This window comes from Leiobunum rupestre, chromosome 1, assembly GCF_980474605.1.
Source record: "Leiobunum rupestre chromosome 1, qqLeiRupe1.1.hap1, whole genome shotgun sequence".
In the NCBI taxonomy this organism is placed as follows: Eukaryota; Metazoa; Arthropoda; class Arachnida; order Opiliones; family Sclerosomatidae; genus Leiobunum; species Leiobunum rupestre.
In genome coordinates, this window is record NC_143384.1 from 73,352,328 (window position 1) to 73,496,506 (window position 144,179).

The window sequence follows — 144,179 nt, forward strand, 5'->3', positions numbered from 1 at the left end:
CTCGGTTGACCAGGATCCGTGGTAAACCACCCATCGCCTCCTCGTCCTTCGTCCTTGCAGTCATAGTTCACTTTTTTTGTTCACGAAATTTACTGACCAGTATAGTCCACTTGTACTTGTTAGTTCCTGTTTAGTAAAACAAACTTTTTTATTGTAGTTAGGGAATTTTTCTAAATCCGAAGATTTCGAAATTGATATTAACATGAGCAGTAAGAAATCCTAAATACATCTGATCTTAATTATAGATAGTACAAATTTGAGTTTACTCTAAGGGTTTGAATAACTTTTCCCAAATTAAATTAGTAGTAAAAATTCAACATTTCAGCCAGAGATTCCAACAGTGGACCGGTTTCGCCCTATTGGGCTCATCAGTTCTTAGTTGAAACTCTTGGCTTTTCTCGGAAATCTGCCGATATCAGTAAAACCAATATACATTCAGGGTGCTCTATATGTGCACAGTCCATTGCAATTTACAGTGAAATTCTTCACGTTAAGATAATTACATCCAAGTCAAAATTTCAGCCAGAGATTCCAACAGTAGACTTTTGATATAATTATCTTAACGTTGGATTTTAACGGAAGCCCGAGCGTAAAAGGTGTCTGCTGTATAGCGACTGCTCACGTACAGGCCACCCTGGATGTATATTATTAATTAAAAATTAAAATAACTAATAAAACTAAACGCAAACTAGTAGACTATTCTAATTAAATACAAACTAGTGGACTATTCTAATTAAATACAAACTAGTGGACTATTCTAATTAAATACAAACTAGTGGACTATTCTAATTAAATACAAACTAGTGGACTATTCTAATTAAATACCAAGTAGAATATTCTAATTAAATACCAAGTAGAATATTCTAATTAAATACAAAGTAGAATATTCTAATTAAATACAAAGTAGAATATTCTAATTAAATACAAAGTAGAATATTCTAATTAAATACAAAGTAGAATATTCTAATTAAATACAAAGTAGAATATTCTAATTAAATACAAAGTAGAATATTCTAATTAAATACAAAGTAGAATATTCTAATTAAATACAAAGTAGAATATTCTAATTAAATACAAAGTAGAATATTCTAATTAAATACAAAGTGGTAGAATATTCTAATTAAATACAAAGTGGTAGAATATTCTAATTAAATACAAAGTGGTAGAATATTATAATTAAATACAAAGTGGTAGAATATTATAATTAAATACAAAGTGGTAGAATATTATAATTAAATACAAAGTGGTAGAATATTATAATTAAATACAAAGTGGTAGAATATTATAATTAAATACAAAGTGGTAGAATATTATAATTAAATACAAAGTGGTAGAATATTATAATTAAATACAAAGTGGCAGAATATTATAATTAAATACAAAGTGGTAGAATATTATAATTAAATACAAAGTGGTAGAATATTATAATTAAATACAAAGTGGTAGAATATTATAAATAAATACAAAGTGGTAGAATATTATAATTAAATACAAAGTGGTAGAATATTATAATTAAATACAAACTTACGGAATAATGTAGTAAAGTTTTTTTAGTTTTTTTTTGTAAATTTTCCGTTTAAAATTTTAGTTCACGCGGAAAACAATATTTTTATCCCTTTATGTTCGAAAAATGGTAAGCAAATGTTGGCCCTTCAAAAGCTTTCTTATTCTGTACTGTCGTATCTTCCCCTTATATTACATTATTGTTAACATCTCTGTATACTTAAGATTTTTTATAGCCCTTATAAATTAAACGTTCTTAATCTGAGATAATTTTTTAGTTGCTGTGTAAATAACAGAACCGGTAAAAATCAGATTTTGCAGTCTTGCAGTTTTTGGGAACGGTTAAGAACAAATGGAAGAAACTATTACTATCTACTACGTTTACAAAATAAAGTACATAACAAATGTTTCACTAAAATACCGTATTAAAAGGTAGGACCAAAAACGTATTTATTTTAAAGGAAAAGTCCAGGTTGGGTAATAATAATAATAATAATTTTTAAACGAGCAAAATTTACCCGCCAAGCGAGCTGCCATTTTCTTTCGCCTTCCCTCCGCAGACCGCACGTGGAGCAAGCGCGCGCAGGGAACAGAGCGCTGTTATGGCGCGAACAGCGCGTGATTTAAAGTCCTAAAACGTCACCGCGAAACAAAATGGCAGATCGCTTGGTGGGTAAATTTGGCTCGTTTAAAAATTAATTTCTCGTCATTAAAAAAAGATACAATTTTACGACTGATATTTTTGAGTTTATTTAAACATGATCTTTCAAATAGACCCAAGTTTTACCCAACCTGGACTTTTCTTTAACCATTATTTAGTCTAGTCTCAGTCGCTAGGTTGGGAGGGGCTTAGTTATTTTGACGTTGGTCACGGGCCGCCGCTCAAATTTTATTGAAAAAGGAACGTTTTGAAACTTTACTTAGCTTTCAGTGCCAAGGCTTAACGTGAAATTTAGTTTCTAAAATTTTAATACATCTTTTTGGTTGAACGAAAATAGGTAAGAATATGAATAATAAATTCCGTTATTTACGATTATCAAGTTATATGCGACGTATAGTAATGTAACGGTGGCTGTTTTAAGGCGATGTTTATCTACTTAGTATGCTAACGATACTTTGAGAAAGCACCTAGTAGCAAAACTAAAATTTCGTATAAATGGCACCTAGGGTTCCACAAGAACTAACTGACCTCGGTGATCTCGTTTAATTCTGTCCTTAGACTACCAAATAAAGGATGGTACACTCAACAGCAACGCCAGCGCTGCGGTGGTGACTTTTGGCGGCTTATCTACTCTAACAAAACGTCGCGATAAATCTACAACATTCTTTTATCTAAGGTTACGTGATCAACTATTTGTGACTCATAAGTAGATATATTTCAAACACGGTTTAAAATTAAATTCGTTAGTGTCTGATCTGCCCAAAGAGAAAACTTATTTTGCCCTCCGTCGACGCGCTGGTTTTTTCAAGTTCTTTTAGAAACAAACTGTCCACGTTCCTAAACGTACAAAACCGCGTAGACTGCCTCTTATCACTGATAACTATCTCGCCTAGTTTGATGTTATTTCCCCTTTTAAATCTTAAGGGTGACTCCGCGTAAGGCATTTTCCATCAACACACCTTATCATTCCATTATCGCGGATTTTCGTCCGCTTAACTTCAAAGTATTGGCGAAGCTGAGGTTTACGTTAAGCGTACGCCTTCTACTGTCATACTTTTTCTTAATTCACCGCCTTTATTAGCGCAGCCACCACCTTGTTGCTCCAAGATACCACGTGCCCGTGTGAATTACTAAATAGCGTCACCATTGACGTACCATAATTTCTAACCTTTTTTTAACCTAGACAAATTATCTCTATTTTATGACCATTTTTTATTGTAGATTCACCTCATAAACCTTAATCCCTGCAATTTTTACGATTTTTTGTTATTTTTACTGGCTTTTCTATGATTTAGGTGAGTATTAAGATACCGGTTTAGTTTTAATATTACTTCTCATAAAGTCGTAAAAATGTCAAATAATTTAGGTAAAATAATTAAATCTTTTTAACTTTTCGGAAATTTGTGTATTCGTTACAAAAATTTGGTCATTAATTGGAAGTTTTGTTATCCCACTTTATAATTTTTTAACTCTAACGATTTAAAACCGTAGGTACCTTGATTTGTAAATAAATTTTCACTTTTCATTAAGTCCTAAAAATGGCTTTAAATATTTTTTGAATAAAATCAGTTTTTTAATTTTTTAACTTTCGATTTTTTTTTGGTATCTATCTTCAAAATTTCATCATTACTGTAATTGGAAGGTTTGTTATTCCACTTCATAATTAGGGTTAACTTTATCGCTTTAAAACAGCAGCGCCAATATGAGCAAACTAAGGTACTAACTGACTATAAAATAAGAATTGAAACAAAAAAACAGCGTTTGAATTAAGTTCATTTTGAATACGGCTTAGATTATTTTCTCAAGATAAATACACGGAAAAACTCCACAAACAATGATTGATAACTAATTTAGAGAAGTGAGAAAAATTACTCAGTATCAGACCAAATTTTAAATAAAAATTTTAACGCAAGATAAATGGATAGTGTTCGTTTTATTTAGATAAATTGGTATTCATTAATAAAATCTGTTCAAAGCACAATTCCAATTTAGATCCTTAATTATTTTTATAAGTATTTTAATATAGGTGTTTGAAGAAACAATTTAGCCTTATCGCTTTTAAAATTACACCATGGCTATTAAACGTTTTAATATTTAGGTTCAACACTTTTATACACGCTACAACGTTTTTTAATTTTAATATTTTGCGTTCGAAATTTGAATTGATTAAGTGTTCAGGTTTTTACTTTTCGCAGGTTTTGGACATATATTTGAGCGTTATTCTAACAATACAGCGCGATGCCGAGGGAGCCCTTGCACCATCTGGTAGCAGATAACATTACTAATCAAAGGGTTTCCCCTTAATCTAATTTGTTGTTACCAGGCTCGATGGTCCTGCACCCTCATAAAAGGGCTTTTTAATATTTAAATTAAAAAACTACACTAACATCTTAGAAAACCGTAAATTTATTTATTAAATTAAAGTTAGAAAAAAATGTTAGGGAAACTTGGAAGTAAAGAGAAGCACATTGTGAAAAAAGTAAATTAAAAGAGACTTAAAACGGTTTAAAAATAAATAATTAAATTGTTAATTTTAAAGTTTTAAGGCTCTTTAAATTTAGGGAAACTTACCACTTAGTCGAAAATATTGAACGCAATGAAGTACTCGTAAAATATACCTTTGAGAAACTTTACACTATCCCGAACACATACTGCTCGTTCTGTTATTAAGAACAGTTTCACAAATTTATATTTGTAAATCTATAAATAAAACAATGCGAGGGAAGGGTAGGGGGGGGGGGGGCTTTCGATCTTATATTTAAGAAAGATAGGTTCAAAGTTTAACAATGGGCTCTTCGTAGAATACGTATTTCTGGATTTGAAAAACTATGGAAACGTCCACAAAAGTGGCCGGGGGAATCGGTTATCTATTTCCCATCGCGAATTACTCTCTAGAGTTACTCGACAGCGAATTGGACGAGATTTTCTATATCCTTACCCTTCGCTTTAGTGTCTGGTGAACTAAGTTCATAGTCGTACTCCAGATAGACAAATATTCTAGTGAAATTACAAATGCCGCGTTTCTACAAGTTCTCGCGAAACTGAAGTTTTACGGGAAATTCCGGTAGTTCAAGAAACAATTTGGGGATATTTCCGACTACTATTATTCGACATTGAACTTCTTAATTAAAATTTTTTATTAAATATTTTTTGAGGTTGTTATAATCGTAATCAAATCAAAAGATATAGTCAGTAAAATAAAGAGGTTAAAAACGCTATGTGTAGACTTCGTTTAGGTATGGCAGACTTATCACAAAACGAGGGGTAGGTATTTTAGTAATGAGGCCTATAAAAATCTTAGGTAATCACGGTGAATCGCTTTAGATAATCGCTGAAAATCACCGATAAATTGTCGGAAATCAATGAATGATTTTAGAAAATTGATAATCAGGTGTAGACATATTTTATGAGCAGGTAAATTTAACTATACAAGCGATATTTAATTTCTAACCACTCATCGTGACCTAATTAATGTGATTTTAAATACATTTCATATCAATACCGTTTTTATATTGACTTAATAGACTAATTAAGCTAGCATTATAGACGTATAGGGTAAATAGTCTGTTCACAGTAAAGCTACGTCTACGCGACCACACGTTCCCCGTACGCGTTTTTCTATGGCGGGCTTAAACTACTCTCTCCAATATTGGAACTTAACACCGAATACATTAGCAACTATGTAGCAAAATTTAAATTTCAAATTGTAGCACCAAAAGCGTATAGTATACATCTGTCTAGGGAAGTGTCCTTCTACGCCATTTAAATAATAATAATAACAATAATTAGCTAGGCTAATACCCAAGGCACCATCTACAGTCATCAAGCGACCTTACATGTTTCCAGGAGCATGGTGATAAAAATACTTGTCTCGTAACAAATATATACTTCTGGTAGTACGTAAATTTACGTGCTATTTTCAGGGAAATTTAAACAAATAATTCCAGAGTATAGTATATAAATAAGTATTTTTATCACTATACTCTGGAATTATTTGTTTAAATTTTCCTGGAAATAGCACGTAAATTTACGTACTACCAGAATTATCTAATATATTTGTATCTAAACCATTTTTTCCACTTACGGATTAGTTTAAGGTAAATTGAAACAAATTAATCAACTTACAAATATCTTGGTCCGAAAGAGCCGGTTTCAGCTCTTAGTCCTCGACTAGGATTCGATTTAAAAACGTGGAGAAATTCGCTAGACGAAAATGGTCAACTCAAATAGCAGTCAATCCTCCAGATTCTAGTCGAACCCTTCTCATCCAAAATCACCTCCGGAATAATGGACCGTTGTGAGTTTGAACCTTTCAGGAAATCTCTCACCGCCGCCCCCCCCCCCCTAGTTATCTTGAATGGGGGTGTCATGTTTAAAAAATGACCTTTAAAAATCAGTATATCGTTTCGTGTTGATAATAGCTTTCTCTCTAGAGTATTCTGGTCTTGTTTATTTTTTTTTCTTATCAGTTGGTGTTCCTCGCTAGTGGGTCATCCGTTTCAGATTTACACCTGTACGCGATTTTTTGGGGCCCTGGGGGGGCTCCTTTTCAACGTGGGAGACCTTCGTTTTGTCCCTATGTTTAAGGGGGCTTTTCCCCCCTAAAATTCGGAATCGCGCGAATGGCAGCAGTAACAAATACCAACACAGGTCCAATATTCCTGGTAATATTTTATACGTGTAGTCTATAGGGAACTAATACTCCGTAGCTTTGACTGTGGCCGCCATGTTGGGTAGATTTTTTTTAATTAGTAAAAAGCATGGGTGACGTTGTGTGACGTAAGACGGTTTGCTTCCTACAGGGAAATAACACTCCATAGCTTTGACTGTGGCCGTCATGTTGGGTAGATTTTTTTAATTAGGAAAAAGCATGGGTGACGTTGTGTGATGTAGAACTGTTAACTCCCTATTTTCGGTATACTTGTGACGTCATCGTTCTTGTTAGTATTCATTACCGCTATTGTTGCTAAACTAAAGCCACGTTCACACTAGAGCCCAAAACCCAGTTTAGGTCGGTTTGTATGCCAGTTTTGACCGCCGAATATAATTCCTGGTTCATACTTGCGAAATCGCTTCACCCCGGTTCGCTTATAGCCAAGGCTAATTATTGACCAGAATTTTGAAAATACTAAAACGTATCCCAAAAAAATTAGTTAATCATGTTTACTATACATACAGTAATATTATTTGACATTATTTAGAATTTTGTTCCCATTATTTTGTAAAATACGAGCAATTTTACTTCCCCGCCTTGTGGTTTTGAAAGCGATTCTAAGCAAACCGACTTGGACGAGTTGCTTCCCGAACCAAGTTCACCAACACGAAGCGATTTTTCACGCTGGTTTTGAAAACTAGTTATCTAAAACGAAGAGATTTTAGGGGTAAGTGTGACGTTTATTCCCATTCGACCGAAATCCCATTCGACCGAATCCCATTCGACCGAATCCCATTCGACCGAAAGAATTTTAAAATGTAGCCCAATTGGCGGGGTGATTTGGTATTTTATTTATAAGGTATGTACTATCGACGATCCATGTTTAGGTTAGGTTAGGTTAGGTTAGGTTACTATTTTTTCTTTACACATCGCGTTTCGGCAAGAAAAATAGCAATTTGTATCTTTCTTTTTATTAAGACGGAATAAATAATTATTATTGATGTATAAATACCCTCCTTTACTAGCTATCCGCTCCATTGCAAACGACTTCAGTAACTAAATTGAAAACATAGCAAAAGCCAATTTATATAGCAGCGTTCGGTCGAATGGGACACATAGAAGAGTTCGGTCGAATGGGACACATAAAAACCGCCTTCGGTCGAATGGGATTTCGGTCGAATGGGACTAAAGCAAGTGTGAACCTGGCTTAAGTGAAGTAGTGACATCATCGAATTTGAGTTTAGTTACGCGATTAAACAGTGTTTAGTAGGGATTGACCCCTCAAATTACAATACAGCTTTTTGTCAAGGTTCGTGCAACCTAGGAGCAACAAACAAAAGGAGAACTCAGCTAGCGTTTAAACACGCTAAGGCAGTGTTGTGTACAAATTTCATTGGACGAGACTTTACGCTGACTGTTTTACGGAAAGGGGGAGGACAATTTCCGAATTTTCCCCTAAATCGTCTAGCCAATGAAAAACGTACACAAGAAAATCCACTACTTTTGACGGGTTGCGTTCTCCTTGTGTGGGATGCTGTGTTTGCAATTTCTGAATCGGTCTAATAGTCCTTTAAATAAAAGATAATTCATAGCCGATTATAGAGTTTGTGCTGCTGCGACTGGACATATAACTGGTTTGTCTATGGCTTCTCTTCATACTGTCAAAGCTGAGAATTTTCTATGCACAGATCTGGCAGCATTTTTCCAACAGGGGGCAAGACAGTCTGAGACGTTTTTATTTAAGCACCTATTGCCTTAAAATATACAAATTCCTGACATAGTAGACGAAATTTTCTAGATTCTATTATTTAGGCAACAATTTTTGGAGCTTCACTAATTAATAGTTTTTTTTAACAGATTTCGTCTACAAAAATTAAGGCAAAATATAGTTCACCGTTTAAAATTGGACTTACGCGACCAAAAAAAAACGATTTAAAAAAATAACCAATTTTCAAAAATACAAATACGTTTTGAAGTTACGCGTGGGTAATAATTTTAGTAATCAGTCCTATATAAATCGTAGGTAATCATGGAAAATCGCTTAAGAAAATCACTTAAAATCACTGATAAATGTGACAAATCACTGAAAATCAAAAACCAGTGGAAATCAACGAATGAATTTAGGAAATCAGAAATCAAGTGTATACAGATAGTAATAATAATAATCAGCTAGGCTAAGACCCAAGGCACCCCTCGGAGACACTTGATAATTGGGGGATAAAATACTTTTGATCATCTAAGCTTGATACTGGATTAGGAATCAAACGTTATGTTTAGAGGAGGTGTGAAATCCTAAAATATCGGCAGTTTTTAGCGCCCCTTACGGACTAATTTAGTGCCCTTTCCAATTTTAAGGGGGGTGCATTGTACCCTTGTAGCACCCCGTAACTAATGTTACTTGTAATTTGTAAACCCGACCACCTGAATTAATGGCGGCATGGAATTAAAAGTCGGGGTGCCTTGGGTATTAGCCTAGCTGACTATTATTATTTTTATTATTAATTTAGTGCCCTTTCCGATTTTAAGGGGGGTGCATTGTACCCTTGTAGCACCCCGTAACTAATGTTACTTGTAATTTGTAAACCCGACCACCTGAATTAATGGCGGCATGGAATTAAAAGTCGGGATGCCTTGGGTATTAGCCTAGCTGACTATTATTATTTTTATTATTAATTTAGTGCCCTTTCCGATTTTAAGGGGGGTGCATTGTACCCTTGTAGCACCCCGTAACTAATGTTACTTGTAATTTGTAAACCCGACCACCTGAATTAATGGCGGCATGGAATTAAAAGTCGGGGTGCCTTGGGTATTAGCCTAGCTGACTATTATTATTTTTATTATTAATTTAGTGCCCTTTCCGATTTTAAGGGGGGTGCATTGTACCCTTGTAGCACCCCGTAACTAATGTTACTTGTAATTTGTAAACCCGACCACCTGAATTAATGGTGGCATGGAATTAAAAGTCGGGGTGCCTTGGGTATTAGCCTAGCTGACTATTATTATTTTTATTATTAATTTAGTGCCCTTTCCGATTTTAAGGGGGGTGCATTGTACCCTTGTAGCACCCCGTAACTAATGTTACTTGTAATTTGTAAACCCGACCACCTGAATTAATGGCGGCATGGAATTAAAAGTCGGGGTGCCTTGGGTATTAGCCTAGCTGACTATTATTATTTTTATTATTAATTTAGTGCCCTTTCCGATTTTAAGGGGGGTGCATTGTACCCTTGTAGCACCCCGTAACTAATGTTACTTGTAATTTGTAAACCCGACCACCTGAATTAATGGCGGCATGGAATTAAAAGTCGGGGTGCCTTGGGTATTAGCCTAGCTGACTATTATTATTTTTATTATTAATTTAGTGCCCTTTCCGATTTTAAGGGGGGTGCATTGTACCCTTGTAGCACCCCGTAACTAATGTTACTTGTAATTTGTAAACCCGACCACCTGAATTAATGGCGGCATGGAATTAAAAGTCGGGGTGCCTTGGGTATTAGCCTAGCTGACTATTATTATTTTTATTATTAATTTAGTGCCCTTTCCGATTTTAAGGGGGGTGCATTGTACCCTTGTAGCACCCCGTAACTAATGTTACTTGTAATTTGTAAACCCGACCACCTGAATTAATGGCGGCATGGAATTAAAAGTCGTGGTGCCTTGGGTATTAGCCTAGCTGACTATTATTATTTTTATTATTAATTTAGTGCCCTTTCCGATTTTAAGGGGGTACATTGTACCCCTGTAGCACCCCGTTCCTACGCCACTGATCGGCAGAAGCAGTGGCGTCATCTGATATTCTAATTCATGATGCGATCCTCTAGACCATACTTACCATAAAGAAACCTTAATCAGTTGGAACTAATGTGATTTGTAATTCGTAAAATAAACAAATCAAATCATTCTTACTTTAGGCATTATCTCATTGAATAATTAAGCATTAGTATAATTAGCAGTTTTAAGTAAATACATTTTTTTACGATGAAATATCAATCTAGAATTTAAAAATGAAATATGTACCTTTTCAGGATCAAGGATTTTGGAAACGACTGAGAGGAAACTAATTTTTTACAAGTCTTATGTAAGTAAATTTGATAGCATTATCAAATATAATTCTGACTTACAAAAAATAATTAAATTATTTTAAATACAAACAGTATTTATATTTATGAAATATAATATCAGAATTATTATTATTAATTAATTAATCAATTTTAAGAAATAATCTTACAACAACCAAAATGTTTACAATCTAAAATAAAGAATTTCGTGATTATGAACTTATAATTTAACTTAAATTAAATTTACTAAATAAATCCAATTTGTTTATGCCGATTTGGAATTAGTTATAAGAATAACCGGTTAAGTATATGAGTAAATTAAATCGCTTATATTTAAATTTTTTAATTTAGAAATTAATTGAATTGAAGAAGTAACGGTTTAAAATTGGTAACGTAATTTATTTTAAATATAAATAATTGAAAATAAATTAATTGCTAATTAACTTGTGACGTTAGTTTTATTATACAGGGTCTTTTTTTTTGCTCGGAAAAGTGTTTTTTTTCAAAAACTATTTATAGTACCGATTTCAAATTTGGAAGGTCAATTCTCTATACCGGGGGACATCAGTTTGAGAAATTTGAGCGTTTTCGGTAATGTTTTTCACCAATTTTGAAAAATTATTTTTCGACCACTAGGTGCGAGATAAAAAATTTCTATTATAAAGTTGTAGGCCGTCATCGAAAACCCTTAAAAATTGTTCACTCGACGAAAAACAATTTATTTATCAGTGAAAATTCGAGCTTGAAAAATTTACAAGTTGGTGAAGCCAAATTACGATTGTTTGAAACGATAATTGAAACCGAATTACCTAATCCAGTTGAAACTTTGGTTAAAAAAACGACCGGATTTAAAAAACACGAGGCTATAGGTCAATCCTAAACATGCATTGGGTATTTAAAGGAAAACTTTGGGAGATTATTATCAGCGTTTGATAATATTTCGAACAATGCCTCGTTATTCAGTAGCTGAGCGTACCGAGATAGTTGCCATTTACTATGGAGAAGCAGCGCAAAACCTTAGAAGAGTGACTGAAATCTTCGCAGAAAGACATCCAAATGGAGCACCATCTGTAAATACAGTAAGACGAGCAATTCACGATTTCAATCAATTTGGTAACTTGCAACCTAGGTTTCGCGGATTGGGTCAACCGGATTTAGACTTCGAGAACAATGTACTCGCGTACTTTGTGGCATATCCTCGTCACAGTTGCGCTAACGCCGCTGCTGATTTGGGTTGTTCTGCAAATCGTGTGTGGAAAATTCTTCGTAAGAATCGCTATCACCCATACAGAGTTACGCTCCACCAAGGACTAATTGACGGAGACCATCAAAGACGTTATGAATTTAGCAACTGGTTACTAAATGCTGTCCAAGAAGATAGACAATTTTTGCGCCATGTTTTGTTCTCCGACGAAGCGTCATTTTCTAGAGATGGGCCCTTTAATCATCAAAACAGACATCTTTGGTCGGACATCAACCCACATTGGGGTTTTGAATATCATCACCAGGTTCAATTTGAACGGGTCAATGTTTGGGTTGGACTTGTTGGAAACCGTTTGATTGGTCCCTTTTTCCTGCCGACGAACCTCAACGGCCAAAGGTATTTACATTTTCTACAGAACGAACTGAGTGACGCAATCGACGACCTTCCATTGGCTGAAAGACGTCAGTTGTGGTTTCAGCAAGATGGCGCCCCTCCGCATTTTTCCCGGCAAGTAACTGAGCACCTCAACAACGAGTTTCCTGAAAGGTGGATAGGGAGAAATGGTCCAGTGCATTGGCCAGCAAGGTCACCTGACCTATCACCGCTGGATTATTTTCTCTGGGGATTCGTTAAAGCAAAGGTATACGCCACGCCCATTGAAACTAGGGAGGAACTCATTAGACGAATAATCAGTGCTTGCCGAGACGTCACACCAGAAATGGTAGAGAAAGCGTTTGAGAACTTAATTGTCCGCGCACAAACCTGTGTTGCAGCCAATGGTGATATTATTGAAAATGTTTTGTAAAAATTTATGTGAATAAAATATCTGCATTTAAAAACCAAACGTGTACATTTTTTCAAGTGTGAAAACTCTACTACGTTTGTATTAGACTTGTTCCCTTTTCAATTATCGTTTCAAACAATCGTAATTTGGCTTCACCAACTTGTAAATTTTTCAAGCTCGAATTTTCACTGATAAATAAGTTGTTTTTCGTCGAGTGAACAATTTTTAAGGGTTTTCGATGACGGCCTACAACTTTATAATAGAAATTTTTTATCTCGCACCTAGTGGTCGAAAAATAATTTTTCAAAATTGGTGAAAAACATTACCGAAAACGCTCAAATTTCTCAAACTGATGTCCCCCGGTATAGAGAATTGACCTTCCAAATTTGAAATCGGTACTATAAATAGTTTTTGAAAAAAAACACTTTTCCGAGCAAAAAAAAAGACCCTGTATATAACGCGTTAAGTAAATAAGTAAATGACAACATGTAATTTATAGTTAATTGTATATCGGTAAACCACCTAGTTTAATTAATTACTGATTGAATGAGCTTGATTGTAGCTTGGTATGCCTTTGAAACTAAGTACCCGTATAATTACGGTTAATTTTAATTTATGGATTAAATATTTCGTTGTTAAAGTAAACATTACTAATGATATAAAACGTAATCATCAACTTTTGGACTCTTTTTCTCGCGCGGAGGAATACGTGATTGATATTTTACGGCGAAGGTACACGTTTCAATCGAATAACATTGTCAATATTGATAGACGGATACTCCTCTATAAGCGAGACTTGTAAACTTCTGATATCATTTTAACTTTTAAATTTCATAACTACAGTCAGTCTTGAATCCTAAATTAATTTAATGTTTAACTTATTTTTATTAAAATTTTGATTGGTTTAGAATAACGAGCGTGATTCGGATATTACAGTAGCAATTGTCTACTTTCGCGCTATTTCAAGCTGAACTCTTTTAATTTTGTATTTTAACTTATAAAATTAATATTTAAGTGTAGAACAGCGTCTTGTTAAGTGACTAAAATAATTTTGACAATTTTAAATTTAAAAGTAATTAAGTTATTACGTTTCAATTCGGACCCCCGGAGCTAACCAAGTTGGGCAAGCGCCCAAACTACCCTTTAGTTAGGACCTTATATCTCGTTAACTATTAATATTAGAATTATCAAAATTATTTTAAGCACTAGAGGAAGGTTCAGGCTAATAAGAAAAATATAATTCAATATGTAATTGTTAAAACAGAAACGTTCAGCTTGAACGAAAAAGAGGCTTTTACCGTATTCTTCCCCCTTAAATTACGAACTTAAAAAAGGGTGTTTTGGGCATTTAACAAGGTCAAAAATGCAGACATCACCAAAATAAAACACCACGGATAACGTCATAACCCTTAAAAATCTAAATATTGTCATGGTTTTTCAAATATTACCGTCGACTTTAAGAAACAATTTTCCATATTTTCCAATTTACAGCGAGACAATCGATGTGAAAATATTGAAGATTTAATCGTTAAAAAATGGTTCTGGCGTGAGCTTGAAATCAAGGGTGAGAGATGAAACCGAACTTGTAGAATATGATTAAGGGATTCTTTGATTCCGTGGTTAGATTAGCTTCCAAAATGGCGCCCGGTGACTCATCAACTCCTCATCTATCACTCGTTAATTGACCCCTTTTCAACACTTTCAGCCAATATTATCAAGATTCTCATCTTATGGGGCTATATGGATATGGCGAAAATGTTATTTTGGACCAATGGCCAAAAACACTCTCCCCTCGAGCGTTATTATTATTATCATTTTTTTTCTTATATCCTGAATAAATGTATAATTTTTCGCTAATATATTCAATAATATTTAATTTCAAGGCTATGTCTGTTTTATACTTTACGGTAACGATACCGTCAAATAATTGAGAGGTTAAGCAACTTCTCTTACCAACGCGTACGTGACTGTGCTATCGAAGAATTTAAAAGTTTTAAACCTTTCTACTAAACCAGTTCAAATTATATTTAGACACGTTGAATTACGCTTAAATTTTAATTATAGAAATAATATATATCAAAAGTAAATAGTACATTACTTAAAAGATAAGTATTAATCGACCTATCCTGGTAATGTTAGTCGTTTGAAACATGTACCAAATAAGTTTCGGTGGCGAACACGAGGGGAATTGACTTAATAAGTAAGTCAATTTAATTTCTATATTTTACACAGTTAGTTGAAGGAACGTATTTCAGTATTATAGCCTAGATGAAAAATTCACTTTTAAAAGTTATATATTATACACTTTTGTACAAAGCTAATTTTGGGGTTGTTCACAAATTACATTAAATAATTTAATAAATACTCCACAAACCTTAAAATAACTAAATTTAAATTAAAAATTAACCGTATGTACTGATGTGTTTTAAGTCTAGAAAACTAATTAAATAAACAAGTGTTACATTTTATAGTTAAACTTAAAATAGTTTATAATTTAGGCTTAAAATTGCGTAGGCACGACATAAACAAGGACGTATTTATTTAAACGACTTTCCAACGCGGGTAACGTTTTTACACACAATCCTAAGGGATTTGTGTGTATTTAGTTTCACGTAATGTGTCCGCCGCCGCCGCCGGTGTTCGCACGATTTCTCGCGGTACGTTATAGAGGTACAAAAACACAATCGATTGGAAATATCAGGCCCTCGCCACCATTGTTACCATTTGTGAGATCGGGGGCCCGGAAGTGGGGCATTTGCCTATTTTTGTGGTTTTTGGTGATAAATAAATTATTTCGCAAACAAATTACAGATTTTTTTATATTAAATAATTTGGAAGCCCATATATTAAATTTGGGGGGCCCCTTAAGACGACTTTTGGAGGCCCCTACCAAAATTTCAAGTAGGCCCAGGCCTACCCGGCCTATTGCTGGCGCCGCTACTGTGTGAAGCATCGAAATGTAACGCCACTGCTATCTGAGAATCGGTTGGGTGAAGAAATTCGCGTGAATATAAAATACCAAAAAAAAACAACCTTTATTTTGATACAAACGTGTTCTTCACTGTGCCTGTTAGACCATTTGATAAGGTTACCGAAGTGACGGAACCTTGATATAAAATATTAGCACGGTGTGAATTTCCATCCGTCCCGTTCCCGACGAGCTTGTTTTGGTGTGGATGTCACTGTGACGCGCGCACATGGTTTTACCAACTACTGATTAGCTCCCCGAAAATCCGGTGGAGCTAAACTACTGTTTTCTGATAAAACGCTATATTCTACGAGTTCATATTGAAATCTTTAAGATGATTTGGATGGATTACGTCCGTCCACGTCGCTTAAACAGTTGACGTGACGCGCCATGGCGTCCGTCAAACTTGGGAAAATATGTGAAGACATTTTCGGGATGAAAAATTCGTCTTTGAGCAACGCGGACATCATTCTTTCTGCGATAAACATAAAATTATAAATCAACAAAAGCGGTCTTTGGAAATGGAGGAACTGTAAGGAGTCGTGTTATTAGACAATTTTAACGCGACAAAAATTTTGACAAAAATTAAAAAATGGTCCGTTACAAATAATATTTACATTTTTGTGATAAGGAATTAATGGAGAGTGACACAGCACCAAAATTGTTTAGCTGCGACCCCTAGCGGAGAAGTTAGTTTCCCTGAAAGTGCACAAGGCTTCCGTTAGTGTCATTCTTAGCTAATTTAGAACGTGGAAAAAAATTCACAGTCATAAGTTACGCCTATTTCAAACAATAGTTATATCTAGTTTAAGGGTTGGAAAAATCCATTTTGGAGCATGTTAACACGCGATTTATTCCGAGAGACGCGAGTAGATAACTATAATTTTTAGAACGTTTATTAGTAAACGTTACAATTAGTCCATTTAATATATTTGTTTAAGTTTTTACGCACGCGAAGCTGCGTCAAAGTCAGATATTCTATTTTTGGCACTCTCTTAGACGTCATAACCCAGCGTCACTACAGTAAAACGACGTCATAGGGCTACTCGGATGGGGTGACGGAGTGGTTAGCACTTTCGTCTCGCAGTAAGAGTTGCCGGGTTCGATCCCAGCTCGGGGCCCTGGATGAAAACTCGGAACTACTCCTTCCGCATTGAGTTCTTCTGTTTCCCTTTCCATAAAAACTTATAGAGGTTAACCGTAATTTGTAATATAATTACTCATAAGTATGCCACTGTACCTTTATTCCATTAAAAATCTTCACTAACGGTTTGTTTCACCACGAACCCGTAAAAAGGTGGACTACGTTAGTTTTAACCTTTTCATCCTAGTAATTTTAGGAGTCACACTATTGGCTACTAACATATGTATTTAAGCCAATGGAAAACCTCTAAATTGAGGAGGAATTGTTTGTGTCGGAATTTTAGTCAGCCTAATATATGTAGCTTTATTGAAATTTATAAACTCGCTCGGTTTGTGCGGATGAAGTTAAATAATGAGCAGTTTAGAAAAAGAAAAGGTTGGGGACCAATAAGTGATCACTTTCCGAAAATGGAACAAGTCGTCGAAGTGGGATATTCCAGCAGCGTTATTAAAACCCATATCAAGCCTAGAAGAGTTAGGCCTAGGCTCAAAAGAATCTGCAAAGACTCCAACCTTATAGATGCCCCAGAAAAGCTCAACCTGAATTTCCTATAAACCTACTTAATTTGAAAATTAATTGCATTAACAGCACTTGACACTATATTGTAGTTCATTTTAGCCTTATTTGTTCAAATAGGTTTGTTTACTGAAATAATGGCCGTCGGATTTAGAGCCAATTGAGCGACGGCATAATCGGCATTTGAGATTCGATGACGTCAAATATTACGTAGGGTACGGATGACGCAATATCTGTGAAACAAACCGTTAGTGAAGAAATAGAGCTAGTGGCATACTTATTAGAGAATTATGTTACATATGGTAATAGTTAGTGTAGGGAGCTGTTGGCTCACGTGGCATGAAGGGCTTGCCACCACCCTCATACGCATTGTCACCCGGCCACCTGAGTTAATGGCATTAAAAGTCGCTTGATGACTTAGGCCCAAGGGGGTGCCTTGGGTATTAGCATAGCTGATTAGTATTATATGGTTGTACAACACGACTCCTTAAGTTTTCTTTACGCTCCTACTTACCGGAACACGAAGCTAAATACACCTTGATTTTAAACTTATCCAACTCTTTGAAGACGGTCTTCAAGGCCTTTACTCCAGCCAGATCGACGTAGCTGATGGAAGAACAGTCCAATAGGACCAAATCCAACATTTGGTATTCTTGGCTCTCGCTAAAATGCTCGGCGGAATAGTCTTCCAAAATGATAGGTGAGACACTGTAGACGGAACTCTTCATGTGAGCCTTGGACAGCACTTGCGTTTTCAAGGAAGTCGAGGAACCGTCGGAGGCCGTCTTCATGGCGTCCTTTTGCAGTTTCCTGAGTCTGCTCAACTGCGCCAACTTCTCCACTTGTTCGACGAAGTAGTCGGCGTTGGCGAAATGCAGAGGTCCTCCGAAGAACCAGATCTTGGTCCCGGGGATATCCCCGGCCCCCTGGTACGACTCGACCGGAGCGAATAGCTCCGTGTCGGGTATGGGGCCTCTAATTTCGTGTTTGGGTCGCACCGTGCGGTAGATCAAGGTCAAAAGGGCAAACCCCAAACCAACCCCCAAGCCGACGTCGACGTCCAAGAAGATTACGGCCAAGAAAGTGACCATCCAGATGGCCCCGTCGACTTTGGACTCTTTCCAGTATTTTAAGAAGTCTTTACTCAAGAGAATCATACCTTTGAGAGATATCTGTAATAAATAATGTATTTGTAGTTACGTATAGTGCCACTAAGTGTTGCCACATTTCATTTTGTATAAGCGTTACATAAGTTTGTCACTTTGGGGAATACGTTACTGAGAACTAGTAACGAAGTGACGTCTTCGCAAGAAGAAAATCTCCCCCTAGCGAGGCGCTGTCAAGGGCTAGGTGTGACGCGTTAGCAAGCGGACGCAAAACGGCGACGAAGCCCGTCTTGTGAATAGCTCTCAGTAAAAGTTTTGCCTGTGAATGATAGGAAGTGTCACACTTATGTAACAATATTATACAATTATGGCGTTACTAATTGTTACACAGGGAAGGGGAAGAAACGGGGTGACATTAACATTGCGGTTATTATAATTACAATAAAAATAAATAAGCTTAGTTTTAATGGTGGTTAGAATATTTATGGGGGATATTTTTATACCGATTAAGCTGAAGGTAGAGCCTTACGACACCAGGGGGCATTCCCGCTTTTAAATAATAACGGCGCGCGACGCATGCTCCGTAAAACGTGTTAATTGTAACGTGTCGCGGAGCACGAGTCGCGAGCCGTTATTCGATGCGTCAGAGCTAAGACCATTTACACCTGGACGGGAGTCAAGATAGGCATTTCCGTTTTACTAGAGTCCCCGCTACCGAAGCGCCACCACTGGCGCTCTTATGAAACTTTCGCCCATTTTGGATATTCTCCGCTTGGTGGTGTTTTGGCGGGGACAATTCAGAAAAAGCGGAATAGCGTTACCTCTCCAGTCCAGGTGACGAGGAGACTACCTGAGGTGATAATCACCGATTTTGTTGAAACTAGGTGGGTATGTAGACTTTATGGTAACATGAAATTTCACCAAGGGAAAAGTTGCAATGGGCATTAGTTTTGCCATGGCAACCGAAAATGTTTTTGACAACACAGTATGTATATTTTCCCATTGAAAATAACATGGGAATCTGAGAGCTTCTAAGGGTCCCGGGTCCCCCCTGTGAAAATTTTCAAAACCAAAAAAAAATAGATCAAAATTGACAAATGAAATTAATTTTATGATATATTGATGAATTTTGGTCAATTTGATCAAAATATGTAAAAATTTATCAGAATCGGTAAAAATGGAGAAAAGCGAAATATAAAAATAAAAAGTAGTATTTGCCAACTAATCTCCAAATGGACGGTAATAAATGAATTTTATCAAAATTATTCAAATATAATTTAGTTGTTTGAATTTGATCAAAATTAATCATTTCAATTAGAATAATAATAATTATTTTTTTACAGTGGGGATAGGGACCCTTAGAAGTGCTCAGATTCCCATGTCATTTTCAATGGGAAAATATACATACTGTGTTGTTAAAAACATTTTCGGTTGCCATGGCAAAACTAATGCCCATTGCAACTTTTCCCTTGGTGAAATTTCATGTTACCATAAAGTCTACCTCGGGTAGTCTCCTCGTTAGGTCAGAGGTAGCAAATAGCATGATCATTCCTGGTACCAAAAGCGGAATAAGTATTATAAAGCATACCCACCACGATTATACACGACAAGATGGTTTGAGGTAAAGGCTCCAAGAGGGAGCCCAAGGCCAAGAGTACCACCAGTAAGCCCGCGCAGTTGATGAGACTGACTAGTTGGGTTTTGGCGCCGGCCCCGTCCTGGACGCTCGACCGAGAGATGGACGCCGAGCAGGGAATGCAAGAGAAGAGGGACCCGATGACGTTGGCCGTTCCCAGAGCCAAAGAATCCTGGTTGGGGTCGATCTCGTAATTGTACTTGTTGGCGAAGATTTTCCCCAGAGAGAGGGTTGAGCTGAAGCCCACGATGGACAGGGCCACTGATCCGGCCGCCACTTTGCTCAGGGTCTCCCACGGCGGCAGAGACGGCGCGGGGAATCTACGAAAGTACCAGATTCAAAGAACAAACAGTTAAAGCCAGTGTCAGCTCGACGTGAAGTAGCTCTTTTTTCAACAGATGTCGCTAGCGTCAAAATCAAAATAAGACGCTTAAGCTACATTTTGACCCAAAAGGCGGGACATAAAAGTACCACTCGCCTTGATTGACTCGTTTGTAAATTTTACAAAAACTTAAATTATAGTAATTTCGAACAATATATTTTATATGGGATACATAATTTTTGTTAAAATCCACTGACAAGTGAGTAGAGTATAAGTTGTTTAACTATAATACTCTACAATGACTCTGACGACCTTATTGTTTCGCTATTTTGAATTTTAGCTTCCTTGGCCATTAATAGATGGCACCAGCCGCACCACGCTCTCCACTTAAGTAGCAATTTTTAGTTCCACATCGAGATATATATATATATATATCGAAGTGGGACTATTGCTATGGATGGATTGTCGTTAAGTGTTGTGTGTTTGTTTGTTTGGTGTGGAAAGCAACGACACGGCAGATGGCACTGCGAAAATAATTTGCAGCTTTGGCGAAACCGGGATTCGAATTCACAAACGGCCAGTCAAAAACTCCAAATAATGACGCCATTACGCTCTCGGCCACTGGAAGCTTACCATAATCTGTTCGGAACTTCTACTGTATTCTCGTCAGTTTTTGCGACGTGGGGGGAGTTGTCTAGTTAAGTTGTCGAAATTCTTGTCCCTTTTTCCGCCTTATTTTATAGCTCTACCACAAATAGATCGAAATTTAAAATATAGCTTTTTGTCAAATTACCTTGCAAGTTAAGTCAAAACCAATATGCATTAATCAAGAATGAATTTATGTACTTAGAATATGGGAGACCAAAAAATCCAAAGCAGTCGGACTTAAGCTTTTTTTTGAATTTGTGCAATAATAGGAATTTTGGTGTTTGAACCATACCCAAATGTTTGATATAAATTTCCTAAAATAAACATATTTGAATCCCAGTTTAATAATTTCTTTAAATCATTTTTCCACTAATTTCAATAATTTAAAAAAAATTATGTTTTTCGTGTTTTGCTTACCTATTTGATACTTTACGTCTATCTAACGATAGGAAATCAAATGACCTCAACAGCTTATGAATTGGTTTGCCCACCCATGTATCCTGAGGGTGGGCGGTGGCCACTCTTTAACATAGGATGGTAAATAGTATATCTAACTATAGGAAATCACATGGGCTCAACAATTTTTATATTAGTTTGCCCACCCGGGTCTCCTGATGGTGGGCGGCATCCACCCTTTCACTTAGGGTGGCAATTTATATATCCAACGATAAGAAATCACAAAGCCTCAAAAGCTTTGTATTAGTTTGCCTACCTGTGTCTACTAAGGGTGTATGGCTTTGCCCACTCGAATACACTGATGTGGAACTAATATTACGGCCTGGGCCGACTTGTTCGAAGATAGATTCATAGCCATCTCTAATAACAGGCACCTTTTCGTAATACGCGTGGCAATGATAGAGCCGACAGTTGCTTTAAATGGGACATAGGCTCATCGGTATGATCACATCTAATATAATAACTGGAAAGCATGCCAAAAAAAGCATTTTCGTTTAATGTAACCTTGCTCACGCGATATGACGTAAATTACGTCACGTCTAAATCCGTTACAAAAAACGCGTCATCAACCTCATTATAGATGGGGAAAGGAAGTTAGTGAGGACGTGCAGAATAGGTGTTTTTACAAAAGATCGGTGGTCACGTGTTTTCAGTAAGTTTGCGTCACTACGGTCAAATGAAATCTCGAAGTTGGCCGATAATTTAGTGTCGTCCGCTATTTAAGACAAGGCTTACCTGTCGTTTAGTTTAACAGTAAAGTGAAAGTTCTAACTGCTATAGAAGATTATTAATTATTGCTGAGAATTTTATATCTTTCAAGGTTAGTAAATAAAAAATAACTAAAACCAGACTACCTTATAATATACATAACACATAAAAAGTTATTTTTAATACAACCCTAGCCTTATCTATTTATCTATTTGTAACGCTGTTAATATTTAAAACTAAAATTGTCTATACGCGGGCCTTAGTATCAGCAGCCGGATCTTAGCAGACGATGCCTTGCTCAAACATACTGAATTCCCATGAGCCTCTATAGCAAAAATCTTTTGTAGAACCACCTATTCGTCAGGGGTAGTTCTGGATTTTACATTAGGTGAAAACTATTCGAGAAGCTGCATTTTCACGCTCGCTAGTAGCGGGTAAAATTACTTAAAATGAGATTCCGCTACTTGAAATTTTAAAGCTAAACTAACAAGGAGACTACCCGAGGTGTTACACACCGATTTTGTTCAAACTCGGGGGATTGGTAGATCTTCATGTAACTTGAGAAATCCTAAAGGGATTTTATTCAATGGGCAACGGGTTTGCCATGGCTGGTTTTTCAAGCGGAAGCGGAAAATATCTATTTGAAACAGATCGAAGCGGAAATAAAAATTATCTCAGCGGAAGCGGATTGTTTTTTTTACCTGCTACGAGCGAGCGTGAAAATGCGGCTTAAGTTCGGCAACGTTCAAAGAACTGATTCGCACTGAGCTATGACGTCGGCCCTAAATGGGTTAGAGTGTGCAATAACTGGTGGCTTTACCGGGGAGTCGGGGTCCGGCTCTTGTAACCCATAAGGGCGGTGGCGCACTGGGAGATGTTAGCTCTGATCAAATGGTCCTATCTCCACCTCCGACTTCGGTCAGGTTTGGGCTGGATACTGAGCTTCGGCTCAGGCTAACGGAGAGGGTCCAGGCAAACTGGCCGCCTCGGCGGATTGGGTAGCCTGCTGTGGGGCGGCGGGCCTCCGTATGCGGGCACGGCGGTCCTGTTTCCCGGCCTTTTGGAACAACACCGGGATCTGTGCCGGGTTACTTGGACTGCTGTGTGCCCGTCGTTCCCCTTTAGGAGCTCTTTCCAAAGGGTTTGACTCCTTACCTACGTAGGTAGGGTGTTGGCTTGTGTTGCTACAGCATCCACTCTTACTCCCACTGCTGAGTGCGAAGTGGGAAATGGACCCCCATTGCTGCACCTTCTGCTGGGTTGAGTGGCTCGCGTCAAAGGTGCGACCATCATTAGTATGGTACTGCTACCCATGCTGGATTTGTCACCTGTCCGGGCTGAGGGGACGCTGGCGTAGGGTACTATGATGATAGACCTCCGGTGGTATGGTCTTTGTTCCTAGGTACACCGGGCTATAAATTCTGACACACTGAGCTATGACGTCAACGAAATGTCCCGGAGAGTTCAGAACTCGAATTCCATCTTAAAAGCACGTATTCGAAAAAACTATTGCAGACGAATCTAAGAGAGCTCAGCCTTGGGTTCTTGTCCTGCTGTCGAACAGTTCCGAAAGGTCCAAGAACCAGTTCCCGCGAGCGAATAATTTGCGATAGAACGGTTCGATAATTGTTTTCGGCCAATAGTTTGCGCGAGGACTGGCGAATAATTTTCACCTATCTATAGTTTAGCCGTGCCTCGCAACCACGAGATATAGTTTCCATGGTAACCCTTTCAATAGCGCCACAGAAGGTGCTTCCATCTAGGAGCAACAAACACAAGGATAACGCAGCTAGCCTTTAAACACGCTAACGCAGTGTTGTGTACAAATTTCATTGGACGAGCCTTTTCGCTGATCGTTTTACGAACGGGGGGGGGGGAATTCAATTTCCGAATTTTCCCCTTCCGACGGCAGCAGACGCTAAAGCGTCTAACCAATGAAAACTGTACAGAAGAAAATGCACGACTTTTGACGGGTTGCGTTCTCCTTGTGTGTTTGTTGCTCCTAGCTTCCATAAAATAAAACGTATAAAATGTTTTTTCTCCTCGTCACGAGCCTATAATCTTTCGAGCACTTTATTGGCACGAACGTTTTGGAGCAGCTTATGATTTCACTAGCTATAGTTATCTTCAATAACTATAGCTAGAGACGTGGAAAAAACGTTTACACGTGACCTGCCGTATTTTATAGAAACACCTATTACAAAACCAGATTTACTGAAGGTGGATCCTGGGCAGATTTTTGGTGTAAGGAAAGCATAAAAACGCCAAACTCTCATGTCCCGAAGAAAACTCCATTGATTTCATCAGTGGTGGGGACCCATAGGCCAGTGCCTCGTATTCGTAGTCCTTAATCCACCACTGATGTCCTATTATAAGAATTTTCCATTTTCGTTGGTTAGTGACGAAGTCGAAATAGAACTCCCGTTATTTATAAGCAGTCGAAGCGCTAGTTCCTAAAATGACGTGTTATGGTTCGGTTTCCTTTTTGCAGTATTTATCATTTTTTTTTGAGATACACACACATCGGTGTCGACCCGAGGCCTTAGACACCAGCACACACACAATAACTGATTAATCAGGGTGAGATAAGTGTAACGGCCACGCCAATGGGGGGATACGTGGGGACAGGGGTGGGGACACCCTTGGCGGAAGTATTCCGACCACCCGTTAGGGGGTTGGTGGTCATCCTCACACGGCCATCCACAAACTCTGCCTCCCGGACGCCTGGGATTACAGGAGTGAGCCACTACTCCCGGCGCAATATTTATCATGAATCTATTTAATTAAATAGTCTTATTGGCTTAAAAAATTAAATAACTCGTATGACGCGAAAATAGGCTCCGCCCCACGTATACCGTGGCTAATGATAGAGTGATTCATAGAAAATATGGAATAGGCTTCGTGCGTAGCTTAAACTTTGGTCAGAAGTATCGCCGCCTACCAACTGAGTTCTAAATCGAATGCGTGAAAGCGGTCTGCTTATTCGAATTGATCTCGATATAAAAGCTGAACGTTTCAGTTAAATGAACATTCATATTCAAAAGTCGTCTGCTATTTCTTCACACATATAGTTGACAAATATTAAAGTAGATGGCGCTATCTTTTCTAAGCTCGAAGCCTATATGAGCTAGCAACTCTAGTTTAGACAAGGCTGTAAAAAGGATCTCGAGGTTCTAAAGCTTGGGGTTTGCGCGTGGTACTTCTGGTTTAAAATGTTTAAGTCGTAAAATTACCGGAAGTTAATAGACAGATAATTGACGTTCCTCTATATTTCTACGAAATTTGAAAAATTTCAGGGTTATATTACATTATCTTCGAGCTACCAAATTTCTTTGCATAGAAACGAAATCAAACGCTATGTTTCAAAGGTTTGCTTCGAAAATGACTTGCACAAATGTCCTACCCTTGCTCGATATGTCCGACGATCCCCAAATCATGTGTTTCGTTAAGATTCATGTAACTGGAAACTAATGTTGAGATCACAACCTGTAAGTCAAATATTATTAATTATTATTAATTAATAAGGAATATTTTTACTCTGAATACTTCAATGATGGCGTTACGCAACACTAAAGCCGGCTGCACACATTGAGGACCGAAGCGAGGGTCGCGACGCGAAATAGCATCTAGGAGAAACAAACACAAGGAGAACGCAGCTAGCCTTTAAACACGCTAACGCAGTGTTGTGTTCAAATTTTATTACGCTGAACGTTATACGGAAGGAGGGGAAGACAATTTCCGAATTTTCCCCTTCCGACGGCAGCTAGCAGCCCTAGCACTAAAGCGTCTAACCAATGAAAAATGTACACAAGAAAATGAACGACTTTTGACGGGTTGCGTTCTCCTTGTGTGAGGTGCTGTGTTTGTTGCTCCTAGCTACCAATACCGGAAAATAATGACTAACACTTAATTAATATAATATATTCATTTCTACTTGGGACCATGACTAGGAGGAACAAACACAGCACCCCACACAAAGAGAACGCAACCCGTCAAAAGTTGGGCATTTTCTTGTGTACAGTTTTCATTGGCTAGACGCTTTAGCTCCTGCTGCCGTCGGAAGGGGAAAACTCGGAAATTGTCTTCCCCCTTTCCGTAAAACGTTCAGCGTGAAGGCTCGTGACGCTCGTCCAATGAAATTCGTACACAACACTCCGTTAGTGTTAAAAGGCTAGCTGTGCTCTCCTTGTGTTTGTTGCTCCTAGTTGCCAGTACTATCTAGGCGGTTATGTGTGCAGTGATTTCTCACGTGTTCAGTCGGCTTTAAGGACTATTTAATAACAGCGCGGGACGCTCGCTCGATGGAACGTGCTAATTATAACGTACCATCAAGCGTGCGTCGCGTACCGTTATTAAATAGATCCCTAGTGTTGGGTTTTCATTTGGCTTTTACGTTAATGATTTACGCGTTACTTACCAAAAGTAATTCAATGGGAAACGGTACGGGCGTGAACTTTTTAGTTTTTTCATTGACAAATTCTTTGAATAGGATCAAAATGAGCAGCGTGACGGCGGACAGGGCCAAAGTGACCGGTTTGGACTCGTGTATGACCGAGAAAAAGTCGATGTACAGCTGCTCGAAAGGTCATATTGATTCACCAATTATTAATTGATTTCCTCCGCAAATGTTTAACTTACGTAAATTAATCCCAAGAAACCGCTATCGTCCACTTTTAATTTAACCCCGAAGATAGTCTTGACTTGACTGGACAGTACGTGAACAGCCGAGCCGCACGTGAAGCCGCTGACCAAATGCTCGGAGAGGAAAACGGCCAAGGAACCCAATCGCAAAACGCCGTAGATTATTTGCAGCACTCCGCAGACCAAGGCTACCGCCGTGGCTACTTGTATCGGGGTCAACCCCCCTCCTCCTGGCTCCGTGTCCAGTAGCGTCTCGTCACCTACATCCGTGGCGTTCGCCATAGTTCCGTTCGAGTCCGGTCCGTCTCCTCCCGATGATTGGCTGTAGCGGTTGACCATTACCCCCGTCATCAGCGATGTAATCGCAAAGGTACCTTACAAATGGTTAAAATATTGTCCTATTACTTTGACATTTTCGACCCTGCTTAGCGCAGTGGCGAACTGACCATCTTGCCAAATTGAGCGATGGTAAATGAACCTCCTTAAACGTATTAGACAATTCGTAACTTGCTCGTGGGTATGGCCCCTGTTCGTTGCCGTGGTAACGCGTTAAAGTCGGCCATGACATTAAGACGTACATGATGGTCGCGTGATTATTACAAAGGATTGTGTTGTTAACTAAGATCAAGAGTCAAGCAAGTTGAGATAAGTGACCTTTGAAGGCATTCGAAATAAAAATCTTCCGAGTATTTTTCAGGGTTGTTCAAAATGCAAAATACTTTCTTTATAACCATGAATATATCTAGCTATGAATATCCAACCCTACGATATAGGCCTTCTATCATGTCGATTTGATTTGGGTGGCAACTTTCGAGACCAGTGACGCGTTTTCAGCCAATCAGGAGACTGAAGGAAATGACGGCATGCTCCTCACTCGGTCGGAGCAGATGTGATTGATCACGTGACTAGATAAGCCCAACCCAAACTTTAGCGGGAGGTTAGAGAGGCTATTCCTATTGTATATTCTTAGCTAGGTATATTCAACTCAAAATTCAAAATGGAAATTGCAAAACACTTTCTCCATAACTCAAAATGGAAAATACAAAATGCTTTTTGAAAATTGGTTTTTACCTCTCCGAGGGGGGTGGGGTGCATTTGGCCGACTACCCTTTTAGCCGAAATTCGGGTCGGCCAAATGAGCAACCCATTTGGACGACTGCTCATTGGGCCGACTGCTCATTGGGCCGACTGCTCATTGGGCCGACTGCTCATTGGGCCGACTGCTCATTGGGCCGACTGCTCATTGGACCGCCTGCTCATTGGGCCGACTGCTCATTGGGCCGACTGCTCATTGGAACGACTGCTCATTTGAACGACTGCTAATTTGAACGATTACTTAGTCGGTCAGATGAACGGCTCATTTGACCGACTGAGATAGCCTGCCCTATACTATGTCTTTAGTGTTAGGTTGACTTATAGAACGGGCAATGTATTCTAAGTATTGGCGACTCACTTCGCTCTAGCGCTGGGGGGCTGGACCGGCGCCCCCTCAGCCCCGTTCTTTATAACCAAGCTGGGCCTTCTAAAACGCGACCTAGAGGACAGTACCTAGCCAAACGCACTTAGTATCGTTCAACCACCAAATGAGCAGTCGGTCAAATGCACTGCCCATTTGTCCGACTTCTCAGTTATTGGTTATTTTTCTTGTTTGATGATAATGTGGGGGATAAATCATGTCTGGACGATTTTTTATTTGCATTATTCGTTGGGTTGTCGTCATGAGCCCACGCAGTTTTTATTAGTGCTTTTACTTATAGTTTTGGTTTTCGCTTTAACTTTTGTTTTTCCATATCAATTTGATTGTCTAAGACCTATAATACAATGGGTTGGTTTTTCTCTATTAAATAGTTTCTTACACGTATATTTTACGTTTTTTGAGCGTTCTAATAATTTTAAATTTTGTATTTTTTATTTCTCATTTTGTTGCTTTGGTAATTTAATAACGTTTTGGGTCTAAAGTTGGTTTTTTGTTCTATTGATATTGTAAATTTGTTTAATGCAATAACATTTGTAATATTTATAATGAAAATAAAATATAATCTACTGGTTGGGATAGCACCGGGATACCATTTTTGGGAGGATGCTTTTGATGGCGAAATATCAGTGAGTACCGTGTCCAGCAAATTCTTCCGAGGAGAGGTATATTTTGGCTAGCTTGCCAACTTGTTCTAAATGCAAAATGTAAAATGTAAAATGGTTTTGCAGCTCAAAATAAAAATACAAAATGTTTTTACAAATGCACAATTAGTTTGTAATAATTAATAATTAATTACTAATACGTTATTATTATAAATTAGTAATTAATACTAATTAAGTAGAGATTTGTAAACCCTCCTCGCAGCCAGCGTCGGAAAAAAAGCGGAGGCACTGTACGAATGTTCGTCTGCTTCTGAGTAAATGAGTCATTGAATCTATGATTACTTGGGTGTAAATAGCAGACGAACTTTCTCTACAAGAGCTGCGATGTTTTTCCAGAATATCAAACCCACAAAATTTAAAATCCCAAATTGTTTCCTAGAAACTCAAAATGCAAAATGTAAAATGCAAAAAAACTCTTTCTAACTGAAAATGCAAATTTGTATTTTGCCTTTTGCATTTTCAAAATGCATTTTGAGCAACCCTGGTATTTTTCCATTAGAATGACTAATTACTACTTTTAATGTTTCTTTAACCTTCGTTTTAGTATATTTGAATTATTATTAATCATTATTATTACAATTATTATAGATATGAGGCTGTTCACAAATTACGTAACGCGATAGGGGGGGAGGAGGGGTTTGTGCAAGCGTTACGAATTGTTACGTGGGGGGAGGGAGGCTCACTAAAATGTTACGTAACACATCTTATCTTTCATATCGTAGAATAAAATTTTCATCACTTTCAGAAAAAGTCGCAATTGACCCATAACAAAAGAGGGGCCGCAGACGAGGCTTAAGTGAGACCTCTGGACGGAACATCCTGTTTGTGACGTTTTGAACGGATGGTCCGTCCAAATGCTGAGTGGCCAGGTAAAAATGTTAATTTTCGGCCCCCCAACTTTCATCATGGGTCTATTATTAAAAACATAAGCATTTTCATTGGTTTACCCACGTTTAAAAGAATTTCAAATGACCTTGATCTACAGTTTCGCCTATTTTCCCACGCTCGGGATGGACAAAGGTGCGAGAACGATTAGTAACATTTAGTACCTGGTCTTATTGTACTTTCAAGCAGGGGCGTAGGAACCAGGGGGGGCAAGGGGGGCAATGCCCCTCCCTAGAATTTTACTGGGAGGGGCAACTAATGTTATTGCCCCCTCCAACTTTTTGGTCAGTTGCAATCTTCACAAGGCTCAAATTATCATTTTAGAAGCATATAAAGCTTATAGAACCTCAACTGTGTTTAAATTTCAGTCTTTTCCCGCCAATGTATATACTAGAAAAATGTACAAATGCATTCGGTGAAGCTACACTCCATTAAAAATTCAAAACCATTCTCCAGATTGGTTACACTTTGCCCCCTCCAACTTCTAGAACGTTCCTACGCCCCTGCTTTCAAGAATCCATTGAGGTACTATAAGAATATGGGAGGACTGCGATTCAATACCCGTCCTCGCAAACTTTGTAGCGAAAGTTCGTCTGCTTAATAATCAGCTAGGCTAATACCCAAGGCACCACCTTAGGCCTAAGTCATCATGCGACTTTTGATATTTTGAGTAACTCACTCCTGCCATCTATGATAAACCCGCGCTACTACACGACCTTGACATATTATTTTTTGAGTAATTGAAACTGGAGCTGACCAAAAAAAGAACTACGCGTAGAAATGTTAAAAAGAAAACGAAATCAAAAGCCATTATTGAAGCAAATACTATTTATTAGAGAAAAACTACCTTCGGAATTATTATTTAATAACAAACTAGTATTAAGATCTTTCAACCCACTGTCGTTAATAAAATTATTTACACTAATTTCCGCCAAGGAAGAGAATAAATCCAATTTAAACCCATTTGGGCAGATATTTGCTTTTTCCGCCATTTTAACGAAATGAAAAAAAAAATAAAACGCCAGATTCTAACGCCTGAGTGCGCTGTGTACGTGGTGTGAAAATTGCAGACGAACTTTCGTTACGAAGTTTGCGAGGACGATACCAGAGGCTAAAGCCATGGAGGAAGCACGTGACTGATACAGCGTTCAGTCAATAGGAGCGGACATCTCCATAGAAGAGGAGGGGTTCAAAAATCAAGTGGCTCTGCCGAACCAGAGATACTGACAATATAGAGATATGAAACTCCCTATACATCGCTGCGACCCCTTTTTTTTTCGTTAACGTCGGCGCCATCTATCAACCGGGAGAAAGCTTTTTCTTCCCGTGTTTATTTGTAGTAGGTTTACGTTTTGTTTTGAATGAAATTCAATGAATCATATGTGCAGCTTTAATAATGAAATACGATTGCTAAGAGGATTTTCAATATAATTTATTAAGATAAGATAAAAAGTAAGTTTTTAATTAATTATATTTAATTATTTTAAGAAAGTTCATATATTAACTATTTTTTATGTTATTTTAGACCTTTGTTACTTGAATCAGGGCCAGAGGTTAAATTAATGATCATTAATCCAAGGGTATTTCTGGGATAAATAATTGGAATATTATTAATCCAAGTATATGTCATCAAAATGGTTAAGGACTAAAATGTTTGGTAAGTATTTGTTAATGTTGAACCTTAAGTAATTTGCGATCTAGATGTTTCGGGGTTTTGTCATACTTGTGGTTAAAATTATGTTTTTCCAATGTACTACGAATGGAAAGTTGTACAAAAAAATTTATTATTTCTTTCGAGTAATCAACACATGGAACAAGCTGATGCATCTCGTCTTTTGAAATAAACCAAGATTGATCGATTGTTCTTGAAATAATTCTGGTAATCCTCCCTTTGACTTTATTCATTTGTATTACCATTGGGAAAAGTTTATCAAACTTGTCCTTGATCTCAGATACATAGCTCTGGAATCTTTCAGTTGGTATTGTCAAGCCACTGAATGTTGATGTATCACGAGACTTAAATGATGCTAATATATTTGACTGGTTGAGTGTTTGTTTTTCATCTACAAGTTTGGTTTTGCATGATTCACAATTGTGGTTTTTATTACAACGAGATAAGACATATCCTGAAATGTAAGATAGTGTGTTTTGTTTTCCAGGCCCTTGGCTTTCAAGGGAACTTTTACAAATTTGAAAGTCTTCCTCCGAACATGCCCTGGGATAATAATTATTTGCTGATGGAAGACTTTCATCATAATCATCTGGAATTATTATATGGGTCTTATATAAGTCAATGTTAAGAAGGAATTGGTCTTGATATTAGGTTTAGTAGCCTGCTGAATTTCAATTCTAGGAATTTCCACAGATAAAGAAAATCATGTTTAAATTTAATAGAGTTGTTTTGAATGAAACTGTTTACAATCCTGTTCTGTAGATATAGATTCGCTGGAACTTGCTGCAACTGAAACACGGGTCCTTTTTGTAGGTCTATTATTGCGCTCTTCAGGGGCGTAGGAACGTTCTAGAAGTTGGAGGGGGCAAAGTGAAACCAAAAGGGGTCTGGAGAATGGTTTTGAATTTTTAATGGAGTGTAGCTTTTCCAAATGCATTTGTACATTTTTCTACTATATACATTGGCGGGAAAAGATTGAAATTTAAACACAGTTGAGGTTCTATAAGCTTTATATGCTTTTAAAATGATAATTTGAGCCTTGCGAAGATTTCAACTGACAAAAATGTTGGAGGGGGCAATAACATTAGTTGCCTCTCCCAGTAAAATTCTAGGGAGGGGCATTGCCCCCCTGGCTCCTACGCTCTTCCACCATTTCTACAGACCGTTTACTAGATTCTATTTGAAAATTGAGTTTTAACTTATGACCCCTTACCAATGTATAAATTTCATTGTACCAGTTTTTTTATGATAGTCCTTGATATCATTTTCTACTAAGTTCTCCGGAACCTTTACGTTTGAGCAACTAGCTAAGTTATCATTCCCTTGGGAAATATGTTTCATTTAAATTAACTTATAAATAAACAATACTTAAAACTCAATTTTTACTTGTTGGCTTAAATTCATTTGAATATTGTTGGAATAGCGTTTGATGTCAGTCGGTTTTTGGTTTTACTATTCATAAAACAAGAATCCTCAAAATGTAGGGCGCATATTTTATTATGATGCAAATGTTTCGCATCTTTCAAATAAAGATAGCTTCTTCTGACATTATCAGCCATTTCTCAGAGCAAAGTTTATTGAAAAACCACACATTAAAGATTGGCCTAACAAAAGCTATTAATTAATTTTTCCCACCGTTCTTTCTCTTTTGGAAACTTAAACAAGGATATCCTTTGCTTTTCTTTGGAACTGTTACAAAATTTTACAGAACAATTACTTCCAGGCATATTTCTTTATTGATACAAACCCTCAAGATGATAATTTCTAAGACAAAACGCGTATATAAATTTTTGCGTCTGAGATCCGCTGTTTGGGATTTCGAAAAATACGCTTTCTCCCGGCCGTTAGGCGTCGCTCCGCTCAGGATTTTTTTAAAATTCCGGGGGTCGCTTTTCAGGCGGAGTTTCATATCTCTATATTGTCAGTATCTCTGGCCGAACGGCGGAGACACGAACTGAGTCTCAGCGGACGAATTTTCGTGAAAATTGTTTTTTCTCCCTAATGCTTTTCCTACGGGAATTTGTTTTCCTAAATGTGTTGCAATTCGGAGACTTTTTAATAATTTTAGTGTTTGTACTCAACTTTGAATTTTTCATATGATTTTTAGTAAGTTTCCAGGTTTTATTTAAGACTACTTTCATAATTTTCCCTTAATTATTTCGCTCGTAATATACTTTTAAAATCGACGAAAAATTTAGGGCGAGGAAATTAATTCCCTGCCTTTGGGACCTGTATTTGTGCTAGGCCTCGGTATTGCGCAATGATTTTTAAATTCCAAACATAAAAACCGAGGCCTAGCACAAATACAGGTCCCAAAGGCGGGGAATTCATTTCCTCGCCTTAAAATTTTCGTCGATTTTAAAAGTAGATTACGAGCGAAATAAATAAGGGAAAATTATGAAAGTAGTCTTAAATAAAACCTGGAAACTTACTAATGGGGTTTTTAGACTTGCTTGACTTTTGCTCTCGGGTAGCGGTGTGGGGTTTGCCTCGTGGTTTGAGACGTGATGTCATGTCAAGGCGGGACGTGATGTCATGTCAAGGCGGGGCTTGATATCAGTTACGTTATTACAACCGATGAAATACTTAGATATCAGATTTTTAGGCATGTGCGAGTCCGGATTTAGTGATAACTGCTTGAGGCACTGTGCGAAAACTCTGACCTAGTCCGACCGCGTTGAGTTTGCAAGCAGGGCCGTCTTAATAGTCCGAGAGCCCATGACAAAATAAGCATGTGATAAGGTACACGATGGGTCAAGATATTTTTTAATTAGGTTAGTGATTTGTAACCAAGAACTGTTTGTCTTACGGGTCAAAGTGGGGGCTTTCGGGAAATACGAACCACGTGACGTCACTTCCGGTGACCATGAAAATTGGTATGACCCGATATTGGTATCATTCGATTGGTCTCAACGTGCTCTTACCAAATATTGCTAAATTAACCTTCAAATCTGAACCAAACGGCGTATAAGACTAAAAAACTAATTTTGAGCCCCTCCCAAATTTACATGTATAAGACAAAATTAGTTTTTTAGTCTTATACGCCGTTTGGTTCAGATTTGAAGGTTAATTTAGCAATATTTGGTAAGAGCACGTTGAGACCAATCGAATGATACCAATATCGGGTCATACCAATTTTCATGGTCACCGGAAGTGACGTCACGTGGTTCGTATTTCCCGAAAGCCCCCACTTTGACCCGTAAGACAAACAGTTCTTTGTTACAAATCACTAACCTAATTAAAAAATATCTTGACCCATCGTGTACCTTATCACGTGCTTATTTTGTCATGGGCTCTTGGACTATAAGGCATGGGTTAAATGCAGTGACGGCGATTCCGTGGGGGCTCTGGGGCTCGAGCTCCCACAGGGAAAGAAAAACGAGGGCAGAGCCCCCACAGAAATAAAATTGAGGAAAAATAGCAAACAAAAAAATTTATAATCTCACTGCCTTTATTTGGGTCCGATTTCAGTCTTTTACCGAAGTTATTTTGAGATTGCAGATTCGAGTACCATTAAGATAATATAACCGTAAAATTGATTTCGATAGATTCGTCCAAACAGAAATCGCGTCGTCGTGTACCCTATTTAGCTAAACTACCTTCGTAAAGCATGTGGCCAAGAAAGGCTTAATTATCTAGCCATGTTCACTGCTTTTTTTACTATAGATAAAAATTTAAAGCTGTTTATTTTCTTGTTTAGGTTTTAAGTATATGAATTTTTGGATAAAAAATAATGGCCCGGGCCCCCACAGAAATGTTTTCCGCTCGCCGCCGCTGGTTAAATGGGCTACAGACCAGGGCCCCCCAGCCAGGTTTGGGGCCCCGGAAAGGCCAGCCATAAAGCTTCTACTCTAGGGATAAGGGTTTAGTTGGATACATATTATTTATGCTCATTTAATGATATGTATCTTTTAGTTACGTCTAAAGTAATTTGACTCTTCGCCACATTGCGTATCATACGGTACCAACAATTTCTAAAACCTAACAGTGACTCCATGTCAGTAAAATCTATTTTCAGTAGGTCTATGTTATACTTTTGAAATTAAAAGTTTTGGTTTGATTTTTGTGTAGTTGAATTTAGACAACGGACATACAAAGGCTGACCGTTGGGGATCGCAAGGGTCTTAAGAAATAATTTAGCCCAGAGCCCCAAGAGGTCTTACGACGGCCCTGTTTGCAAGTTGGGTATTACCGTATTAGCCTAGCTGATTATTATTATTATTATTATTATTATTATTATTATTATTATTAGGTTATCTCCTCTCCTACGTATTGTAACCCGGCTACCTGATTCATAGGCATTAATAGTCGCTAGCTAACTTGGGTCTAAGGTGGTGCCTAGTTCTTCTTACCCTACTCTGAAATCCAAGAACAAGCGAAAGGTATCCACTTAATATGATTAAGAGCAATTTAACGAACTACTCACCAATGGAAGCTTGCTTGGACGTTCCCATCAGAGCGTATGTTAAAACGGGGAAAAACGAAGTGTACAATCCATATACGGGAGGCACGTTAGCCAGCATGGCGTATGCCATTCCTATTCAATTTAAATTAAAATTTGCGATTAAAATTACTAGCTTTTTCAATGAAACATTTCCCATAATACCTTGAGGCACTTGAAAGATGGCGATGGTGAAACCGGCAATGACGTCGGCCAGTAGATCCCTCTTGACGTCGTAATGACGTATCCAGTCGATGCAGGGGAAACGGTTGACCCAAAACCGGCCGAACTCCCTCCAAGTACACTGGCGGCTTATTTGACCTTTTATCTTGTCCCCTATGGTCTGCTTCTCTTTAAGCGCTCTTTCTCCATTGGCTAAGTTTCGGTATAAACCCTCGAAGGTATTTTGGTCCAGGGAACGTCTGGTCACTTCGATGGTGGTCACGGTATATGGACCGCCTTTACCCTCTGACCCTGCCCGGTCTCGAGGGGTCGCCATATTGCTAATGATGGAAATAAAGGTTTCATTGTAATTACGTGTAAGTAACCCCTTACGCACATCCATAAGTAGTAGTATCATGGACATGCGTCAGATTTATAGCCCGGTGTACCGGTAAGATTGAAACCACACCACCGGAGGTCTGTCATCATTATGCCCTACGCCAGCGTCCACAGACCCGGACAGGCGGCAAAACCAGCATGGGTAGCAGAACCCCACTACTGATGGTTACGCCCTCGACGCAAGCCACTCAACCCAGCAGAAGGTGCAGCAATGGGTCGACCTTTGGAAGGAGCGCCTAAAGGGGAACGGCGGGCACACGGCAGCCCGCATAACCCGGCACAGCTGGCACCGGATATCCCGGTGGAACTACAAAAGGCCGGGAGATGGGTCCGCCGTGCCCTCATACGGAGGCCCGCAGCCCCACAGCAGGCAACTCAATCCGCCGAGACGGCCAGTTTGCCCGGCCCCTCTCCGTTAGCCTGGGCCGAAGCCCAGTTACCAGCCCACACCGGACCGAAGTCGGAGGTGGAGATAGGACCATTTGGACGGAGCTAACATCTCCCAGTGCACCACCGCCCGTGCTGGGTTACAAGAGCCGGACCCCGACTCCCCGGTAAAGCCACCAGTTATTGCACACTCCGACCCCTCGTGGGCCAAGTAGTAGTATCAGAAGTTTATTCGTGACATTTCGCCATATTCGTGACATTTCGCCATATTCGTGACATTTCCCCATATTCGTGACATTTCCCCATATTCGTGACATTTCCCCATATTCGTGACATTTCCCCATATTCGTGACATTTCGCCATATTCGTGACATTTCCCCATATTCGTGACATTTCCCCATATTCGTGACATTTCCCCATATTCGTGACATTTCCCCATATTCGTGACATTTCGCCATATTCGTGACATTTCCCCATATTCGTGACATTTCCCCATATTCGTGACATTTCCCCATATTCGTGACATTTCCCCATATTCGTGACATTTCCCCATATTCGTGACATTTCGCCATATTCGTGACATTTCGCCATATTCGTGACATTTCGCCATATTCGTGACATTTCTCCATATTCGTGACATTTCCCCATATTCGTGACATTTCTCCATATTCGTGACATTTCCCCATATTCGTGACATTTCCCCATATTCGTGACATTTCCCCATATTCGTGACATTTCTCCATATTCGTGACATTTCCCCATATTCGTGACATTTCTCCATATTCGTGACATTTCCCCATATTCGTGACATTTCCCCATATTCGTGACATTTCCCCATATTCGTGACATTTCTCCATATTCGTGACATTTCTCCATATTCGTGACATTTCCCCATATTCGTGACATTTATCCATATTCGTGACATTTCCCCATATTCGTGACATTTCTCCATATTCGTGACATTTCCCCATATTCGTGACATTTCCCCATATTCGTGACATTTCTCCATATTCGTGACATTTCCCCATATTCGTGACATTTCCCCATATTCGTGACATTTCCCCATATTCGTGACATTTCTCCATATTCGTGACATTTCCCCATATTCGTGACATTTCTCCATATTCGTGACATTTCTCCATATTCGTGACATTTCCCCATATTCGTGACATTTCTCCATATTCGTGACATTTCCCCATATTCGTGACATTTCCCCATATTCGTGACATTTCCCCATATTCGTGACATTTCCCCATATTCGTGACATTTCCCCATATTCGTGACATTTCCCCATATTCGTGACATTTCCCCATATTCGTGACATTTCCCCATATTCGTGACATTTCCCAATATTTCTTCTAATTTCCCGAGATTTCCAATGTTTCTTTGTTTATTACATTTTCATAAAAAATATAGAAGAGGAATGGCAACTTTAGCTTAAATAATTAAGATGAGGCTTTAAAAGGTTCTAAAGGCACAGCTTAAATCGTAACATTAGCTGAAGTGAAAAGGATGTTATTCCTCTTGTAAATTTTCTTTTCAGCAAGCTTCCTTATCTCATGGGTTTACCTTATCTTTTGTGGGCGGCAGAGATAGGATACTACAGAGGATATTTTTCTTTTATGAAAATTAATAGAGAGGTTAAGCCAGAGCCTACTTCCAGGGTCTAGTAGGCCGCACTTTGAAGCTCTCTGGCGCTCTTTTAACTCATCGTAGGAGAATGGGAAAAAAACAGGTATACTTCTCAACTCGCCCCCTACAACTCCTTCAAATTTTTGCATAACCTTTTGAAACACCCTGTATTTGTCTTTATATATGGTAACGGAATTTTTTGGGGTAGTTGGGTCACTTCAAGCGAATAATAATGAAGAAATATATGAAAATTCGCTAGCGACGTGCTAAGCTAAACACGATGCCTAGTCGCCATTAAGCCTTGTTTCATTTATACGTTTTACGATCTATTAAAACCATTGAGTTGGGGTGGCGGAGTGGTTAGCACTTTCGCCTCGCAGCAAGAGGAGACGGGTTCGATCCCAGCTTGTGGCACTGGGTGAAAACTCGGAACAAATCCTTCTGCGTTGAGTTTGCAAGTTCTCTCCCCACTGGTTTAAGGGGTTTTCCCCCGAGATCTTCGGTTTCCCCTTCCATAAAAACTTGTTGAGGTTAACGGTAATAGTTAGTGTAGGGAGCTGTTGGCTCGCGTGGCTTGCAGGGCTTGCCACCACCTTCCTACGCATTTGTAACCCGGCCACCTAAATTAAAAGGCTTTAAAAGTCGCTCGATGACTTAGGCCTAGGGTGGTGCCTTGGGTATTAGCCTAGCTGATTATTATTATTATTATTATTATTATTAATATTAATCTACAGATCCAATCAAATCTGCTCCCCGCGAAACAAGTTTTTGAAAATTACGAATGTGCCGTCTCCTCTAAAATGACGAGAAAACGTTATCATATGACCCGTGGGGCTATCCATTATTTTTCTTTCCACGTGTTACGTCATACATTTGACGTAGTTTAAGCACCGCCCATTTCTCGAACCCCTTTCGAAGCACGGTGCCAATGGATTCTTCTCACTCCAAGTGTATACATATATCCTTTCCTGGTTACGTACAGTTAAAGCTACCTGATTATACCTTGGATAAATAATAGTGTTACTATTATTTATCCAAGATTACACTGACAGTATTTAATAGCTCTTTATATAAAATACGAGAGGTCACGTGATTACGTTAGATTCATCGTGCAGTTTAAGTTAGAGGACGCACGCATATTTTTTTTGTTGAGCTCGCGCGAAAACGCACGAGACCCTCTACACGGAAATATCACTTTATATACATCTATGTGTATATATTATTTTATAGAAAGAGCTAATAGAGTTGGCCCGAATGTATCTATTTTACCTAATTTTATCAAGTTTATCCGATTTTATCCGATTTTATCCAATTTTATCCAATTTTATCCAATTTTATCCAATTTTATTCAATTTTATCCAATTTTATCCAATTTTATCCAATTTTATCAAATTTTATCAAATTTTATCCAATTTTATCCAGTTTTATCCAATTTTATCCAATTTTATCAAATTTTATCAAATTTTATCCAATTTTATCAAATTTTATCAAATTTTATCAAATTTTATCCAATTTTATCCAATTTTATCCAATTTTATCCAATTTTATCCAATTTTATCCAATTTTATCCAATTTTATCAAATTTTATAAAATTTTATCCAATTTTATCCAATTTTATCAAATTTTATCCAATTTTATCCAATTTTATCCAATTTTATCCAATTTTATCCAATTTTATCCAATTTTATCAAATTTTATCCAATTTTATCCAATTTTATCCAATTTTATCCAATTTTATCCAATTGTTTTGAAAAAATTTTAATTTTATAATTTTTTTAAAATGGCGATTTGTGATTTTCCCATGCTATATTACGTAGTGCAACACTTTTTTTTTTAAAATATACACGACTATATAAATTGGAATGGATTAAAGTTTACAAATTAGGGGAAGATACAGTTAAAAGTCGATTAGTTGTCTAGGGGATGTATTTGGAATACAATTAAGAAAATAGGTGTCAGCATTAAACAGATCACAAACAGACAGCAATGGTTAATCAATTCTTTATTGGCAACCCAAAAATAAAAAGATTCACTTGTAACAGTCACTCGCTGAAGAAGGACCACGGTCCGAAAGCTCCGAATAAAATAAAGTTTTTTCTAAGTCATGAAGTAGCAGCTTTTTTAAAATTTAACAATTTAAAAAGATTCAAGTCTACTTAAGCCCTGAGTTTGAAGAATAATAATAATAATTATAATAGAATGTCTAACCTGATCAATGGATATCTCTCTCCCATATTGCTCCCTATTATTCACGAACTTAATAAAGTATTTTAATTCTTATTTATTACTTTACAACAGCCATTGATGCCCACGTTTTTTCGATCGACTCACTCTAGCACGTTGCCACCTCGCTCTGTTTTCAGTTTGACTGTTTATTATTCCACAAACAGGTGTTTGCCTTTTTGTAAACTTCTATTTGGTATAGGGTCAGTCCCCCTATTATCGGACAACTTATAGAAAATTCATATTTAAACTAAGGTAAACAGCTGAGATCCTTTTTTAAACCTCAGAACTATGGAATATGGTACATTCTTGACCAGATGTTTTCGAAATTGTTTTTAAAAAAATATGTAAATTAGTGCTAAATTGAATAATTAATTGGCTAGTACGAGTGCCTATTATCGGACATTTGGATAATGAATCGGACACCACTGGTCCTTTTATCGGGCGATGTACCTTTGGTTCGGACAATAGGAGATAAGAACCGGACACACGAACTTAAGTTTCGGACACCGGTGCCTTTCAACCGGACAAAGGGCCCTTAAAACCGGACATTTTCTACATTTCCACTGGTTCTGACTTCATCGAGCGTGTTGCGGGCCCTGTTAATAATAGAGCTGCGATACTGGTCCTAGACATCACCGGGTTTCATTGCGGGCCTATTAATAATTGAGCTTCTGTAAGGCCCTGTACATCATCGGGCTTCGTTGCGGGCCCTATTAATAATAGCTCTTCATACCGATATCATGGGAACTCGTTTGAGCCCCGGTATCATCATAACTTTTTATGGGCCCCTGATATCATCAAACCTCGCTACGGGCCCCAGAAAGCTTTGAGCATCGTTGCAGGCCCCAGATTTCATCGAACCTTGTTATCGGGCCCCAGATTTCATCAAACCTTGTTATCGGGCCCCAGATTTCATCAAACCTCGTTACGGGCCCCATATATCAATTAAACTCGTTACGGGCCCCAGATAGCATTAAACCTCATTATGGGCCCCAGATAGCATCAAACCTTATTACGGGCCCCAGATAGCATTAAACCTCATTACGGGCCCCAGATAGCATTAAACCTCATTACGGGCCCCAGATATCAATAAACCTCGTTACGGGCCCCAGGTAGCATCAAACCTCAGTACGGGCTCTAGAAAGCATTGGTCCTATATTTTGGACCCTAGACATCATCGAGCCTCGATAATTCACCTCGGATTACAGGTATTTCGATGTAAAATGATCTGGTTCACACTTCTCTAATTGTAACTAATATAATCGTTCTAGTAATAATTTTTAATGACCTTGACAACTTGGTTCAAGGTCATTGTATTTTCGTTATTCAGTGACCCCCTAAGCGAGCTATGCCACATGAATAGTTTAGGTTTTACGTGAATTTCAATATCTCTCGTGGTAGTGTCCTAAAGTTAAACAAAGACCAAATAATCACCCCTCTGACGCCGGAATATGTCCTCCCCCCTAAATTAACTTTATTTAATGAATCGATTCCCGTTTATTTTCCCTTGTTTATAATTTTTTTTATGTTAAATCCTTATTTCCCTGAACTAATAGGCATGATAGAATGATGTCTGACAGACAATCCGAAAATTAGTATAAGACGTGTCCGATAATAGGGTTTTAATTACAATACGTAATCGAATTGTTTCATTGCAATAAGAAAACGCAAAGCCTTTTTTACTTTAAAAATTTATAGTGAAATATTCAGTCTTTTCATTGATACCCAGAATGTATAATTGGCAACTACTAAAGTACTTGAAAATAATATCCAAAAACCGGAGGGAAATTAATTTCCTCTCCCCCTTCTTAATTTAAAACAAAGAAAACTTAGTGACCCTGGTTCGATGCTGCTTTCTTCTTGCCACAGAGGCCCGCACCCATTGAGTTGGGAATAAATAGAGGTACCACTAAATCTGACTGGCGCGGGACCAATTTCGTTCAATAAGGAGACTTTATCAACTTTATCGTTCTACCGTGGCGGCATCTGTCTCTAGTGGTGGCAACTATATTGCAATTGAATTTTTTAGAGAATCTGATGCGAAATTGAAATGTATGATTACTCGTAACAAACAAACCTTTGAAGTTGTTTAAAAATAATTTTATTCTGTCAACACGATCCTTTTTAACTCAAGTTACGGTGAGTTAGCTAATAATTATTTATTTTTAGCCATATAACTTTACAAAATATAGATGGCGCTACCACCTAATTATAAAGATGAATTTCGTACAGTCTTCTCAGAACAGATCCCGCGTAACCATGACAACCGAAATCGTAATTGTAATTCTAGCAGTATTATTCCCAATTCAATGCCCGCACCCCTGTTAACTATTCTGAAATATAAATGGAGATACCACCTATTGAAAAATGTATTTTGTTTGGTTTTTCTTTCGCGTCAATTTTTTTGCATAATATTAAACAGAATTCTATCCGATAATAGGGGGACTGACCCTAGTCGAGGTTCCCTTTGGCTCTCATTTCGTCATTATTTCAGCCCGTCGTAGAGGATATGAAATGTTGAGTTCGTGTGTTCGCATAGGAACGATTTGGATCGAGGGTGATGCAGATTCAATTCCCCCCTCGATCATAATAGGAAAAATTAAATTTAATCGAGTATAAGTACGGATGACGCTAAGAAATGTATACTGTAGTTCTAATACTAGCACTACTGCTGAAACTAATACTACCATTACTGCTGCTACCAGGGCCGTGTAGAGATGGGTGCAGAGGGACAAAATTCCCAGGGTCCAGAGAAAAAGGGCCCAGAAACGTGATTTTTAAGGGCCCGTTATGTTACGGGCCCATCATCTTGCTCTGTACCAGCACCCCCTTTGAAAATTCCAGTTTCAAGGGCCCGCGATGACGTCATTTACCCCGGGGCCCGAAATGTCTCTGCATGGCCCTGGCTATACTACTATCATTACTGCTATAACTACTGCTACAACAACCACTGCTACTACTACTACTACTACTACTACTACTACTACTACTACTGCTTATATTACTACCATTACTTCTATAACTACTGCTACAACGACAACTGCTACTACTATTACTACTACTACTTATATTACTACCAGTATTACTTGGAAATGTCAACCAACCACACTTGTACTAATTTTAGTAACTAATTGGAATTATCGAATTCCTTACGTTGAATAATAATTTGGCCCGTATCCCATATCATATCACATAAACTACAAACACCAATAACCGAGCATGATTTTTTTTCTCCAAAATACAGCTTGTGTGCGTTGGGAATATGGCGGGAAATGTTCAACCTCAATTTATCAATTTTTCGTCCAGTAGAGGCCTTTGAGTTTATTTGTATGTTGTGTGACTAACCTTAAACTAGTTATATAGCTTATAGCTAAACTTCACTGAGAAATATCTGGGCCGACCGTTATAACATGCAAATTACAGTTAATAAAAAACCCCTATGGGCTATAGTCCATAGGGGTTTTTTATTAACTGTTAAATTACGCTAACATATTTAAAGTAATGATAAAACTTACGAAATACTGGGACCAATAGGTCTCCGAGACTAAAATTAAAACGTGAAACTCGGACCAAATAGATCTTTGACTAAAAAACAAATGAAAATGGTGCAACCACGGGTTGTGAAATTTAGGAATGTTCTCCCGGCTGCAGTTAAGACCAAATCCTCCGCTTCAGCATTCAAGTGTCGATTAGATACATATCAAAACTGGAGCTGACCTGTTTTTCAATTTAGCAATACTTACTATTAGCCTTTTTTTATAATTTTATTACTGTCACATCTTTTATTTTTGTAATTCTGTTTTTTTATTTTCGATTTTCGGGCACTATCATCAATTTTAATATAAATAATTTCTTTTGTTTCGAGCATTATAGTATCTTTTGTATCGCGAATCAGGGCCCAATAAGTGTACAGCTTTTTTATCCTGAATTAAACAAATTATTATTATTATTATAAATAACCAAAATTTCCATATTTGAAGCTAATCAAATTTCGTTCTCCACCAATATCCCACTATTTGGCTTTCCGTTGCTACGCAACGCGTTTTGATATTTTTCATGTTTAGGCTTAGCTTTTCTTTTCAATTTAGATATATTTGGGTACGTAGGTATAGACACGGCCAACTTTGATTACGCGCTGTTCGCGCTACAGCGGCCAACACATTCGTCGAAATTCCGCGAGCAAGGATTTTCCCCCTATAAACTGTACTATAACGTGTAGGAGTTCAGCGCCACGTTCGGTTTTTATATTGGCTTCAATGTAAAAGCTATTCTAAAAATAATAATCCGCTAGGGGCGCTCACGTCATACACATCTTTTGCTCATAGGTTAACACAGAAACGTCAACGAATGATATGACCGCTGTAGCGCGAGAGATCAAAGTTGGCCGTGGTATTGATTATCCACGGACTAATTAATTAGTCCATGGATTATCCATGGATAGTCGCAAGCCAGATTCCCTGCGTGGTACAAACGAGCTCGAAATAGGGCGAAACCGGTCTAAATTCTGGCTATTCTAATTCCATTTTCATTGGTTTTTTAGTTCGAGTTTCGCATTTCAATTTTATCCTCGAAGACCTATTGGTTCCAGTATTCGTAAGTTTTATCACTACTTTAATTTGTTAGGGTTTAGCTTTTTTTGCCCCCGTAAACACAATCCGTCAGAGATTTGTGTTTACTGGGCGTTCAGTGTACCCGATTCCGATGCTGTCCTATTCCACATAACTCTTCAACAATAGGCGAAACTATAAAGTAAATTTGGTCTTAACCAACTTGTTAAAATGGGAAAACAAAATCACGTGACTACCATCTCGCAGCCAACTTCGATTCGGTAACTCGTGTTCATAGTTGGCCGTGCGACGGTAAAGAAAAAAATATTCCTTCCAGATACTGCAGGCAGCTAATTAACTTCCACAAGATGTTTTAAATAATAATAATAATAATAATAATAATAATAATAATAATAATAATAATAATAATAATAATTAGATTATTTAGATGAATCGATCAAAATTTAAACCGACATTAGCAAAAGAAAATGAATAATAATTCGTATTCCTTCGGATAGATGGCGCTGCAGTTCTCTACAAAGTCACGTGACTACCATCTTTTCAGCCCCCTGGACTTTATAGTTTCGCCTATTAGGTTTAGAAGGGTCGCTGATATGTCAATCGAAAGCATCTGGCATGCCCTGGGTAGCACGTTATAAAGTTTTGGAATTGGAGAACAAGAAGTTAATCATTTTCCTATTTTAGTTATTTTTGGGTGATTTTTGCATTAAAAGTTACATATGTTTTTTAAATTAAGGCCGACTGGTTTGAATATTATATTTTTACTTACAAGGAGGCGACCCGAAGGGTAACCCACCGACTTTGCTTAAACTCGGTGAATTAGTAGACCTTAACGTAAGTTTAAAATTCCCAAAGGGAAATGTAACGATGGGCTTTCGTTTTGCCATGGCCGACGAAAAGGTTTTTGACAACACCAAATCCAAAATTCTCTATATGGGAAAATCACATATTTCAAAAAATTAAGATTAAAAAAAATATGTAAATTGAGAAATCTTTTGTATTTTTGGGTAAGAGAGACTATTTTTCGGTTAATTGGTACGTCGTTGTGTAAAAGCGAGCGAGGTAAGGTAAATTGAGGTTAGTTCAAATATTTGTGAATAGTTGCCAATTAAACTAACGAAATAGAAAATTATTTAGATTAATTCGACTAAATTGGACCCAAATTAATCGACTTTGTCCAATTTAGACGATTTAAACCAAATTAATTAAAATTTACCCTTTATTACTTATATTGTCGAATATTTCTCGTATTTCACTCAAATTTACCAAATTTTACTGAATTTTTCGGTTTTACCCAATTTATTGAAATTGATCCAATTTAGTCAAATATATCGGAATTAACTTATATTTTGTTCATATATTCACAAATACTTCAACTTACCTCAATTTATGAGCATTTACCCAACGACAGAATAATTCACCCAAAAATACTAAAATGTTCCCATATTATATATTTTTAGTTATTCATCTTTAACTCGCATTTATCTAAAGTAATATTTTTCAATTTAATAGTATTTACCCAATTTAATCCTTTTTGTATAATTTAGACGAATTTACTTAAATTAGTCGTAACTTACCGAACGTTACTATATCTTACCGAATTAAACTCGAATTTTCCGTAATATATACATTACCTTAAATTATCAGTATTTACCCAATTTAATCAACTTTGTCCAATACAGACGAATTAACTCAAATTAATTAAAATTTACACGTTATTACTTATATTGCCGAATATTTATCGTATTTAACATAAATATACCAAAATTTATTGTGTTTTTCGGGTTCACCCAATTTTTTTAAATTGGTCCAATTTAGTCGAATTTATCCAAATAATTTTCTATTTTGTTAGTTTTATTAGCAATTATTCACAAATATTTGAACTTACCTCAATTTACCTTACCTCGCTCGATTGGGAATTAGTTATTATGGACTTTTCTACCTTTTCGCGTAATTTAACCTTTGGCAGCTATGTCAGCTTATATTTCATCCGAAACCCTGTAATACGCGTAATTTATAATAAGCCAACTGAAAGAGGGCGTAGCTATAGTTTTCGATCACGAATGCATAGTGAGAGCTAGGAGCAACAAACACAAGGAGAACGCAGCTAGCCTTTAAACACGCTAAGGCAGTGTTGTGTACAAATTTCATTGGATGAACCTTTACGCTGAACGTTTTACGGGCAGGGGGGAAGACAATTTCCGAATTTTCCCCTTCCGACGGCAGCAGGCGCTAAAGCGTCTATAACCAATGAAAATTGTACTCAAGAAAATGCACGACTTTCGACGGGTTGCTTTCTCCTTGTGTGGGGTGCTGTGTTTGTTGCTCCTAGCTGACACCTAGGAGTAACAAACACAAGGAGAACGCAGCTAGCCTTTAAACACGCTAAGGCAGTGTTGTGGACGAATTTAATTGGATGAACCTTTACGCTGAACGTTTTACGGGCAGGGGGAAAACAATTTCCGAATTTTCCCCTTCCGACGGCAGCAGGCGCTAAAGCGTCTATAACCAATGAAAATTGTACCCAAGAAAATGCACTACTTTTGACGGGTTGCGTTCTCCTTATGTGGGCCCGTGGGCTGCTGTGTTTGTTGCTCCTAGTTGCCAGGGGAAAATTCTACCCCGAGGCTCGTCCAAATTCTAAGAAGGAATTCTTGAGAAGAGTTCTTCGAGATAATTTTTCTCCTCGTGTGAACTCGCTAAAAAGCGTCAAATGTAAAAAGATTCTTCTAAAGATGGCGGTTTACGATAATTTAACGAACGTTGTTAACTAAGCCTTTGACATTAAATATTATTTTTACCAGATTTAACGACAATTTATGAAGGAAGAAAACATTTATTTTATAATTTAAAAGGAAATATTTAATCGGAAATTAACTTAACATTCGGTTTTCTATGAAATTCGTTTTCGTCTACAAAAATATCATTTTGTTTATTTTCTTCAGCATCAAGTAAACTGATTAGAATATTAGCTGCCATTTGTATTTATAATATCCCCCTTTTTGGCCAAGTGAGAATGCCCGGAGGAATTCTCACTCTTCTCGAGAAAACTCGTGAGAAGAGATGACGTCACCTCCTGCGAGAAGGACCGTCAAAAATATGAGAAGTGAAAATTCACACAATCAAAGGAAGAATTCTTAGAATTTTCACGCAAACCTGGCCTTTATCGACTCAACAGTCATTCTATCAAAGAATAATTACACTCTTGGTGATAACGAACACTTGTATTTCGAATTATATAACCAACGTTACGATAAGTAAATTATAAATAATAAATTGTCTAGCCGAGTAACGTCATATTTATGAGCTGAGGACTATCAAAAGATACCAATCTGACCGTTGTGCTCATGGATTAAGATTGCCATTTGGATAATCTGATTCGCTGTGGCATTTGTGATAAGTGGGTTTGGTCTTCTTGCGTATGAATAGATCCTAATTACGTAGTATGATCACCCTCCTTCGCCGAATTTCTAGCTACGGTACTAATGCCACCAGTTTATAAATGTAACTTCGGAAGAGAATTAAGGATAATAATGATAATGAGCTAATACCCAAGGGGCCAAGGCACCATCCTAGAAGGAACGCCATTTCAGGATTTTTCAGTAGGGGACAAAACTTGAATGTCCGGGGTAGGTACATTTGTTCGAATTTCAATCGTCCGAACGGTGGAACAAATGTTCCAATTTCATTCGTCCGAACCGCCGAAATAACAAATGTTTCAAACAACTTGTTTGTTTCATTCGTCCGAATCGGTAGCATCACTTGTCCGAATTCTGTCACTAAATTAGTATTTCTTATTGCCGTTTTAGGTTAGGTTAGGTTAGGTTCACGTTAATGTTACTATTTTCTTATATTAACAATATTTAAAAAAAAAACAACAAATTCCTAATGTTCGAAAAAACGGACAAACGATTATTCGAACAAATGAAATTCGCTAGTAAAGTTAACATAAATTGAACGACTAAATCACCAACCAAAGTTACAAGTGATAAATATTTCTGGCAAATGAAATACGTTTTCGGACATACGATCCTGTTTTCCGGCATTCGAACATTTGTACCACCGTTCGGACGAATTAAATTCGAACAAATGTACCCAAATCGAATGTCCCGGGGGTGTAGGAAAGCAGATTTTTTTAAAAGGCAAAAACACGTAAAATTTTATATTTTATGGATTTTAAATTAAAATTGCTATTGCATAATTCAGGATAATATACAGTACTAAAGACTTTCCCAAGATATTATACCTTAGGAAAGGGTTATTTTCTATCTATTTGTGAACTTTTTTAGCACATAAAAATTCAAGGGGGCAATGCCCGCTTGCTGCAACTTAGGCACAAGTCATCTAGCGACTTTTAATGCCTTTTAAAATCAGATGGCCAGATTACAATGCGTAGGAGGGTGGTGGAAAGCCCTTCATGCCACGAGAGCCAACAGCTCCCTACACTCACTATTACCGTTAACCTCTATAAGTTTTTATTGAAAGGGTATTGAAGATCTGTCTGATAACGTAAATAGCTAATCAAGTTCGAAACGTAGTGCCGGATTAAGGACTAGGCCTACTAGACACAGGCCTATGGGCCCCCATCAACGGCAAAAATAAATTTGTGTACTGAAAAATCAGTGGACTTTTACTGTTTCACTGGTTTTGCAGTGAAAATTTCACTCACTGATGAAATCAATGGATTTTTCACCGATTCGGTTTCAGAGAAAAACATATCAGGCTTGTTGCTTTATTATTTGAAAATTCATTATTATCGTGACATCAGCTCAGCTTCGGGACACGCGAGTTTGGCGTTTTTACGCTTTCCTTACATAGGCATCCACCAACTTAGTGCCTAGGGCCCCACCTTCAGTAATTGCGGCACTGGAACGAAATCTTTTCATTTGAAACTTCAATAAGTACTTATTGTTCAGTAAATGGCGAAAGGGAGGTCAAACATTTTCTCTGATAGCTTTAACACCTCAAGTCCGACTTGCCAAATTGACGCTTTTCAAACTAAATTCTTTAAAGAAATTACAAATTTGAATTTTTACTGGTGTACCACCACTTACCACTGTGCTAAGGATCACCGCCTATTTTAGTGGGTAGCGCTAGCGTATTTGGATAGTCCTAAAAGTTGGTATTACTGAAAAAAAAATTGGCTTGTGGTAATATTGGTATGGACTGCAAATGTTTGGCAAAAGTGACGTAATTAGCATTTTTTGTTGTTGTTTAACAACTTATAATAAATTAATTATTATGGATTTCGTAAATAATGTCGAACATTTAAAAAAAAACGATTGCACCACGTCACCCCTTGTTCCTACAACATTGTCCTTGATGACATTGTAGTTGGCCTTTATTGTTGTTATTGGGAATTTCAAAGTTCTGACAGCAGCTTTAACAGAAGCTAATATTGATTGGCGCTACAGCCAGTCTTGGAAATAACGCTTTAGTCCCATTCGACCGAAATCCCATTCGACCGAAGTCGGTTTTTGAGGTATCCCATTCGACCGAATTCCGCCGAAACGTGCGGTTTTTATGTGTCCCATTCGACCGAACGCTTTTATGTGTCCCATTCGACCGAACGCTGCTATATAAATTGGCTTTTGCTATGTTTTCAATTTAGTTACTGAAGTCGTTTGCAATGGAGCGGATAGCTAATAAAGGAGGGTATTTATACATCAACAATAATTATTTATTCCGTCTTAATAAAAAGAAAGATACACCTAGTCAAGAAAAGTAACTGAACCAAAACTGAAATAGTAAACTTAACCAACTCTAACCTAACCTAACCTAACCTAAACATGGATCTTCGATAGTACATACCTTATAAATAAAATACCAAATCACCCCGCCAATTGGGCTACATTTTAAAATTATTTCGGTCGAATGGGATTTCGGTCGAATGGGAATAAACGGAAATAACACACGTCCACTGGTCCAAAACCAGTTTATTAATTGCTTGGACCAGTTTTTTAATTAAAATACTGGGGGTCACTGATCCGTAGGACCAGTTTAATAATTCACTTTTTTATGGGCATTGAGGCGGGACCAGTTTAAAAATTCAAGCTTTCTTCCAATTTCTACTCCGATTTTTTTCTTTCTAACACAATAAACGTCACACTAGAGATGAAGGGCTTACGAAGTTACCAGCAACCTTTAGTAGTGGTATTAAGTTACAATGAATAATGAAGTAAAACACCACGCGGCGCGATTCACGATTCGAGCCTTCTTGAATAGACGGTAAAATAAATTGCAACGGCTTCCCAGCCTCTGAAGGGTTTTTGAATTTGGGGGTACGAAAAAAGGGGAAACGTTTCGTGACAGCATGGCTGCCAGCCTCTCCGCTTCGCGACTTTAATTGTCACTGAAATCATTTCAACCGTTTTTCACGTCATTACGATTGATCTCAGTTAATAATTTGAATTTTAATTTAAAGAATTCAAGTTATAGGTAAATTTACAGTTAAACAACCATTTTGTCTAGCTTTTATTCCCGAAATATAACGGTCAGTTTACTTAGATGGCGCTACGTGCTCTACGAAGAATCACGATTTAGATATTTGTTACTCGGCGAAAGTAAAAAATTGGCCTCTGCGCATGCTTCAATACCAACCAATCCGGTGTTCCCTCCCTGGCTAGTGTCCAGTTTTTAAGTGGCAATGACGGTTTAAAATTCCACCCCCATTTATTTTACCGTCTATTATAAACATTTCTAGAGTCTAGACCTATCCACATTTCACATTCCATAAAAAATAATTTACAATGGGACCAATAGAAAAAAAATCATGGTAAGGGTCACTGGTCCTAAGGACCTGTTTATTTTTGAAGACAATAGGGGTCACTAATCCTAAGGACTAGTTTTAAAAAATGCCTTATTTCCAAGACTGGCTATAGCTACGCTAAAAACCGATCGTAGCCCGTCTTAGCAGACAGATGTTTCCATTTCTCGATTCAAAAGGTCTACATCTACAGTTTAACTTTGACTACTTCGTGAGAAATTTGTTTATGATGGCGGTCATACCTCGAAGGCAGGGCGTAATGAGGGGAAGGGGATAAGGGTAGTAAAGTTTGTAGATTAGTAAAGGTGCCTTATCATTAAATCGCAAATTTTACCATAAGACTATCAAGGCCCCCCTTCGTTTGAAACGAATGGGATTTTAACGTTAGGCTAATGACTGGCCAAACTAGCTACATGAATCCATCTGGTGGCGAAAAACTGAGGGGGGTGGCAGGATTTGCTCTTTTTATCTCCGCCAGGTAGCGTAGATTCTATTATTTTTCCTAATTAAAACTCAGGGGGCCGTTGATAGTCTTATGGTTTTACTTGATACAAAGAATGCAATGCGACTGGTACAAGGCAAGGGTGCCAAAGTTTACCAGTTTTAAAAACGTCATTTTGAAGTTCGACATTTCTATAAATTCTTAGATTTAAGCTGGTTTCACACTCGACGGAAAATTAGCAGCGTAAAGTTGAACGTTAGCGGTATATCGAATGGGAATCAATTTTCAGCTAGGCGTTTATTATCGTCTTTCCGGGATATTTTCCGTCGAGTGTGAAACCAGCTTAACAGCTCAAACACTTTCACATAAACAACATAGCGCTACTTAAGTAGGACTTACAACTTTATCTATTCTTTGGTTTTAACAATTCGGCTTATGTTCATTCCTATTCGATTGGTATATTTTGAAGCGTCACCCATAAATGTGATTTTCAAAGTATAGCTAAGGTAGCCTACGTGAATATAGTATATTTCGAAATATATTAAGTCCATAACTGAACTATTTACAAAATCAATTAGATATAGTTAACTAACTATTTATAATGGTTTGTATAAAACTATAATCGTTAAATGAGTAGGCGTTTGATCAAAAATCCACTATTTATCCAGACAACTAACAAGTGTTGGCAGGTTTGCCAGATAATCCTTTTTGAGCCTCCCTGTTCATGAAATATCGGGCCAAACCTTCTCTCTCTCTATACACAAAAGTAAATAACCACGTAAGTAGTATTTTATAGAATGGTCAATTTCAAGAAATTCAAGGTCTTATTAATTTTTTTAATAAAGATTTCAGTATATTTTCGAGATAAAGTTTTTGGAGATCGAGATGGCCATTTACTAAAGATCGTTCATTTAGGAATTTCTGATCTCGTGTATAGGAACTTAAAAAATGATTTAAATCCAAAAACTTAGCATTTCTAAGTAGTGCATTGCCTTGAACGCAACTATTTGCTATCTCAAAAGTAAAAGGTTTTTATCGCTTTGGGAAATCGAAGAGCGAGGTTGTAGTCTGGAATTTTGTGATAATTACTATTTTTTAAAAATTTGTTAACTCAACTTTCATGCAAATAAAATATAGTAAATTGGAGTTTCAATGTTTTGATATACAGAAAATATCGATAATTTTATGTTCTTTTTATGCAAAAACCTGTTAACCAGTAGTTTCAATATTTATTTAGTCAAAAATATTCAAACTAGGGGCTTCCCGATTTTGGCATAAAAAAGGCTTTAAATCATCGTAAAATACGGTTGGTATTTTACGCATTTTGAGTACAACGTCTTTGAAAACTCAGCCTGGTAAACTATGCAATATCGACAATTCTTTATCGTTTTATTTCATTTTGAAATTTAAATAACTAAATTAAATTTTTAAATTCCATTTATCTCTAAAGCTTTCATAGAATTGTTTCGACAAATAACCAAAATTTACACATAAGAGAAAAATGAAGAGTTTCTATAGAGTAGAGATAATCTTACTTTTTTATCGTCTTAATCCTTGAGAAGATTTACCACCTTAGAGAGTTGCTAAGCCTTCGTTCCGACGACGTTGAGAACTTGAGAAGTGCTGACTGCTTCGTGAGAAAATCGAACTATATCTTTCTCCGAACACTGATGACACCCTTTGACGTTATCTGCGTCCAATACACCTTGTGATATTATCAGAATCTACGCACTTTGCCACGACATTTTATCAATCCTACCCCATCTTTATCTGAACCTAAATAAAACGATTATAATGGTAATCGGTCGCCTCTTCGATCGGTATTTTACTGAAGAGCCATTTTATATGATTTTAATATAATAATAATATTTGTAAATGGAGCTTTGCAAATAATGCGTTCAGTGACGGAGGTTTTATTTTGCTCCTTTGGTTTTTATCGTCGGGATTTTTTCACGTATACCTGTATCTAGAGCATTGCGCTGATTTGATTTGGGTCGGCGGCGGCGTTTCGCTAAAGCATAGAAACTACCACAGGAATAGAAGGCCCTGCCTTTGTACGTGCTTTACTAAGATAAAGTGTTACGGGCTCGGTACGGGCAAAAGTTCTCCCTTCATTTCCGGTTATCTATGGTCCAATCAAAAAAAAGCTTTGGAAATGAACGGAGAACCTTTTGCCCGTACCGAGCCCGTAACACTTTTCATTGACTCTATCTATTCCTCTTGTAGTAGCCGGGAGTAGTGGCTCACTCCTGTAATCCCAGGCGTCCGGGAGGCAGAGTTTGTGGCAGGCCGTGTGAGGACGACTACCAATCCCCCAATGGGTGGTCGGGATACTGCCGCCACGGGTGTCCCCACCCCTGTCCCCACCCCTGTCCCCACGTATCCCCCCGTTGGCGTGGCCGTTACACATATCTCACCCTGATTAATCAGTTATTGTGTGTGTGCTGGTGTCTAAGGCCTCGGGTCGACACCGATGTTTGTGTATCTCAAAAAAAAAAAAATTCCTCTTGTAGTTTCTAGGCCGAAAAAAATCATCGGCGGAATTAAATTTTTTCGGTGGCGGCGCGAAGGGCAAAAATGTATCCCCTCTTTTGAAAATTTGGAAAACAAAATACAAAACGTTTTTGAAGGAAGAAAAAAATAAAGTTACATAGAAAATCTTAAAAACAATTCGGCGGCGGGATCAAAATTTATCGGCGGCGGCGGCTGCTCGGCACCAGAGAAAATATCGGTGGCGGCGGCGTTGGATTTGCGGCGCTAGGCTCTACAGTTCATTTGACTTGATGAATCTCGGTCTCTAGTATATTGCAGTAGCGTAGAGCATTGTCAATTTGGTATTCGATGACGCGTATAGGTTGGCTGTCATACGGTGCTAGAATTACTTATACCACTTGTATTTCCCCCCTGGAAGAGCCATATCAACCAACAGGGCCGCGGAGAGCAGGCGCGGGCCCCGATAAAATATTCCCATCGACTATCGGAAATAGCTATAGTTTTTAGGGTAGAGACCAGAGAGTATAACTCATTTGTTCAAACCCGGGCCCAAGGCCGCACGGGCCCCGCTCATTAGTACCGGCTTCCCCCTCTGTTGTCGGCCTGTCGACCAAAGTACCGCTTAATTTTTGTATTACGTTTCGTCAAAAATCGTTTTCTTCGCGTTTTATACAGGGTGTTTCAGAGAAGTCTGGTACAAGTTTACAAGCGTGTTCTTTGGGTAACAAGAAGTGAAAAAGGTCCTAGGAAACGATTTTCTAAATTGAACTGTATCCGCAGGCCCGTAGCCAGGATTTTTCAATTGAGGGGGCCCAGAAAATTCCTAAGGGGGCATGATCAGTGCCTTACAGAGAGTTTGTGGCGTCCGGTTCAAAATGTGTATATATCGCCCTAATATATGTCATAACTAAAGTAAATTAGGAACAAATATTCACTAGGCACCGTGACACTTTAATTATATTGAAATAGAAATGATTTAAACATGATAAATTTAGTGGATTTAGAAGCATTTACATCGGCTTCTCCTAATCTTTTCCGATATTAATCGGGGCACAACGATATTGTAAGGGGGCACAGAAACATTTTGAGGAGGCACGATGGGGCACTCACAGATATTTTTTGAGGGCGCACAAATTATTTTTGAGGGGGCCAGGCCCCCTCAGGCCCCCTCGCTGGCTACGGGCCTGTGTATCCGAGTAATTGGTCGTCGAAAATCGGCCTCCAAAACGTCGAAAAACGCGCAAATGTGCAATTTCTACATTCCTTGGCCCCAATTGTTTCCTTTTACTAAGCATTTGGTTTTTTATCGAAAAAGATCAGAAAACGATCACTAGTATCAAAAGTTCGTTATTAATTGAAAGGAGTATTTTACGTGTAGAAATTAGCAAGAACAAGGTGTTTCATAGATCATAGTGACCACGTCAATTGAAAGAAAGTTAAGTTTATTGAATTTCGTTTTTATTACCATCACCTACTGTGTAGCCGCCGCCGCCGCCGTACACACGATTGCTCGCGGTACGTTGGTGGTACAAAGGCGATTGATATCTCAATCGGTAGGTACTATTATAGCCTCGACGGGATTTTAATAATTTTTGGGATCGGGGCCCCGGAAGTGGGGTATTTGCCCATTTAAGTGATTTTTGGATATTTTCGTCATAAAATGTACGTACTTTTTTAAAATTATGAGTGAATTGTTTGAATATTATATTTTGGGTTGGTACTGATCATTTCTGAACTATGATTTCGGTTGCATTCAGAATTTTTAATTTTAAGTGTCATATTTGAATGTACCGTTGATGGTGGCACTATCATATCAACGGTACAAGTGCCATCAGATTTCGCCATTACAGTGTTCTCACTCAACTCTACGACGCGTTCAATTGGAAACTACAAGCGCTGCTTTCTCCCTCTCTCTCGTTTTGCTGAAAAATATGCAATGTCCGTAAAATAACTAGGAAATTTTATAGTATTTCTGGAAACTTCAAAATATTTCTAGAAATGTTATTTAGTTTTTTCCGGTTGGCACCCCATATAGGTTCCAAAACGCGGAAACGCCTCAACAGGTGTTAAATTTGTACTTACTTATGGGATTAGAAGAATGTAAAAACGAAATTCAATAATTCAATTTTTTTATATAGGCGTAGTCACTTAGAAACACCTTATTGTTAAAACGTATTTCAACACGTAGCTTACTTCTTTCTTATCAATAACGCACTTTTGATACTAGTTTTGTTTTTATCGAAAAAGATAAGAAACCAAATGCTTAGGCTACGTTCAGTGAAGCTTAACGGTCTTTATACCGTTTTACGTTTGCGTTGATTCCGTTGTTGTCGTTAAGTGTTGTGTGTGTGTTTGTTTGTTTGTTTGTTTGTTTGTTTGGTGTGGAAAGCAACGACACGGCAGATGGCGCGGCGAAAATAATTTGCAGTTTTGGCGAAACCGGGATTCGAACTCACAGTCAAAAACTCCGACTAATGACGCCTTTACGCTCTCGGCCACTGGAAGCTTTCCAAAATTTGTTCGGAACTTCTACTGTATTCTCGTCAGTTTTAGCGGCGCGGGGGGAGTTGGCTAGTTAAGTTGTCGAAATTCTCGTCCGTTTTTGCGCCTTATTTTACGTATATTTTCGGAATTTAAGGTCAAGTGAACCTCAAACTTCGCGTCGGGTTGTGGGTGGTGGGTGGTGGGCACACTCGCTTAAGATGCCTCGCTCGAAAGTGAGTACTCGAATAAACGAGCTCGAAAATTTTAAATGCTCGGGTGGCGAGCTGTGGTAGGTGGGCACACTCGCTTAAGATGCCTCGCTCGAAAGTGAGTACTCGAATAAACGAGCTCGAAAATTTTAAATGTTCGGGTGGTGAGCAGTGGTAGGTGGGCACACTCGCTTAAGATGCCTCGCTCGAAAGTGAGTACTCGAATAAACGAGCTCGAAAATTTTAAATGTTCGGGTGGTGAGCAGTGGTAGGTGGGCATACTCGCTTAAGATGCCTCGCTCGAAAGTGAGAACTCGAATAAACGAGCTCGAAATTTTTAATGCCCTCTTCCCCATATGTACTTATAAATGCTCTAAAAGCCCCACAATGAGATACTTATTTTCTTATTTAAATAAATCAACAAGAGACATTAAAAAACTTCATCACTCGTTACACCAAACAAAAGGTTCAAGACAAACTACGAGTTCAATCCACACTGACGAACTTCCTTTTGGGTAATAAAAGCAATAGAACCATAGAGAAACAATTATAAATTGAAGTCACTATCGGGAGAAGGTATTATATTATTAAGAACACGCGTACGCTTAAAAAGTTAAAGCATTGAAGACTCTATTTCCCTTCACACACTTACGTACCGCCATTATTAATTATTGTACTCCCATACTCATCCAAAAACTAGGGGCATTCGGGCATATGTAGTTTTATATCTATGAAGGTAAATTTTTATTACGATAATCTTTGCCGTATACCATTCGCAAAACTTAGGTATATTAACTTACAAGTTCACGTAAAGACTACCCGTTTATAGCTCTACCACAAATAGATCGAAATTTAAAATATAGCTTTTTGTCAAATTACCTTGCAAGTTAAGTCAATAAATGACCTCAACAGCTTATGAATTGGTTTGCCCACCCATGTATCCTGAGGGTGGGCGGTGGCCTCTCTTTAACATAGGATGGTAAATAGTATATCTAACTATAGGAAATCACATGGGCTCAACAGTTTTTATATTAGTTTGCCCACCCGGGTATCCTGATGGTGGGCGGCATCCACCCTTTCACTTAGGGTGGCAATTTATATATCCAACGATAAGAAATCACAAAGCCTCAAAAGCTTTGTATTAGTTTGCCTACCTGTGTCTACTAAGGGTGTATGGCTTTGCCCATTCGAATACACTGATGTGGAACTAATATTACGGCCTGGGCCGACTTGTTATCCTGTCTTGTTGAACGCTTTTTTTACGATTGTTGTAATTTTTATAAAATATCGTCTGCTGTGTCGTCCGCAGCTAGCCTTCCCGCGTGCTGTGACGTCACGATTCCGTTTAACAACGAAGAAACCGGCTGGAAGAGCAGGTTCAAATGTTTCAGCAACGGTTCAGCAACGCTACTTCACACCGGAAATGAAAAAAGCGTACAGTAGAAAACCGGTTCCGAAATACTGCAACGTTTAATTTGTTGCAAGCTATTGAACGTAGCCTTAGTAAAAGGAAACAATTGGGTCCAAAGAATAATAGAAACTGCACATTTGCGCGTTTTTCGTCGTTTTGGAGGCCGATTTTTGACGGCTAATTACTCGGATACGGTTCAATTTAGTAACACGTGTCTTAGGACCCTTTTCACTCCTTGTTACCCAAAGAACACGCCTGCAAACTTGTGCCAGACTTCTCTGAAACAACCTGTATAGTCCTCATTCCAGAAGCGGACTGGCAACTTTTAATTCAGGTGGGCATAGTACCCAAGTGGCCCCACTTTTGACAAACTCGAACGGAACATTAACGAAAATAAAATTCAATTGCTGTTTTCAATTTGACAATTCAACAACCACACACACCCATTAAATTTTAAAGCTATGGGTACCTTTGTTGGGGTGTAAGACTTTGAAAGAACGGTGCTATAATTTTTAGCAAAGCCCGTGTAACACTTTCCCTACCTAGGTAATCACTTTGAGATTCAAAATCATATACGACTCCTCCAATTTTCTGGTGCGCGAATTTTAACCTTTACACTTCTACTCATTTAAGAGTGGTGGAGTTGCCAACTTCACCAACAATATTAAATTTCGATGAAAGAGCCAGCCCAGCATTGAAAATCAAATCATAGTACCAACTAGGAGCAGCAAACACAAGGAGAACGCAGCTAGCCTTTAAGCACGCTAACGCCGTGATGTGAACCAATTTCATTGGACGAGCCTTTACGCTGCACGTTTTACGGGCGGGGGGAAGACAATTTCCGAATTTTCCCCTTCCGACGGCAGCGGGCGCTAAAGCGTCTAGCCAATGAAAACTGTACACAAGAAAATGCACGACTTTTGACGGGTTGCGTTCTCCTTGTGTGGGGTGTTGTGTTTGTTGCTCCTAGGTACCAATAACGGAAAATAATGACTAACACTTAATTTGGAAAATTGTCCGAAATCTGCATTAAAATAAAAACTATTATTAATAACTACTATTTTAAAAGATTTTCTACCAAATTCGAAAATGACCGTGCATAATCCTACACTCACAAGGAGAGTACCCGGGGTGTTTATTGCCGATTTTATTCAAAGTCGGGCGTAATGTAGACCTATATGAAATATGAAATTTCCCAAAATGAGACGTTGCACTACCCATTCGATTTGCTATGGCAACCGAAAATGTTTTTGATCACTTAAAACGATAAAATCTCCATTTAAAAAAGCATGGGATTTTCTCGGTTTCCTACGAAAATTTTGAAAAATTTTGAAAATCACGAAATGTGTAATTTGGACCACATTTAGGTAAATTTCACCAAGTTTGGGTAAATTGAAACATTTTTAGGGTAAATTTGTAACAAATTTTGGGTAAAATAAGGAAAAAATCTTATTTTGGTTGTTAGTGGTCAAAAACATTTTCGGTTGCCATGGCAAATCGAATGGGTAGTGCAACGTCTCCTTTTGGGAAATTTCATATCTCATATAGGTCTACATTACGGCCGACTTTGAACTAAATCGGCAATAAACACCTCGGGTACTCTCCTTGTCAGAGGTGCACGATCGAAACATTGTGTTAAACAGGCTCGCTTTAGTTTACGAATTAAACACGAGGATATTAAATAAAAAATTTAATAAACTTTCACACATTGAACCACTCGTTCTAAACTACACGGTGCATATTTGTAAAATTTAAAGAATAAAATAAATAGTTAATTTTGGAGTGATTTTCGTTGAATTCGTATAAGTAGAGTTGTAGGTCGGAAAATCACCGAGGCTTTTTTCCGGGAAATTGTGCTGTTTTTTTCCGAAAAAAAGGTTTTCGTTCTATGATTAGCTTAATATTGTTCGCCAATTTAAATTTCGCGGAATTTTCGCCTCATTTTGTCGAATCCAAAAGTAAAACTAAACGTCTAGATTAGTCTAGAATAAAAACCCTTGAAAAGTAATACTGTATATGTTTATTTTTTTAATTTTAATTCCGAACATTTTCCGGAAATTTTTCCGCATTTTATTTTTCCGGAAAATTAACAACTCTAGAAATATGTTTCAATTTTTTATTTTTCCGATTTGCGGAAAATTTTCCACATTTTATTTTTCCGGAAAATTAAAAACTCTAAGTATAAGGATTCCTAAAATTTCGCGGGCCCTATTTTGTTGTAAAACCAGTGAACATTTAACCTAGTTATACAACACGCTGGCAGTTTTTGGATTAATTTACTGTTTTGCAAAATCATTAGAGGTATAACCTATACTTCTAACCACGATTCTAGTGAAATTCATAGTATTTTAATTCAGATATTGCTTACCTCTAAATGTCGTAGTCCTAGAAAATCATCTCCCACACGGTTTCCTTCTCGTTAGTCGAAACAAATCTGCTGTTTAGTATGTATACGTATTAATTAGAACGGTACAAACACTACTCTCGCTAATTGAACTAATTAGTGTTGACATCCGAGGTTAAGGGAAAAACTAATGTACCGGTTTTTGCACACAATCCAAATGGATTAGTGTGTACTAACAATTTTGTAAAATCACGTACCGTGCTGTCCGCCGCCAAATCTAACATAACAATTCAACCATAAGGTTTAGTTAAGGGTCATTGATATGTCAATCGATAGAAAATATAAGATCTTCAATAGCCCAATATTCATTTTGCCACTAGGGGGTAGTCACTTAAGAAATCGGGTGTACAAATAGTGAGAAATCAAAATAACTATATTTCCGGAAATCTAGGAATACAGGAGAAAAATTAGAAATATTTTCGATATTTCTGGAAATCTAGAAATACAGGAGATATATTAGAAATCTAGAGAAATCCAAAGATATATTAGAAATCTCCAGAAATTCAAAGAAATATTGGAAATCTCGAGAAATTCAAAGAAATATTGGAAATCTAGAGAAATAAACGGAAATATTTTTGATATTTCTGGAAATCTGGAAATATTTGGAAATATTTAAGAAATATCGGAACTATTTAAGAAAATAGAAAAAAAATTATATTCATAATTGGTACTGATCATTTCTGAATTACGTTTTTGGTTTAATTATGAGATTTCTGGCCAATTGGCGGGACCTCATAACCCGCGTACGCAATTTAATTTCGTACAGGTGCCATCTAACTCCAAAAAAACATGGCTACCTTAATTCCAAAACAAGCGGTAACTCGAAAAATTCGGTTTTCCTAAAATATAATTGAAAATAACGCGTTCGCATTTCGCTACCTTATAGTATCATTAACTTATGCTTATAGGGACTTGGCAGTGCTACGTCACAGTTTTTTTTTTCAATAGAAAAATATGACCACAATGGCGGCCATGGTCTAAGCTACGGAGTGCCAAGTCTCTATTTCCAAAACCAGGTAACTCCAAAAATTCAATTTCGATAAAATTCCTCTTAGGTTTATTAAGTACAAGATGATTGAAAATTGGTTCAAATTTAAATTTAATATATAAAATATATTTAATTCATCGGGGGGATTGTGTGTACTGAAATGTCCGTGACATCTGGTTTCCCTTGTTGGAATTTACGTGAAGTACAATAAAGTTACTTGTTAGATGATGTTAAGCGGCGTGTGGCTGAACGTGAACTTGAAGCCTTCATTTTTTGCAGCTGTTAGATAAGATTAGCAAACGCGTACTCGTACGTCTAGAATGTTTAAGAGCTGTGTTAGTCACTACACGTCGCTAAATCATCTCTACACGTACTAGTATTGGTTTACTAGCGTTGGCTAAATCTCAAACTACTACGATTTATTTATACGGAAGCTACAGATTATAGAAAACTATTTTGGGAAAAGCCCAATTAGAGAGATTAAGCAACTCATAGCAGAAGTGTTATGGAGATTATGAGAATGCGTTGATAGCACTACCAAATTAGGTCGACAAAATACGTGACTTGACAACTTATGTCTGTGAAAGCTAGGAGCAAAACACACGAGGGGAACGCAGCTAGCCTTTAAACCAGGGTTGGCAGAGCCAAGCAGACTGGCTAAAACCACCCTGGTTTAATCCGGATTTAACCACCGAATAAAATCCATTGTTAAAACCACTTTTTTTTATTAAAAAAAATTGAGAAATTAATTAGAAATATTTAGGTTGTTAATTTTCCGGAAAAATAAAATGCGGAAAAATTTCCAGAAAATCCAGCAGTTCATGAGCTTCTCGCATTTGTCACTACGTGGCTCTATGTAAACGGAAAAGGCTAATTTGAGCAATGACGGCTAGATATAAGCAATTTGAGCATTTTTCATTAATGGGTTTAACCGGTTTAAGCCACCGGTTACAACTGGTTTTAACCCTACTGGATTTTTAAATTTTTAAAAAAGCCGGTTTTTTGCCAACCCTACTTTAAACACGCTAACGCAGCGTTGTGTACAAATTTCATTGGACGAACCTTTACGCTGAACGTTTTACGGGCGGGTGGAAGACAATTTCCGAATTTTCCCCTTCCGACGGCAGCGGGCGCTAAAGCGTCTAACCAATGCAAAATGTACGCAAAGAAAATCCACGACTTTTGACGGGTTGCGTTCTCCTGGTGTGGCCAGCGGCGGCGATCGGAAAGCATTTTTGTGGGGACACGGGCCATTATTTTTTTATCCAAAAATTCATATACTTAAAACTTCAACAAGAAAATTGTAGCTCTAAATTGTTATTAATTTACTAGCCGAGAAGCCCGCCTTACAGGCGGGCCCTCAGCTAGTTGTGTGTTTCGTGGCGCTCCACTCCAGTACGCCCCCCCCCCCAACCCCTTTTTCCCATGGGATAATTTCCTTGGCACCCTTTACCCAATAGTCGAACCACCGCAGTAAGGCCCTTCCTCCCCTTTTTCCCATGTGATAATTACCGTTCCTCCCCTTTTTTCCCATGTTATAATTACCGTGGTACCCACCTCCCCCCTTTTCCCATGTGATAATTACCGTGGTGCTCTTTTACCCATAGTAAAACCACCACACTAAGGCCCTTCCTCCCCCTTTTCCCCATGAGATAATTACCGGGGTACCCTTCCCCCTTTTCCCCATGTGATAATTACCGTGGTACCCCCTCTCCGCTTTTCCCATGTGATAATTACCGTGGTACCCTCTCCCCCTGTCCAACGCTGATGCATAAAGACCACGGGACTTTCAAATCGGAACGAACCCGAAACCCCCCCCCTCCCCTCCCGTTTCCGAAACACACAGGCAGGCCTTCTGATACTACCCCCGCACGTCCCCCCCCCCTCCGAAATTCGCGGCGGAAAGAGATAAAATTTCGGGTGTATTGCGTGTTGGGACAAACACGGCCCAACTCTCAGGGGCGACAGATTTTTAGCATTTTTAGAAACTGACATTTGCGTCACTTTAGAAAATTTGTAATAAAAAAACTAAAAACCAAATCGGAAATCGAAGCCGACTAGATGCGAAAACGCAAATTGTAGCGTACGTAAAAAAATGCCACGCGACGCTCGCGCCCGTAACGCGAGCGCCAGTAACGCGAGCGCGAAAAGCGTCAGAAAATCGAGAAATAAGTCGCCAAAATCGGTTGACTTACCTACCTACCTACCACCCAACCAACAGCTTTTTAGCTCCACATCGAGATATATATATCGAAGTGGGACTATTGCTATGGACGGATTGTCGTTAAAGGGAATATAACCTCAGGTATTTGGTGTGGAACACCAACGTTTGCAGCTCTGGCCGCTCTTGCCTTTGGCTTTAGAAATGTTTGGCGCCACTATACAGCGTAATTTGAAAAATTGAAGGGGTCTTCCATAAAGATTGCTTTGCAGGTTATATTCCCTTTAAGTGTTGTTGTTTGTTTGTGTGTTTGTTGTGGAAAAGCGACGACACGGTAGATGGAGCTGCGAAAAATAATTTATTAATATAATTTATATTAGTGGCTTCACCTAGACTCGAACACAGATAGCTGCGGGCCGCGTAATCTCCAAAACCCAACGCCTCTACCAACCTCGCCACACCGCTCTGTGCAAATTTCACTCGGAACATCTAGTCTTTCCTTGCAGCGCGGGGGGATTTGTCAGGTTAATTTGTCGCAATTCTCGTTCCTTTTTCCGGGTTTTTTTACGTATATTTACGGCGTTTTAGGGTCAAGTTAACCTCAAACTTCGCCTCCCCCCGCCCTAATTTCGACCCCCTTATCGAAACCGTGTATGGTCAGAAGTAACAAATAAGTGTGGCACTTTCTTATCGAAACCGTGTATGGTCAGAAGTAACAAATAAGTGTGGCACTTTCTTATCGAAACCGTGTATGGTCAGAAGTAATAAATAAGAGTGGCACTTTCTTATCGAAACCATGTGTGGTCAGAAGTAACAAATAAGTGTGGCACTTTCTTATCGAAACCGTGTGTGGTCAGAAGTAATAAGTAAGTGTGGCACTTTCTTATCGAAACCGTGTATGGTCAGAAGTAATAAATAAGTGTGGCACTTTCTTATCGAAACCGTGTATGGTCAGAAGTAACAAATTAGTGTGGCACTTTCTTATCGAAACCGTGTATGGTCAGAAGTAATAAATAAGTGTGGCACTTTCTTATCGAAACCGTGTATGGTCGGAAGTAATAAATAAGTGTGGCACTTTCTAATCGAAGTCGTTTATATGTGGCACAAAATAATATTATCGCCTTCTTGGAGAACTTGTATAGTTTGTATAGTTGGTCCAGAGATTTGGTCTCATTCGATAGAACTCTTTGACGCGCACGCAGTGCCGTTAATTTCCGCCCCCTCCGACCAACCCCCTTAAAGGGAGAGTGATCGAAAAAACAATTTGGTCTCATAGAATAATTAAAGGAAAAGATTGGAATCGTCTACGCTAGCGTCTACTTGAAAGAGTGAGACCAAAAAATCCAAAGCAGTCGAACTTAGGGCGTGTTGCAAAAGTCTGCTTTGCTAGAATCAAACATGTTAAGTTCAATGGGCTAGCACTTTGGCTAGAGGCCCTTAAGCTGAAACGTATGCGACCATGGGGACAGAATCTCCGTCTTGCCATATTCTTAGTACATAAATACATTCTTGCAATAATATGATTTATGCAGTTGTTAATAATCCATATTAAATATCAGCTCTGTCCAACGATAAGAAATCACGTAGCCTCAACAGTTTTTGTATTAGTTTGCCTACCTGTGTCTACTAAGGGTGTATGGGTTTGCCCACTCGAATACACTGATGTGGAACTGATATTACGGCCTGGGCCGACTTGTTATTATATAGATCGAGAAATAAGTCGCCAAAATCGGTTGACGAACCTACCTACCTACCACCCAACCAACAGCTTTTTATTATATAGATATATTTTTTAAAGTGTTCTTTCTAATATCTCATCCGTCAATGAATACATAAAAGTTAAGTCGATATCTTTAGAAAAATATCTGTGTACATGGCTAGATAATTAAGCCTTTCTTGGCCACATACTTTACGAAGGTATTTTAGGTAATATAGGGCACACGACGCGGCGATTTTCTGTTTGGACGTATCTATCAAAATCAATGTTACGGTTGTATCATCTTGTTTTTCCCAGTGGGGGCATGATCCCCAGAACCCCACGGGGGGTGCTGTGTTTGTTGCTCCTATGTGAAAGTTAAAGTATAATCAGAAGCATATAAGATTTGTTACTTATTTACTCATATTACCATAAGTAAAATGATACCTCCTATAGTTAAATACAATTTTTTTTACCGAATATTTTTTCGACACTTACACTATCACACAGGTAAGTATTATATTATCGTCTTTTGTTAGTAGTATATTTCGCCTTGGCATAATGGGCAGTGGTGTAGTCCTAAGAAAAAAAGAACCGGGGCGCTACCTGGGTACGGCCAACTTCGATTTCGCACGTAATCGAAGTTGGCGCTACAGGAGAGTCGGTAGCAGCTAAGACGTTGAATACGCATATTTTTGATTGCCTTAGTAGTGATGTTGTTAAAGCAGTAATGAATGTACACAATGTATGCATAATGGGTGACTTCAATGGTCACATATCAGAGTATGGGACAGATAATTTAATTGGTCGTCAACTGAAGCAGTTTGCTGAAGAGTTTGGGTTGACAATTGGTAATCTATCTCCTACCTGTAAGGAAAGATATACTTGGCAAAATTCGAGAGTTCAAACTACAGTGGTTTATATTTTATATAATGAGGCCTTGGAGGATTTTGTTACCAAAATAGAGATCGATGAATCTGGCTCAAAAAGCGTGACAAGTGATCATAACAGCATACTACTAGAGGCAGATTTTCACATCGACAGTCCCTAGCCAAAGAGGATAGAAGTGAGGTTATTCTAGGTCACTGGACATCCTATAAAGCCGCTAAGGAAAATGCAAAAGCTGTGATAGCAAGGGAAATGAAAATAGTCAACTTCAAAATGGAAAATGAAATTGAGAGAGCTGCCAAAGACAAAGGGCGAAAGTTCTGAGAACTTCTGGATATACATGAAATATTTGAAAAAACAGGGGCGGGCAGTGGAAAAGACTTTCAAGGGGATTAGGGCCAAGAATGGATCACTATTGTGGGACAAAAAAACTATCTCTATACGAATCATGGAGTACATTGCAGAGCTAGAGGTTGAGTTACTGTCAGGATCAGTACCAATGCCTGATAATGCCATAAAGAGTTGTAATCTGACTACAGAATCCCCAAGTAACACCAACTACGTATCAACCCCCGAGGATGATTTCTCCATCCAGGAATTAAATATGGTTCTGTTCACTTTGAAGACAGGGAAGGTGGCGGGAATGGATGGCGTATATGCGGAGTGTCTAAAGGCACTGGGACCCGGTGCAAGATCGACACTATGCTTCCTCTTAAATACCATTAAGAGAGGTAAAACCATACCCCAGTCTTGGCTCACTGCACGGGTATCGCTTATCTATAAAGGTAAAGGTAAAAATTCATATCGCCCCATTGCTGTGCCCTCGGTAATCTACAAAGTGTATGCTATGCTGTTAAAGGGTCGCCTCACTGCTTTTTTGGAGAAGGCTCAAATTTATGCACCTTAGTCGTTTAGCTTGTAAAATGTATACGTATATCCGTGCAGGTGGACTGAGTACGGAGTGGACGCGTGCCATTGAACGTATTGACCGTCAATTTTGTGGGGGATCAAAGAGAGACCGGGCGAGTTCCTATAAGGAATGGGTGGAAAAGGAGGTAAAGAAACGGGCGCTAGTACTCTGGAAATCACAAGTTGGTGGAAAGGAAAGCTTGTGCCATTATAAAGTCAAAAAGCAGCTACAATGGTTCACGGGGAAGTGGCCTCGTTTTCCAAGCCCGTACTGGGGCTCTCCTTACCAGCAAACGTCAGGTAGTGCTGTTAGGTCCGAATTTTTGCACAGCTATGTGGATTAGTCGACGAAGACCTGTACCATGTACTGTTGGAAGGTCCTGAGACAGAAGTGGACCAGTCTATTTGGGATTGGCGGGCAGATAATTTTGGGAACCCGCTTAGCGTAATTCTTGGACTTAAGGGTGCAAAGTGGGATTTAGCTGTGGTGCAGAAAATCCTGGAAATCTGGCAATGTAAAAGGAACAAACTTCAGTCGCTCTCCTAATCACCAATGTAAATATTGTAAATAACATAAATTTTAAAGCTCAAAGTTTGTAAAAAAAGAAAAAAAAGAGCTATTTTACCTTGTAAATATTATTTTATTTTGTAATTTTAATGCTGCGCTCCCACTGGAGCCGCCCTGTTTCAAAAGGGTATATTGAATTATACGGCAACAATAAAAAATAAAACCTATAAATGTACATTCAACTTCGATTTTTAGCGTGATCGAAGCTGGCCGTACCTAGGTAACTATTTGAAATTGTTATGGTATTTATAATAAATTCACACACCCTTTATTCGAGAAAAATGATTTACGAAATAGTAGCAAGGCGCGCCCTGGAAAGTTGAAAAAAAGAGGCAGGGCGCGCCCTGGCAAAATGGAAAAACCAAGGCGGGGCGGGGCCCTGCCTTTGAAAAAAGCACCGGGGCGACGCCCTGGCCCGACTACACCACTGATAATGGGAGGCTCTGTCCTAAACTAAACCTTGATTGCGCAGTATACCTCCGAAAACCAGTTCGGTGATAATTTTTAATAATTGGCATACTTAAATATGTTATGTTACTTATGATATTATTAAGTATATTTCGATTTTAATTTTAACACACGATAACAATTTGCACAATTATGTGCAATGTTAATTCCTTTTAAGTACTTATTTTACAAATTGAAAATGAAATTAATATTATACTACGTTAATAACGCAAAAATGACACCAAAAATATATTTTATTTATCTTTATACAGGTATCGCTCTTAATTAATTTAAGTAATTGAGGGAAAACCCTGTGAATGTAACGATGTTTTTAGTTTTTGGGTTATGGTAAAGTAATTTGTTTTTGGAAATTAAACTATGAAATTAATTCTCAAATTTGTTTAGAGAAATATTTTGATTAACCGTTTAGTTATTTAATAAATCTTGACGAACCAACTCAAAATTTTACATTTTGGAAAAATTTAAATCAATTTATTACGTGATTGGCATAAGATCAATGGATGAGGGCTCAGTTATTTTGATAAATTGATATAAATTTAAAATCTATTCAGAGCAAATTTACAATTTAGATCTTTATTTTTTTTATAATTGAAAACAGAGTTTTAATACATTCTATTCGGAATAAATTCCCAATTATGTTCATAAAAAATTATTTAAAATAGGCGTTATAAGTAGAGCATAGCGCCGATTTGATTTGGGTCGGCGGCGGCGTTTCACGAAAATCACCCGGCGGCGCGCTGATTTTTCAAAAATCCTAAGCGGCGTTAATTTTTTTGGCGGCGGTGGTGGCGCGAAGGTGTAAAAGTTTTTTCCCTCTTTTGAAAATTAAGAAAAAAAATTTAAGGAAAAAAATAATGTTATATAGAAAATCTCAAAAAAAAATTCGGCGGCGGGATCAAAATTTAGCGGTGGCGCTGAAAAGTAAATGATTCGGCGGCGGTCCGGTGCTAGAGAAAATATCGACGACGGCGGCATTGTATCGGCGGCGTTAGGCTCTAGTTCTAAGTCACACTTTAGCAATATGTTTCTAAATTTATTCTGTTTTTCAACACATCTAAGCAAGTAACAACTCTTAATTTTTAATTCGATTATTTGGCGGCTGAAATGGGAATAGTTGATTTTATAAAATGTCTTTACGCTTGCCCAACTTGTTGAAATGTTGCCCTGGAATAGTTCAGCCAATGCCTAAGAATGAGTTGATAAGCTCTTTAGTGGGAGAGAAAACAGATCCACAGCTGAAGCGGGGAGGCAACATTTCAACAATATGGCCAAGGTTATTTTATAAAAAGAACTATTCGTTAAAGGGAATATAACCTCAAGTCGTTTTTTTATGTTTTTTATACCTATTTATGTTAACAATTTCGGCGGGAGGTCACTAAATAGCGCCAAAAATATCTAAAGTCATAGGAGGGAGCGGGAAATGGTCGAAATTTACGACACTAAAAAAACTGAGGTTATATTCCCTTTAATAGATAAATATTTCGAAGCGTGTAGCCCCATCTGGTGGCGAAAACATTGCCAGGGTTTTCCCCGAATGACCATTTAATCGTCATAGTTCTTGAGGATACTGGTCCAAAATCGTTTAGTCAATGGACTGGCCTTGGGGTGAAATCTGAGCTTCGGACTGGAATCCGCGTCGCGCGTGTCCCGTTTTCGACGAACCCAGAACGACCATCGCAAATTCTCCACCCGGAAGTGAGATTCTTTGTCCTTCAAACAAGAGACAAGAGCGATGTCGCATTCGCAGACCGACTCGTCGCAATCCAGTTGATCCCGTTTCGTCTTGTTATGTTCTGAAATGACACAAATTACCGTTTCATTTACAGGATTTTGTTCAAACTCCGAGGATTCGTAGACCTTCGTGTAACTTGAAAAATCCTAAAGGGATTTTATTCAATGGGCAACGGTTTTGCCATGGCAACGAAAAATGTTTTTGACAACATAAAATAACATGGGATTTTGACCGATTTCCCTGTGAAAAAAAATTAAAAGAATTGTTCAAAATGTGACCAATTTTGATTTTTTTCGTCAATTTTTATAATTTTTTTTATAATTTTGGTATTTTAATTTTTTTTTTCAATTTTGTAAAATGTTTCACAGGGAATCGGTCAAAATCCCATGCTATTTTCAATGGGAAAATTTCCATTTTATGTTGTCAAAAACATTTTTTGTTGCCATGGCAAAACCGTTGCCCATTGAATAAAATCCTTTTAGGATTTTTCAAGTTACATGAAGTTCTACCAATCCCCCGAGTTTGAACAAAATCGATGGGTTACACTTCGGGTAGTCTCCTTGTTAGTATTAATTTAACTATAGAGAGTTGTAAGTTGTAAAATTTACGTGGACTTTTTTCCAAAAAATTTCCTTTTTTTGCCGAAAAAAAGAAAAAAAAAGGTTTCAAAGTTTAAAATAATAAAACCACTGTTACACAACAAAAACGTTTATTAAAAACAACAGTGGTTTTATTATTTTAAACTTAGTACTATGCACAAGTTAGCTCGTCTAATATTTAAAAAAAAATGTGTTAATTCAATGAGTTTCGACTCATTTGGTCGAATCCAAAAGTAAAACCAAGAATATATTTATTTATACTCAGGGAGAATGAATATGTCATGATTATTTTTAGAGTTTCTCCAATTCCACTCGTTGGGGCCCCCGGTATGCTCCTCCGCTTAGATAAAATCAAATAATACTGCAATCTCGTTGGTTCTTAAAAATGACGTTTTTCGACGCGATTAACGCTGCTGCGAATATGCAAAAAATAAGACCGCCTCATTTTTTCCTCCCCCCTGACGGGGTTAGGGCCTCAAAGTGTCCGTCGATAGTCTCGACATATTCATTCCACCTGAGAAAAAATAAATACATTCTTGGTAAAACCATAAGTTAATGATTAACGTATGGTAAAACTAAAACCTCTAGACTAAATAATTTTTTATTTTTCCGATTTGCGGAAAATTTTCCGCATTTAATTTTTCCGGAAAATGTAACCACTCCAAATTTAACACATTTATATTCCGTTCCCGTTAAAAATAAGTTTTGGTTTAGGGTGAACGACACAAACGGTTATCATTAAACCAGATCCATCATTTCCTCCTTTGAGCTGTTTCCCGCACATGCCCGTTAAGCCATAGTAGAGTCCGACGCCGATGTAAAAATGATCAGCGGCGGCGTGTCTCATTTTTAGAGCCTTTGGCGGCGGCGCGCCACGGCGATCCGACAAATTTTCAACGGTGGTGTCGTAAGGATAATTTAACCAGAAAATTTAATACAGTAAATACACCAAGAGAGACCAGAAACTAAAATATATTTCTTTATACTCTTTCATAGAATTTCTGCTAGAAATCATTCATTGAACAATAATTATAATGACTAGAGTAAGTAAGAGAACATTTTTTTAGAAAATAGGAAAATAGTACGGCGTCGCGCCGAAGAAACGTCGGCGGCGTGGCGCGCCGAATATAAGGGAAAAGCCGGTGTGGCGGCGTGAACAGCGGCGGCGTCGGACTCTAAGCCATAGCAACGCGTTCGACGATTTTCCCCGTTTAAATGGAAGAATAAAAACCTTATAAATATTAAACCATTTTCAAAATGCATTTTGTATTTTTATTTTGCGCTGAAAAAACCATTTTACATTTAGAAACACAAATTTTCAAAATGCATTTTGTATTTCGCATTTTGAGTGGTGTAGAAAGTATTTTGATTTTGAACAACCCTGTTAGTTGACTTAGGCCTGCGTGGTCAGGGTCGTCAGCCAGCCATACAGCCTTTGCTCTAGGAATAAGGGTTTAGTTGGTTAAATATTATTTATGCTCATTTAATATTATGTATTTTTTAGTAACGTCTAAAGTAATTTGACTCATCGCCATATCGCGTATCATACGGTACCTACAATTTCTAACAGCGAGTTATACTTTTAAAATTAAAAGTTTTGGTTTTATTATTGTGTGTGAATTTAGACGGACATACAAAGGCTGACCGTTGGGGATCGCGAAGGTCTTAAGGGCCTAGGTTTTCTTCTGCCTGTCACCCTTTAAATTTACTTTCCTGCCAAACAAATACCCTGGTGGTAGGCCAACGTGTTCCGCGGTTGGCGTACCACCAGAGTATTTGTTTGGAAGGAAAGTAGATTTAAAGGGTGACAGGCGGAAGAAAACCTAAGCCTTTAAGAAATAATTTAGCCCAGGGCCCCAAAAAGTCTTAAGACGGGCTAGTGCGTGGTTCCTTGGGTATTAGCTTAGCTGATTAATGCTAATCTTGAAAACGAACGAGATTGAATACTCCTCGACGTATAAAATAATGACTTTAATAAGTTAATTTCTTAGGCCTTTAACTTACCGCATTTAAGATGATTGGTGTTATTCCCGTCGAGTTTCCATTGATAAGGGACGAAGACCTCGTACATGCCCCCGCAGAGCCTCTTCTCGTCAATGACAGTGTAGCACAGGTCGTGTTTGTAACAGCACCTTCAACGCGGAGAACGTTAATTAATCCAGCTCGGCTAATACCCTTGCCACCAAACGAGGCCCAAGTCGTCTAGCGACTTTTAACGCCTTTTAAATCAGGTGGCCGGGTTACAATGCGTAGGAGGGTGATGACAACAGTGGCGTAGACAAGGGGGGGTTCCGGGTCCAGACCCCTTGGGCCTAGAGTCCGACGCCGATGTGAAAATGATCAGCAGCGGCGGCGCGCCGACAAAATTTAAACGGCGGCGGCGTAAGGATAATTTAACCAGCGGCGTAACAGTGGCGGATATCTCAAAATGTCATTTAGCGCCCCTTTGATTTTTTCTGTATCCACCACTGCAGCAAAATCATTAAAAAGGCCGACAAACAATGTAAAAAAATATAACACAGTAAATACACCAAGAGAGACCAGAAACTAGAATATATTTCTTTATACTCTTTCATAGAATTTCTGCTAGAAATCATTCATTGAACAATAATTCTAATGACTAGAGTAAGAGCCCTTGATTTTTTTTAGAAAATAGGAAAATAGTACGGCGTCGTGCCGAAAAAATCACCTATCGGCGGCGGCGCGCCGAAAATAAGGGAAAAGCCGGCGTGGCGGCGTCGGACTCTAGGTACAAATACGTAATGCAGTTAATGTTACGATGGCAGAAGGGTTAGCAGATAATTGATACACGGTGGTATCTTGTCCCCTTAATGTTACGATGGCAGAAGGGTTAGCAGATAATTGATACACGGTGGTATCTTGTCCCCTCAAAATTACCGCAAAATATGAGTATTTCGACAAAAATTCCCTTTTTCCCTCCCTGATAATTTAACGAGGAAAATTCCCACAAAAGGGAAATTTCCCGCACATTGGCAACACTGTTTCTGATTGACGGTTTTGTAACGGAGCGTTTACCAACTTCCGCCACGTGACCTCCGAAAAATCGGCCTCCATTGATCGCTGCCATAGTCGTTTCCAGGGTTGGACATAAGGATATTTCTTTTAGTAGTCAGCCTCCTACCTTAATTTAATTTAATAGCGACTGACTAGTGGGGGTAAAAATGGGGGTATAAAAACAAGAAGTACAACCAACATTTTGCTTTACCCGTCAGAATTAAAATATAAGTTTATTATTACTTGAGTTACATGTGATTTTTTTTAAATAAAATGGTATTGATAAATGCTGAATTTATGATACGCCATATTCGCCATTATTTATGAATATTTAGATTTCAAATAATTTTAGTAGTCAGAGCATTTATTTTGGTAGTCAAATGCCGTGACTAGTGCCTTATGTCCAACCCTGGTCGTATGATCGTATTACTCGTCAATTTCGAGGGGTTTTAGTCGGTATTTAGCTTATTAGTTTATCGGCCCCGGTGAAGCCCTATGGCACTCCTGCGCTGCGGGGTCTGCGGGGGCCTTATTTACGCCACTGGGAAATTACTAGCTATCGTTACCTGGAAGTTACATTCAGCGCCAAGTACGCTCGCTTCGTAGTGTGATCTACGCAATCAGGTCGATAATTTTTTTGTGTCATCGAGTTTTATAGAGCCTTTAAAACCGAAGAGGGTTGAAGGTGAAAAGGTCACAAGGTGCTTTACCTGTCTAGTTCGTCGACGGGAGGCACTAAACCTCCGATTCCGCAATTCCTGCCGTAACGAGAAAACTCCAACGGAGAATGAGACGTCATATTCAACACCATGACGGCCATTTCCACAAACGTTGCGCCACCTGGTGACGGAAAAATTATAATTTTAAAAATAACGACAACTGCTCTTCCAACTTAATTAATTCGAAGCACTTAAAGCTGGTTCACACGGGCAGTGTGAACCCGATTTTTTCTATTTTCTCGTTTTACCGCTTTTTGCCGTTTTTTATTTTATTTTATTAACAATATTATAGACGAGGGGCAGTTCACTCCCATGATTAAATCTGCACTCTTGGTTGATTAAATCTGATTAAATTTGATGTCTGTAGCTTTGGCTGTATTAATTTTAATCCGATTAAATTTAATGTCTGTAGCTTTGGCTGTATTAAATTTAATCCAATTAAATTTTTAACCTTGATTACTTCTGCACTCTACGAAGGAGTGAACTGCCCCTCGATTATAGAATAAATTGACTTTAATACGTTTATAAAAGCGTAAAGAACAAGTCGGCCCCCCCTTGGGCCTACCTTTGACTGTACTAAATTTCCGCCCCCTTCTCGACCCCATCTTAACATTCACATACTTCGACCCGCCCCTTGATGAAATTCTGGCTACGCCACATTCGCCGGACTTGTTTTATTCAATAGACAAGCCGCAGCTTTTGAGTATCTTCTACGCAATTATTCAAATCGAACACGAAAGGTCGTTATTTAAATAAGAACCCAAATTTAAAATTCTATTAACTACTAGCTTTAATACCCGACTTCGCCCGGGGTCTTAGTTTTAATGAATTAGATCTGATTTGATCTGATTTGTACGTAAGAACGGTAAACGCTGTAGCAAAAACGCAACACACGTAACACGCGTAGCAAAAAGTCCTGAACTATACTTAAAAATCCCAACTAAACCTCCCGTTCTACGAAGTCCCTATCTTTCACACTAACTCCCTTTCTACGAAGTCCCTATCTTTCACACTAACTCCCCTTCTACGAAGTCCCTTTCTTTCACACTAACTCCCTTTCTACGAAGTCCCTATCTTTCACACTAACTCCCCTTCTACGAAGTCCCTTTCTTTCACACTAACTCCCCTTCTACGAAGTCCCTATCTTTCACACTAACTCCCCTTCTACGAAGTCCCTATCTTTCACACTAACTCCCCTTCTACGAAGTCCCTTTCTTTCACACTAACTCCCCTTCTACGAAGTCCCTATCTTTCACACTAACTCCCCTTCTACGAAGTCCCTATCTTTCACACTAACTCCCCTTCTACGAAGTCCCTTTCTTTCACACTAACTCCCCTTCTACGAAGTCCCTATCTTTCACACTAACTCCCCTTCTACGAAGTCCCTATCTTTCACACTAACTCCCCTTCTACGAAGTCCCTATCTTTCACACTAACTCCCCTTCTACGAAGTCCCTATCTTTCACACTAACTCCCCTTCTAAAACCCGACCCGACCCGGGCCGCCAAAATTGAAACCCGACCCGGCCCGGCCCGATAAAATTTTTAAAATTTTAAACCCGACCCGCCAAGGCCCGATAAAATTGAAACCCGACCCGACCCGATAAACTTGCACTTTTTATGGTTATAGTATAAGCTTGTACTATATGCTAGAGCGAGCTATAACGAAAATATATCGATTCTACGTACAGGTTATTTAAGCAAATAGTTCTTGTGTACAAGTGTGAACCTCTCAGTTTCCCACAACAACGCTTGTCACGAAGTGAAAAGATAGAGTCACGTGGGAGACTCGGGAGAGTGGGGAATCATAGGTAAACCAAATTAAAATTTTGGTCTACTTCAGCGCCGCCAAGTGAGGCGTTTTAGAACGTATGTCTTTCTACGGGCGAGTTAAGGCGGATGCACACATAGCCTTCGCGCCCATGTGCCATGACTTCCATTGTATTTAAGTCACGTGACGCGACGCGATTTGCCAGCGAAATTTCGCGCGCGAAGGCTATGTGTGCATCCGCCTTTAATCTAAGAGTGAAAAGGCGCCAGGGTATATAGACCAAATATTAAGTATTTTTTCCAATAAGTAGGCTATGTTGTCTGTACTCTGTTGTGAAACTAGCTCTCAGTAAAAAAAATTGTGATGGCAAAGCTAGCGTCTAAACGTTTTTGAGTCTTATCATGTCGCTTTTGTTAACAAGCAATAATGAAATAATTCGCTTTCTGCATGAAGAGATTAGCGGTTGCGAATAGAATAGAAACTTGGAAGGCCCGATCATTAATATATAAAAGCCTGACCCGACCTACTCAGTTTCATGTAAAAAGCCCGACCCGATCAGACCCGTTAAAAAAAAGACCGAAAAAAATATATAAAATGAAACCCGACCCGACCCGACCCGCCAAAATCTTCAATATCCAAAACCCGGCCCGCCCCAAGGCGGTCTCGGGTCGGGTCGGGTCGGGTCGGGTCGGGACGGGTAAGCCCGCCTTTAGCGGGCCCATGACTCATCTCTAACCTATACCGTGAACATTTGATAGAAATCTTGCCATTTGGATGCTTAGACGACTACCTAAACTCTAAGCGCTCGGTCCGCCCCAAAAGTTAAATAACAGGAGTTGCAGAGAAGAGACCCCGTACACACCAGGGGCGTAGGAACCGGGAGGGGCAGGGGGGGACAATGCCCCTCCCTAGAATTTTGCTGGGAGGAGCAACTAATGTTATCACCCCCTCCAACGTTTTGGTCAGTTGAAATTTTCAAAAGGCTCAAATTATCATTTTAAAACCATATAAAGCTTATAGAACCTCAACTGTGATTAAATTTCAGTCTTTTCCCGCCAATTTACATAGTGGTAAAAAGTACACATGCATTCGGAGAAGCTACACTCCATCAAAAATTTAAAACCATCTCCAGACCCGTTTCCGTTTCTCTTTGCCCCCTCCAACTTCTAGAACGTTCCTACGCCCCTGGGACACACAAACACAACACCCCTACACGGTACAACACGTACATACACACATATCGCAACACAAAAATAACACCCACACACGTCACAACTCAAAGACATTACAAAAACACGAAATCGAATACAAGCGTTTATATAAAAAGACACTCTTTTCCAAAATTCAAGAAACTGCACTTCGCACAGACACGGTAAAAAAAGTTAAGCGAAGTTAGCGAACATGGCGAGCTCGACCTTGAAAATGGCCAACTCAACCTTCAACGGGTTATTTTCGAAACTGTATTAAATATTATATAATCGCGCCCCACAAAATCTTTTCAATTGAAAATTTAGACACCCTTGCCATACAAAATTGAAAAACAATTGCGTAACTCATGGGGATTCTAATCAAAAGATGTAAACAGGGTAAAAACGCGTCATCAAATACACTCGGCGAGCTGTTACTAGTCTTTGAAAGTGGCAAGTATCACTGTCCGAGAAATCGCCACCGACACCCTAATTAAAGGATCAGCCAATTAGAGTTATTGAATTTTGAGACTTTATTATTGCTTAAAGAGATAGTGACAGCTTGGAGCACAGTTAAATTTCTTGACTTAATGACCTTAATTAGATAGAGTTTAATGCCGTGAATCCGAAAATATATATGTTATACTACTTTAAATTAGTATTTAATTATGAAAATTTATTTTAAATTATTTGTGAAATGTTTTCTTCCCCGCAAACTCGCCCATATTCTACGTCGTATTTAATTATTATCTCTCGGCTCGCTATAGCGGCCAAGGCAGCGGCAGATTATACCCGCGAATGACGTCAGCAATATGAGACCCGGAGCTTGCGGGGAAGTTGACCCTTCCATTTAAAATCTAAAATTTAATAATTAATAATTTTTTTTAACTAAAATCGTTATTACCACTATACTTAGCCTGGCCTTTTTATATATTTAATCACTAATGTAAAAATATTATGAAAAAAAATCTTTATAATGAATCTTTTCAATTTATTATTTACTACAACGGCTACATTAACGATTAAATACGCTTCACTCAGACTATTTTCGTTATAGACTTATGTACAATTACGTACACGTAAAATTTCACAGAATTGTGTCATTTGTGTTTGTTCCTATTATTTTCGTGTAGGGAACGAAATAGAACTTTGCTATCTCGGAACCCTACTTGAGACTGAAATCTTGACACATAAATATTAATTATTGGGCCGTTACTTCAGGTTCTCAAGATAAATTTAAAAATAATTCATTGCGGTCAGGGGCGGACCGTTAACTTTGGGGGCCCTGGACTTACACTGTTTGGGGCTTACCCAATTTTTGGTTAGTTGTAGAAACTCTTTCGCCATTTTGTCAAAAAAAACTTTCCTTTTTTTATTTTTTTTCTATTTAAATTGTATGGTTTTTTTACCGTGAAGGGGGCCCTTGGATTGAACGGGGCCCATAAAGACCATGCCTAAATCCGACCCTGATTGCGGTGTCGATGAAAGATGCTTTCATCAACTAATTCGATCGAATACTAAATCTAATGTTCGATTCGTCGAATATTCGTTTTTTACACACAATCCTAAGGATTTGTGTGTATTAGTCTCACGTACAGTGTAGCCGTTGCCGAGGGGCTGATCACTCCGCGTAATCGGTGTACAGAGCCGTACCTTTGACTGTACTAATGGGACTACGCGTAATCTTTCAAGTTCCTGCCTTTGGCAGTGGTAATCTAAGTGTAGTCCGGTGTACAGACTTTCTAAGAGTGGTTAGCCCCTCGGCCGTTGCCGCCGATGCCGCCGATGCCGCCGATGCCGCCGTGTCACGCATACCTCTTCAACGGTTATAACTAGAAGAGTCAATGATATCTCGTTCAAAAGTACATATATTACCATTGATAGCCTTTCATAAAGTTTTCAAATCGGAGCCCAAGAAGTTGGGAATTTGCCCAATTTACTATTTTCGGTGATTTCCTTTATGTGGTAGATATTTTGTTTAAATTTAAGTCCGATAACGTTAAAAAAAATATTATTGGATAGGTTAGGATTCAGCGGACCTACAACTTCGGTCATATCAGTAAATATTAAATTTAAGTATAGTTTTCAGGGTAATTTACGGGACCCCAATTTTCGTGGTTTTATATTTCCGCCTAAAAATCTACATATTTAAGTCCGATTTTCATGAAAGTTATATTTTTGAATAGCTGTGGTTTACATATAACATAGAATTGTAAAAACATTTCTTAAATTTAATTCTAAGTAAGGTTTTTTGGGCAGCGTATACGGACCAGGGCATGAAATAAGCACAGGACACTGGACAATGTCCGATAAATTTTGCATTTGTCCGATAACTTTTCAAAATCTTAGGGGGTCATTGGACATTTGTCCGATAACTTTTTCAATAAACTGGGAATGCTCTTTTCTACAAAATAAAAATATTAACAATTATTTTACAAAAAATATGAGGAAGTACCGAGTTACTGAACTTGATACTTGAAGTATGACACTTGTAGCTTTGCTCATGCATTTTTTATTACTACATCCTTTCTTCACCAACGATAAATCAGAAAAACGACTAGCAACTCTGTAAACCGGAAGTTTAATACTCTTTGGGATTTGATTTTTTTTATTGGTCATCGAAAAGGAGTCCGAGTTCAAATTTAGCCAATCATATAGCGCTACAAAATATTATGAGGTACGAAATGTAGGAAATAAAACGGCCGTTATGGTAGTCGGCTTATTAGGCCTATCTCTATCGGAAAATTATACCTAAATACTAAATATTATTAGGGTCATTTTCAAAGTTTGAACTGAAAAAAATATTTTTATTGCGTAATTAGCAATTGTAAAAGTTATTCCAGAAGTTTGAAAAAGGATAATTCTTACATTTTAATTCATCAATTCATTTTTATTTTGATCACAGCGGACAAAACCAGGCATTCAACCAGGTACAAAATACAAGTATATTCAAATTATAATAGTAAAAATCTGGAAGAAATTGTAATAAAATATTCGTAAAGTAAATTAGAAACCTTTTTACATTAAAAACGTAACAAGCTGAAGGTTTTTTAACGTCTACAGTATTTGGTGCGTAACATTGATAAAAATCAATGAGATTGATCTTCTCAATATACTACACTATTGATCCACAAAATTTCGAGTTGTTGGTGAATTTCTAATATAATACCATCTGCCCGATATAAAGATTTAATATTGTTGGGGAAAATACATACAATTTCTTTAATTTCTTCCGTTGTTAAAGTTTCCCTGGCGAAAGTGTTTTCACTCTTTTTTTAAGGGGGGGGGGGGGGGTCATTGGACAATGTCCGATAAAATTTTTGAAATTAGGGGGGGTCACTGGACAAATGTCCGATAACTTTAATTTCTTATTTCCTGCCCTGATACGGACCCCCGCAATTTCCAACATTGTAAATCTGCGTGTTTATAGAGGTCTACGCGCCCGTTTCCCTCTGGCGTTTTTCAAGGCCGTTCAGAGTGGGCCGCGCTTTCAACGTATGACCAGAAGTAACAATTAAGTATGACACTGATCTACCTAGTCTTCGGCGTATGACCAGAAGTAATAAGTGTGACACTCAACGTAACAAATAAGTGTGATCCGAAGTAACAAATAAGTGTGATAAGAAGTAACAAATAATTATGAAACTAATCGAACTAGTCTTTGTCGTATAACCAGAAGAAATAAGTGTGACACTCAACGGCTGACTTGTAGTAACAAATAAGTGTTATCAGAAGTAAAAAATAAGAGTTACACTGATCGAAGGTATCTTCGATGCTTTCAAAGTATGACTGGAAGTAACAAATAAGTGTAAATTTGTATATATATGGATATATTTTGGTTGTGATAACGGCGCTGCAGGTTGCTGTGAATAGCTCAAACAAACTTAACACATTAGGAGGATTGTGTGTATTCAGACCGTCGTACGTCTTGTTTCTGATCGAATAGTCAAATATTCGCGGAGGTTCTTAGAAAATATTCGAATAGTTAGCAAAACTATCACAGTTTTTGAGACATATATCAGGTTTGCCCCGTTACCTGGAAAACCTGGAATTCCTGGAAATGTCAGGGAATTTGAATATGGGTATAAAAATCAGGGAAAAGTCAAGGAATTTTAAAAATTAGTCTAAAATCAGGGGAATATCAGGGAATTTTAAAAACTAGTCTAAAAATCCGGGAATTTCAAAAATTAGTTTAAAATCAGGGGCATGTCAGGGAATTTTAAAAATTAATCTAAAAATCAGGGAATTTCAAAAATTAGTCTAAAATCAGGGAATTTCAAAAATTAGTCTAAAATCAGGGGAATGTCAGGGAATTTTAAAAACAAGTCTACAAATCCGGGAATTTAAAAAATTAGTCTAAAATCAGGGAATGTCCGGGAATTTTAAAAACAAGTCTAAAAAACCGGGAATTTAAAAAATTAGTCTAAAATCAGGGGGATGTCAGGGAATTTCATTTCGGTTGCAAATAGGAAACTTTTTCTAAAATATAGCTAAAAAAATACCAATCTTGGCACAAAATAAGTCAGGGAAAATCTCTGGAGATGGTTAGGGAAAGCCTGGAAAAGTCAGGGCATTTGATTGCTAAAAAACTTTGGCAACCCTGTATATATATATATCCTACTTACATGGAACAAGATTAATGACAGTCAGAATGGCCAGTAGAAAGAGTACGGTCAGTCGCGGTTCATTGGTCATCCTCGTGTCCACTCCGTGTCTGGCTTAGCTCGATTTCTCTTTCTGATTACTAGCATTTCATTTTGTGTTCAGTGGCTTTAAAATAACGATGCTTTTTTGCTTTTTTAGGACAAAGTCGATTTGGCAACGCGCGCCAATGTTCAAACTTTACTAAATCACAGATGTTGCCAACAGGCCAAATACGAAGCTCCTGAATTCATCTACCTTAAATTTGTATTCACAATACAATCGATGCATCATGCATTTGTAAGTGTAAGCTCTCCGTCACATGTTTTGCCTATAAATATTAGCACTTACACTCCCCGCGAGTACTTTCATACTGCTGACATTCTTTATGATGTTATTGTTGACGTTGAGCTTTCAACATATACCGATTTTTATAATCCTTATAAATGGTAATAATTAGTAAGGTGATCAGTGGAACACCCAGGATTTGTTTTCGGGGCGGGGGGTTACAAAACTAAAGTTAAATATAAAAAATAGCAGATTTTAATCACGATTTATTCATTTTAATCACGATTTATTCGTTTTAATCACGATTTATTCGTTTTAATCACGATTTATCCATTTTAATCACGATTTATTCGTTTTAATCACGATTTATTCGTTTTAATCACGATTTATTCATTTTAATCACGATTTATTCATTTTAATTAGATTCAATCATTTTAATCACGATTTAATCAATATAATCGGTTGAATCGAGATTTTATCGAGCGCGGTAAATACGAAATAATAATTCTAATCACATATTAAATTATTCTAATCAGCTTGTTCTAATCACGCACAATTATAATAATTCCAATCACCAATATAATCATTCTTATTTTCGTTCTAATTTCTAATCGCGATTTAATCATACTAATCACGATTTAATCGTTTCAATTTGGATTTAATCATTTTAATCAGATTTAATCCTTTCAATCAGGATTTAATCATTTTAATCAGATTTAATCATTAAATCATGATTAAATCAGATTTAAGCATTATAATTATTGATTAAACGGATATTAATAGTGGAAACAAATTCAATATGAGTGTTTAAATAATTGAAGTAGGATGCGTTTTTATGGGAGTTAAATAATGGCGAAATACTGCTGCTTCGATAATTGTCGTTGTGATTATAAGAATATAACTTTTTACCCAGTTCCTAAACCTGGTAGGAATAAGAATTATTATCCTTTAAAAACAAATAAACATTCCCACGTGTTCCAGACTCCCAGCCCGATTAAAAGAACCGAAGCAAAATTTTTTAAAAAGTTGCAAATTTGCTACGCTAGATGTCCAAGAGTTTGAGGTTGACATTCACGCTGCACCCCGATTTCCACTCCAGAAATCCACTTTCACCCTCCCAGGATTTACCACTTCTCCGCATTACATTGAAATCTAGAATCTAGATATCTAGAAGTCATTATTGTCCAAAACGCCGCTAGGGGTCGCATGAAACAATATTTAGATTTGACAAATCCAGGTATTCTGAATAAACTAAATATGTACAAATATTTATTATATGCACTCTCTGGAATTTTGGCCAAAAATAAGGCTTTTGAAACACGGTGCAAGCAAGCCTGTCCTTAAGAACAAATGATATTTTTTTTCAATGGTGTGTGTCCCCCTGAACTAAAATCCTGGCAGCACCACTGCGAATACTTTTCTGGTCATTCGTAGATGTTTGCAATAGATAAAATCAGCAATTTAATTAAAAAAAATTATTTCACAGTATTGAAATGAAAATTTTAATACCTTCAAAGTGCAAAAATAGTAAACAAAATTCGATAGGGGCAGATAATGTTGAATTTAGATCGGCTAAAATGACCAAGCCACGCACGGTTTCATAACATGTACTCCGCGGTAAAAAGTAGTTACCGCCGTTAATCAGACGATGAAGTTTTCCAAGGGTATATTTCCTTCTTTTGCTACAATAAAGGTAGACAAAATCAAAAGTGAGATAATTACCAAAAAGTGCGACAATTTCCTGTACTTTCGTATGCTAAAGGTTTAATGAATGCTCGACTCGAGATCGACCACATAAAAGACTATTTATTGTCGCCTTTCTGGATCTTTTTTAGTCTATGGTATTATATCGTAAGTAGATGGCGATAGCATCTCCACAGAACGACGAAAAATTAAAAAATACACTAACTTTGACCAGTGCTACTTAGTTCCTCCGTTTCTCAATACGAGGCGTTATTTGTTGGTTTTAACTTCCTTCCCTCCCCAAGGCATACTTTCCCTTCTCCCCTCCCAACTTGTATTTCGCTCCTAACATTCATTCAGAAATAGGTCCGATTGACACACTTTTTAATATATGTTTTCACTTGTTCATATTTTACCGACTGTTACACAAACGTCGAAACAAATAGAAAAAATAAAAGTACGTAAACATTGCATATTAACAGACCTCAAGACGATCACAATTTAAAGAAAATTATCAACCACGGAAGTAGGTAGAATCATATTCATTTACTTTTGGTACGACTGTATAATTTCTTTAATTATTTTATCATAGTCTGAAAAGAGACTTAATTGGCATGTAAAACTTCAACATTAAATTGGGTAGGAATATTTCCTTATTAATAAATCATATTTCAATTGAGTCATAATTTAAAAAAACCACTATTTTATCTTCCAAAACGTTGTGGATTTTTTCTGACCATCGTAATGAGAAAATTAAGAGAATTTTCACGTATTATTTTCAAAAGCGTGTACTTATACAAATAGTTGCGAAATCTTTGGCAACATCTGTGAAGCTTAAAATCCAAAATTCACCATGACGCTACCTATCGTGCACGGGAAACTAAAATTTAAATATAAAAAATAAACTATTACATTCTAAACATTTGACAGGTTAAGATCGATAAAGTGTAGGGATAACTTTGTGGGATTACAGGGATAACTTTGTAGGATTATAAGGATAACGTTTTAGGAGTATAGGGATAACTTTGTAGCATTATAGGGATAACTTTGTAGGAGTATAGGGATAACTTTGTAGGAGTATAGGGATAACTTTGTAGGAGTATAGGGATAACTTTGTAGGAGTATAGGGATAACTTTGTAGGAGTATAGGGATAACTTTGTAGGAGTATAGGGATAACTTTGTAGGAGTATAGGGATAACTTTGTAGGAGTATAGGGATAACTTTGTAGGAGTATAGGGATAACTTTGTAGCATTATAGGGATAACTTTGTAGAAGTATAGGGATAACTATGTAGGAGTTTAGGGATATCCTTGTAGCATTATAGGGATAACTTTGTAGCATTATAGGGATAACTTTGTAGCATTATAGGGATAACTTTGGAGGATTATAGGGATAACTTTGTAGGATTATAGGGATAACTTTGTAGGATTATAGGGATAACTTTGTAGGATTATAGGGATAACTTTGTAGGATTATAGGGATACCTTTGTAGGATTATAGGGATAACTTTGTAGCATTAAAGGGATAACTTTGTAGGATTATAGGGATAACTTTGTAGGAATGTATATTGTACACATGAAAGCTACTTCAGCAATCCTACAAGTTCACGCTTCAGTGGCACGGGCTACCAGAAACGTATTCTTATCTGAACACTTTTTTAGGTTTAAATTTATTTTATTAAACTGTTTGCCCCCCTATGTTACGTCTTTTCCCTGTAAGAAAAGTCTCGAGCCGTAGGAGAATAAATCAAGTACTGGTTAAAATAAAAACATTACATTTTATTTACTTTAACTCGATAAGTAGCGTTAACATGCATTGATGAAGGTTTAAAAGACAACTGAGATAATTTACATTTTTGATGTTTTTATATACAAAATTAATTAACCCTTAAACTGATTAATATTTCCTTTTTATGTTCGTTCTTTTAGGTTGATAAAACATTTTCTTTTTTATTGGTGAAACAACCTTTTCTTTTAGTTTCTTTATTTTGTTTACTTAAGTCACAACACCCTAAGAACCAGAACCCTGGCTACGCCGCTGTTACGCTGCAGGTTTGGCCTATCTAATATATCACGGACCTACAAACTAAGGGCGCAACGAAACAAGCTGGTCTAACATTTTAAAAAATTTTAAAGATGACGTTCGAGGTTAAAAATTTCTATCCCTGAAAAACGTCCGTTAAAAGTCAAATAAATACTAAATATTACTTTATAAAAATGCGATTTATTTCTTAGTTCAATATTTACATATCTTTCACGTTATAAAATTTCACTAATTTTGTAAATACATTTTATACACTAATTCGTCTCTTTCGGTTTAAATGCCATTTAAAATATACATATAGCTTTATATTTTAATATATAAAATTTTACCTACTATTTATCCTTAATTTAAAAAAAACGCGTTTTAAAATTGTTCGTTTTTTGTTTCCATTAAACAGGAAATTATTTATATCTGTCGATCCTCAGTCGATGACTTCGGGTCCGTGTTCGCGGTTTCTTTGTGCAATGCTCTGGTGACGGCATCGTGTACGCTCGGGAAAACAACTGATTTGGATGACAAGTCGGGAAAGTAGTCGCATTTTTGCATCACGTTCAAAACTGAATCTGTCGTTTATTAAATCAAAATTCCAAGGTAAATCATGGGCGACATTTTAATCAGTAAACCGCATTTTAAGCGGCGAAATAAGGAGATTAATTCATGGATAGTAGATTTTAGAGGATCGGTAAAAAGCCTGGTTTCTAGCCCCCGTAAACCAATCACACTAAGGGAGTCGGCCAAGGTTATTTGAAAAAACAAGTATCGCTAAGAGTGGACGATACTGTTCGAAAAACGATAAACACGAAGTACATTTTTACGCCAAAAGGTATTTTTTCACGTTTTTGTAGATTAAATAAGATTTGCTAAATATCAGTTGATAGTTTTTATTGAATTAAAAAACCAAAATTAAAAATTACTCAAATATAAAGCGCAAAAATTACGTAACAATATCAACCGCGTTAGATTGCCATTTTGAAATTTTAAGATCACGTGGTACAAACGACCTTGCTAGACTCCCTCGGAGTCTCTCGAGCTGATTGATACGCGGCGAGAAATAAAATGCACTGTGGAAGGGTATCGAAAACCTGTTTTCTTAATTTATTGTCCATGATTAATTTTAACAACTTAAAAATGTCGCCTAACAAGGATCCATGCTATTTTACGTAGAGAAAGTTTAAATTTGAGTTGTGAAAACAATTTTTGGTTACCATGGCAAAACGAATGGCAATTGAGACTTTCCCGTGTAGGAGCTTTCAAGGTACATGAAGGTCTACTTAACCCCCGAGTTAGAAAAAAAATCGGGGAGAAACACCTCCAGACCTCTTACTAAAATTAAGTAGATATTTATTGATAGAATAACAAATTACCTGTCGGAGCCGCTAAGTACATGATGACACCCCTGTCCTCAAGGTCCTTGTTAAGTATTTTCATGGCTTCCACCCCTCCACTGTCTATGAAACTGACAGCCGCGAACGATATGATCACGTGAGAGATACCTATTTGAGTATTTGGAGAGTTTGTAATTAAATGACATTAAACTTATGCAAAACATAATGAAATCGGTATCTTCTTATGCAGTGGTCAGCGCACTCCCGGTTGTTTTGAGCAACTTGTTCGTCAGACCCGGAAAAATCTCCACTGTTTTGCCCCATCTATACTAGTTCTTTAAACTACATAAAATGTTATATAAAATTATTTATTGGACCAATATGGTCTTTTCAAATAGTTTTAATAATATCCTAATACTAATTTTAATAATTGAAATGGGAAGATTCAATAGATGGCACACCATAGTGTACATTTACTCAATTTACTAGTCCCATTAGAGATCGACAGATGGAGCAACGCGACGTACGAATTTTTTTAATTTCTATTTTATGTACACCTTTTCTTCAAAGATAACATAGAACTCCGTACCTCAGATTCGAATTTTGAGAGCTTTCTGATTGACGGTTTTCTAAAGAAGCGTTTATCCATTTCTGGCACCTGACCTCCGAAAAATCGACCTCGTTCGGTCGCTGTATTGTCCAATCATCGCCAACTTTGATGACTCGCTGTTGCGCGAACAAAGCGTCATAAAAACCCTTATTTTTAGTTGGTTACCATCATAGATATAGGAAACGTATATAAAGGTCTAGATAAAATATTTCAAAGGGAGTGAATACGGAGGTGACAGCTAGCAGAAACGCGTAATATCGGCAGGCTATCCTTATAAGGCGCTATCTATCGGTAAGAAAGCTCTTGCTATCGTCGCGAAAGTTATTGTCTCCTGCTTAAAAATTATACTAAAAGTCACAGATGGTGTCTAAAGACTACGGCCTGCGGAAAGGTCAAGCACTTAGTACTAAAATGCTAAGAGAGCTCGCGCTCTTGGTCACGTGCCTTCCTCGGTGTCTGCTAGGTGTCAATTCCGTATTTTCTGTTAGGCTTAAACGCCCCGAAATTTATTTAGACCTTTATATTCATTTCTTATATCTATGGTTACCATGGTAACTATGGAGCTAACTTTTTCGGAGATCCGTTACGAAGTGCGTAAATGCTATTGACTACGCGCGAGACAGTGGATTTCGAATCTGGGGTACGATATTTATATCATCTTAGCTTTCCTCCACCCCTACGCCGATGTCAGAGATATGGAAGCGCGTTGACCTCTCCATAAAACGATTCTGCCAAGTGAACGAATTCAAACCATATTCGACGTGGTCGACTCCTTTGAGGATTTCGGACTTGAAGAACTCGCGGTTCCCGAAGTAGATAGGTCCCGGAACCCCGTAAATCTTGATGCCGTCCACTTCGCGCACTGTGTCGTTGTACTTTTCAGCGTTCAAGTAGATCTCGGTGTCCGGGAGCCGACCTAAGATGAAGATCTCTCCCGGTTTGTGAGCGTCCAACAGGAAACACGACAGCGAGACGATGACCCCGATACCCAGACCGTAATCGATGTCCAGAACGATCACTCCGAGGAAGGTAGACAACCAGACGAACTGGAGTCAAAAAGTTGAAGAACTCCTTTAATACTGTCACGGTGAATATGAAGTAAACTTACCGCTTCCGCCTTAGACGCTTTCCAAGCTGGAATCAGGTCCGCAAAACCGGCTAACATGGATCTCAACGCCACTACTATGATGACCGAAAGCACCGCCTGAGATTAAAGAAAGCACATCGTTACTCTGTCAACTATTTGCTGGTATTTGACATTGGTGTCATCACATGACTCGAATCAAAAGCCCTTTTCGAGGCTTCTTTTAGTCAGCTACAAGTGCCATAAAATATCGTGAAGCAGACTAGAACCATTGAGTTGGGAATATTAATCTAGAGATCCAATCAAATCTGCTGCCCGCGAAACAAGTTTTTGAAAATTACGAATGTGCCGTCTGCTCTAAAATGACGAGAAGTCGAGAAAACGTTATCATATGACCCGTGGCGCCATCCACTATTTTTGAAAAAAATATTTTGCCGGAAAACGCGTCTTATTTGAACGAACCATTGAGATATAGACGGCGCCACGGGTACCATGATAAAGTTTTCTCGTCATTTGGGAGCAGACGGCAGTATTCTTATTTTTTAAAAACTTAATTCGCGAAATACTGAAATCCAACGTTTTGATTGGACCTCTAAATTAATATTCCCAACTCAATGACTAAAACCTACTTAAAAATCAGTTAATTTTTATACAAGAGATGGCGCAGTTACGAAATTCAAAGCTCATTATTTTTAGGCTTAACAAGTTTTAGCTTAGACTTACATCGGGCAGGGCGCTAAAGAGGGGCCCCATAATCAAAATGACCACGAGTAGAATGACGCAAGAGACCAAAGTGGCCAATTGGGTTCTGGCACCCGAACTGTCGAGAACGGCGCTTCGAGACAAAGAGATACTGCAAGGAATACACGAGAAGAAGGAGCCCACTATGTTGGCCGATCCATAAGCCAGCAATTCCTGAAAAAACCCAAGACATATAACAATTAGAGCTTGAAGAAAACATTTAGTTGGACATTATTACCTGATTGGAATCGACGCTATAGTTGTGTTTCTTGCCGTAGGATAGCACGATGGACAGTGACAGAGATACTCCTACAATTGTCACCATGGCACTTCCGGTTAAGAGATTAGGGATGAAACCGAATGTCGGGATCTTGGGCGCAATCAACCTACAATAGTTGTAAATGCAATTGTATGGTTCCGCTGCTATTAGCCAATGTTAAAAGCGAATACTATTGGTCTGCCTCCGGGTCAATTTCGAACTACACTTTCTCAGGGACTGAACGTAAAACGTTAACAATAGTGTAGCTCTGTTTTCGGGCAGGCGAATAGTTTTCACAAAGTTACGTAATAAAACCTGCTGACTGTAGCTTTTAACTAAAGAAAAACTAGGATTACAATATAACAGCACACACTTACAGCAATTTTGAGAGTGGGGGGGGGCGAAGTGGTAAGCACTTTCGCCTCGCAGCAAAAGGAGCGGGGTTCGAACCCAACTTGTGGCACTGTGTTAAAAACTCGTAACAACTCCTTCCGTGTAGAGTTTGCCAGTTCTCTCCCCACTGGCTTAAGGGGTTTTCCCTCGAGCTCTTCAGTTTCCCCTTCCATAAAAACTTTTTGAGGTTAACGGTAATAGTTAGTGTAGGGAGCTGTTGGCTCGCGTGGCATGAAGGGTTTGCCACCACCCACCTACGCGTTGTAAACGGCCACCTGAATTATTGGTTTTAAAAGTCGCTAGATGACTTGGGCCTAAGGTGGTGCCTTCGGTATTAGCCTAACTGTAATAGTGAATATAGGGAGCGATTGGCTCGCGTGGCATGAAGGGCTTGCCACCACCCTCCAACGCGTTGTAACACGGTCACCTGAATTAATGGCTTTAAAAGTCGCTTGATGACTTAGCCTAGCTGATTTTTATTATTATTACTTAAAGCAATTTCGATTGGTTAACGTACCCTGTTGGAATGTCCCCGATAATGTCCATGCTGAATTTCTCATTGAAATTTACGTAGTATGAAAAGAATGTGACGAAGATGATCTACGGAAAAATACTAAAAATTAGTTAAAACCAAAAATATACATTTGAGATTATGGAACTTACCAATAGAAGCTCTGAGGGGAATGGAACGTTTGTCTTCCTCTTAAAACAGGGATCGACCAGGAACTTAACCAGCAGCAAGAAAGTGAAGGACAGGGCGCTGACCAGGCAGACTGCCCACTTGATCGTGTCAATTTTGGTGGCAAAAGAGATCCACGTCTTTTTGAGAGCAAGGATCATATAAATAACTCGCAATTGCTATATGTATTTTCTAGCTATTATATTACGAATATCGTGTTGAATATTCCCGAATGCTTGACTATGGCGGCTCCGGTGATGGCTTTCAACTGGGACGTCAGTACTTGGACGGCGGTACCTTAACGATATTCCAAAATAAATTTAAATATCGTTAACTATGTTCATTATTAAATAATTGTAATACAGGGTTAAGTAGTAATCAGTAGTAGCTAGGAATTATAATTTTTCGGAAACACAATTAACTTAAATTTCCATGACCTTCAAGGTCAATTAAAATGTATCTCGAGAACAATTCTAAAAACGCCCTAGCACATTTTGATAATCTAGCATGAGTATTATTCCAGTTATTAACAATTCAACCTGGTCTCTGGTACATTATTTTCATCGCGACCTGTTTTTGTTTCAAATCCCTCGACTTGTTATTGGTTAAATAAGGAAGGATCAAAGTTATTACACCTACAATGTAAAGGGGCACACTTTTCTAATTGAAACCAACTTTTTATCTCTAATGGTTCTAGAGATAAATTTTAAAATGACCTTGAAGACATGGTTCAAGGTCATGGCAATTTCCGTTGTCAAGTAACCCCTTGCACGTTCTATGAGTACTTAAATTTTCAATCCTAGCTAAAACAGATTTTGAGTTATTGGCCTTGTATCGTTTTTTAGTTAACACCCTGTATTATCATTAATTTTGAACATTAAAAGTTACCTAATTGTAATTAATAATTAACATTTGCCCATTCATACCCGTAATTAATCCACTGATCATCTTATCGGACATCAGAACAGTGAGGTAGCCCATCCTGGCCATGCCCATTACCACCTACAACAAGTGGAAATGTCTAAATAATGTCACTAAATTGTAGACTTTTTAATCAATTACTTCGAAGATTCCGACTAAGAACGCGACAACCACGGCTATTTGCGTCGTATCGATGCCCAGGTCGTCGTCATCCGGAGTTTGAAACGCTTGGCCGCTGGTGGAATTCGTCTCGGTAATTGTGCCGGCCAATAGAGCATCAGTTCCGTTCGGGTATAGTTCGGCTATTCTTTCATCTCTTAATCTACCCAGTACGTCCTCCATCGCCGTATTTGTCATCATACTTATCAGGGCGAAGGTTCCTGAAGACATTATACATAGCGTTAGACGCTTTTGTGTTTCACTATCTAAATTATTCGACGTCGAAATTACCTATGGATCCCTGTCGTGACGTTCCCAGTAGGAAATACACCAAGCCAGGAAAGAAGGACGTGTAGAGACCAATCACTGGTGGCACGTTGGCCAGCATGGCGTAGGCCATGCCTTCACAAACATAATTACTGACGATTAGTTACTTCAGATTAAGATTGACCACATTGGCTCAGGGGTTACTGGCTTTTCCCATTTTATTAAGGAATTCAATAAATAAAATTATATCTGTATCATTTTGAGTTTAAAGATGACCGTTTTGAAAAGACCACCATTCTCAAGGTCAATAGCGACCTAATTATTGTAGTTATTTTCGAGATTAATATGTTTAAGGTCAAGATCACCATTGTCAAGGTCAATAGCGACCTAATTATTGTAGTTATTTTCGAGATTAATATGTTTAAGGTCAAGATCACCATTGTCAAGGTCAATAGCGACCTAATTATTGTAGTTATTTTCGAGATTAATATGTTTAAGGTCAAGATCACCATTGTCAAGGTCAATAGCGACCTAATTATTGTAGTTATTTTCGAGATTAATATGGTTAAGGTCAAAATCTCCATTTTCAAGGTCGAGACCACTCATTTCAGCACTCCTGCTCTACATAGACTATACATCATATTACTTCTGATATTACACCAGATATTTCATACTCCTGTTATACTCTTTGTCGATGAAACCTTAAACAGGTTTAAACAAGAGGTTTAGTTCTCAAAAGTTATATTTTAAACCTGGGTTGCTAAATTTACTAAAATAAACTAGTGTTGTTAATTTCCGGAAAAATAAAATGTGGAAAATTTAATAGTTTTACATTTTTAATCTGTTTAAACTAATCTAGAGGTTTAGTTTTACTTTTCTGATTCGAAAAAATGAGACGAAAATGCCGCTTTATTTAAATATGCATACAATATATTAGACTTAAGACTGGTTTTCACTTGGGCAAAAACGCCACAGCGGTGAACGTCGACGCAAAAAATCCCCGTTAGGCCTAATACAAATTTTACGCGTCGTGCCATTTTGGTCCTAGTGAAAAACAGCCTTTATCATGGAATGAAAACTTTTTAATTTTTTTCGGGAAAGTACGGAAAATTTTCCGGAAAATACGCCTTGGTCATTTTCCGGGAAATTTTCCCACTTACAACACTAAAATAAACCAAACTGACCTATTTCATGGTCGTCTGAAGAGAGGGTATTACAATTAAAAAAGAAAACCACTGACCTTGAGGTACTTGCATGACCGCCAAGGTCAAACCGGCGACTAAATCGGCCAGGAAGTTCTCCCGGAAATCGTACTTGGGCAACCAATCGAGAGTCGGAACTCGAGCATGGCAGAACCTTTTGAAACTGAAGTCTTCCCACCAATCGGCACAAAAGCCGCAACTTCTTTTCTTGTCGTCATCTCCGTGATCGGTGGAAAACCCACCATCCGCCGTCCACAATTCCAAATTCTGCTGGTCCATCACCGACCGGTTAATGTTGATTCGCGGAATGTTACTATCCAAAGAAAAGACATTTTTAGATACACGCCCCAAGTTTAAGGGGGAAGAATACAGTAAAAGCCTCTTTTTCGTTCAAGCTGAACGTTTCTGTTTTAACATTTACATATTTGAATTTTATTTTTCTTATTAGGCTGAACCTTCCTCTAGTGCTTAAAATAATTTTGATAATTCTAATATTAATAGTTAACGGGATATAAGGTCCTAACTAAAGGGAATTTTAGGCGCTTGTCCAACTTGTTTAGCTCCGGGGGTCCGAATTAAAACGTAATAACTTAATTACTTTTAAATTTAAAATTGTCAAAATTATTTTATTCACTAAACAAGACGCTATTCTACACTTAAGTATTAATTTTATAAGTTAAAATACAAAATTAAAAGAGTTCAGCTTGAAATAGCGCGAAAGTAGACAATGGTCACTGTAGTCTTCCCCCTTAAGCACTTACTTAATACTTACTCTAACTTCCTGATGATGTATCTTTGTCCGAAGGACATTGAAGAAGGCAGGGATCGTCCTTCTTTGAAACTGTCAGACAATCCGCGGGTGGCAAACACGGTTCGTTCGCTTCTGGACTTCCAGGGGTTGCGGCCTTCGAAGGACCCGTAAGACTCGTCCGACCTGACCACCAGAGAATCCGTGATACTCATCTCGGCTGTGAGTTGTCGTTTGATAAATTGCGGTAAGGATGTTGGCGGCGGCAACGGGGTCCCGAAGAAGACTTAGATAGACTAGTCCGGGTGGTGGTTTATTCCCGTGAAAGCGGGCTTTGCGTAGATCTCTCCCTGGGCGCTGACTCCTACTAGAGAACATTAACGTTTTTGTTGAACCCGCCCGAATGAAAAATTACTGTTTTTTCGACTCGGGACTTCTGTTGCGTTGACTTGAGCCGTTATCAAGCTGGCTCTGAAATTTAATTTTTTTTAAATGAAAAACGATTGTTTTAAATACATTTTTTAAATTAAATTAGGGGTTAGTTAAGGATAATATTGACATAAATATCTGTCTTTATTTCTATATTTATCTAAATAAAAAATTTTAAAAAGTATAATCCCAATTAGTCACTACAGATGTCGCTACCGCATAGACGATATGAAAATAAGTCCGAAAGTCATCGTCCACTCTTACCAATCTCATCAAAAGTAAATTAGGCTCAAACTGCACCAGGGGCTCATGGTAGGTAAAGTTTAAAAATTACCCTTCATTCTTAAACTACCCGGGGGGGGGGAGAGAGAGAGATTTGCGCACGACACCTCGCGTTGGCAGTATAAATTTGAGTTCAGTTCAAAGTTCTTGAATTGCGCAGTAAAGCTACTTCATGGACAAAGAAATCTGTAGAGGGACTGATAAGTTATCTTTTGTGAGCACTGCTGGCGTGACTTACGGAAATGCGGCTGTGGCCAGGGAAATTCATAAAGGGTAAACGCAACGTAATTTAAACTGGCAAGACGGTGGATCTTGGTGACAATGGCTAACTTTGGCAGTAGAGAGTTGCGTTGCTCTCAACGGTTATTAATTCTATTTTAAACCGCTACAAGAATTTGCCTCTTCGTTTTGACAGAATACTCTTGGATTCTACACCGTCGCGCTTATACGAACCAAAGATAATGTTGAACTCCGTACCCAAGATTCGAATTAAGAGATCTTTTCGATTGACGGTTTTTGTAAAGAAGTGATTACCCACTTCCGGCACGTTACCTCCGAAAAACCGGTCTCGATCGATTGCTGTAGTGCGCTATTTATAGTTCGTTAATATGGTAACTATGGCGCAAATGTTTTCCTGATTTCCGGCAGGAAATCCTTAAACGCTGTCGACTAGGGTACGAGCTCTATATTATCTTTGTACGAACTGACGTCCGTATGTATACACAAGAAGAAGTGAGTCCCTCCACAGATTCCTTCGTCCATAGTTCTTATCGATGGTACATACGGTTTCTGCTCTCTTTAGAATTAGTGGTCAGTCCACCAACCAGAATAATCGTCTACGGCCTCTTTTGTTGGCGTCACAAATGCTGAGATCGAATTTTCAGTAACGTATTTCTACAATTAAAAAGGTTATACATAAATTAATTGAGCACACTTACATTATTATATCCAGTTATACATTTTAAAATTATAAAGAATCCAACGCTACAACAAAATTTTTTATTCTTATTAAATTTTCATACTGAATAATGAATAAACAAAAATTAACTGCTTCATACTTTCCCAATTATAGCTGTTTTCTAAGACTTGGTATGTTTGAATCTTCGTCGACCTAAAACACTTTTTTTAATTTAATATTGTCAAAATATTATATATATAAAAAAAGGAATTTTTATACAATATTAAAAATATAAGTAATTTTATGCTTAAAATTATAGTAAGCAGTGTCATACGGAACTAAGTCATACACTTATGGTTATAAGCAAATGGAAAAATGATTTTATTGGAATAGCAAAAAAAATCAAACATACATTTCTACTAACAAAAAATATATGTCGAATAAATTTTTTAAATTGAGTTTAAAAAAATCTTTCAAAGGGGGGAGTAAAACGGAATTAACTCTTTCCCCTAAAATAACCAAAAAAGCTAATTTTATTTAAAATACCTGTTTTTTACTCGTAAGATGACGACCTTTACAGCTGTAAAAATAAAATATAAAAAAAATTAAATAAAACATATTTAAAATGGGTTTATTTTTGTAATATGCCCAAAGCGTCTATTTCCCAGCCAAAAAATTGTCGATCTTACCCTCCCAAAAGCGAAACGTCTTATGGCCTACTGAGTGCTGTGTTTTCTTAATACCAAATTTCGCGAAAGACCCCGGGTTATCTACGAACTACGTAGTCTAGCGCGTGCTCGACGCTGATAAAGCGGAAGTTTTTTTAGTCTCACCCCCTCCTTACCCCTACTCACATCTTTCCCAATCATTTTTGTCTCGAATTTTTGGTGGGTCCTATATCCAATATCTATAGAACCCCGAAGGCATTTCTGTTTTTTTTGCTATCATTTAAACTAAGCCAAAACACTTTCCCATTATTCTGTAATTGGGACGGAGACGAAAAGGCGAGGTTTTCGGCAAGGTCGACTTGTTCTTGAAACGGGTACCAGTGTATTAAAATAAATATGCGTAAAAACGTACCTCATTACCCAAAAAATGACGATATTTTCAAATATTTTATAATCTCTAAATTATACGCGTATTGATTGGTTATGATTGTACAAATAGGTCATTGCATGATTTCTTTTGTTGATTAAATATCTCGCGAATATTTTAACCGCCTAAAAACGGGTTAGGCTTGTGTGGAATATACACTAGTGTCTTTACAAATAAATTTTTAATAGTTTGCCATATTAGTACGCGCATAAGTTTATAATATACGGTTACAAGAGAAGTAAATAGGCCACGGAATATCGTTTTGAATTTTGGGGGGTGGAACACTGGGACTACAGAACCATATGTTTTGAGGAGCGAAAATCGGAAAAGGTATACCTGAACCACGGGACTAAAGGGGAGGAGCTACCTGAAATTCGGCCCGAATTTTTCAAACGATTCTATCGACCTTTAAAACCGCCTCGCGACTCAAATTTACCACTTGTGTTACTCTGCCTGACGATGTGAAATTTAAAATGTATACAGCGTAGATATATGAATTTAACTCCATACTTTTCCGAATTAATAGTTTTAGAAAAATTACAAGTCAAATAATTTTTTGTTTTAAAAATTAGTCGATTTCGGCTTATGTTAAGAAAAAACACCTGGTTTAAATTTTAAACAATATGATGTAGAAAACCGTAGAATATAAGAATTTTTACCTCTTTGGTGAAAAATTACCTTCGGTTTTCTAAACACAGGGGTGCGTCAAGTTCACAAACTGATAGATTTTCGTCTGCTAATCAACGATTTTTGTATTAAATATAGTGCCATCTGTCTGCCCTTAATACCCGTCAACTAAATGTTTAGATTTAAATGTTTCTAAGCCGAAACTTTCAACTGTTTTACAGATATAATCCTTCACACATTTAATGTAAAACTAGATCGGTTAGAGGTGATACTTGTGACCAAAATGTAAACTACGCAGGGCCATGTTCAACATTTTATAATATGAATTCAGCTTAAAAGAAATTGGTCTTTTAGAGGCGCCTATGTTTCGCTTATTATGATTTTTTAATATGTCTGTAGCAGACGCTAGATCATAGGTGTAACCTCTGAGAAGCTAGCGCCGTTACTTATGCTTATGGAGTGGTGTTGCCAGATTGTGGAAATTTCCCATATTGTGTGAATTTTTGGGGTCCATTTTGGCTCGGTGGGAAAAAGAAATTTATTTTTCAAAAACGTTGATTTTGTGAGAATTTGCATGTCTGTGGGTTATTTATTTTATGTTTTTATTTTAATTTGACTATCAATAGAAAGTTTAAAATTATCTAAAGCAGTGTATTTTCGGGAATCTTGGGATTTTATAAATAATATAAAGGAGGTGCCTCCTATACTACAATCAATCAATCAATGCATAGGCCTAACAACCAAAATGTTTAAAAATTGTAATTTAAATAAAATTTAATTTTAAAAAGTTCATTTTCCCAAAATATTGAAAATAATGGCATGTTTTCCGTTTAGTTTTCGTTGGGGGCGTGGCAAATTTTAGGTGTGGGAATTCGTGGGAAATTTTCTATACAGCAATGGGAATTTCGACATTCGAACATTGGAACATTGGCAACATAATAGAAACTTTTCACCTCAAAACAGAACGTCGTGTTTTTGTTAAGCCTATATATTTGTAAAAAAAAAGGTACTTGGTTAAAATTAAACACTTGTTGCATACCGTACAGGTGAGAAGTTACCATTATTTTAACAAGAATTATATAAACAGTAAGCTGCAGGTCCTGGCTCTCGGAAATATTACTTCTTAGCGATTTCCTTGAAGATGGTTTATTAAAGCGTCTATTGGTTTTAAACTGTAGGCCTGCCGCCTGCGAGTGTTAATCCAAAGACTATGAACACCAGCGTCTCCTTTCCTGCTTTCTTTTGTTAATCTTTCAATCGCAATTATGTTACATCTGGCAACGCTGTCCTCCAATCTGTCGTGCTGTCGTCGCGTTGCCGATGAGCTGAGTTTGTCAACGTTAACTGTGCTTTTCTCCGAATTTTCTTGATATATTTCATTATTTTACTTCATTTTTCATATTTTATTTATTTTAAATTTATCTACGGTTAAAAATAGGGGTAAAATTTGTGTGTAATAATTTATTAGTTAGGAATTTCATTTCGTTTCGTCACTACGCCCTGTTACACTCAGTATCACCAAGGCCCGGTTGTCAAACTTTCAAAAGTCAAATGTCAACTTCTTCTAGAGATAATGAAACGATTTGCCTTTTTGATGTAGATGGCACATTGAGTGAACCCAGAAAAGTAAATTTACTCCAAAATTTTATACTATTAGACTATTAGTCATACCAAAACACATCAAACTGAGTTTTTATATTTATACAGCGAATAACGAGTGATATGGAAAATGTCCTCACTAAACTATCATCGAAGGTATTCGTTGGATTAGTTGGTGGTTCTGATATTAATAAAATATCTGAACAAATGGGAGGTTTTCACGGTTAGTGTCACCATTTTATTGTTAAAATGTAGTTTCCAATATATAAACTTGTAATTTTTATTTATTATTAAGCTTTAAAGAAGTTTGATTTTGTTTTCTCTGAGAATGGCTTAGTCGCTTATAAAAATGGGGAGTTGTATCATAAAGAGGTACATTTGAGTATTTTTTCTACTTCCTTCAATTAATTTAGGTTTTAATTTTAAAATTCCTTTATAAGAATATATTACAATATTGTGGAGAGGAAAAATTGCAAGAGTTCATAAATTTTTGTATGAAATACATGTCAACCATAAAACTTCCAGCAAAAAGGTTTTTTCTTTCAAATATTTCCAGTACATATCTCCTAGAAGCTTTGACTAAATACGGTACTTACAAGTTAGTTTAACAAATGATGCTTATACGCAGCATTTACCAAAACCAAACCTTCTAAATAATATCACGTACTGTTGTTTCTTTTTTCAGTTAAAATGCTCAATCTTAATAGTTTTAATTTTCAGGGGTAATTTTATAGAATTTCGGGACAGTTTAATTAACGTGTGTCCTGTTGGTCGTAGTTGTTCACAAGCTGAAAGGGAACAATTTCATATGTATGATAAGGAACATAAAATTAGAGAAAAGTTTGTGGATGCTCTTAGGAAAGAGTTCCCTAATATTGGTCTAAAATTTGCAATAGGTAAAAATTGTACATATTCTCGTAGCATTTATGTTAAAATTAACCAACTTGTCTACATTTAGGGGGCCAAATTAGCTTTGATGTCTATCCTCTGGGTTGGGATAAAAGTTACTGCCTAAGTTATGTGCAGAAGGAAGGCTTTAAGAAGATATATTTCTTTGGAGATAAAACCATGGAAGGGGGCAACGATTATGAAATTTTCAATGATCCGAGGACCATTTCGCACACCGTCACGTGTCCTGAAGATACTCAAAAATTAGTCGATGAAATTTTCTTCTCCTGATGTATTTTTCAACCCAATAGTTAGGCATTTATGTAAATTGTAGGCCTTTCTTTATTTAAACAAGTCTGCTTGGAAAATTATAACGTTCATTGGTTAGTTAGTTAAAAAAAAATAGTAAAGCAGATTAATCTAAAACTATTTGGCCAAATTTATAGTTGTCCCAGTTTTTTTGGCTTTAATACACTTTCTAATGAAATGGCCTTAATATGCGACTGTTCTTTATAGATAGTAAAAAATTTGTCATGGAATGAGCAAATATGAAGTTAAATTATATGGAATTTAAAAAAAAAGTATTTAAATTCAAAAAGGAAAAATATTTTTCAAAAATGGTATATACATACCGATTTTTTTGTTATTTATGAGAATTTACATGCCTAATATATCTACACAGTAAAATAAATATTATCAAAGTTATAAATTACTTTTACCTTTCTTTTTTTAATTAACACGTTTTTATTTCAAACTAAACTTATCAAACAATCTGAACCAATCATAAAAAGCCAAAAGATATAAACATTCAAAAATCAAATTTCATGATTACATTTGAAAAAGATTTCCTTTACATTGTTAAACATTCAAATAACCGGGGTTGGAGGCAACTTCTGTACGATGTTTATACAGGAAAACACCTGCCCCAATTAAGATGAAAATAGAAATTGCTACAAGTATTATCATAACGGTTAAATTTAATTCAGGTGGGGTTGGTTTCTCCGAAGGAATTGAATTGGTTTTATTAATCATGTAGCCAAGCGCCCAGCCAACGTCCACTTTATTTACCTTTGGAAAGATAAAAACGAACTATATTAGTTAGAGAAAGAGACAATATTTTACACATTTTACCTTCTCTACAAAATGTAGGTTACTCCAAGTTTCATTATCAAAACCGTACCCTTTAACAGTTAATAAAAGATCTATGTAATGAGCTTCAAAACACATCATTGACAAAATAGGCACTGTTACAGTAGGGCTGTTAGCTGTATCTTGAGCCTGGAATAGTTTTAAATATAGTTTTATCATCTCTCAGATAAAAGAAAAATTACTTACCGCTGCCCAATTTTTATCACAGTAAGCGTTAGTCAGTTCCCTATATTCATTTAGAGTAACTGAAGTGGCATTCAAGAATTTTGTAACATAATAAAAAGTCGAAAAAGCCTAAAATATTTCAGATTTAGCTTTGTAAACTCTTAGTATTTGAAAAATTGTTCATATTCACTTCAAATTCAACTGTGTTTGGAACGTTATTAGGTGGGCTAAAACAGTTGGTAAAATTTTGAGCATTGCATGATTTTGAATCCAAAATATTATCGACAGATATTCGACATTCAGTACTATTGCTTGCACCATTAAATGTAAAATATATTTCATTCTAGAAAATTTTATAAAAAGTATTAGCATCATATAAAATGTACCAATTTTACAAATTAATAATATTTAAATTCGTACTATAGTATGTCTATTTTTAAAGAGGAATTCATCATTTTTATCGTTTTTGGTACACGCCCTACCCAATAGAAGACTAGCGCTGATATTCTGTTGAAATCCCTTGGGGGAACAAGGGTCCATAATTACATCAGTTGATGATAGGTTCTGTAATAAATGGATAAAATTATATTTTTAACGCAACACCAGGTTAAACGGCTGACTAACTTTAATTAGTAAAGCAAGATGTCTATGATAAATTTCTTTGATGCCATAGCAAAGATAGCTTGTAGATTGTACTATGTGACTTTTACCATATAGTTTCAGAGTAATAGTAGCATTATCTTGATTTGTATAACTTGATTTGGTATTGTTTAAAGAGAAAGATATTTGAGTGGAAGCCCCTCCTAAATCTAAAGCGCCTAAAGTGGGCTTTAATTCATAGTTTTGCAATGTTTCACTGAGAAAATTAGTTGAAATCCAAGAAAATAACCCTTCTTCGTGGCCAGTTATAATATCCGCTCCCATATACATTAAACCTGATGATTTCAAAGCACACTGAACTGATATAAGTATTGCCTCCGATTTGTATGGTTCTGTTTGACTGAAATTTCAACAAAAAAATATCTATTTCTGTATTCCAATTTTGAATTGAACTTACTTTAAAATACGAAAACCTGCGGTTCCCCCTAGAAATATTTGGGTTGTTAATCGTTTGTCATTGGGTAAAAGACGGGTTACATTAGTTAGACAGGGTAATAAGGAGGAACCAGATAATTCAGGATCTTCTTCCGATAACGCAGCTGAAGTTAAAATATTTATATTTAATAAAGATAAATAAAAGGAATATAATTATTTTATAACTATAATAATATCAACTTGCAGTCTATCTTGCATGAATCCACCTGGTCTATAGAACCGGTACCTCTATCTTTGTCCCCATTCCATTTGTACAATAACAGCTGAGAATGGGTAGATCCAGCATCAATTACAATTCCATACTAAAGGTAATAATAAGTTAAAAAAGAGATCACATATGGTTTGAATGTTCTTGCTTACATCTAACGGTATATTCCCTCCAGTTAATGAATAAACCAAAATTGACGTTAGTACACCGCATATCCCAATCACTAAAGTTATACTAAATAGAACGCAGTAGTTAACCATTTTAAGAGTTTTTAAAGGGGGTGGTTTCAATCTTAAGCCTTTAACGAATACGATGTTAGTATATAATATTTTGTCTTAAAATATCAGATATATAATTCATATTATATTCATTGGATATTAATTTTATTCCACAACTAGTATTTCACTGTAAAATAACACAAATAATTGAATGGTAATTAAATTTAAAATTAACTACGATTATTTTTTTTCTTTATGCCTTGTGCTGTCAAAAATTAATTACAGTTCAAAGGTCAAGGACATCGATTGGTTCATTTTTTTGAAAGGGGCGTAGCCATAGAGATAGAAAAGAAATAGAAACAGTGTATTTGGCGAAGTTGACCGCGAGTGCCGACCCCCTTTTAACTAATGTAGGAAGCCATGAGATGGGCAGATTACGTGGCGCCATCGACGCGCGGTGAAATGAAATTCATTATGCCTTTTTGAAGAGTAAAACCGCGAACAAGTAAAGAGACTAATAAGTAGGGGAGAAATCTAAGCTTTATTGGGGAAAAATATGCGGTACTTCGGCCGATAGGCCTTCAAGGCGAAAAACTTTATTACGAAAACCAAATGTCATTTGATGTAAACAAAGGAAGGATAGATGGCGTTGCAAATTCTGCCCATCTCCACTTTCATACATGCGCGGGGGGGATGAATTTTCCCGGTCAAAGACAGGGGTGCCTTAACGCGGTAATCTTCCCTCTATTTCTTTTCTATCTCTATGGGCGTAGCAAAAAGAATCCTTTTCTATTCGTTATCAAAAAATTCAAAATTCAAAATGGGGGATAGGAGCAGACGGTTTGCGCATTTTAAAATCGTTTCAGCCAGTTTACTAATTTAGCAGCTGTACAATTTCCCTTTCCGAAACAGCTAGCTTGACACAATTAAAAAAAAAAAATTCTAAATTTTCTGGCTATCTGGTAGGCCTGGTTTTATTTATATGTAATATTGAAACATTTTATTTCTTTAGAAAGTCAATTTCTAATAAGCCTATGCGGTTGCTAAGTGTGTACTGTGTAGTGTGACCCCAAAGGGGCTAATCGCCTACAGCTACATAATATATCCTATATTTTCTATCTTGTTTATGTGAAAAAGGAAGGCACATTTCTGACTATAACTTTTACTATAAGCTTATCATGAAATTTATTACTTTAGCAGGCAGCATGAGATATCACATTCTTCTGTCTTAAAAGACTTCAAAAGAAAAGAAAATGCCCTTAGGTTTAACCTCTCAAGATGCTCTTGGAATACTCTCGAATAGTATTCGCAAAGAGTTACGGAAACGAAAAGCAAACGTGGGACAATTTTATGAATTTTATCTTAATGGTAAAATATTGGACTATATTTTTACATCAAATTTTAGCTGGAAACATCAGAAAGTATGTTTGAATGGATTAAAGATGGCTTCCACCATTCTAGTCCCCTTTCAACATTTTCTTGGACATCCGTTGTCTTTGTTATGACTGAGGTCATTGTTTTTGTTCTATGTTTTACCAAAGACTGCACAGAACGGTAAGTTAATAAGGATTTTCATGCTATTTTGAATGTAAAAATGTTCTATTAATTTTTTATTTGATATCAGTTCCAATTACTTGCCACTGGAAGGTTTCATATTATTGCTCATTTTGTTTGTAAATATGTACGTTGTTGGCTGGGATTCAGTTCAAAGGCAGCGCGAAATGTGGTTTAGGGCAGAAAATATTTACCGAATTATAGATAGTAAGTATAAATCATTTATTATAATTTTAATTATCAATTTGAATTTTAACAATTTTTTATGTAGAGTGTTTGCAAGGTAATGTTAGCAAGAACTGGAAACCTGATGATTTTCCAAATTTATTCATCCCGCAGTCGCCTTGCATGTAAAGCTTCTATTCTATTAAATTTTTTCAATAAATTATTTTGAGATAATTAGAACTTGCTTTTTTTAGATCTCTACAGTGGGTGTACAGAGATGGTCAATTGATAAACCTTCCTATGAACTTGTTAGTAGAGGGGGATATCATTAATTTGCGTCCTGGACATTTAGCTCCTGGCTTCTGCGAGTCCCTTGAAGAATTTGATGGTAAAAAGTTAAGTTTGGGTACTGGCGATTACTACGTTCCTCCTGTTACTGAAGCTGAAAACAGTACCAGTGCCAGTGCAATGAATTTTCAACAAAATCAGCTTAGATTTCGTAAGCCATTAGCAACGGCTAATTTCATCATGAAAGAAACTCCATTTCTGGGTGGTCTGAAGTAATTTTTCAGTAATTTTAGTCTAATTGTTTGCATAAATTAAATATTTGCTATTGCAGGCTTTGCCTTGAAAAATCATTAGATAGACCCATCACGATTTTTACTAAAGAGCGCCACTTGGTTGTGTCATGTTATTTGGAAAAAGTCACCATCCCGCTCATATTGATCTTTGTGGTTCTCATTGAAATTCTTCACGTTATTTACGTGGAACCTAAAAAGTGCCATTGGGCTGAAACGCTAGTTTTGAGGCCAGCTCTGACTATTCTTCCCTTATTACCATTATCATTGCCCACCGCTTGGTTCTTGCTCAATTTGACTGGGGTGGCGTATCTGTTTGCCCTGATGGACGTTTACTCCCACAGCCAACTCAAAAAACCCATCGAATCTTACAGTGATTGTGATGATGACACATCTCCCCCTATGCCAAGGTAAAAATAGTAAGCATGTGCGAATATTTATTTTGGGTTTTCGGGTCGAGTATCGGGTATTAAAAATTTTGCTTTTCGAGTATCGAGTCGAGTATCTAAACTTTATCGGGTTTTCGAGTATTTAGGCTTAGATTAAAAAATGGGTTTCGAGTACTCGGGTACTTGAGTAACTTCGAGTACTCGAATAATTATGCTTAGCTAAAAATTATGGTTCGAGTATTCAGTTCTAAATTTTATTAGGAAACAACAAAGTTAACTTTCAAAACTGTTGAATTAACACTGAGTCATATTTAAAGCTTTTAAATATACTACACTACTGAGCCTAACTTTCCAAACTAAAATTAAACCACCTACAAAAGGTTCGTGACTAGTGATTAACAAGCTACCAAAAAGTAATGGGAGGTGAGGGAACTTTAAGTTATGGTTAGGCTTTTAATTTCAGTTTCATTTTGTACCTTTACTTGCTTTTAAAACAATATCCAATCAGGAAGAACCTAAGAATTTATTCTGACTCTTCGACCAATTAGAGGGTTTAAGGCCAAGCCAAAAAGATGTTTTTTTTTGGGAAAAAAAAACATAAAACGTAACGGGGGTTTTTTTTTTCGAATATCCCGCCGAAAACTCGCGGGTAGGGCCTTTGCAAAAATTGGCCTATCGGGTACCCGAAAATCTAAGCCTATGCTTTGAGTTTAGACCCGAAACTTTTTCGGGTTTTTTTAATAACGATTTTCGGGTGTCGAGTCGAGTACCCAACTCGATACTCGATCGAGTACTCGATTAAAATCGGGTACTCGCACATGCTTAAAAAATAGTAATTTAACTAACATAATAGCCATAAGTATGACACATACCATTTTCCCAACTTCAAATACCAGCCGCCAAAACTCAAATTTGCCTTGATACTAAAAATTGTAATTTTTAACTCCCACTATTGTAATTAGTAAAAATACCAAAATTGCCTTTATTTTGTTATTTTTTAAATTATGAATTTAGACTTCTTTGAAAACAATATTTTATTTAAAATACAGGTAACCGATGTTATATGATATTAGTTAGTAGTTGAGCAATCAATTTTTTTCGTCGGTACATACGTTGGGGATGCTCACATATTCATTTGGGGGTGCTGTGCATCCCCTGGCGCCCCCCCATATACGGGCCTGGTTTTTGTAGCTATATTATTGGCTGAAACTGTATGCTAAATAGTTCAGACAATTCCTATGTCAAAGTGAAAGGAATCTGACTTGCCAATAAAATTTAATCCTATTTAGCTGTGTAGTTTGACTTGAGATGGAATAGAATAGTTTTCAACAGGAAAGTTCAACATTAGGTTTAATAAGATTTGGAAAAAGGATCAAGTTTCGATAGTAATAAGGATGTTTTGTAAAATAATTAATACCTGAGCTATTGCAGGTGCACTGTGACATGGCGACAGCTACTAAAGATTTTCTCCAAACTTCTCTTCAGTCAAGGAGGATATTTATGGAGATCTTCGAATCTTTTACAAGTCCTTGGTAGTGTTACGGTAATTTTTTTTAATAAGGGCCTTTATTTATAGGTTTCGCTTAAACTCATGGATTTTTTTGGTTATATATTTATAGACATTTTGTTGCGTTGACAAAAAAGGTGTTTTATCGTGGCCAAATCCATCGCCAGAGAAAGTTTTCTTCTTAAGGCCAAACCATACAGATCAACCTGAAAATTTAGGCGTTAGGAACCTGTCGTCTACTTCAAATATTAATCACAATAACGAACACCACCATCATCATCATCATCATCATCATCATCAGCCGAGTGTAATACTGAAATGACATCATTACACAAGGGTTTCGATCATTAATTATTCAATATTATCGTACAGAACTTGGAACACTCGCGTTTTGGTCATTTACATCATAGCCACGGAGGATTTGCTGGTGAAGCAGTTTCCTTGGAAGATAACGCTTATTTTTCTACTCCTTCATTGCTTACTGATGCAAATCTATGCCACCATGATATAGAAGAGGATGGCTTCGCTTACAGCCGTAAAGGAAGCAAATCTAAAGATCCCAGTACATTTTTCTTTTTCTTATTGAAAGTACAATTTTATGTTCCTTTTTGTCATTTAATGTTTTATTTTAGCCTATCTTCAATCTGGTAACCGAGCTGAAGTTTTAGACTTGACTCACAATGTTTCGAATGATTTTGCCGTAGAATTTGATGATCCAAAATGGAAAAAACATCTTAATAGTTTGAAACCTTTAGTAAGTTTAATTTTATTAATATAACAATTATACGATAGTTTTGGGTCTATTTGGTTTTAGTACGTTTTCCATAGACAGCGTGTTGAATATAATAGCAGTTTATAGCACTTGATCTTGTAAATACAAATGTGTTAATTGGTTGGTGGAAACATGGTGATCTCATTGCTAGTTTGCACAAGTACCTTTTACTATTGAAAGCACGCTTTCACCAAAAGTATATAAGTCAAGAGATAAATGAAAATGACATTTGTTTAAAGGGCTTGTCAATTCTCGTGAATACTTGTAATCCAGCTGCTCAAGAATACTATGCTGCATTCTGCGATCATATTACTTGCGAAGCACTAGGAAATGATGCTGCTGTTCCCGTTGTTAATAAAAGGTTTGTAATGTACATTATAGAACTAAACTAAATTTTAACCACTTGATGTTTATTCTTTAAAGGTGCTTATGTGAACTTGCGAGACAAATTGGTTTTACAGACAGTGCCATTGAGTCATATCAGCTTCAAGAAATGCTAGCAGTTTTTAGACACGTCGTAAGAGACATTTTATTTTTATTCCTTTTCTGTTCTACGTATTTGAATGATGAGGTTATGTTTATAATACGTAGCAGCCTGATGTTGTACGTAAAGGAAGATTAGCAAAATCACTCAATCTTTCACGACTGAAAATGCCTTTTCCTTACCTGTCATGCGCTGTTATAAAAGATCCTCATACTGGTAACAAGTTTGGTATTAGCCTTATGGCGGCAGCACGCATGAGACACAAAGCGAGCAACGCATTGCAAAATTAAAAAATCCTAGTTTCGCACACTCTTTGCTTGCTTGTGCGCGACCTTTGTTTATGAAACGACGCATGCATGCGCACTCAGAATTCGCTTGCGAACTTATGTGTGCATCCGCCTTTAGTTATGAAGATGTTCTATTTAGCATCTTGGTTTTAATTTACAGGAAGTCATCAGTTATTTTCTCAAGGGACTTCTGACTTGTTGATAGATACATGCGGGGATTTTTGGAATGGAAAGTCAATATCAACTTTATCAGAATCAGATAGAAAAAGAATACTGGACTTTTACCATCGATCTAGCTTAACTGCATACTGTATGGCTTTTAGTTACGCCCCCTTACCTCGTCCACCCCAAGCTCGACTAGCAAGCAAATATTTGGAATTACCTCCTGATTCTAGTCACACTTTAAGACGCCGATTACGAAGTGAATCATCTGGCCTTTCATCTCCTACTAGGTAATTTATTTTTTAAATTATTTAATTTTAGGTTTTGAAATCATTAACTTTATTATGATCTTAGGGGCAGGGGTTGGTTACCTGACGATAATTTTCCAAACGAGATATTCAGCGGAGAAAGAGGAGGGATGTTTCCAATTGTTAACTCATTAAGTACTGATTCATTGCTATTAATGAAAGAATTGGAAGAAGAAGCTCATCGACAGTTGATTACTGCGGCTGATAATGATAGGGAAGGAAATGAGATATCGGAAAAAATCAGAGAAGAGTCATTTTTAGAAGTTTTATCGCACCAGATATTCATAGGAATGGTGACAATGCAGTATCAGGTAATTGATATAGGCAACTTTTATTATTTCTACAGTTTTGTTTATTTTTGACAACTTTTTATAGGCTTGCCCTGATATTGTTCAATTGATTGAGCTTTTGGATAAATCTTGCATCCGATTTGTACATTTTTCTAAAGAAAATGAGCTTAGAAGTAGAGTTTTCTCTGAGAAAATGGGTTTGGAGTCTGGATGGAACTGCCACATATCACTGCTTAGTCAAAGAAGTCGTTCGGAAAGTGGAGGCTCGAACCAGCAACCACCAAATGTTTCTTGGGCCTCTGTACAAGAGTCAGACCCCAGTAATTTCTTTCAACTAACTTCTTCTGATAGCTTTCAGATTGGCGATTTAAAGCTGAATAAAGTACAAATTATCTTGTCAATTTCTCGGTCTCAGCACCAAGTTAATTTATTTTTATTGCTTTAGGTACCTTTTCGCTGTATTAGTGCTCCTAGTCTTGTGAATCTGGAAACAAATACTGTACGCTTTGAAGATGAAGTTAGTCTTTATTCTAGTCAACAGTCAGAATGTGATGATTCAGAATTAAATCAAACTGACCAACCCTACTCTGTTTATTTTAGGTAGGAGTGTTTTATCATTATTATTATTTTTTTTTTTTAAGTTTGAATTCTTGGGTGAATATTAACACACCAACGCCTGTCCGATTTTTTTTTGGATACTTGAAACAATACTGAACATTTCTGTGTCAAAATTATTTTGCGGAAATGAAAATTCGTGGAGATATTAATTTTTGAAAATTAACCAAAATTTACGTTTTCTAGCATTACTTTTCCGTTTGTGGTAAAGTAGGGTACACTAAATTTTCCATTTTGTGCAATATTGGGTGTGGACAAAAGTATTTTCTATTTTTTACTTGGTAATATGTCCGCTTGGTTGCGATGATAGGTGGCCCATCATGATTAGCATTAATGGGGTTAAGGCGGCAAGTGTGCCCCCAGCACAAGAGAACAGCGAACGTGTGGCGCCATCAGGCGCTAACACTTAGTTTATGATTATAATTTGCTATTTTTCCATGTTAAAAGTTTTACTAATATTTAATTTACGCTAGTTTAACCATTTCTGCAAATAAAAATTGGACAATGCTTTACTTTTATTGCATATTTATTTCTAAGTCCATAGCGTATCCTACTTCACCTACAACAATGAAGCGGCCGAAGTTTACAAAATTAATATCTCCGTGAATTTTAATTTCCAATATATAATTTTGACACAGAAATGTTCAGTAACGTCTTAAGAATTCAAAAAAATAAATAAAAAAATTGGACGCATTGGTGTGTTGATATTTTGCCAAACTCTTTTCAAAATATTTGATAATTCAACAGAGAGGGAGACAAAAACTTCTTCCCTACTGATTTGGGGACTGAACTTCAACCTTTAACCTCTGAAGGAAATATTCTAGAACCTCCGTTTGGTCGCAATATCAGGGAAAATACGCGTAACTCGAAACAAAATGGAAACCAGCAATATTCATCAAGTAGATTACGTGGATCTACGCTCTCCCAGTCACCTAGTCACGTTACGGAAAGTACTGATCAATCTGTGCCTGTTACTTTTGATATGTCCAACAGAGTAAGAAACCACTTTTCAAAATATGTAAAGAACAATAATCCTTAAAATGAATTTCGTCTAATTTAGGCTAAACTTCCCAAAGGAATTGAAAACATACGTCCCCACCTCGAGCACGTAGACAATGTGCCACTTTTGGTGTCCCTATTTACAGATTGCACAGTAGAGGCAACTAAAGAAATGATAGAGATCATGCAAGAATACGGAGAAGTCGTGGTCTGTGTTGGAAGCAGGTAGTTAATTTTTTCTACTCTCTCTTGTTCACTGAAATCTAATTTTGTGCTGTTTTCACCTTTGTTGAAAAGTGCCAGCTCTTACAATATCCCCCTATTTCTGCAAGCGGATGTCAGTATAGGAATGGAACCCTTGTTTCCCCAACTGTGCAGAGAAGAACCAGTTTTCTCTTCCGATCCCAGGTCTGACAGAGAACCACGAACTTGCAATGGCGATGGAATATCTTTGAAGAAAACCAAAAGTGGAAAGGAAGATTTGAAGGAAGAACCCATTATGAGCCCCACCGAGCTAAGCAGGAACCTCAATTTGTTGCCTTGTTCCTTCGGTATTTACCGGGATGATCCCATCTCTCTCTATCACATGATTATGGAAGCCCGTCATTTGGCCCATGGAATGCAAAATTGTTTACAATTTATGCTGTGTTCCTGCCTCAGTTTGACGTTGCTTCAAGTGCTATGCAGTTTGTTCTTTCTGCCAGCTCCACTGGCCCCATCGCATTGTATCTGGCTGTCCTGTTTTCAAATCCCAATTTTGAGTTTGTCATTAGTCGGCAATCCTTGTGACCCTCAGGTATGTTCACCTTTTTTTATTTGAAAATAAGGATGCACCAATATGGGTACAGGCGGTATATCGGCTATTCGTGGCTGATAATATCGGCCGATACTATCAAAATTATCTATCATAACAGTAGTGTATATAATAAAATCATTGTAAAAGACGGTTCAGTACACTGTCATACCACTTTATTCTAATTTTTCATTAAAAAACTTTTGCAAGAGCATATCTGACTATGTAGCTTTTCATTTTATGTGATACATATTTTCTATCACAAATCGAATAGCGATGTTTTGTATTTGTTTACACTTGTAATCCCCTGTCTAAAAAAAGGTATGATTTAGCTTCAGAAGTCTGGCGTATGTGGCGCGGCCTATCAAAAAAAATATTATCATTAGTTAATCGATAATTTTCTTATTTTTTAATTGTTTTTCTGAAAATATTTTTCTAAAACCTGTATTGTCCAATATCAGCTTTGCTTAAGCCGATATTGGCCGCTACCGATATTTGAAAAATAGGCTGATATATATCAGTGCATCCCTGTTTGAAACCAATACTTTTTTATTTATTAAAGCTGGTGAAACCTATGCAGTGGTCTCTATGGCCTACTTGTTATGTGAAACTAATTTTTGGAACTACGTGACAAAATTGTTAACTTTTTAAATAATGTGTTTCTTGTCATTTTCATGTTAAATCTAGGGTACAACGATGGCTATGGGCAAAAATTTGAAAGTAGTATCAAAACAGACAGTTTTCTTCTTTCTGGGTTGTTATTGTTTGAAGTTTGTACCTTCAGTGATTCTATCTTGCATTTGCTTCGGAGTTACGGTTGCCTACTACTGCAATACTCATATTCCTTACAATATTAAAAATGTTAGTGGCCTTGGACCCGCGACCTGTTGGATTTTTTCACCAACTGAGTAAGTATACATTCTTTAGTAGCAATACTTAGACAATGTTTGGTTTATTTGATTATTTTCAGGACCAATGTAACGAGTGAGTCCGAATTTGATGAGAGAATAGTTTGGGCTAGTAGCATTACAATTTGCCAAAACCTTGTTGCATTTTTGTTACTGTTTTACTTTGGTAAGTTATAATGGATTTTCATATAGTCTTTTAATAAATTTGTACATTCTAGTTATCATATCCGTTGGATTTGTACAAAGAATGCACTTGATATGGGAAAGAAATCCCTTTCGAAATCGTTATTGGGCACTAGCGTGCACCTTTGTGTAAGCAATTAATTTAATTAAGTGAGTTTATAGAGTTTAATTTAAGTATTCCTATTTATACTAGTGTATTATTGCAAATCATATTTTGTGTTATCGACATTTTGGCCTATTCAGAGGGACAAAAAATCTTAGATTTAATGGAAATTATTCCGTTTTACATCTGGATCATTGGATTTGTCTGGCCATTACCACTGATTTTTATCAATGCTCTTATTAAAAAATATGAGATAAAGTAAACTAGAATTTAAATTTTTATTTTATTTTTTAATTAATTCTTGGTTTTGTTTCAGAGTAAACATTCGTCAACAAAAAAGGGTCAGATTGGATTTTGGCACCAAATTGGGAATGAATTCTCCTTTCTAAAGGAGTCATCGTGACACTAGAATGTTGTAAAAGGACCAAATTGTGGCACATAGTCCTAGTTTTTGCCATAAAGCCCAGGTAACATTTATCCAGAGCTAGTAAGGAAACTTGAAAAGTGTAAATAGTAGATTTTAGTTTAGAGAATTGAGTTGTAGATCTCTATTGCGTGAATCGTTTGTTTTAATTTAAAAATACTCTTTTTTTGGTAATCATGCGACTAATTTTAGGGTTTTTTTTTATCAAAATTAACTTGTATTTTTTTATCAGTTTCACGTGGCAGATAGTGTTCAAAGAATCGTGTAAAACCATAGGCCTTAGAATGATCATGTGTACCTCTTGATAAACTGTGATATTTATACGACGTAAAAACCCATTTTTTACATGTTATACTGATGATATAGTTACCCATATTGTGAATTTGCCATTTAGAATCTTATTCACTTTATGGATTAATGATTTTGTAAATGGTAAATTTAAAATAGAAATGTTTTCATTTTTTTTTAAACTTATGTCTGTGTACTTAAGCTGTTCTGTGACAAGTGCAAATTTTTAAATAGCATACTATACAGTGTAATTTAAATAAATAGTTAAATTTTTAAAGACTGTTTAAATTTAATAACTTTTATTGTGTGTATTGCGTTACAAACGTGATATCAGGGTCCAAATGATTGGTCAACACCTGCATAATTTCTAACATAGCCAAATTGCGACTACGTGGATCTTTTATAGCTCTAAGTTGTGTTTGAACGAACTTTGAAAAATGAAACTCCGCACCATCATCCACTGTACTTTTGCTAAGAGGAGAATCATTACTTTCATTTTTTCTTTTTTTACTTGAATTTATAGTAGTATTTTTCCCCTTTAACACTCTAGAAGGCCCTTTTTCTACATCAGAAAGGTCCAAATGTGGCCCACCTTCATTTGGCTGAGCTAATGATGTAACATTAGATATATTACAAACAGAAACGTCATTGGTCTCCATATTTTCACTGGACATTGATACATGGTCATTTTCACCATCACTATCAACTAGTTCATTAAAATCAAGGTGTACAACTGGAGCCAAAAACATCAGATGTTGGTAATGTTGAAAATCAGTTTTTGCGATCTGTTCTTCTTCATCCTTGATACCATTTTGTTCTAACTTGGAATTTTCTTTGATGTATCTATTTCGAAGAGCGCAAAATCTTTGGTTGAGGCATTTAACTGAAGAATATAAGCAAATTTAAAACTTAATTATATCACAGACATAATTATATGAAAGTTAAGGGAAGTCTTAAAAATGCAAACTTACTGCTAAAACATTTTAGCAAAACTTGCAATTCTTTGAGAGTGTTATTTCTTAATGAGAAATTTATATGTTGACTGTCTCTGGGGTCCCATAAGTGAGAATTTTTGTGGTAAAAGTTAATTAAAATAAGGGTTTGCTCATCTGACCATTGTCTGGCCATTACTTTCGGCATATTTCCAGTCGTACTGCAACCGTACTGTTGTTTATTTACTAAATTTTACCATAATCAAATTAACTCATTGATTCGGATTTATTTATAAACTTAATAACTAATATGCCGCGAAAACAAATTGGAATGGAATTTATTATGTCCATGGGAAGAATGCAAATAACTTATTTTTTGTACGTTGTTTCTATCATTGACATCCGTTATTCGTTCAAGAGAATGAAGAGTCATGGACACTGCATTTAAATTGAGCGTCCATGGAGAAGTGTAGTTATTCTCAGCAAGTTTTCTTTTATCTTAAGCTTTTGAGAAGCAAAAAGCAAAGAAAAAGGATTATGGTAACGTAAAAAAAAACATTCCCAGCAATACAAAGCTGCCTAATAGTGCGCATGGGGAGATTGGGGACTGGTTGAACGGTTCAGAACTCACGAATAGTTTTCAGCTAATGGCTCTCACGACGATAGCACGAGCTTTCTTACCGATAGATAGCACCTTATAAGGATAGCCTGCAGAAATTACGCGTTTCTGCTAGCTGTCACCTCCAGCCTTGGAAATAACGGTGGTCAGGTGGTCAAAGACCAATTAATTAATTGCTCAGACCAGTTTATTTATTCAAAATTTGCGGGGTCACTGGTCACCGTGTCCAGTTTATTAATTCGAAATAAAAACAAAAAAACAGAAGGTGACCAGTTTAATAATTCCAAATAATGAGAGATGCCTATTAATCCAAGGTTTATATCAATTTTGATTTCCCTATTGACTGGATTTCTATGTATAGCGACTCCGCTTACTACCGCCACGGCCGCACGTCGAGGTTTTATGTAGAGTCAAGGATCCTATATGTTAGAAGGATATGAGGCGAGGGACGAAAAATGGCAGCGCCGTCGGTGGGTCATGCGCGATAGAGAATCTGTCTTTAGACTCCGTCAAGGACAAAACATGGAGGAAGCACCGCCAAAATTTGTCCTTGAGGGAATAGAAACAAGACGTCCCACGTTTAGAGGCTCTCTTAATATCGACGGTGCTGCCGGCGTTTTGAAAACATGGGCTGGCCGGAGGGCTACCTATCCTTCTAGCATATAGGATCCTTGGGTAGGCTACCTGGCTACGCGGTAACGGACTGGGGACTCTGGAGTTACGGGGCCTAGAGAAAGAGAGATAATACGGTAAATTACGAGGGTCTTCTAGGCTCTGGTAGTAGACTTCGGTGAGATAGTACTATATTGTACTATTCTTGTGGTACTCATAAAATAAAGTTTAAGAATTTTGAATACGTGTAAAGTTAATGTTACCAACATAATCTAACTTCTAAATATGTAGTATAGGTTTTTTTAGGCTTATAAATGACATTGGAACATTTTATATAAGACCAGTTTAATAATTCCTATTCTAGGGGGTCACTGGTCATAAGGACCAGTTAAAAAAAATCCTTATTTCCAAGGCTGGTCACCTCCGTATTCACTCCCTTTGAAATATTTTATCTAGACGTTTATATACGTTTCCTATATCTATGGTTTTAGCGTCATCTTTCCACCTAAGAGCAACAAACACAAGGAGAAGGCAGCTAGCCTTTAAACACGCTACCGAAGGGTTGTGTACGAATTTCATTGGACGAGCGTCACGAGCCTTTACGCTGAACGTTTTACGGGCGGGGGGAAGACAATTTCCGAATTTTCTCCTTCCGACGGCAGCAGGCGCTAAAGCATCTAACCAATGAAAATTGTACACAAGAAAATCTACGACTTTTGACTTGTTGCGTTCTCCTTGTGTGGAGTGCTGTGTTGCTCCTAGCTTTAGGGCTATCAACATTATTAGGCTAATTTTTGTCACCGATAGATAGCCCTATTACGTAGCACGTCCAGAAAATAAGGGTCTTCTACTAGCTGTGTCTTCCGTGTTTTTCCAACGGGTCCGTGTGCAGCGTAAGGTATCTACGCTACTTCATATATCTATGGTTGCTCTAGGCCCTATCTATAGTTGGTTACCGTCCTTTGTAACTATGGAACTAATTTTCGGAGTTCCGACAGGAAGCGGGTAAACGCTATTTATTACGCGCATGGCAGTTATTTCGAATCTAGGCTACGAGGTGTATATTATCTTGGCTCCAGAACAGCCCTAAGGAAAATAAAAAAAAAAATAAAAAAAAATAAAAAGCACAAATCGGGTATGCAAAAGTGGACTCAAATCGGCGCCTGTGCACCGAACAACAAAAACATAAACTAGTAAATAAGTATAAAATCCAAGATAATATAGAACTCCGTACCCCGGATTCGAATTCAAAGATCTTTCAGATCAACAGTTTTGTATCAAAACGATTACCCACTTCCAGCACGTGACCTCCGAAAAATTTGCCTCCTTCGGTCACTGTAGAACGCTATCTGTAGTTGGTTACCATGATATCTATGTAGCTATTTTTTCTGAGCTCCGACAGGAAGTGGGTAAACGCTATAGGCGCTTAAATAAAACATCTTCCCAGAAATTGCTAAGAAGTAATATTTCCGACCGCCAGGACTCGTAAGTTATTATTTATATAGTGCTTGTTGAAATAATAGAAAGCGGGAAACTTTTTCGAACGTAACATCGGTTTTTTGCTAAGCCTTAACATGCCAAAAAAGTTACCGGGTTAAAAGGAAACACTTGTTGCATACCGTACTGCAAAAGTAATATGTTTAGTTCTAAATGAGTTTTCATCTTTTTCCAAAAGATAATTTTATACGAAATAAATTAACTCTGCCTCCATGAGAAGCTTTAAAATTGCCCGGTATTATAAAAATATTACATATAATTTTAATTATTTATACCAGAAGAGGATGATAATAATAATTATATTATCTTCTTATACTTAGTTTTAGTAACATTATATATTTTACGTTAAAATATCTTATCGAAAATTAACATTAGTATGTTCCTTATACACGTGAGCCGACGCATTTCTTATCTGACGCAAAATTCTCCTGAGGGCAAAAACGCGTTTCCAATTGGCTTAAATATGACTTTTTTGGCTAGCCATTCTAACCGTTTAACCGACCGACCGGAAATAGTTCCTTCCCAGATGAATTTGGAGAGGGGAGTAGAAACCGAGTATCTTTTATTGAAGCGTCCATTGACTACGCGTGAGGTAATAATTTCGAATGTAGGGTACGAGGTCTATATTGTCTTTGATAAAACTTGATGGGAAAGTAAAGTCATAAACATTTGGGCGCACAAACATCGGAGATTATCGCCTGAACAAATTACTGTGCACACTCGCACGAGCAGAACACCATAACAACCCAAAGTGGAAACCAAAATCTCCACCCTATCGCTACTCCCCCACTTTATTCTTCCAAAATAATACACCCCCAAGTTGAATGGAGCGCTATTCGCGACCGAAACGAGTCTAGGTGGTGTAACCCATTGAATAGTTCTTTCTATAAAATAACTTTGGCCATCTTGTTGAAATGTTGCCTCCCCGCTTCAGCTGTGGATCCGTTTTCTCTCCCACTAAAGAGTTTATGAACTCATTCTTAGGCATTGGCTGAAGAACTATTCAAGGGCAACATTTCAACAAGTTTGGCAAGCGTAAAGACATTTTATAAAATCAACTATTGGGAATAGTATCGCTAGAATGACAATTTCAATCTGCCTTCCGCGAAACAAATTTTTCATAATTGAGAACTCTATCATTTGTCGGTGGTGCCATCCGCTGTTATCGGTGGGAACTATATACATTACAATTGAATTAATAGTTATAAATATTTTCTTTTTTACCATGGTTGACTAAATTAATAATTATTAAAACAAAAGATCTGCTACTTCATGGTTTATTTTAATTTAAAATCACTCGGGAGCTTTCGGACCGAGGTCCTTCTTCAGCCGCGTCTTACAATTGATTAGTTACAATTTTCAATTTCCTAACATTGCAGATAAGATTTACATTTTTTTTAAAATTAATAATAAACAACGATTAAAAAACAACAATGAAAAAACAATATTAAGTAATAAATACAACCAACGAACCCCTTTAGACCATAATGCTTTCATTCCCTAATCTCAAAATCTCCCCACCCTTTTACGTCTATTACACCCTGATCTAAATTCAAATGTCCCATTTTTTTTTGATATACACAGCTTCCTTAAAAACTATTTTATTCCAATTTGGTTCTTGAATTAAAACTTTGCTTGATTTGGCGACTCGTGTTTTAGCTTGAGTATGGATTGTCAATGGCTGCGTTCAACAACTATCAACGGAGAAAAACCGCTGAGTTATCGTTGAGTTCTTTTAATCAACGCTACGTCACAAAAATCTAAAAGTTGTTGTACGATTTCATAGTTCACTGACTTAACGAACAAAATATCATCTGCTACCCCTCCTTTAACTTTGTCGAATGACGTCACGACACCGATGAGCAACGGAAAAACCTGCTCCTCCGACCGCTGACTTCGTTGAGCAACATGACGTAGAAACCGGAAGTTAAAAAAAGCGTACAGTAAGCTCAGCGCTGAGTCCGCTGAGTCCCGCTGAACGTAGCCATAATGTCGATGGTGCTTTCTACTAGTCCTGTAAACCCTAAACACCTTTACTTGGTACACCTGCAAAAGACTAGAGATGCGTTAAATAACCAAAATCGTAAATTTAACAGATGTTTCTGATTGGGCTATCGTTTATTACACATTTGTGAAAGTTGCCATTATAAATACACTTAATAGGGCACCACTTAAGTCTATCAAAAATAAAAAAAGATAGAAAACTGAGCCGGTTCCAACTTCCAAGTTCTCCTTTATGTAAATCGGTTCTTGGCTCGAATAATAAATAAGTATAAATGAAGAGGGGCCTAACGATGATAACGACTGAGAAGTAGATTGCAATAAGTTCAAACGCCCTTCGCGCCATCTATCTGCCTTGTAGACATCTATTCGCCGCTGAATCTATCGCTTCAGTCTCTTACGGTGGTCGTCGTAAACGAGAAAAGGTGGCTTAAATGGAGACGTTATTAAGCGGCTGCTGTCGTTAGGGACTTAGGGTTTCGGTACCAATTATTTATTCTTTGTTGTCCGTTACTCCAGTAATACTCTAGCTGTATTTCTTTACAGATTAGCTTGACCTAGTACCGAGGGAATTTGAATAAGGGAGAAATAAATGGTTGTACTTTCCTAGACGGATAAACCATTTTAAACTAAAGCCATATAAATCACTATTCGTGGCTTTGAATTCCATTGGGGGGCGATACTACCAGAGGGATTATTGCCCTACATTTTATTTGAAGTCGCGGATCCTTTTCATGCAGTTGGTTCGCTGAATTTTCAATTAGTTCTTGTTGAGGGTCGAATTTCTACGGTTATAATCAATTCCGGGGTTTAGAATGTTTGTTCCCATATTCTTGTCTGGCTTTGCATTAATTGAGTTTCATTTGATCGTATTGTTGTTGTAATTCGTTTTTAATGCGTCTTTGGAATCACGTGGTATTGCTTAAAGCTTAAATTAGTTTTTATTGATAGTTTCGCTAAATTATTATTTATTTAGTAGAAAATAACAATTTTTCTACGATTTTCGTTCGTCCATAAGTATTTAAATTTATGGAGGAAAGGCAAGGAATAGTGCTGTAAAATAATTTTAATTCACGATGACAAAAACAAAGGGGGTGACAGCGGCTCAAAGATATAAACGCCAAAATGGACGTGATTCATATTTCCATTAGCGGTGGTTATTGCTTATTGGAAGCAAAGATCATATTATAGAACCCTCGATTCGAATTGAGAGAGCTTTCCGTTTTACGGTTTTTGTAACGAAGTATTTACCCACTTCCGGCACGTGACCTCCGAAAACTCGGCCTCCATCGGTCGCTGCCATAGTCCTATCATGGGCCAAATAATGATAAATCCTCCTTTTCCCCCCTACTAAAATGGCCGCCTGTGTCTTTTAGTGGACGGCCGATTTAGTACGCGTGAAGGTACCAGAGTCATGTCCTGGATTTATCATTATTTGGCCCATGGTCCTATCACGTCCAACTTTGATGACGCTCGAGGTAGCTATTTCCTTTGTTGGAAGCATGGGCCAAATAATGATAAATCCAGGCCATGACTCTCGTACATACACACGTACTATATCGGTCGTCCACCAAAAGCTACAGGCAGCCATTTTAGTAGGGGGGGGGGGGGGAGGAGTAAATAAAATAAATTGGGAGAAAAATCAAGTAGAAATTTCCGGTTTCCCGAACGCCATCTTGTGTTGACTAAGTCGGAATTCCGAAATATGTGGCGGTTGTAATTCGAAAATCCTGCCATATTTGGCCCCTCATTTTTAGATTAATGTTAATGATTTTAGGAAAGTATGTGTTTAATATTATATAATTATATATATTATACTAATTACTTTAATAACCACACTATCTATGACAACTGTGAATAAATATTCCGGGATATTTACTACGACGACCACGTGTATTATTTTTGAAAACTGTCCCTAAAATATTTGGCCCCAAAATGACGTAGGTCCGCGATCGCGCGTTTTTCCCAATAGGGACGGGTTTCTCGCAGAGAGTCATGTCCTGGATTTATCATTATTTGGCCCATGTTGGAAGCTTAGAGCATGCACGATTTACGAACCTTGTACGTGGAAATTTTAACATGGTTGCCAGACATGTTTGGTGCTAAATTATATATTTCACCATGGATTAACTAACTGCTAAAGGATGAGCCGCAAGGCAAAAAAAGCGTCCTACGCCCTTTACGGTCGCCACCTAACGAGAAATAACGTAGAATGCGGAATGAGGTAAATTGACTAGTGATCCCCCAGTTTTTGAATAATTTTAGTAGTCAGAGCATTTATTTTAGTAGTCAAATGCCGTGACTAGTACCTTGTGTCCAGCCCTGCTGCGTGAACCGCGGAAAATTTGAAGTATTCATCATGAATTAACTAACTAGCTACTGGTCGCCATGTCTTCTAATTTATCGAAGCACATTCACCTATGAATTACTTGGACTTGATTTAAAGGAAGCATCAGGTAAGCAATTTATAATATAAACTTTACGTTTAACTTCCAAAAAACAAAATTGATAAGCCTTTGTAACATTGAATGCGTTGTAATTTTGAAAAGAAAATGAAAATATTAGATGGCGCTACGGACCCTACTTTCGTTGCTCTCCCATAAAACGTTACTGTAGCCAATAAAAAACCGTAACTTCTGCCAGTTGCCATATCAAGAGGTTTTCTCCGCGTGCGGCTTATCCTTTAGCGCGGCTATTTAGTTAATCCATGATTTCACCTTGATAGAGAATGGCAACCCTGTGTTCCAACGACTGGATAGAATGATGGTTGCTATACATTTTCTATGTGAAATAAATAAATTAGAACGAAAAATGTCCTTCAATCCTTCTTAAATAATCCACTTATAAACTTTCAAAAACCACCGCTTGAGGGAAATAATTACCCCCCTAACGTCCTCACGTGTCAAATAAAACCCGGTGCTTACTTACGAGTTTTCAACCCCCATCCTCCGGCTGACAACACGGGGTACGTTCAATAACTCCTAAAATGAGCATCGATGCGCAACGGAAAAAACGGTTACTGTACGCGATTTTGTATTTCCGGTTTTTACGTCACGATGGACAGCGATGCTCAACGTTGTTTTTATTGTTTATTTGCAAGCACCATGGACTAATCAATACAGGGGCTCGATTCTGAGATTATCGGTAAGGAAGTTAACGGGAGAAAATCCTCGTTAACTTTGAAAATTGTCGCTAGCGAGAAAAAATGCAATTCTAAGGCTCTCGTTAAGGAAATTGTCGTCAGAAGAAACCTAAAAGTGTCGTTAATTCTAACGACAAAAAAAAGTTGTAGTTAGAGCCACGGGCGACAATTTTTTTTAAAGATGGCCATATTTTTGAGACATGAAATTTAAGATTTAGCACAGGAAATTTAAAATAATCGTAATTTATAACATCAAAAAGTAATACGATATCGAGCTCAAGCATTTGAATATGATGAGTATAGATTTAAGCGTTAATTTACGGTAAAAAAGAACTCACGGATACTCATTGTGATAGGCTTGGTGAGTTTATCAGAAACCAATACACTGGCAATACCAGTGATGAATATTAAAAACTATTATTAACTTACTAGATTAATATATCTAAAAATACCATAGTTAAGTAAATTATAACACTAATAAATTATTCCCCTTGGGTGTAATAACAAGAAACAGTTACTTTTACCAATTGATTATGTTTTTAAAAGCATCGGTTCCAATGAATTTTGGTGAAGTAAGATGAAAATATTTACCAAATACTCAACTACGAATTTTTTGTACGTTTATTAACTCAAGTTATTCTTTTATTATTCACAATAAACACTTGTTCTTCTTCTTCTACGTCTAAAGCTTGGTTTACGTTATGTTTGTGTCAAAGCCGAGAAACGCGTCGTCGCGTCGCGCGCGCTAGTGGTAACCAAGGCTTACAGATTAAGCCTAACCTCTGTAGAATAAAACATTAGTACCGTCTGCTGCTATGAAGGATGAACGAAACAACTGATAAAACGACGCGCCGCTATTGGCTCTAGCTAGAGCGAAAGCACGTGACTAAAAATTTCTGTCGTTAGCGTCTAATAATAAATAATAATAATAATCAGCTAGGCTAATACCCAATGCACCACCTTAGGCCTAAGTCATCGAGCGACTTTTAAAGCCTTTAATTCAGGTGGCCGGGTTACAATGCGTAGGAGGGTGGTGGCAAGCCCTGCATGCCACGCGTTCGAGCCAACAACTCCCTACACTAACTATTACCGTTAACCTCAACAAGTTTTTGTGGAAGGGGAAACCGAAGATCTCGGGGGAAAACCCCTTAAACTAGTGGGGAGAGAACTTGCAAACTCTACGCAGAAGGAGTTGTTCCGAGTTTTCACCCAGTGCCACAAGCTGGGATCGAACCCGGCTCCTCTTGCTGCGAGGCGAAAGTGCTAACCACTTCTCTCATAACACTGCCGTAACGAGACACGTCTTAGAATACCAATTTCATTCCCGTTAAGAAATTGTCGCTTACAGATTGTCGTTTCGCCTATCGCCAGAATTTTTGTCGCTAGCTTAACGATAGCCTCAGAATCGAGCCCCTGGGACGGAAGGCAGAGTAAGAGTTCCCATAGAAAGCCGCGGCCAACACTTGTTAAATGTTTGGCCCTATTTTACCCCCTTTCACTGTAGTTTTTGCTGAGTCAAAAAGGAAATAGTATTGCCGTTTGTCGTCTGCTATATAGCCTGGCTGTTGAAAGGCCCAAACTAATACAGAATTACGGCGGAAATATTATATTTTAATAGTTTGATAGAACATTATTACGTAAAATTCTCGTTTAAAATATGAGGAAAAAGTTACGTGTCTACCCCACTTGCAAAAGTGATTCAAGGTATAAATCTGTTTTATTTCTCTTTTTTTTCGGGTGAAATAGAGAAAAAAGTTTCGTATGTATATGAAGAAAAATTCATATTTCTAAATATACGACTTAATCTACATTAAATTAAAAAAATTAACCTTACACATCGAGCCATGCTTGCTTTTCAACTTGACTATAATTCCCCTACCCCCTTTCGTTTCATCCCCTTGACTCATTTTGTCGTTAGTTCCGGAAAACGCCACCAGAGCGCACATTTAACAATCGCTGTCCACGAAAATGTATCTGCCTTCCGTCCCTGTATTGATTAGTCCATGCAAGCAAGCGGTCTGGGTAACACGTGTGATGGCTGCAGTTAATGTCACTTTAGCTCGGGAAAGCGATGTATTTTCATTTGAAGTTACATTGGAAGACTACCAGAACACAACGTATTTACAATTGAAAGCCCCATTGTAGATTTTTTTAAAAACTTTGATTTAGAATTTAGGTCGAGCAAATCATCTTCGATTTCATCATCATTAACAATTTCATTGATAATAATTAATGCCAATTGTATTTTTCGTCTATTTTCTGGGCCGGCTCAATTTATTTCGGCCATTACGCGAACAAGTAAAAAGCAGGGCCCCCAGAGGTCCTATAATTCCTATAAAATCATATATTTTCAAAAATGTCCTATAACATCCTATATTTGTAGCAAAATTCCTCAAAAGTCCTATAAAATCCTATAATTTTGATATTTTGCCCATTTCAAATCCAGCCACTCAGTTAAATTGCTAGATTTAGCTATAGGATATACTTTTGTTATTGTTAACATGGTTAGGTACTAGTTTATTTTTGTGATAAAATGGTTAAATAGTTTCTATTTTTTAAGTGAAAATCAAAGATTTATTCCTCTAAATATATATTTTGTTTTTAAATGCATAAAGTTAATAAATTAAATAGCACATATAGTCCTATAATTTTGTGAAAATAGTCCTATAAAGTCCTATATGTTTTAGAAAAATAATCCTATTTTTCCTATAAAAAAATTGAAGATTTGAGTGGGGGCCCTGAAAAAGACAATAGATGTCGCTAAGCCGATGCCATCACAAGATTGAAAATATCGTACAGTAACTTCAGATGCTATATAGTACGGGTAAAAGAAGCCCAAAAAGAGCTCTCCAGCGGCAAAATTCGTCCCAACTTGCAATGTGGCCTAAAAATTCTATTTTGATGTCTACTTTGAGGATCCGATGAGTCCGCAGCGATGCGGGGTGGACAACACAGTTTGGGGGGGGGGGGGCAAGGGGGGCAGGAGGGGGCAGTTGCCCCCTAAATTTGCTTTCAAAGAATTAAGCCGTGTTTGGTGTTGTTCCTGATGGTACATTTCACCCTGAGTCGAATGCGACCAACCACATGCCCGTAAGATGAACCGTTTCCGAGTTATGGCCGAATTTGTACTGAATCACGTGGTTTTTTCTCTAATATGAAAAAAAAATCCCCAAATGTTAAATTTAGCAATCCGGTCAAGTTGGGTATCGTTTCTGTAGTATGTTTTAACGTTGAGTCGAATGAGACACGCCGCGGATTGCTGGGACTAATAGTTTCGGAGGTATGACAAAAAGTACACTAAACAAAGGTTTTTTTTCGGAATTTCACTAAATGTTGAAAAGGTATATCAACCATTTGGCCAGGACCAACCATACTTTCGGATCGTACGTGTTATTTTGTGCCGAATCGAATGAGACTAACCGGTTACCAGGAGGTTATTGAGATGTTTTTAGATAAAAGGGGGCCTTTCATCTAAAAACATTTCAAGAACAACGGAAAATAGTTTAGTTGATTTAATAGTACATTCGTTATTTTGAAATAATTTCAGTTCAATTAAAAATGAATCATTGGCTGCGTTTAACAACTCTCAACGAAGTATCTGAAAAATTATTTTCGTTGAGACCGTTGCTAACGTGACGTACGATCTTGTTGGACGCTTTTTACGCTAGTTGTAAATTTTGTAAAATATCGTCTGCTGCGGCGTCTGCAGCTAGCCTTACTCCGTGCTGCGACGTCACGTGACCGTTGAGCAACGTAAAAACTTACTCTGACAGCCGATGACTTCGTTGCTCAACGGACGGGCAACGCATGGATTAAATAACCTTAAAGGGATAGTTCTCTTGGGTACAATATTTGCTCCAGACTTACCCTGGTGGCCAGAATTGTCATCGACCGGAAGTCTCGATTTTACCGATACACGGGGGAAAAAATGCAAAGGGGTTGCAATCGCCATTGATGAAATTATGATTTTTGAAGGCCAAGGCCTATCTATTGAAAACTTGTTTACAGTTTGAAAGCCTATAAACTATTTAACGATAAATAAGGTGATACACATAAATGGCTTAAAAACAATATGAAAAACGTCGCTTACAGCATGGATTAAATAACCTTACATTATATTTAACCAGGAAGCTCCAGAGCCACTGAGGCAGTGAGGTACTGACCACGATTGAATATCAATTTCAAATGTATTAAAACAAACCGTTGGACAGCGCTGTCAGATTTTAAAACGGAAATTATGGTATCGACGATAAAAAATTATTGAATTCTTCGCAAAATTATTGCACCTCCCATTTATGACGTATTTAGCTAGTTTGGCGGGAATTTCAAATCTAAAAGTAAGGCTGTAGTCGTTTTAAGTGTTTTCCTCAAAGATTTACATGTTCTTGAAATACTTGACCTGTCATTCGACCATAGTAAATAACTTTTATAAATAACTGCCGGCAACAGTGACAGACCACGCGACGCTACGGACGCTTGAACGCAAGGTTCATATAATTGGCTTGAATGCTCCTCTGTGCTGGCTGCCAGATCAGTGTTTTATTCTACTGCTGTAGGTTGAAAGAGAAGACTCAATAGAGGACTAAGTTGCAAACCTGCCTGGCGCGGTGCTACCGCAGCCGTTGCCAGAAAGCGGGGCTGAACACGGTGTTCAGAACACCATAAAGTGAAAGCGTGCAATGACTTTGTTATTGAAATCGAAATTTTTCGAGAATATGAAACTATTTAAAAAAATGTTAGATACAGCCTATCAAAATTATTGTAAATAAGCATACCATATGATACATCGCTAAAATTATGGTACTATCCAAATTTCTACCTAAAATTATTGATTTGTACCATAATTATGGTACGTCTAACAGCGCTGCCGTTGGAAAAATATAAAATTCGCCAAAAGCCGCCGCGAGATTGCGACGTGTCAAGAAATCTTGTTCCGGATTTGTATCGGTAAAGGGGGTAAAATTGAGGGGACGGCAAAAATATCTGGCAGCCTCGTTTGAAACAAACATCTTCAACTCGTATCCCTGTAAGGTTATTTAATCCATGGGCAACGTGACGTCAAACCGGAAGTAAAACAAAACCCGTTCAGTAAAAAACCGCTGACCGTTGAGCTCACCGCTGAGCTTTTTTAGAGTTACTGAACGCAGCCATTGAGTCAAGTCTAAAAATAGTTTTTTTCCCATCCCGTATTCCACTTTATCGCAATAATTTTGAAATAATTAAAGGACTATAATTGCACGGCTTTTCCAACAATACAGCCCTCCCAAATAGTATGTGTTAGAAAACGAAGTGTTAACGTTACGCGAAAATCATGGGTTCAATATTCCATTTAAAGTTGTTTTCCAGTATGCTTCTTTGACTTTTCTCCACGTTAGATGGCCGTAGCTCCGCTGAAATTTCCTCGTAGACATTTTCAAATAAGCGCCTATATTTTGGACGTAGGAACGAGGCGTAGGAAGGTTATACAATAAACAGATACACGTTTGACTATTATAAAGAAGGTCATTTCACAAAGAAAATACCATTAGTGGTCGATTTTTTATTATCCGGATGGCGCCAGCAGTCGTAGAAATTTTAAATTATATCGGTGCCTCCGAAATTAGTTTTCGGAGGCACCGATTATACAGAAACCGAGGAAATTATAATTATTTTTCTAGTTTCTTTTACCAGATGGTGTTAGTAGTCTGAATAGTAGAAATTTTAAATTATACAAAAACTTTGAGAAATTTCAATTGATGTAGAATTTTCTCCCATAAGCAATTTGTGAATTCTTTAATATTGAGAGCACTGCTCGTGCGTTTTGAGAGAGTTTCGCTAGGCGCTTAGTTGAAAACTAAAGTAATGAAAAAGTTATATGATGCGGAAGTTTTTTACTCCGACTTTGCGGAAGATGGCGCTACACAAAATTAGGGGACTTCTATTAAAAAATAAGCGGGAAATCGAAAAACATTTGTCATTGGAAGTGTTATTGAACCGAAATGTTACTGGTAATCATTGTGGAGGGAAACGATTTGATCGGAGAAGGCTAGTGTAGTAATTTATTTTTACTCACTCGATGGAAACGCTATCGCCATCTATTGACGTTGTAACGCATTACGACGACCAATCAGACCTAGTCTCATCTCGCTTATAGGTGGGGTGGCGGAGTGGTTAGCACTTTCGCCTCGCAGCAAGAGGAGCCGGGTTCGATCCCAACTTGTGGCACTGGGTTGAGTGTGCAAGTTCTCGCCCCCACTGGTTTAAGGGGTTTTACCCCGAGAACTTCGGTTTCCCCTTCCATAAAAACTTGTTGAGGTTAACGGGTGCTGTTGGCTCGCAGGGCTTGCCACCACCCTCCTAGGCATTGTAACCGGAATTAAAAGGCTTTAATAGTCGCTCGACTTGGGCCTAAGGTGGTGCCTTGGGCAGTGGTGTAGTCCTAAAATAAAAAGAACCGGGGCGCGTAATCGAAGTTAGCTGTACAGCCGCTATAAATGTACGTCCAACTTCGATTTTTAGCGTGATCGAAGATGGCCGTAACTAGGTAACGATTTGAAATTGTTATGGTATTTTTCTGCGGGCAAAATTTATCATAAATTCACACACCCTTTATTCCAGAAAAATGATATACGAAATAGAAGCAAGGTGCGCCCTGGCAAGTTGAAAAAAAGAGGCAGGGCCCGCCCTGGAAAAATGGAAAAACCAAGGCGGGGCGGGGCCCTGCCTTTGAAAAAAGCACCGGGGCGACGCCCTGCCCCGCCCTGGCCCGACTACACCACTGGCCTTGGGTATTAGCCTAGCTGATAAAAACAAACAAACAGTATAGTCTTTTTTTACGTGCTCTGTGTCTATAGTATCAATCAGTAATTATTTTCTATTGGAAAGTATATGAACTGAAAGTCTGAAACACCTTTTTAAAGTTATGTTATCAAGAACTTATTTAGGCTACTGAGACCATTTAAGTCGGCCTTCTAAAGCTTCTGGCATAAGTACTACCAAAAGTGACATAATTACCTAAAGTGTGTCAATCGGACCTATTTCGAATGAATGCTACGAGCGAAATACAAGTTGGGAGGGGAGAAGGGGAAGTATGTCTTGGGGAGGGAAGGAAGTTAAAACCAACAAATAACGCCTCTACGATATAATACCATAGACTAAAAAAAGATCCAGAAAGATGACAATATGTGGTGGATCTCGAGTCGAGCATTCATTAAACCTTTAGCAAACGAAAGTACAGGAATTGTCACACTTTTGGTAATTATGTCACTTTTGGTACTACCAAGACTACTAAGGCTCTTTTCTCAAACGTTAACATTTTTCCGATTGTATAACGCCATCTTGTATCGGCCGTATGAACGTTTTCTTTAACCTTCGAGAAACCGCGTTTATTTATTTAGCGTTCTAAAAAACTATCTTTAAGCAAGTGGGGGCTCCTGTCTAGTTGCATTCACTCGCACTAGATGTCGTTAGTGTATTACTCAAAAAAAGTTGAGTAAGCATCAAAATCTAGCCTGAAAGGTATGGCAAACTTAGAACCTCTCGGAATTACGCGATTATTAATTTATTAAACACGTGATTTCGGGAAGCCAATAGATGGCAGAGAACTCGCCTTTCACTTTAAGTCCCCGGAAGGTGCTGCCACCTAGAAGCGCTTTTAGAAGCATTATTGTAAACCTTTTTTATTTTTTTTATAGAGCCGCCACTTGCTTTAAAGGGAATATAACCTCAGGTATTTGGTGTGGAACACCAACGTTTGCAGATCGCTCTTGCCTTTGGCTTTAGAAATGTTTGGCGCCAGTGTACAGGGTAATTTGAAAAATTGAAGGGGTCTTCCATAAAGATTGCTTTGAAGGTTATATTCCCTTTAAGTAAATAAAAATTAAATTTAGCTCTATTAGATTTACTTATGGGCGAAGAATACAGTAAAAGCCTCTTTTTCGTTCAAGCAGAACGTTTCTGTTTTAACAATTACATAATTAAATTATATTTTTATTAATAGGCTGAACCTTCCTCTAGTGCTTAAAATAATTTTGATAATTCTAATATTAATAGTTAACGAGATATAAGGTCCTAACTAAAGGGTAGTTTGGGCGCTTGCCCAACTTGTTTAGCTCCGGGGGTCCGAATTAAAACGTAATAACTTAATTACTTTTAAATTTAAAATTGTCAAAATTATTTTAAGCACTAAACAAGAGGCTGTTATACACTTAAATATTAATTTTATAAGTTAAAATACAAAATTAAAAGAGTTCAGCTTGAAATAGCGCGAAAGTAGACAATGGCCACTGTAGTCTTCCCCCTTATATTCTACGAAATTATAGCAAGGAATCTACATTTTGAAATTGCTTATATAATTTTTGGCCGCTATGAATCCTAATCAAGCCTAATCTTATTTTAGTCGATAGAGGGAGTTTGGCATTCCGAAGCTGTTTGTATTTATTTGGTTCCCCGGATCAAAATCATCCTTTATTGTTTCCGAAAAGGACCGATAGGAAGCGCGGGAGAGTGAAAGGGAAAAACAAAATAAGCCTTGGCTTAAGCCTTTGTTGGGGAAAACTTTCCAGAGGCATTATCACCAATTGCTCGAATACCTTTTACTGTCCTTGCCTCTTCAACACCCCTGTTCCTTCGCTCTCCACTCGCGTTTGAGCTCCCTTCATTGGCTTTTTAGGTTCTTGAGGGGGGCCTCATAGTCTTGGTCTTATTGTCCGTACGAAATTTTGCCGAAATACGCGCACAATGTTTAATGATGTTGCTTTTTTAATTTATGATGTAATCTATTCAGTGGTTTTCAACACTGGGGTAAAATATATAAAAAGGTTAAAAACTCAAATAACTAATTTACAATCTAGCCTATTCTACTTATAATAGGTCAATAAGAAAAATAATTTCATATCTTTCTTTATTTTATGAACAAATAAACTATTGGACCCGAATCTAGATAGCGCTTTCGGTTCATTTATAGCAGCGCCACTCGTAGCGCCATATGGTGTTCGATATTGGAAATATTTTCACACAAATATTAAACACATGCCGATTTAATACACGAACGACTTTAAACCTAATACCATATGTAACATAAATACTCATAAGTATGCCACTGTACCTTTATTCAATTCAAAAATCTTCACTGACGGTTTGTTTCACCACGAACCAGTAAAAAGTTGGACTACGTTAGATTTTAACCTTTTTATTCATCCTAGTAATTTTGGGAGTCACACTATTGGCTACTAACGTATGTATTTAAGCCAATGGAAAACCTCTAACTTGAGAAGGAATTTTTTGCGTCGGAATTTTAGTCAGCTAAATGTAGCTTTATTGAAATTTATAAACTCGCTCGGTTTGTGCGGATGAAGTTAAATAATGAGTAGTTTAGAGAAAGAAAAGGTTGGGGACCAATAAGTGATCACTTTCCGAAAATGGATCAAGTCGTCGAAGTGGGATATTCCACCAGCTTTATTAAAACCCATATCAAGCCTAGAAGAGTTAGACCCAAGGTTAGGCCTAGGCTCAAAAGAATCTGCAAAGACTCCAACCTTGTAGATCCGCCAGAAAAGCTCAACCTGAATTTCAACTATTTTTTCCAATAAACCTGCTTCTTTTATTTGACAATGCAAATTTATTTTAAAACGTGAGTCTCCGAGAACTTCATTAACTTGCAAATTAATTACAGAACTTGACACTATATTGTAGTTCATTTTAGCTTCTAAGCCTTGGTTGTTCAAACCGGTTTGTTTACTAAAATAATGGCCGTCGGTTTATCAGACGTAGAGCTAATTGGGCGACGGCATTATCGGCATTTGAGATTCGATGACGTCAAATATTACGTAGGGTACGGATGACGCAATATCTGTGAAACAAACCGTTAGTGAAGAAATAGAGCTAGTGGCATACTTATGAGTAATTATGTAACATATTCTAATACCTTTAGCTTTGTGTTTGGGTGGAAACGTTTCACTATTCTCTCAGTAGGGGCGTTAGCGGAAGATGCAATTATGATTGTGGTCCATTTTTTTATCATAAGTAACATAATAAACATAAGTATGACAATTCCTATCGTTTCAATGCTAATTTTCTAACCGAACCTATTTATAACACTGACTCAGCTCTGACTTGGACTCGCAACGGAACTGAGTAGTACTGGGCATTAGTATATTTATATTTGGGCATATTTTAGACACTAGGGGGCTCTGTGCTGAACGAAACCTGGAGAGCACACTAACTGTTTATCATTCTTATACCATAAGTCTATAATATTATTCTATAAGTTTGTCACTTTGGGGAATATTTTACTGAGAGCTAGTAACGAAGTGACGTCATCACCAGAAGAAAATCTCCCCCTAGCGAGGCGCTGTCAAAGGCTACGTGTGACGCGTTAGCATAACTTAGCAAGCGGACGCAAAACGGTGACGAAGCCCGTAATGTAGTCTGTCTTGTGAATAGCTCTCAGTAAAACCTTTGCATTTGAAGAATAGAAAGTGTCACACTTATGTAAAAATATTAAACACTTATGATTTTATTAAATTACGATTAGGTATAGGTTAAGAGTAATTTTTTTAATATTTTTTGTATAGTTTTTTAAATGAATTTTAAATGTATCCCAATTTTATTTATATTGAAGTTTATTAATTTTTGTTTTGTATATATAAACAAATCCACCCAAAACCCATTCGGTTAAAAATTGCAAGGTCCTTTTAAAAAAAAACGTCACGTCCTATATTACTTTAGGCCATAAAAGTAGTGAAATCAAATAACGGGCAAGATATGTAATTATATTCCCATAAACGTCATAAACTGGACTTATTAAGTAATATGCTAGACCTTGCGCGTCCTAAGTGTTTTACTGAGTTAAAATCCTTTGTACAACCATAAAACATTTCAAAGAGAATGGTTAATATTAGAAGAGACAAGTTTTCTTAGCTTAGCTGTAACGATTCTAATGATACAATATCAGTTAAATAATTTACCAAGTTAATTAAAGAAAAAGGTCAATATAAGATAAAACGTTTTTTTAAGAATGTATAAAGAGTGAACAAATCATAAAATTTACAACGTAGCGAACGAAAGGCAAGCATAAATATCAAGAATTAATTTCTAAAAACGATGTAGATGGCAGCATTACCTAATCACGGGACCATTTCAACCTCCCGACTTTAAAGTTATCTTTCGTTCTCGCAAAACGTGGCCCGGCTTGTTTATTTTATTTATAGGTGCATATATTGTTTAGATCGAAATATATTATCTACTCTGTTTAGATTTACTCTTTTACCTTAAAAGCATAGTAAACGAGTTTCAATAATCAGAGTCAACATAACTTGGCAGTGAAATAAACCTTCGCACGGGTTTAATTCTTGTCTCGCTCAAAGTAGCACCTTGGCCAACCAGACAAAATAAAAACGCTCGATAAAATTACTGAAACTGTCCGTACTAGTGGTACTCGAACATTTCTGAACATTATCGATAGGTGGCGGTGCGACTATTGAAACTGGTCAGTTACTGAAAGCAGACAAGTTGTTGACTGCAGTGACGTAATTACTGCAGTCAACAACTTGTCTGCTTTATTTAATTATGGTTTTAAGGTAAAAGAGTAAATTTAAACAAAGTAGATAATGTATTTCGATCTAAACAATATATTTGATACACTGCGATTCTAATATTAGCCATTCTCTTTGAAATGTTTTATGGTTGTACAAAGGATTTTAACTCAGTAAAACACTTAGGACGCGCAAGGTCTAGCATATTACTTCAGAGCACATCACTTGTCGATAAATAAGTCCAGTTTATGACGTTTATGGGAATATAATTACAGATCCTGCCCGTTATTTGATTTCACTACTTTTATGGCCTAAAGTAATATAGGACGTGACGTTTTTGTTTAAAAGGACCTTGCAATTTTTAACCGAATGGTTTTTGGGTGTATTTTACGCCTTTTTGTTTATAACAATAGCAGTGAAGTTATTATAATACCTTCAAACGTAACAAAGCGGAAATAATATTTATAAACAAAATTATAAAGTGAACTTTCACCTATTTGGAATATTGAGAACTGCCTAGCTCTTTCGCCAACATTGTGTACGTTTAGATATTGTTTACGTTAATTTTTTTAAAACGTGACGTCATTTTGCTCTTTAATTCATTTTTTAATGTTAATAAATAAGCTTGTACGATTGTTATTAAACTTTACACGTTTTGAACTGTGTTTATTACTCATTGGCATCGTTTACCGCCCTCTGGTGGCACACTGCCCACCCTGACACTGGCGAGACACTTCGAACTCACTGCACCTCTTTAACTTAGAAACAACCTATAAATAAGTAGCATTCGAATGTTTAATCTATTTCCCTAGGACAAGATCTGTAATTATATTCCCATAAACGTCATAAACTGGACTTATTTATCGACAAGCCCTATGGCGGACAACCCCCACCCTGACACTCGCAAGACTATTGTTATCGAACTCAGCGCCCTTTTTACCTACAATCCACCTATAAATATGTTGCATACATAGTTTCCAAGTATATCCGTCATAGCGGGCATTTTAACCTTTAAGACTATTTTTTCGAACACAGCGCCACTTTTTCACCTAGAATCAACCATCAAACCTTTTGCATTATTTTTTTAAATCGCTGGTCGCTCCGATTTAGTACTTCTTATGTGTTTATTACTCCATGGTTTCGTTACCGACTCGCTGAACTGTACATTTGTCACCATAGCTCAAGAACTATACTAGATATGAACTTCTCCTTTGGCAGGACACAATGGGAGCTTTATTTGAAGCTGTATACCAAATTTCATTTAAATCGATTTAGTAGGTTTTGCTGTAGAGCGGTCTGCGAGGAGAAGATGGAAGAATAGGAAGAAGAAGAAGACAAATTAAGCCTTACTTTGCCCCATTACTACGAAACGTCGACTCAACCCTGTTCGATGGAATTCGTCCATGTTTGTCGCGTGCCTGTAACCTTTCAAACGATACATCACTTGTTTTGATACGACCTATAGTTTTTGAGATACGAGTGGGTAAATCGGCTTCATTCTGACTACCGTCCCTTTTGATATTTTTTTAAATGATTTTAAAATGTATCGTAATTAAATTATATTTCAGTTAATCTATTTCTGTTTTGTTTAAAATAACATGAAGACTAACAACATTTTTTATATTTTATTTTTAAAATATTTTTTAATGCATCGCAATTTTATTTACATTGAAGTGAATCAGTTTAAGTTTTGTTTAAAGGGACATACGAACATTTTGTTTTTATCAAAATGAGTTTAATGACTTAATCAAAATCGTATTCGATATTTTAGATTGCAATGTGAATAGGAAATCGCACGAATTAAGTTTCACCAACTATTTGTACGACTAAATCGCCCAATGCGAACGAAACTTTTAAATTTCATATTTGTGGCACATTTTAAAGTTCTTAATAAATGTTTAATCTACCGCGACTACTTGTTTTCTATTTCGTATTTTTTATTTCCACCCCCCTTCTTCCCCCTTATCACCTGAGCTTTTCTTTTATTTTAGTTTTTTTATATAGATCTAAGGGTTAACTGACAGCTAAATCAAAGGCAGGAATGAGCTCTAATTAACGGACGCCGACTTTACAGTCCATCCTGCCTTTGACGTGAATTGTCAGGTGACTAGCGTTACGTTAGGGTTGGTCTAGGCTAATGAAGTTTCCTCCAAGATTCCAGTCTTTCTTACGCTCGCTCGAGCGCGCCATCTGTGATCAGATTTTCTCATCCTTTATCATAAAAGAGTTTTGGATGGTCTAGTTTATTCATCTTGTTACTCGTACCGACGAAGCAAAATTTATCGGCTTTTTTATCATCATTATATCAAAGTAATACGAAAATTGGTAGTTTTTAAAAACTTGAAATTTTTTCGGGCCATAATTTGCATAAACACGGTATCGTACTTAAATTATGAAACGTGATGTAGCATGTAACGTTTGGCGTATCTTTAAACAAAAATCATTTTTTTAAGTGGCGGACGTCAAAACATAAAGTCTATTTTTGGCCTACTGGCGCCTGTAGAAGTGTTTCAGTCGCAATACTCCTGTGTGCAGGGTGAAGAGAATTTAGATAAGTTTAGTGCTTAACTTCGTCTGGAAACAGTACTATACTCAGTTGCAGGTTTAGAAAGGCAAATTATCTGGTACATTTGGCGGAAAGATACTAGCACTATTTTCCGGTAAATCGTGGGTGGGAATTTTGAATTTCATCTATTTTTGTTGAATTCCTAAAAGTTCCTACGCGTGTTATATTAATCCATTTTAGAAGTGTCTATATCGTAAATTTCAAAAGTAATCAATAAAAAATTTAATGTAGATTATTATTTTTAAGCTTCATTATAGCTTATTTTTAGTACTAAACAATCATAAAATTACACGTTTATGTACGTCAACGTGGTAATCTCGGCATTATCCGTTCTATACTTACCCTGGACTCGCCAAACGGATTTTTTTAGGTATGCCTCATTTGTAGTACCAAAAATAATTTATTTCAACTGTTTCTAATTATTAATCATCATTTTGAAATATAACGCAATAGGCGGTATTTTCCAATATTATATAACACGCGCAGGTATACCTAGAAATTCAACCGTAAACAGGTCAAATTCGAAATGGCAATTTACCGGAAATTCGTGCTCTTGTTTCGCTACCTTATTAAATATTATAATTTTAACTTATTTTCTTAGAGTATCATAAAATTACTTAAACGGAAAATGATTAGATTTTGGGTGAGGAATTGGGATAACGTCATTTATGTGTTAATTCGTTTATTAAAGGCGTTAATTTAAACGAGTTTTTGGAATGGCTTTTGAAATTTTTTGGCCCGTTTCCTGAACAAATTAATGCGGTACTTTTGAAGCGCTACCTGCTGGTCTTCTAATGAAGTTTTCCTCCCAATCTTTAAAAGAAAACTCAACTACCTTTTCTCCAAAACCTTGAGTAGAAAGTAAGCCTTACTTTATATCTAGTCTTTTAAATATAATGAAATTGGATCGAATGGCGGGTCGGTTTTTCTTCTATCAGGAAATTAAGACGGTTTTTTTATAATACCTATTTTTAGTTTTCTTTTAAGCCCAAATTCCCAGTGGGTTTAATTTTCTCCATAACCTTTGGCGCTATTAAAGGTTTAAAATATCATCGCCACTGGTTGAAATATACAGTATTTATCTAGAGATGTAATCTATACCGCTCAAAGTAAACGCCTTTCGGGAAATTAAGGACGAAAGATTAGTCGCGGTGTATTTAATTATTTACAAATCAAATTTACGATCTAGGCTCTTTTTAAATTTTTTAAATTTTATCTGTTAAAATTTCTTGAATTTTTGATTTTGCGGAATTAAATCGTATTTGTTATTAATATTTGGTTGATGAAAAAAGTGATTTAATTTGATGTTGGTCATTCTTTCAAATATTTATCTTTAAATTAAAAATGGTCAGTACGATTTACTTTATCATAAGTCTAAAATATTGTTTCATAGGTTTTCCACTTTGGGGAATAGTTTACTGACAATGAGAGTACCCGAGGTGTTTATTGCCGATTTTATTCAAAGTCGGGCGTCATGTAGACCTATATGATGTATTAAATTTCCCAAAACGAGACGTTGAACTACCCATTCGATTTGCCATGGCAACCGAAAATGTTTTTGACCACTTAAAACCAAAATAAGATTTTTTCCTTATTTTACCCAAAATTTGTTACAATCTTACCACAAAAATGTTTCAATTTACCCAAACCTGATGAAATTTACGTAAATGTGGTCCAAATTACCCATTTCGTGATTTTATTTTTTTTTAATTTTCGTAGCTAGGACCCTGTGAAACCGAGAAAATCCCATGCTTTTTTAAATGGAGATTTTTTTTGTTTTAAGTGGTTCAAAACATTTTCGGTTGCCATGGCAAATCGAATGGGTAGTGCAACGTCTCCTTTCGGGAAATTTCATATCTCAAATAGGTGTACATTACGTCAGACTTTGAACAAAATCGGCAATAAACGCCTCGGGTACCTTCCTTGTGAGAGCTAGTAACGAAGTAAAACTTATTACTCAAAGTTATTCGCCAATATTTGAGAAATTGAGATCTTATTCTGTTTCATAGGTTGTAATTGCATTAAATATAAAACATTTTGGATTGACATCATACTTCTTTATGATTTATATTTACGTATTATTTATATTTACATATTATTTATCTATTATTTATTATTTATCTATTATTTATTATTTATCTATTATTTATTATTTATCTATTATTTATTATTTATCTATTATTTATTATTTATTATTTATTATTTATCTATTATTTATTATTTATCTATTATTTATTATTTATTATTTATTATTTATCTATTATTTATTATTTATTATTTATCTATTATTTATTATTTATCTATTATCTATTATTTATCTATTATTTATTATTTATCTATTATTTATTATTTATCTATTATTTATTATCTATTATTTATTATTTATCTATTATTTATTATTTATCCATTATTTATATTTATCTATTATTTATTTATTATTTATCCATTATTTATATTTATCTATTATTTATTTATTATTTATCCATTATTTATATTTATCTATTATTTATCTATTATTTATATTTACATATTATTTATCTATTATTTATATTTACATATTATTTATCTATTATTTATCTATTATTTATATTTACATATTATTTATCTATTATTTATATTTACATATTAATTATCTATTATTTATATTTACATATTATTTATCTATTATTTATATTTACATATTAATTATCTATTATTTATATTTACATATTATTTATCTATTATTTATCTATTATTTATATTTACATATTATTTATCTATTATTTATATTTACATATTAATTATCTATTATTTATATTTACATATTATTTATCTATTATTTATATTTACATATTAATTATCTATTATTTATATTTACATATTTTTTATTTTTTATTGTCAATTATATATATTATTTATTTGTTATTGTCATTTATATATTATTTATTTGTTATTGTCATTTATATATTATTTATTTGTTATTGTCATTTATATATTATATATTTATTTATTGTTTTTCTAAAAGTTTTAAAATTTCGTTGATAACGTCGTAATAAAAGAACCTTTAAAAACAAAACAAATAAACAATATTAGTCACAAATTATTTACAATTTAGAAGTAGTGTATTCGTCGACGAAAGTTTCGTTTAAAAATACGCAAAGTTCATTCTCAATAATGTAAAGTTTCCCGATCAAGTGGAATTTCCCTAAACTTTGGGTTCCTGCGTTGTATTATTTAAATTTCGAATTTGATTTGTTGGCCGGAGAAGATGGAGAAAGCTACGAATTCTGAAATTGAAGCCCTCCGCAACTGCCCACGCCGCCCAACCCACCGCCCAACCCGCGTAGAAATGGCTCTTGCGTTCGCTGTTCTCCAAATTCAAACATATTTGATCTCATTTCTAAACTATATATTTGCTCCATCGCTGGTACCAAATGTTGGTTTGACGTCGGAAAGCCATAGTATCAGAAGTCTATAGCATACCTCTTACGAGATAGTATCCATCTAAATTTATTCATTTTCAACATGCTCCTTCTCAGGCTCCCGCTGAATTTTTAAAAATTAGTTTTGGAAGGTAAAATAGAAAAAAATTAATTATATTTATTCGAAAAAATTTAAAATAAGTCCGTGGTTCAGTAAAACTGACGTCTTTCGACGCGATTGAAGCTCAAGCCTGTAACGTTTTTCCTTCCCCCTTTCGACCATGAGGCTTACTTATAACTATTTACTTATAGTTATAGGAAGAAGGATTTTCTTGAAAATATTGATATGTGAAATATCTTGTATTTCACAGGGAAAATATGGTTTATAATCTTATAGATGAGTAAATATCCTCATGCTATTTAATTTCTAACCCAAGATTCGATATAACTGCCTCCCACGTTGATCCACGTCCTGCCAGAACTCCGAAAATATTAGCTCCATAGTTACCATGTTAACCAAGTATAGATAAGACCACGGTCAACTACGATGACGCGTTGTTTGCGCAACAGAGCGTCATCAAAGTTGGCCGTGATAGAACTATGGTAGCGCCCGATGGAGGCCGATTATTCAGAAGTGGGTAAAGTGGGGTGGCGTAGTGGTTAGCACTTTCGACTGACAGTAAGAGGAGCCGGGTTCGATCCCAGCTTGTGGGCGAAAACTTGGAACCACTCCTTCCGCGTTGAGTTTGCCAGTTCTCTCTCCACTGGTTAAACGGGTGTTCCACCGAGTTCTTCGGTTTCCCCTTCCCATTAAAACTTGTTGAGCTTAACGGTAATAGTGAGTGTAGGGAGCTTTGGCTCGCGTGGCATGCAGGGCTGGCCACCACCCTCCTACGCGTTGTAACCCGGCCACCTGTATTAATGGCTTTAAAAGTCGCTCGATGACTTGGGTATTAAGTTAAAAGGAACCCCCTAGGGACTTAACATTGCGTATATACTAATCTCCACCACTCTCCCCCTATTCGGCTTTCCGTTGCTACGCAACTCGTTTTGAAATTTTTAATCTTTAGGCTTATAGTTTCTATTCGGTGTTATAGTCGCGAGCCAGATTTCCCGCACGGTACTGACGAGTCCCAAATAGGACGAAACCGGTTACCGTTGGAATTTCTGGCTAAATTAAATTTAATTTTTCACTCGAAGATCTATTTCGTCCGAGTAACCGAGTTTCGCGTCTTTTTGTTCGCTCGAAGACCTATCGGTACGAGCTATTTGTAAGTTTTTAAATTTCTTCAAATTTGTTTAGGGTTTAGCTTTCTTATCCCTTTTCATAATGGACTAATCTACTTATTCGCTAATTTTATCATCCTTGGTTATTAGCCTAGCTGATGATTATTAAACGCTTCGTTAGAAAACCGTCAATCGGAAAGCTCCCCGAGTGAAAAACTGAAAACGCTTAAAATTTGAATATTCCTGGAGCCTATGATGGTAAGTTTTATTTATGCGTTATAGCTGGATACTTATCTCGTAAGAGTGCATATGATATACTTTTGGTAGCGCCTAGTGACCTCAGCCGTTTTCAGAAGTCAATATTGCTCAATAGAAAATATTGAAGTCGCGAATCTCTTCGTACGTCGTGTTTGAGGATAAAGTATTAATTTGCATCGTATTTATTCCAATAGCTTTAACTGGAATTTAAATTCGTTGTAATTGAAATAACTGCCATGTTTATTTGACGAACTGCGAGACACTGGTAACGTCAGAATTACATGGCCTATAACGTTCTAAGCGCACCCTGAGATCACTTGGGGAAAGCTGAAAGGATTACATTTCGAAAGAAACAAGATTGGAATATTTACTTTAAATCATATAGTTTCGAATAAATTAAAAATTTTAACAATTTAATCTTTGGTACTTAAATTAATTATAATTAAACTTAATTTTTATTAGGTTTTTTGTTCGCTTTGAATCGATTCGGTTATCGCAACTGTTTTTTATTTTCTTAAATATTCAACTAAAATAAAATTATAATCCAATTCTTGATCTAAACCAGATATTGCTTTGCATTCTGCTAATTTTTATCAAATCAAAATATTATTATTTTTAAATTATTTTTTCATTAGTATTAAATGAAAATACGGTTTGTTCCCCTGCTATACAAATTTAAATGAAACTAAACTTAATTAATACAAATTTAAATGAAACTAAACTTAATTAATACAAATTTAAATGAAACTAAACTTAATTAATACAAATTTAAATGAAACTAAACTTAATTAATACAAATTTAAATGAAACTAAACTTAATTAATATAAATTTAAATGAAACTAAACTTAATTAATAAAATTTAAATGAAACTAAACTTAATTAATAAAATTTAAATGAAACTAAACTTAATTAATAACATTTAAATGAAACTAAACTTAATTAATAACATTTAAATGAAACTAAACTTAATTAATATAAATTTAAATGAAACTAAACTTAATTAATAAAATTTAAATGAAACTAAACTTAATTAATAACATTTAAATGAAACTAAACTTAATTAATAAAATTTAAATGAAACTAAACTTAATTAATAACATTTAAATGAAACTAAACTTAATTAATAACATTTAAATGAAACTAAACTTAATTAATATAAATTTAAATGAAACTAAACTTAATTAATAAAATTTAAATGAAACTAAACTTAATTAATAACATTTAAATGAAACTAAACTTAATTAATAAAATTTAAATGAAACTAAACTTAATTAATAACATTTAAATGAAACTAAACTTAATTAATAAAATTTAAATGAAACTAAACTTAATTAATACAAATTAAATAACTTTGTTTCCATTCTATACCAATTAAAATTAAACTAAACTTAATTAATACAAATTAAATTTTATTATTTTTATTTTATTTAGTTATATTTAAATCGATACAAAAACTATTTGACTTTCTTCAATAC

General features: G+C 36.9%; 8 protein-coding genes across 14 annotated transcripts in view; 2 read left to right on the forward strand and 6 right to left on the reverse strand.

Moving 5' to 3' along the window:
• LOC149966344 (prestin-like) overlaps nt 1-6,461 on the reverse strand; it is a 12,413-nt gene extending 5,952 nt beyond the window's left edge. Inside the window, exons 1-2 of the mRNA XM_090153059.1 lie at nt 6,290-6,461; nt 1-126 (exon numbers count right to left, since the gene is read on the reverse strand). The exon at nt 1-126 is cut by the window's left edge and continues 348 nt beyond it. Coding sequence (XP_090009185.1) covers nt 1-64 — 64 coding nt within the window. The 5' untranslated portion in view covers nt 65-126; nt 6,290-6,461. The remainder of the gene's footprint in view (nt 127-6,289) is intronic.
• A 9,414-nt stretch (nt 6,462-15,875) lies between these two features.
• LOC149966345 (prestin-like) lies at nt 15,876-61,848 on the reverse strand. 5 transcript variants are annotated; one of them, XM_090153080.1, is made up of 10 exons: nt 61,694-61,848; nt 54,264-54,498; nt 36,312-36,649; nt 36,132-36,242; nt 27,007-27,383; nt 26,786-26,941; nt 25,772-25,854; nt 20,191-20,554; nt 18,007-18,664; nt 15,876-16,307 (listed from the first exon to the last, which is right to left on the reverse strand). In XM_090153080.1, exons 3-10 carry the CDS (start codon nt 36,643-36,645, stop codon nt 16,162-16,164), a joined length of 2,229 nt encoding a protein of 742 aa, XP_090009206.1. In that variant the 5' UTR covers nt 36,646-36,649; nt 54,264-54,498; nt 61,694-61,848; the 3' UTR covers nt 15,876-16,161. The 5 variants fall into 5 exon arrangements, with proteins under 5 accessions (XP_090009206.1, XP_090009197.1, XP_090009215.1 ...); XM_090153071.1 differs by having other exon boundaries at nt 54,264-54,504; XM_090153089.1 differs by lacking the exon at nt 54,264-54,498.
• A 7,835-nt stretch (nt 61,849-69,683) lies between these two features.
• Nucleotides 69,684-83,284, reverse strand: LOC149966346 (neutral phospholipase A2 homolog taipoxin beta chain 2-like). 3 transcript variants are annotated; one of them, XM_090153282.1, is made up of 5 exons: nt 83,055-83,282; nt 81,298-81,399; nt 75,464-75,593; nt 73,743-73,870; nt 69,684-71,200 (listed from the first exon to the last, which is right to left on the reverse strand). In XM_090153282.1, exons 3-5 carry the CDS (start codon nt 75,571-75,573, stop codon nt 70,950-70,952), a joined length of 489 nt encoding a protein of 162 aa, XP_090009408.1. In that variant the 5' UTR covers nt 75,574-75,593; nt 81,298-81,399; nt 83,055-83,282; the 3' UTR covers nt 69,684-70,949. The 3 variants fall into 3 exon arrangements, with proteins under 3 accessions (XP_090009408.1, XP_090009401.1, XP_090009418.1); XM_090153275.1 differs by lacking the exon at nt 81,298-81,399 and having other exon boundaries at nt 69,685-71,200; XM_090153292.1 differs by lacking the exons at nt 69,684-71,200; nt 81,298-81,399 and adding an exon at nt 73,057-73,178 and having other exon boundaries at nt 83,055-83,284.
• Nucleotides 83,285-87,249: 3,965 nt separating this feature from the next.
• On the reverse strand, nt 87,250-97,078 carry LOC149966347 (prestin-like). Its single transcript, XM_090153115.1, has 15 exons — nt 96,969-97,078; nt 95,498-95,944; nt 94,764-95,038; nt 93,548-93,658; nt 93,239-93,477; nt 93,103-93,178; nt 92,385-92,473; nt 92,161-92,316; nt 92,015-92,097; nt 91,084-91,231; nt 90,828-91,019; nt 90,129-90,224; nt 89,772-90,066; nt 88,450-88,578; nt 87,250-87,648 (listed from the first exon to the last, which is right to left on the reverse strand). The coding sequence occupies exons 2-15, from the start codon at nt 95,686-95,688 to the stop codon at nt 87,491-87,493; spliced, it is 2,238 nt and encodes a 745-aa protein (XP_090009241.1). The 5' UTR covers nt 95,689-95,944; nt 96,969-97,078; the 3' UTR covers nt 87,250-87,490.
• A 3,013-nt stretch (nt 97,079-100,091) lies between these two features.
• On the forward strand, nt 100,092-101,944 carry Pmm2 (phosphomannomutase). The gene is made up of 6 exons (XM_090153139.1): nt 100,092-100,430; nt 100,512-100,626; nt 100,699-100,775; nt 100,844-100,935; nt 101,124-101,299; nt 101,362-101,944. The coding sequence occupies exons 1-6, from the start codon at nt 100,356-100,358 to the stop codon at nt 101,580-101,582; spliced, it is 756 nt and encodes a 251-aa protein (XP_090009265.1). The 5' UTR covers nt 100,092-100,355; the 3' UTR covers nt 101,583-101,944.
• A 48-nt stretch (nt 101,945-101,992) lies between these two features.
• LOC149966349 (ectonucleoside triphosphate diphosphohydrolase 1-like) lies at nt 101,993-104,320 on the reverse strand. Its single transcript, XM_090153126.1, has 9 exons — nt 104,061-104,320; nt 103,885-104,002; nt 103,663-103,804; nt 103,230-103,605; nt 103,026-103,169; nt 102,796-102,948; nt 102,627-102,734; nt 102,423-102,569; nt 101,993-102,359 (listed from the first exon to the last, which is right to left on the reverse strand). Exons 1-9 carry the CDS (start codon nt 104,166-104,168, stop codon nt 102,150-102,152), a joined length of 1,506 nt encoding a protein of 501 aa, XP_090009252.1. The 5' UTR covers nt 104,169-104,320; the 3' UTR covers nt 101,993-102,149.
• Nucleotides 104,321-104,954: 634 nt separating this feature from the next.
• l(2)k05819 (transmembrane protein 94-like protein l(2)k05819) lies at nt 104,955-115,158 on the forward strand. The gene is made up of 26 exons (XM_090153154.1): nt 104,955-105,088; nt 105,324-105,463; nt 105,532-105,680; nt 105,751-105,887; nt 105,952-106,030; nt 106,100-106,405; nt 106,465-106,833; nt 108,244-108,355; nt 108,432-108,626; nt 108,692-108,881; nt 108,952-109,073; nt 109,331-109,452; nt 109,515-109,608; nt 109,683-109,791; nt 110,023-110,314; nt 110,379-110,643; nt 110,708-111,004; nt 111,068-111,222; nt 111,985-112,231; nt 112,298-112,461; nt 112,534-113,032; nt 113,717-113,937; nt 114,000-114,103; nt 114,156-114,249; nt 114,314-114,481; nt 114,540-115,158. Exons 2-26 carry the CDS (start codon nt 105,380-105,382, stop codon nt 114,610-114,612), a joined length of 4,647 nt encoding a protein of 1,548 aa, XP_090009280.1. The 5' UTR covers nt 104,955-105,088; nt 105,324-105,379; the 3' UTR covers nt 114,613-115,158.
• Nucleotides 115,159-115,190: 32 nt separating this feature from the next.
• LOC149966351 (uncharacterized) lies at nt 115,191-116,517 on the reverse strand. Its single transcript, XM_090153167.1, has 2 exons — nt 115,907-116,517; nt 115,191-115,818 (listed from the first exon to the last, which is right to left on the reverse strand). Exons 1-2 carry the CDS (start codon nt 116,073-116,075, stop codon nt 115,235-115,237), a joined length of 753 nt encoding a protein of 250 aa, XP_090009293.1. The 5' UTR covers nt 116,076-116,517; the 3' UTR covers nt 115,191-115,234.
• Nucleotides 116,518-144,179: the final 27,662 nt, after the last annotated feature.

Bases quoted from the DNA above. Each gene is read 5' to 3' on its own strand.
- LOC149966345 (XM_090153089.1), bottom strand. From the start codon at position 36,645: ATGGCGACCCCTCGAGACCGGGCAGGGTCAGAGGGTAAAGGCGGTCCA. The intron at 26,942-27,006 runs GTAAGTTAAACA...CCTTTCGAGCAG, and splicing joins GTTTCTTGGGATTAATTTAC to CTGTACATCGACTTTTTCTC. The intron at 25,855-26,785 runs GTAAGTAACGCG...TTTGACTTACAG, and splicing joins TTCCCATTGAATTACTTTTG to GTTGTGATCTCAACATTAGT.
- LOC149966346 (XM_090153275.1), bottom strand. From the start codon at position 83,124: ATGACCAATGAACCGCGACTGACCGTACTCTTTCTACTGGCCATTCTG. The intron at 75,594-83,054 runs GTAAGTAGGATA...TTCCGTCACCAG, and splicing joins TGTCATTAATCTTGTTCCAT to GTGGCGCAACGTTTGTGGAA. The intron at 73,871-75,463 runs GTAAAGCACCTT...TCCGCGTTGAAG, and splicing joins CCCGTCGACGAACTAGACAG to GTGCTGTTACAAACACGACC.
- LOC149966347 (XM_090153115.1), bottom strand. From the start codon at position 95,688: ATGAGTATCACGGATTCTCTGGTGGTCAGGTCGGACGAGTCTTACGGG. The intron at 90,225-90,827 runs GTAAGTCTAAGC...CTTTAATCTCAG, and splicing joins TCTTTAGCGCCCTGCCCGAT to GCGGTGCTTTCGGTCATCAT. The intron at 90,067-90,128 runs GTAAGTTTACTT...TTTTGACTCCAG, and splicing joins AAGCGTCTAAGGCGGAAGCG to TTCGTCTGGTTGTCTACCTT.
- Pmm2 (XM_090153139.1), top strand. From the start codon at position 100,356: ATGTCAACTTCTTCTAGAGATAATGAAACGATTTGCCTTTTTGATGTA. The intron at 100,627-100,698 runs GTTAGTGTCACC...TTTATTATTAAG, and splicing joins ACAAATGGGAGGTTTTCACG to CTTTAAAGAAGTTTGATTTT. The intron at 100,936-101,123 runs GTTTTTTCTTTC...TTTAATTTTCAG, and splicing joins ATAAAACTTCCAGCAAAAAG to GGGTAATTTTATAGAATTTC.
- LOC149966349 (XM_090153126.1), bottom strand. From the start codon at position 104,168: ATGGTTAACTACTGCGTTCTATTTAGTATAACTTTAGTGATTGGGATA. The intron at 103,606-103,662 runs GTAAGTTCAATT...TTGAAATTTCAG, and splicing joins GCAGGTTTTCGTATTTTAAA to TCAAACAGAACCATACAAAT. The intron at 102,735-102,795 runs GTGAATATGAAC...GAAATATTTTAG, and splicing joins CAAACACAGTTGAATTTGAA to GCTTTTTCGACTTTTTATTA.
- LOC149966351 (XM_090153167.1), bottom strand. From the start codon at position 116,075: ATGCCGAAAGTAATGGCCAGACAATGGTCAGATGAGCAAACCCTTATT. The intron at 115,819-115,906 runs GTAAGTTTGCAT...TATATTCTTCAG, and splicing joins TTTGCTAAAATGTTTTAGCA to TTAAATGCCTCAACCAAAGA.